Here is a 137,056-nt window from a genome sequence, read left to right as displayed (position 1 = left end):
CATTATCAATGGTTGAGCAATAATTTGATATCGAACATCCATTAAAGTAACTTTGTCATTATCAATGGTTGAGCTAGCGTCACGCCGCGTGGCCCGACAGCGCAGCTGTGACATAACATACTACTCAAGACCGATAAATACCACATTTGGAAAATGAAGAAAAACGTCGATCAATGATGTACCAGAGTTGCAGTATTTGCATTCATCAAGCAATGAAGATTGATAAGTGATGAACAACATGATTTGATTAGGAATACCGCCACCTCAAGAATTAATCATTCGATGTTCGACAAATAAAAGCTGAACACAATTCACCTAACCAGATAAATGAATCAAAAACTCAAAATTTTGACTCTACTCTATAAGTCCCCACAGAGATACAGACTTGTAATAAGATCACAGCTCATGATTAGAGACAAACTTGATGGACAACATTAATAAAGTCTTCGTAATCTTAAAACGTTATTCAGAAATCATATCAGTATTGTTCTGGTAACACCAGAAAACGCTAAGATCGAAAGCCATGAAGCTCAGCTTGGAGGCCTAAAACAACGAGGCCGAGTACAAAGAAAGCAATAAATCACAATGAGAACGTTACATAAATTAAAATTATCAGTATCTGTAAGAGCACATGACCATACGGAAGCAATTTTTTTCATTCGAAGACTTGAATATCGAATAAAATTTCAATTAAATAAACCCGAAAAGGGAAAGTAAAGAATTGTGGAAAACATTTGAGGTATAAAGCAAATAAGCTAAGCAGCCTCATCCTATGAAAGAATGTTGATCAATGGTGGTGTGAATGCTGACTGGCATTATTTCCAGCTCTCTCAACCCTATGGCTTAAATCCTCTGCATAATATGAACTTGTATGCTCATTTGCTACATTTCCTACGCCTATGCTGCTGTTCGCTCCGCCCTGGGAGTTGTTTCCGTTGCACCCCCACCCGTTTCTGTCGCCGAAAGATGCGGGTCCAAATTTTGTATTAATATTATTATCATTATTATGATTCCAGTACTTCTGCTGCTTGAAGTATCTCCTTCCCAAATCATTCGAGAATTCTCTCGGCCGCTTAGACGCACATTGGTTGTTTACGCATGGAATGTTAAACTCTGCCTGATTGGCACCAGTTGTGCTAGGAATGCTATCATTAGAGTGAGAAATTGCAGGAACACACCTGTCATGTTGTCCTTCTGCAGGCTGACTAACTGCCACATGATTGATGGGATGAGAAGGTGAAGGGCCTTTCTTGTGACGGGGCACCGAGGGTAATGGTGGGAAAGGAAGAAAAGGTATCCCAGGAGCAAGATGGGGTGTCCCATATTGCTGCATGACACACAGTGGAATTCCGTACGAGATGGGTAAGCGAGAAACAAATTTCTCCTGTGGATCCCCTATCACTGGAGCAGCAGGACACTTCAAAGGACAAGATGATGACGAAGCAAAAGATGAAATTGCAGGGGCATCAAACCCAGGAGGAAGATCGTCAAGGTTCATCTCTGTTCCATCATTTTGCTGACAGTTACCATGCACACTGCTGGAACAAGTTCCATCTTCTCCACTCACCCTCTGGATATGCAATGATCTTTCACCTATCCCAGGCAATGGACTAGGTGCTAACTGTCTATGCAATCCAGACTCGCTCTTCTGTTCTTTGTTCTGAAGTAAACTTGAATCTGGGTCTGCTGGTTGATCCCATCGGCTTTTACGCTTGCGAACTTTTGTCTCACTGGTAGGGCAACCACCCGTACAAGGTGCAGAAGAGACCTCCTGGAAGCCAGTACTCACAGAAGTTGTTGAAACCATTGATTGTTTGGAACTATCTATAGCTTCAGTAGACCTTCCACCTTGATCACGCCAATCATCATGTGATGGGGAAAGTCTGTTGGAGTTTGAACCTCTGTTAAATTCCATCTTGCTATCAACCCTGTCTACGTAGCTATGTCTTCTGAAAGGTCTAGGAATCCACTTGTCTCGAAAATTCCGTGCTATTTGGTGGACCTGTATAATCCTCAACTGATTCAGACTCAGGTTATATTCATTCGTCCATGTATCATGCACCAACATATGACAGAGAACATCAAATGAAGCCTGCCTAAGCAACTATTTCGATAAAAAGGATAACAAAATAGGTGATCAAGTAATCTACACAGATTTTTCAAAACTAGACCTGTCTGTCTTCGTGTTCTGTCAGTGACAGCATTGACTCCATAAAGCTGCAGAGAAACACAATTATCAGGAAATAAGCAAGATTTTTAAATTTGAGGACTGATATCAATTTGCAGGAAAAAAAATTGAACAGCTGGAAGTGTTCAATTGAGTGAAGGTCTTGGGACCAAATATATTCCCAAACATGTAATAATATCAGAATTGCTTCTCTACATAAACAGCAAAGCAACTAGAAAACCTTTTCGAAACGATGCCATCAGTTAAATCTAAAACCAACTTCCAGTGTCAAACTCAAACAGTGCACCCCAACAAATGAGAAGAAAGGAGCAACGTGATTATAACAAATCAATAACCAAATTTAACGACGAAACAAATAATTACCTCTCCATTCCAGCGCAGGGAGGACCTCCAGTAATATGCTCTGATGTAAGTATCTGCCTCATAGCTAAATACTCTAGGACCTGCGAAAATAATATTAGTCGGCTGAATACCAAAATATTGACAAAGAAATGTTCTCTTTATCACATTTTTCTTGAATCCCTGAAGGCACTCTCTCTCTCTCTCTCTCACACACACACACACAGAGCTAATACTTGAAACACGGGCAATTTTACAGCTGGAGTTAAAAAACACAGTATTTAACTAAAACAGTTTCCAGTGCACACACCTTCAGAAGCTTCCGAAGGATTGGTATCTTTTTGAAGTCTTCTCTGTATTTTTTCATTATGTTGTGTAGCATTCTCAAACCTAACAAAAAAAAAAAAAAATATTCAACTATTGGAAGCAAATGGGGGCGCAATAAAATAATTCATTTGATACCGACAAAAGGGGAAACAGTTAGCATGCTATGCGACAAAAAGAAGGGTACACACCGTTTTTATTTATTACATCAATCAAAACCACCCGTGACTTTGTTTTCAAAAGCGCATCAAGGATCATAGAAAGATCTCGATTGCTGCAAAAAAGGAAAAAAGACTTTAATGGAGAACTGTTATCTACAAACTTCACCTCAACGACAATAAATGAAGCTTGAAAAGTGGCTAATATTACAACAAAGGCAACAATATGAAGTAAAAAGTTTCAATATACCTCTGAATTACTTCACCACTGCCACTATCACCAGATACAGCAGTAAGGATCAGAAGCTTCAAGTAGCCCTTAGTGGAATCCTGTAAGAAAATACCATGCATATATAAACTACCAATATAAGAAAAATTATATAGTAGACAAAGGAGAAAAAGCTGTCAATGGTAAACGCTTCAAAATTGACATTGAAAAGAAAATGGGATGCAGCGTGCTCAGTAGCAGAGACAGAACAACACACATGATTTGAGTAATATAGCCAACCAATGAAAGGTGTATTATGATAAAATACAGGCCCATAAGAGAATGGAATAAATGTGACAAGGAATCCACAAAATGAAGCACATTAGCTTCCATTGCTACCACTTACTTTCCGTTTATTTATCCCTCCGTCGCCATCCAACAGCTCGTTAAGCTTCTCCTCAACTGCAACCATTTGCATCAAGCCTCAATCAATCAACAAATCCCTTAATTCTAACTCTAAATAAAACAAGATGAAAAAAATCCCTAACCTGAACCTTCTGTTAATCGTTTGGGTTTGATAGATAGCACGTGAGATTTGGTGGCTGCCACTTGAATTTTGTTACCACTTGGGGTAATCTTCACTTTGCTTTTCTTCACAAAACTGGTTGATTTGGAAGTTTTCACATTAGAACACACTTTGGAAGGAACCTGTCCAACTTCAATAGTACCAGACTTGGACTTCCTGTTACTGTCAGTGCCATCAGATAACGATTTGCCAAGCACTTTTATTGGAGTAGTCTCTAGTGTTTCAGAGGAGTTTGAGGATTTTTCTGTAGTCTCCTTTTCCCCCAAAATTTCCTGCTCAATAGCAGGTATGGGTACACTGGTTACATCTTCTCTTTGTTGGAAAGCTTCAACCCGTTGGACAGAAGATGGTTTCTGTCTTGAGTGATTCAATTCCAATGAATCGTGTATGTGAGAAACAAGTGAATCAGATTGATTCACGGACTCCTCTCTTTGTGTGGTAAACTCCAATTCCCCAATAGAAACTGTTGTATTATCAATTACTTTATTTGCAGGTAACGTATTGTCAGACCTATCTTCAGATACACCATCTTCTGGGATCATCACGGGCTCCATATATTCTTCATCTGAATCATCTTGAACAATGACTTCGGTATCAAGAGGATCACCACCTATGTAACCCCGACATTGAGATGAACCACAGTGACATTTTTTGGCAGCAGCTCCGAAAACCCTTACATAGTTGTAGTCAAATGTAACCTCTTCACCCTGAAATATAATAATATGGGCCAATATATACAGAACAACGATTATCAACACACAGCAATGAAAAAGAAAAAATATAGCTAAAAATAACAGCTTCAAAAGCAAATGCAGGGAAACAGGCTGCTAAACATAACTCAAAAATTCAAGGCTATTTTGTTTTCCCTTTGGATTATTTTAATTCTAGATCCTTTTTTTCACTTAAATTATATCTAGAGAACACTAGTAATGGGACACTTGCAAGTGGCAAGTCCATCGAAAAGGTGGATCAGTCTCCAACGGTAAAGGGATAACTACATGATTTGGCAAATGGCCACCATAAAATATACTCTTTCCAGACAACTGGATTACACTCAGGACAAGCAATAAAACTGTCAATTGTGTAAGAGCCATTAATGAGTCGACAAGGGTGCTGAAATAATAAACTCTCCAAGAGGTGACCAGTAAAAACCTTTAACCTAAAATTACATACCAGTGTAGATCTGGATTAATTTCATGAATAGCATGTTTATGAGTAGAAATGATAGTAAAGTCCTTAAAATGTACAGCATATACACTACCCTGACCTAGGTCAACCTTCTATGTCATACAGATCCAAAACAGAAATGTCAGGATATGCCTGTCCTATAGATGAATAAATCAGAAACTCAAAACTGATTTTTCCAGCTCATAAAGGGCCGTAAGCCATGTGACTTGCAGTTATGACTAATGGCGCAATTCAAGCATTCAAAACATTAAAGAGATGAAAGTAATTCTTGAAGGTGCAAGCTACCTTCTTTATATCTCTCAATGCAAATAGTCCTATACAAATCTCTCCATTCACCATCCACTGTTGACAATAGAAATAAAAAAAAGTTAAAGATTATGAAGAAACGAGTAAAAGTAAATCAAAAGCAAGCAGCTTCCCAAGGATTACACTTAAGCAGCCAGCATGTGAAGGAGGTCGTGTAATACATTACAAAAACAATAAAACAAAAAATGAAAGCCAAATTTTAGATATAAGTGCCCATGGCAATAGGATAACCGAAAGGTGCTTCCAAATTTCATGTACAAACCCCTGCCCCTAAACTTTACAGTCCTTACAATAGCTTGTACATACACAAAATGAATGTAATTGCAAAAAAGCGACTTCACCTTTTCTGTGCGACAATTAGGCTCACAACTATGGTTAATGAAACGCCCCAAATTTCCCTTTGCACATGCATCTATTACCTGAAATAAAAGAGCACTCATGAATATCAATATAAAATGCAACATTGTAGCAAGTTAAACTTCCATGCTGATTGCAAGTTTGCTGATAAAATATCAGAAGGAAAAGGTAAATGTGAGGATAAATCAGGAAAAACACAAACCTCACTGCCATTCAATGTCATGAAGTAGAAATGTCGGTGACCCTTCACAGCATACTCTTTTTGTCGTGCCTCGTAAGAATTTGTATCCAGCACCTGCTTGGACGATGTAGTCAGAGATCTTAGATACATATAAACATGCATAACACAAGCATGCCATATAAACATACATAAGACAAGCATGCAAACACACACAATCAAAGTTCAAACACTGAAACCAACAATTAGAGCAGAAAAATTAAAACCACCGTGGAATGTTTTAATGCTTTTGCCATAATCCAATTTCACTTTGTTTTTCTTTGCATTACAATTACATAAGCCCTCGCAGGACTCCACCAATCCTCATAGATATGTATTAGAATTTCTTCTTATAAATCACTTCAAGATCAGCACTCTCTGCTGAACTGAAGGTAAAAAAAATAAGCTTTGTGCCTTATTTTGTTTTTTTTTTTTCTTTCTTCACATTATCTCATAACTTAGTGAGTTTTCTTATACTCTAGAATCCTGCACAAGCAATGCATCTATATACCACGGAAGAGTAATGGGAAAAAGAAAAAAAAAAAAAAAAAAAAAAAAAAACCTTGAGAGAGATTCAAGTGAGAAGCATACCAAAGATGGGTAAAAACTTAAAACATAAACTTAGCTTTGATTACCAACCAAAGTACCTAAGAGTTTAAATACCTACACAAGATTCACAATTGCATAAACTAACCAAAACTGAAAAAAAAGAATATAAAGTTTGTCGATTTACCTCTCCAACATATTCAATAAGAAATTGCCCTTTACATATATCCTCAAGCAACCTGAGGCCAAAACCCTTCTTTCCACTTCGAAACTTTTCTAGTTTGGCGTATCGGCGTTTTTGGAACTGTAAGCAAATATATTAACAAAAACATTCCATATATACAACAAGGCAACAACACAAATTTTTCTATAAGAAAAATAAAAAATACCTGCTGATTTGAACAGAGGTCTCTACATGGACAGGCTCCTCGAACACATTCAATATTAAGCATTCGATTCAGGCAATCATCTCCACAACCCAACTGCCCATCTGAAGGCGGTTTGCAATGGCAAACCATTATCTGAAAATAGAGAAACATAAACAGATTAGGAAAACTATATACGCTGGTTTGAAAATCCATAACTCTTCTCAGATTTTTGCAGCAAACATTATGATGAAGTCAAATTTATGACTACTAGCCTTGTAGACATCAGGTACTTTTTCAGATAACTGATGAAAAGCTTTCAAAATATAGGGTATGTTCAGCGGAATTCAAGTGGCAGTGAGACCCAGGTCAATTTCATATGATAGTTTCTATTCAATCAAGGCTTTGACCAGCAATGTATATGATATTTATCCAAGTGTGAGCCATCCCATATAAAATGAGTCCACTTGTTTCTTATTGTCACAAGGGACATCAGAGGGTTACTCTTTTCCCCTCAAATCTACTCGAACTGACAGCACGACAACAGACATAAAACACAAAAATAATCAGGTTATGAAAAAAATTAAGTCGTGTATAAACCTCGTCAATATTCTGAGTTTTACGGCTACGGTGATGGAACTGATTAATTTTTATGCTTGCAACATTCTGTTGGGAAACTGCAAGGCATTGAAAGCAAAAAAAGCATCAGAACTATAACTCAAGTATATGTAAATTTTTTATGTGCGTGAGCGTGAACAAGCAAGTGTGTGTGTGTGTGTGTGAGAGTAAGAGAGAGAGAGAGAGAGAGAGAGAGAAAGAGAGAGAGAGAGCGAGAGAATAAAAGCTGAACCCAATTTATTATATCATAAATAGACAGCACATACCCGTTGGACGCCGACATTCCAATTCTTTGTACTTTGATCGGGTGACAGATGCATCTTCATCACCTGAGGCATCTGATATATCCAACTCTGCATTAATCTCTGAATTTGACTTCTCTTGAGGGATTGAGCAATCAGCAAAGGCTTCATCCTTGTTATCTTTACAGATCCTTCAAATTGAAATCAAACATTAATAAAATGAGGATAATATTAGACTTAAAGTCCATGAAATAATCTTAAGAACAGGAATCCCATATAATATATTAGAGATTATAACTGTAATAGGAACAAACCACATATTTCTCTACACAACTTATTAGTTGATAAAGTTTAATTACGTCAAGGCACAAAGTAAGGATAGAAAATAAATCGATAAGCATTGCAATCAACAAGAGATATCATAAAGTGTCAAATAGCCACTTAGCCTAATATATTAAACCATTGTTATAAATACAATGTCATCAGCTAAATTCTAATGATCCTACACAAACATTGGAAACCAATAACGAAATATGTATCCTTAAACGGCTTCTACATGATTAAATAAAAATGAATGGCTTACCATGTGCACTTTTGTTCGTCTATAATATCTGCAAGTTCAGCTGGTATATGCCTCCATTTATGACAATCATCACAGAGCACCCAAGCATTACGCGGTGGTAAATACTGCTTATCTATGTCAACAGGTACCATGTCCGAGTTAGGAACGCCTACACATTCAGCATCATTAACAGAGTTGGTTTTTCTATTGTTGTCCACTACGTGATTGCCTACACCATACATGCATGTAAAATCAGCTCAAGCGTGAATATAATAAATATCAAAAATAAAAAAAAGTTGTATGATGAAGAGGATGACATATTAATATATAGAATAGGATAGACATAAACATTTTGTTAACAAACAAGTACCTGATTCTGGGAGATTTGCCGCTTTGCATGAAACCTGTTCACCATCAGCCTTTTCCATGACTTTCTTCTTGTTAGCAGACTTTTTCTGGTTTTCCGTTAGTCTATGAGCATTACCCTTCTTGCTCGCTGAGCCACAGGCTCTGGACCTGCCCTTGGGAGGCTTCAGTCCCTTAGATTTTGAGGATTGTGATTTTGATAATCCTAAGCCCACGTCAAGATTGTCTGCACCCACTTCCACCTTAAGAACATCTCCAGAAATTCCATGGTCAGTTTCTCCTGACAAGCGCAGTGCCTCCAAAGATGATTCCTTGTCACTTGATGAGTTGCTCAAAGCATTTGCACAGGTGGATGAAATGTGCATCTCACTAAAAGAAAAATCCAGATTTTGCCTGCATCCATCTCGTTCTGATTGCATTTCTTTATTCAAGCTTGCTGGACACAGTTTACCACCTTCCCAAACACAATTTTTTGCATGAGGGACTTTACGCTTCTCATTCCCTCTCTTAGTGCTAATAAAGTCTCCAGAAGCAGCCAAAACCTTGTCAGAAGTTAAAACATCACCATGAGAATCTTCTTGCTGTCTTGCCTCAACATCTGCATCTGGAACGATATTGATAATTTCAGAATCAGGTGAAGTTCCAGGATCTGTAAAGCTAGTCCCAAATGATCCTCCTGAAGATACAGCAACTGTATGAGATGAAACCCCACGATAGTTATCAATCACACCGTCAGCTGAATTCTCTGTGAGAACAACACTCTCCAAGTCCTTATCAGCCAGATCAACATCCAGAACAGGAGCATTCAGATAAGTTCTATCCTTCCCAACAGTCGCTTCTTTTCTCCAATTGCCCTCATTTCCATCCCCTTTTTCAACAGAATTTGCAGATGCAGAGGTATCAACAACCTCAGGTACTGTGATGCAGAGAGAACTATTACAAAATTCTTTCCCCACTTTAACCTTCAAACGAACATGGTTAGTTGAAGCATTGCCCTTGCCCCTTGACCTTTGTGAATTTCCACCAGCACCACTCTGATTCCGTTGTCCACTTATTTGTCCACTCCTTCGTTTCTGCGATACTTGACTCTTACCTTGACTGAGCTCAAGCCTGTTACTCTCTTCAAAAGATTGTGTTACACTCCCTAATAATCCCCATATAGAAGAACGAGCTGGTTTGGAAAGGCAGCTTCTCTTCCTTCCAGCAGCCTTGAAGACAGTTTCAAGGCTTCCAAGTGGTTGCAACTCTTTAGATGTGCTTCTGCCTTTCCTTGGAGCCCTTTTCGTGTTAGTCTTGCGGCTTCGGCCACTCCTTCGAGAAGACAATGCTACAATGTCAGGAAATTTGGTTTTAGAAACACAATCAACTTTGACATTATCAATTCCTTCATGATATTTCTCCCCAGAACAGTCCAATGAAATGCTAGAATCAATATTACCAGGGGAATCATTATCTGGCACATCCACGCTCTCAGAAGAGCCATTTTTGACAATATCAAAACATTGAAACAGTTTCAAAGAAACAGACTTCTCATGAACATTGTTGGGGGATAGTCCACCAGAACCTTCCTTCAGATTGGAAACTTTTTCCTCCATTACTGATATCTGGGTGCCAATTTCAACCTTCGTGTCGGTTGTAGCATCACTTTTCTGTTCCAAAATGTCTGATACCCTTTCAGCAGACGCAAAATCAATAACCTTATTGTTCCTCTGACCATTCTCTTGGGTGCAAACCCTCAGTGAATCTGACACATCTGAACCTTCATAGGTCCTCTGGCAACCCTCTGGAGGCCATATTTGATTAATATTGCTTTTCATATCAACAACCATATCAGTACAGAGCCCATTGACGCTGTTATTGGCAACCCCTAAGGTTTGACATGACTGCATAGAAACAGAGTTCTCAATATTGCAGTTGGAAGCTATTTCGGAGGAACCTTCCTTAGAATAGTAGACATTAACTTTTACAGGAGACATCTGGGTGAGAATGACAGCCTCTAAATCTGTCATAGATTCACTGTTTTTTTCCAGAATATCCATAGACCTCTCTACCAAGGAACCGTCAGCAATTTTATCACTACTCTGATCATTCTGTTGGGCACAACTACTCGGTAAATCAAGTATATGTAAATCTTCCAAGGCTCTCTCCAAACCTTGCGAAGGAAATATTTGAGTGCATGTATCAACATTACTTTTCATCTCAACAACCTCTGCAGTCCCTTCAGGAGAGAGGCTGCTCAGACCATTAACACCATTATCATCCATCTGTTCATTCTTATTGTCACAATTAGTCACCAAACCACATGCGTATGATACTTCTGAATGCATCCCAACATCCCGTACAGGTGATGGCTTGCTGCACAAATCAGCTTCTATCCCACCAGAAACAACACTCTCCTCATATGCAGCTTCCAAAGAGGGACCCGCTAAGATGTTGAAACCCTTTTCTTCTGTATGGGGACTACTGCAAGCTTCCATCTCTGCTAGTTCTGAAGGAATTTCACCACCCTGCAAAGGAGATACTGGTTCACGATTATCATTCTTTATCTCAAGAGAAATGTCACCTTTCTCTTCCGTAACTTCCATAACCTCTTTAGAATAAAGACCACTAACACTCTTATCATCTCTCTGCTCATCCTGTGGGACACTGTCTCCTGATGAACCAGTCTGACATATGACTTCCAAAGGGATTTCACAGTCCCCAACTGAAGCTGCAGATACATCCTCAAGTTCAGGCCCACCTTCCTTCAAGCATGTCCCATCAGTTTCCCTATTGGAACCATCAACATTACTCTGAATCTCAGTCGAGCAACACCTATTGAGCATCCACTCTCTGCTCAACCTACTTCGCAGATCCAAATCATTGGCATTCTCACCAACCAAACCATCTATATCAACCTTGCATGACTCTGTAACCTCACCAGAGCTCACAAAACCAGCATTATCATTCCTAGACAATCCCAGAGCCCCATCTGGCACACTGGCATGGTCAACATCAGAATCAAGTAAAGGCTCCGAGCAGGATGGCTGCTCAGAAACAGATTGCACCAAGATCTCCGAGCCCATCTGCTGCTCGGTGACAGGCTCAGGCAAAAGACCCTCGACCAAAACCGAATTTCCACAAGCCATCCTATGTTAAGCAAATTTACCCATTAACTCAAACACTGCAGTAAGCACATATGATCAACAACAAAAAAAAATTTAACCCCACAAAAAATTACTCCCGACCCAATACAATGCACTTCAAAATCAAACCCTAACTGTGCCTTCCATTCCCAATTAAAAAATTACCTTCGCCAAAGCAGTCCGGACACAGAGAGAAAACCCTAAAATCGCATTCCCTTGACTTCCTCTGCTCAATTAAACCCCAAATCTCAAAATTGGCGAAGTAATGCAACACACTCAATACAAATGCTTAAACAAATCCACATATATACAAACACAAAAATTAACACACATTAATCAAAACAAAATTACAGCAAAAAAAGGATAATCACAAACCTGTGCAGGAAGAAGAGACTGATACACGAAAGAGGCCTATTTTCTTCAATTACTGCAAAATTCGGATTTTCTTCTTTCTTTTTTTTTCTGAAATTTTTGTATCTTCGTTTTCGTTTGGAAGAGAGAGAGAGAGGGGTCGGTTGGTGGTGGAGTTACGGAGGAAGAAAACGGTTTACAGGGGAAAAAGGAAAACCAGATAAAACAGGAGAGGAGAGGGAGGCTCCGACCTGGAGGACGGCTTTTTATCAATTTTGACGGACGGTTTTGCCCCCTATACGAAAAATACCTTCTCGTTTTATTTTTTTCTTCTCCAAGGTTTTCCTTTTCCAATTGGTAAAGAATTTTTGGGATTGGAAAATGTATATATAGACGGAGAAGGAAAGAAAGCTTTTTATAATATCCAAATTATTCTTCAATCATTATGATTTTACAGAATATATTTTGATACAACTAACACAATCCGACCTGAATATTTACGTGAACGTCGAAGTCAAAATGTGTTAAACGACACCCAAAAAGCGATGAAGATTTAATGTAAGAGTAAAGTGTAAAAACAAAAAAGTACGAATAAATTAAAGTAAGAGTATAAAAATAGAGTAAAAGAGAAGAATATAAAATAAAGCAGTTAGAGTAGAGTGCGTAAAAAGTGTAGTGAATTATTAAATAAATGTATGTAATGGAAACTGGAGATATCCAATTGACGTTAAAGCATCAAGATTTATAGCGGAACAATACTACTGTAACAATCCGAAGATATTAATTACAATTTACTAAAAATAATTCCTACACTAATAAAAGAAGATTATACTACCAAGTCTCGACGTCTATCTTACTAAATTCTAGAGAGGCGTAATACAAAATGTATGATTGTGCGAAAATAAAGATTTTAAGCCGTCTTGTCAACCTTTTTACAAAGTCTCAGTTATAACCCTACTTAAATTAAATTAAAGAAAAACAAAATTAATTAAAAAGGGAAAATGCATACATTTTTATCATTAAACAACTACAACATAAAGCAAAGATTACCCAACGTTTCAACACAGCAGAGACCCTTCTGGCTTCTAGTACTTTAGCACTAAGAAAACTACAGACTCGAACATTTTACTAGGGATTTTAGCACACATTATTTCTGTGCCATTAGGCTATAGATATCCTCGGCCACAGCCGTTGAATCCTTGAAAATCCCAGGCAGTCCATTCCCTGCTAATCCAACACAGTAAACTCCCTTCTCGCCCTTCCAGTGGTTTGGATAATTTCCTTTAGGCTTTCCATCGTCATTAAGGAGGTACTTATAGTCCTACGTCCACAATTAGAAAATCTTCATGTTATATATATACACGCACACACACGTATGACTATCTAACTACGAATTAATGAAAAGTAATTAGCACTAGTGTCGACTAGTAATCACCTTGAGCCACTTATGTGCTACACTTTTATAACCAGTTGCCAACAGAATGGCATCAAAACTCTGTCGGGCCCCGTTGTTGAATTCAACAGAGTTGGAGTTTATCCTCACTATTCCTGGAAAAACCTGTCAAATATTAAGAACAAATTAAATTAGGGATTAATCGTAAGAACTAACTTGCCATGGTTAGTAACGCTTAGGTAACAGTAACACTGGTAAAGTAACATAAACAAGTAAAAAGGCAAGATCTAATTTGGATCGATAAAGCTATACATATAATACAGAATTTGTGGTGTAGTTTAGTTTTTATTTTCCGTTTTTAGGGTTTACAAATACAAAATTAAAAATTCGTCCAACCCTACTTTCATCTTAACTTGTCAACACATCCATAGGCATGCATGTGTGCAGTTACAAGTAAAACTTAAAGTTGTCTTTGAACAACAGTTATAAAAATTTAAATACACACTGTTTTAAAATTTTCTAGCTATAGCTACCTAGATGCTAGGTGGCTCGCTACCGTCCTCTAAGTTTTTGAAAATTAAGAAATGACACATAAACCTGTCTAAGCACTGGCATAGGTGTGCCTAGGTTGCGATTCTCACTTAAACAAAAAATAGAAAACTTATATTTTGCATTTTATTTTTTCAATAAAAATTGTAAGAAACTTGTTGAATATTTGGATACTTTATCATTTATATATTATATCCCAAATTCCCAATACAATTATGTCTTTTTTTTAAATATAAGTAGACATTTATTTATATGGTATATAATCAATTTAACTCAAATAAAATAAAATAAACTACCTAGGCCCCCACCTAGACACTTAGGCGCTAGACCCCTGCATGCCGCCTGACTAGCGCCTAACACCTTGTAGAGTCTTGTAAAAATATAAGTGTGCATAAATGATTGTACCAAAATTTATTCAATTGACTCGTTTGTATAGAAATGCATGTAGCTAAATGTTTGTCCCAAAATGTTTGTATCTAAATATTTGTACCAAAATATATTATAATGAATTAATGTACCTAAATGTTTGTACCGAAATGTCTGTACCAAACTATATTATAATTAATTTGTGTACCTAAATGTTTGTACCGAAATATATTTTAATGAGTTAGTGTACCTAAAACTCTAAATATATTATAATGAATTAGTGCAATATAGAAAAAGAAAAATTATAAAAATTAAATAAATAAAATGACATTGAATATAAACTTTGGCATTCAAATAGAACCAAGCGTCTAAACTCACTTTTGAATCTTTACTAGGCATTAATCTAAACTTCTTCTTATTTAGAGATTGAAATATAGATTTCTATAATATAAAATAAAAATAAAACAAAAAACTGAAAACCTTGATCTGTTTGGATCGAATTTTGTTGATGGTTCCACGATCAATCACTGGAGTCTTTCCAGTAAGTGCTTTAAAGAGAAAAGGGCCTTGGTCGGGGTGATGAATGCCATAGCTGGACAAATCCTGATACCTAAACTTGGCAAGGAATAAGACAAACTTGTCCACTATTTTCACTGGCAAGTAATCCAACAGAAGCATTCCTATAGCTACCATCTCTTTGCTGAGGACATGAATCTGCATGCAACATCACCCAACACATAATTACAATTAAATATATATATATATATATATATATATATGTATGTATGTATGTATGTATGTATGTATGTATGTGGACACACACACAAGAGATATATGTGTTCTTACTTGGCTTCTAATAACAAGGGATGCATGCGCTCCATTGTCTGCAAGGTCGTTGCTGATTTCCATACCAGAGTTTCCACAGCCAATGACCAAAACTTGTTTGTCTTTAAAACTTTCCCCGTTCTTATAGTCGCATGCATGAACAACTTTTCCTGTGAATGACTCAAGTCCAGGCAAGTCCGCCGGAATAATAGCCTGGCTATTTTCTCCTGTTGCGACAACCAAGAAATCTGAAGAGTAGTATTCGTACTGGTCCGGACCAGTCACTTTCACCTTCCATATCTCCTCATCTTCATCGTAAACAGCAGAATCCACATGACGACAGTAACGAGGGTTCACGTTAAACCGTGAGACATACTCATCTAAGTAGGCGATGAAATCGTCTTTGGACATGAAGGTGGAAGTCCTGAAGGAGTGTGGCATGAGAGGCAAAGAGCAGTACCCCTTTGCTAAGTGAAGATTGAGACGATCGTAGGACCGTTTCTTCCAAAGGGAAGCGCAACAGTCTTCCCTTTCAAACACAAGGTTTGGTACTGAGTAGGAGTTGAGCAATGCGGACGTCGCAATGCCAGACGGACCAGCACCTACTATCACAACCGACACATGATGATGATCACTCACAGTATCATTATTTTCACTACTATTAGAGTTACCGTTGGATGAGGCAGAGATGGGAGCAGTGTTTGGACCGTGAAGAGAAGAAGAAGACGACATTTTTGGCACAGCACGAGCTCGAGAAGGAGAAGAAAGACGCAACTAAGAGAAACCCTAGGACCGAAATACAGCTGACAGTATGCCTGGAATAGGAAAGATTTGGAGCGATTACATGCAATAGTGAAAGAATTAAGCTAAGTAATCAAATGAGGCAAGAGAGATCCTAGAAGATTTGGCCTGAGAAATCATCTTCTCTGAAACTATCCAATATTGTATCCAGATCACTATCCAATATTGGAGTGAAGAACTGGACTCAACTGAGCGTACTATATAAGGACCAAGAAGCTGGCTAGGGTTCCGAAATGAAGCTGAAATTAAGCAGATTAAATTATTAATATATTAAACAAATTAATGCCACCGTTACACCGTCCGCGTGCTTGCAAGGTGTCTTCTCAACGCTCATGGTGACGAAATCTTCATTTGACCATTCACTGGTTACAAGGATTTGTTGCCAACGCTTAGATTAGATTGTTTATTTTATTTTCTTTCCATATATCTTATATTTGTTTCTTCAATTAATCAGTTTGCCAATTAGTTAATTGGTCGCTTATTAAGGAAGGGATATTAGGGTTAATTAATTGGTTGCCTTACATAGATGATTTGACACACCTGAGATTTTACACTACGTACAAAAAAACAAAAAAAAGTTGTAATAACCGCATATATATCGTGACCAATATTGCTGCCTATCAAATAGAGTTACTCACAGAAAAATCGTGCTTACCAGTCAAACAGTGTCAACTTTGAGCCTAATATGTCGGAGAAAATTATAAACTAAGGAAGTATGAGAATCTCTAGGTTTGGAAAAAAAAAACTATACACCGTAATTATAAATGCGTCGAAACTAAAAAGATGAAATACATAATTTTAAATAGTAAAATCTAGGGACGAGATTTCACAGTTTATCGCCGCCATCCTCAAACGGTTGCCCGCCAAATCCCTTGTTCGTGCGTTTGCAAATCCTAGTGCTCACTAATTAAAATCCGAGTTTCTTTCAAGCCCATCTCAAGAAAAATCGATCCCTGTTCTGATCTAACCTCAGAACGAGCACCAGTGTGATTCTGTCTTGTTGTTGCGACACCCTTTGTCGATGCCCACTTCGCCACTCCACCACCAAAGTTCCAAAACCAACAAAAAAAAAAAAAAAAAAAAAAAAACAGAACCCCGATCAACGCCGCCACCACAACCAAATCCAACAAGAAAAATACAGAACCCCAACTACGGCGAAACCCCAACCACCCCTTCAGATCACACCATGCGTGGAGATCCGCTCCCTCTTCCTACAAAGATTGTTGTCGCCTTTCAAATCTTCAGGCTCGCCCTTCAAACCATAGTTTTACTCCTCCACTTTCTCTCTCCCGCACCCTACTTTTCCCTTTTTAATTTTGATTCAGTTTCTTTTTTAAGTTGTCATATATTTAAACGCACATGGTGTGCGACTTTTAGCTAGTATTATTTTAATGTTTATGTCTTTTTTTCCGGGAAAGAATGTTACCGGAAAGTCTGGCCATGTGTGCGAATCATAAGTAGTTACATTTAAAGTTGAAATGGATGCCAACAAATTCCCAACAATATCAGAGAAGATACTTTTCTCTCGTGGAAACGGTTACCCTAGTGCCCTAGTGAGATGAATTGCCTTCAAAGAGGACACAAAATGTATTCTAAACTACATATTAATAAAATTTTGTTTATCAACCAAAAACTAATGAAATTACAATTATTCTCTTTTATACATAATTGAAATTACAAGTTTTTTCTATTTTTTTTCCTTCCTCACACACATGTAACCATTTATATGATGACCCGTCCCTAATTTTCTATGTAATTTCCTTCCCTGAGTATGTGAATTGACATTTATGCCCTTATTGGCAAGTGACGTGGACATATTTATTTGCTCTTAAATTATTATTCTCACTATCGTAATTAAATTGTACATGTTGTTACAAGTGTACGTTAATTTTATCAGTGTTAGAAACACTGTTTCAGATAGATTTTCTGTTTTCCTTTTACTGTATGAAATATGAAAATCCTATCATTTCTTCTTTAAAACCGAACCCGTGCCTTTTCCTTTCATCCACCAATCAATTTTCTTCCCACTTTCCTGCACCCAATCAAATCAGTCACTCTCTCATCTCTCTCTTCCTTACTGAGCTCTCTCCTTTCTATAGCAACAAAGACCTTCTTCAGTCTTCGCAGATCAAGCTGCAAGCACCATAACCATAACCATACTTTTCTTGACTTCACGAGCACAACCATACCACTGGATCACGAGTTGATCGAGTCTTGGACGTCCAACTCGGAAGGTCCGAACTCATTGAGTTTGAGTTCAACGTTTTCAGACTGAGTCGAGGAGTTTTGAAGGTCGGAAAAGCTCTCTTACAACTCCCCGAAACTCCTATACTAGTTTTGGTGAGGAGTTGACGTCAAAAACACGAGGTTTTGAAGAGTTGAGTTTTGGTCGTACCTTTCGAGGCATTTTCACGCCACCTCTGTCTACTTTTTGGACTCCAAAAAGGTATAATGCGATTTTACTCTTCATAAACTTTATTTCCATATAAATTTTGTGAAAAATGGTGGAGAAATTAGCAAGTTATGAAGGTTTGAAATTTTACCCAAAAACTGATGAAAATTTCCAGAATCCGGCGAGTTCAGACGGCAGCGACCGGCGAGGACCACTGAAGAAGACGACGGAATATTCTAACGACGTTAGGTAACGTCGTTAAACTCTGTTTGTACCATACTTGACCAATCCCAAAACTACTAAGCACCGGTCAACAACATACTGTCAAGGACCCACAAGACTTTTCCTCCAACCAGGAGGCCAATCACAACACGACGCATATCGGTATCAGAAGCCAATCACAATACGACACGTGTCGATATCAGAGGCCAATCACAACACGACACGTGTCAATGTCAGAACAAAGCTAGAAACTCTCTTATATAAAAAGGGATCATTCTCCCACAATAATCCCTAATGTCATATGTACTAAACTATTCACTAGAACTCACTAAAAGAGAGCTTGAACCTATGTATTTGTGTAAACCCTTCACAACTAATGAGAACTCCTCTACTCCGTGGACGTAGCTAATCTGGGTGAACCACGTAGAACTTGTATTGTTTGCTTCCCTATCTCTATTCATTTACATATTTATCCACACTAATGACCAGAGCAACCTAGCGAATGTCACAAACTTGACACTTTTTGTTGTACCAAAATCCTCGCCGATTTTGTGCATCAACATTTGGCGCCGTCTGTGGGAATCGCACTTATTCCTACTCTTTCCAGCTTTGTTAAGCTGGTTTCCACCATTCGTACACTTTCTTTTGACCAGACACCCTTTTCCAACATGGGGAGTGAAGGAAGCCACAACACGCAGAACGACACCCCCCTCGCACTTAGTGTGGAGCAACGAAAGAATGAACGAAAGAAGTTTGCTCTTCAGGCTAAAGTCAATGAGATAGAGGCTCAGAACAACAAGATAGTAATAAAGAATGAGATCATCCAAGAGCAGTATGAGAAGCTCTTTGGGATGCTCCATGAAGCTAGGCATACTCAAACACACGAACTCATCGCCCCTGGGGAAGTCAACCACCACCTGGGTGCCCCCCCAACACGGGGGATCACCTGCATTCAACATGGATATCCCTAATGAGGAGCGAGTTACTCATCAAGGTGTTGATCAACATGAGACCTCTCTCGACCCAGCTGCTTCGACCTGAAGCAGGAGAAGTGGAGGAAGGCACCTTCTTGCAGAAGGAGTAGAAGGATCAAAAATCGTTTATCATGATTGTTGGAACTTCCTGAGGCAACGTCGAAAGAACCCCATCCACATAAGCTCGAAGGTCAATGACCCAAAGGTTTCTGAAAGATTCGGTCATCTCTCATGCCCCAAGCCAACTACCAATCTAGGGAATGAGCGACATGTCCTAGAGGAATATAAAGGTACGGGGGACTCGGGCGCGTTTCGATAGGCTCGTCCTGGAAGTCAGTACGGTGAGTCCAAAGAAAAATCTTATACCCTTGATCAAGCTTTCCTACTTCCAAGAGGAGACTTACGGAAGAATGATCTAGCAGTACCTAACTCCACTCAAAACCCCCTTGTCCTACAACTCCTTGAGGAAGTAAACATGTTGAAGGCCGAACGTCAGGCCGAAATACCTGACTGGAACCAACCTAAGCCTGGTCCTCTTACAAGGAGGATCCTCGACACCCCCTCCAAGCAAAGACAAAGGAGAAGCTTGGCTTACAACTTTACACTGGAAGGGAGGACCTGATTGAACACCTTAACCTCTTTGAGTCCACCATGGCATACCGGATGCACACTGACGAAGAACAATGTCTTCTCTTCCCCTCTACCCTTTCTAGCGGAGCTTTGAATTGGTATTGCCGTCTTCCACTTGAGACAACATACTCATTTGAAGAACTGAGGAAACTGTTTGTCTATCAACACATCTTCCAAACAGATTGCTTACATTCTGCAGATGACTTGTACACTATTCGCTAGAAGCCGGATGAGTCACTACGAAAGTATGTTGGCCACTTCAGCCATGAGCATTCTCGCTGCGCTAAGGCAGATGACAAGACCGCCCTTAAAACCTTCACGGCAGGCCTACGCGACTGTTTCTTCAAGTACATGATCAATGCTAACACTTGGAAAACTTACTCTGAGGTGATGGCACAGGCTTACAACTACGTCTCCGCCGAAGCAAGGACATACCAAGGGAACCCCCATATGGTTAACCCCTATCAACAAGTGGGAAGTGGAAGTTAAGTTCTACCAAGTGAGGAGATCTTGGCCATTTAGACACCCATTGCATCATCTTCTGCCTCATTTAGCTACTCGCTAAATCACCAAACATATTTGTCTCTTTGTAAGATGAAGAATTTTTACTCTCAGCAAGCCTATTACAACAAGAGGGATAAAAGTTCATATCAATACAACCAGAGGTGAACGTACCGTTGACTATTATAACTATGGGGCCAAGCCTCACTTTTTCAAAGTGGAAGACTGGGTACTGAAGGAAATGCTATTATAAGAAGGCATACATATTACAAATGTTTTGACTCTCAACCACTTGAGATCTTTTGTCACACAAGCCATTGGTAAATGTTTAAAGAAGAGGGAATTAAGACAACTTCTTCTGAGTTTTTTGCATTCCTAGCACTAGAACACTTGGTCTACGCTGACCTACCCCTATACTCCAACTCAGAGCTTCAACATGCGTACTTTGACACAAAGTATGTGATACTAAGTGTTACAACCAACATGGTTCACATATCGAAAGCATGGATCCCTTCATGCATAGCAAAACATTCATAAGCATCACTCATGTCAATTAACATAAACATCATACATTCCAACACATTCATACATAAACATCATACATTCCAACACATCCATACATAAGCCAATTGTGCTTTGAAAAGGTTTGACATACTTTGTGTTAGTTGACATGTAGCCAATTGACATTTGCTACAATGTGCCTCGACACCTTGCCCTTAGTCTCACCAACCAAGTGATGAAATGTAAAGAAAGAACTCATCTTCATGCCAATAACGAGGTGATGAAATGTACAACCTGTACTCTCCTTCATGCCACCAACCAGGTGATGAAATGTACAACCTGTACTCTTACATTATTTGGCAACTTACCACTTATGTCACCAACCAAGTGAAGAAGGAACTCATCTTCGTGCCACCAACCAGGTGATGAAATGTACAACCCGTACTCTAACATCATTTGGTAACTTGCCACTCATGCCACTAACCAAGTGAAGAAGGAACTCATCTTCGTGCCATCAACCAGGTGATGAAATGTGATGAAAGGTGATAAAGGAACTCACATTCGTACCACTAACCAAGTGATGAAAGCAACTTACCATTCATTCCACCAACCAGAAGACGAATGATACAACTTGTATATGTGAACTCCTAGCATTCATAAATAATTAAAAACCCTCAAACTTTACAACTCAACTAGGGGAGCACTTATGCCTAACAAGAGTTATAGTCACCAAAAAAGTCTTATTGCAAGCCAACAACGGCTAGTGCATGATATACGAAGATCAAGCTCTTCAACCCTCTTACATCTGCTTCAGACATTTCTCCTCTGTAACAATGCAAACACTACAGCTCATAGAAAGCTTCACACACTCTTGATCAAAACTGTTCAAAACAAATTCAATTTATATGGTTCATCCAAACCATCGACTACTACAATGTGTGGTTTGCATCACAATCTCTTGCTCAACAGTGTGGAAGCAAAATTGGTATATGTTGTCTCTCCCACATTTTCAAATTTATAATTTTCCCAAAAAAAAAAAAAAAAAAAAATTGGGAAATTCAACAACTTCAACAAATGTCAAAAGCCTCACACACTCTTGATCAAGATAAAATGAAGCAAAATCAATTGATGGTGCCAACAAAAGCTTCAACAAGTGAAGGGCAACAATAATTCTCAAAAAGCTTCACACACTCTTGATCAAGATAGTGTGAAGCAAAATCAATTTATGGTGTCAACAAAAGCTTCAACAAGTGAAGGGCAACAACAATTCTCAAAAAGCTTCACACACTTTTGATCAAGATAGTGTGAAGCAAAATCAATTTATGGTGCCAACAAAAGCTTCAACAAGTGAAGGGCAACTACAATTCTCAAAAGCTTCACACACTCTTGATTAAGATAGTGTGAAGCAAAATCAATTTACGGTGCCCAACAAAGCTTCAACACAAAAACTTTACCTGCAAAGTTTCAACATCAAATAAAGCTTCATCAATGGAGAGCAACTATAATTCTCAAAAGCTTCACACACTCTTTATCAAGATAGTGTGAAGCAAAATCAATTTATGGTGCCCAACTAAGCTTCATCTACAAAAGCTTCACCTACAAAACTTCACCTACAAAGTTTCAACACAAGAGCTTCATCTACAAAGCTTCAATACAAAAGTTTCAACTACAAAGTTTCAACACAAGAGCTTCACCTACAAAGCTTCAACTACAAAGTTTCAACACAAAAACTTCAACACCAAAGTTTCACCTACAAAAGTTCAACTCTCAACACAAAAGCTTCAACACCAAAAACTTCACCTACAAAGGTTCAACTCTCAACTACAAAACTTCAACACAAAAACTTCAATACCAAAGCTTTAACACAAAAGCTTCAACATCAAAGCTTCACACACTCTTGATCAAGACAGTGTGAAGCAAAATCAATTTATGGTGCCCAACAAAGCTTCAACACAAAAGCTTCACCTACAAAATTTCAACATCAAATAAAGCTTCATCAATGGAGAGCAACTACAATTCTCAAAAGCTTCACACACTCTTGATCAAGATAGTGTGAAGCAAAATCAATTTATGGTGCCCAAAAAAGCTTCAACACAAAAGCTTTACCTACAAAGTTTCAACATCAAATAAACCTTCATCAATGGAGAACAACTACAATTCTCAAAAACTTTATACACTCTTGATCAACATAGTGTGAAGCAAAATCAATTTATGGTACCCAATAAAGCTTCAACACAAAAACTTCACCTACAAAGTTTCAACACAAGAGTTTCAATACAAAAAGCTTCAACACAAAAGCTTCGCCTACAAAGCTTCAACACAAAAGCTTCGCCTACAAAGTTTCAACACAAGAGCTTCACCTACAAAGCTTCAATACAAAAGTTTCAACACAAAAGCTTCACCTACACAAAAGCTTCACCTACAAAGTTTCAACACAAGAGCTTCACCTACAAAGCTTCAACACAAAAGCTTCAACTACAAAGTTTCAACACAAAAGCTTCAACACCAAAGTTTCACCTACAAAGGTTCAACTCTCAACTACAAAGTTTCAACACAAGAGCTTCACCTACAAAGCTTCAATACAAAAGCTTCAACTACAAAGTTTCAACACAAAAGCTTCACCTACAAAGCTTCAACACAAAAACTTCACCTACAAAGTTTCAACACAAGAGCTTCACCTACAAAGCTTCAATACAAAAGCTTCAACTACAAAGTTTCAACACAAAAGCTTCAACACCAAAGTTTCACCTACAAAGGTTCAACTCTCAACTACAAAGCTTCAACACAAAAGCTTCACCTATAAAGCTTCAACACAAAAGCTTCACCTACAAAGCTTCAACACAAGAGCTTCACCTACAAAGCTTCAATACAAAAGCTTCAATACCAAAACTTCAATACAAAAGCTTCAATACCAAAAACTTCACCTATAAAGGTTCAACTCTCAACTACAAAGTTTCAACATCAAACAAAGCTTCATCAATGGAGAGCAACTACAATTCTCAAAAGCTTCACACACTCTTGATCAAGATAGTGTGAAGCAAAATCAATTTATGGTGCCCAACAAAGCTTCAACATAAAAGTTTCACCTACAAAGCTTCAACACAAAAGTTTCACCTTCAACATAAAAGTTTCACCTACAAAGTTTCAACACAAGAGCTTCACCTACAAAGCTTCAACACAAGAGCTTCACCTACAAAGCTTCAACACAAGAGCTTCACCTACAAAACTTCAACACAAGAGTTTCACCTACAAAGTTTCAATACAAAAGATTCACCTACAAAGCTTCAACACAAAAGCTTCAACACCAAAACTTCACATACAAAACTTCAACATCAAAGCTTCATCCAAAAAAAAAAAAAAAAAAAAAAAACATTTTCGAAAATTCAAAAAAAGGAAATAAAGAAAGAAAGATGAGCCTAGACCTTCCTTTCTTTGGGCCTAAACAACTTTCTTACCAAATATATATGAAGGAGGAATTTTGGGCAACCACTTAGAAAGGAAAATCGTGAAGTTTTGTTTGGAAAATTGCCTACTAGCAAGACACCTCCCTCGACCGGAGACCTAGGGGACTCGTACTATATACCACTACACCTTGGTACTCAGAAATTTCGCGACTACTCAGTGCCTTGGACTTTTTCAAGTTCCCAACCAAGAAGTTTTCCTCACTCAAGAAATTAAGAGAGTATTACTTCAACCTACAGGGTCCACCCACGAAGTTTCAACATGCAAACTTCAACAAAATAAAAAATCCAAACTCGGCATCATTACTCTAATTGAAGAGATTGAGAAGCCTCAACATCCTTTTGCTAACACCGTTGTCGAAGAACAAAGCTTCGCCATACCACATCTACTACTTTGTCAAATAGCAAAAGTATCTCATATCATCAGGATCGAACATACTCCAGGTTTGACAGACTTGTTTTGACCCTCAAATTCTGGAGTCGGCTCGCTCCTTTGGAGGAAACCAGAAAACCCTCCAGCCTAGTTCAAGAATACACATGTGGAAAGTCAAGTACAACAAAGCACGTGCCGATTCGTCCGTGTTCTCCCAAAACAAGAATACCTCATATCATCTCTTCTCCCTGTTTCTTCTCTTTATCCTTATTGCTGAATGAAAGACAGGGAGAATGAGTACAATCAACCGGAACCTAAGATCAACTTACCGATCTGAGACTGATTGCTTGGAACCTTGATTGCTTACCTTGCATGTCACCTCCTTCGGCAGATCTCTTCGCTTAGAGACTTGGGGGACTCCTACTATATGGTTTGTATCGTACTTAACCAAACCCGAAACTACAAGTAAGCTTCAAATGAAAATGATACATTACCTTGTGCGTCAACGCCAACTAAAGATACCACTCCTGGATGAAGGAAAAATACTTCCAAGAGAAGATGCCACATCTACTTACAAGACAGAGAAGACAAGTGAAGGCGACACCACACTTCGGTACTTGGAAGTTTCATGATTACTCAATGGCTTGGATCTTGTAAGTCCCCAACCGAGAAGCTTCCCTCACTCGGGAACTTAGGGGAGCACTGTTTATACCATACTTGACCAATCCCGAAATTATTAAGCACCGGTCAACAGCATACCGTCAAGGACCCATAAGACTTTTCCTCCAACCAGGAGGTCAATCACAACACGACACATGTCGATATCAGAAGCCAATCACAGCGTGACACGTGTTGATATCAGAGGTCAATCACAACACGACACGTGTCAATGTCAGAACAAAGCTAGAAACTCTCTTCTATAAAAGGGGATCATTCTCCCACAATAATCCCTAATGTCATTTGTACTAAACTATTCACTAGAACTCACTAAAAGAGAGCTTGAACCTATGTATTTGTGTAAACCCTTCACAACTAATGAGAACTCCTCTACTCCGTGGACGTAGCTAATCTGGGTGAACCACGTACATCTTGTGTTGTTTGCTTCCCTATCTCTATTCATTTACATACTTATCCACATTAATGACCAGAACAACCTAGCAAATGTCACAAACTTGACATTTTCTGTTATACCAAAGTCCTCGCCGATTTTGTGCATCAACAAACTCTGTTAGTTATTTAAGGGAATATTCCTAACGGACATTAGGGGTCTACCTGCGCGTGGTGGCGAGTATAGCCGTGTCTTAACTGACGTGTGAGGGCACGTCTGGCCTCTAATTTGCTTTCTGTAAATTTATGTAGGTGCGTGACATCGAGTATATCAATTTCATATATTTAAACCCTAGGTTTTAGCAAACTATTGGGGTTTTATTTAAGTTTCCGTGTATGTGTTTTAATTAATTTAAAAATAGTTCTTTCACATATAGGGGAAACGTATCCCGAGGACTTGAGGGGTCATGCAAGGCTCGGAAGCTACGATCAGACGACGTATTTGTGAGTGGGCAATTTGTTTTTATACCCATATATAGTTATAGTTTCCATAAATGCATATTTACTTCATTTTTACGCTTATATTGCCAAGTATCATTATTGTGATATTAATTGTGATAAATGTTGCTATATGGTTGGGATATTACTGTCATGACATTGATACATATTTTTACATGCTCATCTTGCTGCACCTCGGTGTTAGTACTCCGTCCAAGGCCAGGGCCAGTTCTTCAAGTGTATGTTCACATCAACACCATTTGTTCGCCTTGGATCCAAGTTAGGTGCCAGTCTTGTCGTACATATTGCATTAGGCAATTCCGACTCGTATGTGACCACGCCTCAGCGCCAGTCTTCACATGATCGTAGTACTAGAGCGTATTGATTACACTCAATCTTGTCATACATGTTGCATTATGAAACTCTAACTCGTGTGCTAGCATATATAGATGAGCAATTGATTATACTTGATTATCACATGATTATATTACTGTGACATTTGATATATCATGACTTGGCATATGTCTGGCTATATTGTTGTTGTACTATTATTTACATACTTACGTAGTATGTGTTAAGGAAACTATACTTGTTTTGCAGCGAAGGGTTACTATATTAAAAAATAAAGGTTTTCTTACAAACATTGTTTTGTTGACCCACTCAACTTTGTTTTTTGCCCCTCCATGACCTAGATAACTGTGCTTTTTGTGGCATTTTTAGGAACCTCCATGAGTTCTGACATTATCTCTATTTAGAAGTATGAACTTATCCACTGTTATTTAATAAGTGTACTTTAGTTATTTTGACTACTTTACTGTAGCCGTACTGTCTATTTTGCTCTGAATAATTATAATGGGTTATTCCCACGATTGCGATCTTTTTCAATGTTTAGTTTAAATTAGTTCTAGTTTGGTTTTAATTTATTCACTTTTTCAGCTCACTTACCCTTATGGTTACGTCACCTCACGATGACGCCCAGCATGCTTGGATAGTTGGACCTCCTAATTAAGGTCGGGGTGTGTCAATTTACTCCTCTACTTTCTTTCTCCTTCCCTTTTCTTTTGTTAATTTTGATTCCAATTTCTTTTTAAATTGTCATACATTTAACACACACACATAGTGTGTGACCTTTATCTAGTATTTTTGTAATGTTTATGTGTTTTTTGGGAAAGCAGGTTACCAGAACGTTTGGCCACCTATACGGATTATAAGTAGTTATCAAACAAAGTTGTAATAGACGCTGACAAAATTCCCAACAATATCGGACAAGATATTTTTCTCTTGTGGAAACAGTTACCCTAGTGATAAGCATTGGCTCCAGAGATGACACAAAATATAATCTACTACCTATTAATAAAACTCTCTTTGCCAACAAAAGAAATTATAAAGAGGCAATTTGATATTCTATTACGAAATACACATTCTGCCTTTCTTGGAGTCTAAAAACAGGTCACAATTAATATACTGATTAAAATGCAATAGTTTTACTAAAGTTTTAGTATAATTTAAGGTTTTATATGAGAAGTAAAATAAAAATCATTATTGGGCTAACCTCCAGAAAAAGTCGAGAGCAAAAGTTGTCATAAGGAGAGGGGGAAAGAGAAACACATTTGTTTTTCTTCCTCCCATCTCCTCCACTCCCTCGTTTTCTTTTTCTAGTCTATTGCTGTCACATTCCAATTCTGAAATACGCTCAAGATCGACGAGTTACATAATTAAGATGTAGTTGTACAAGAAATATATAAACAATGGGTACATGAGATATCCAGGGAAAAACACCTTACAATAAAATCTAGTCCACAATTTATGTCCAAAATAACTAAATATAACTTGAAGGGTACTAACCCTGCTCTCAATTACATTGTCCACCACAATTACATCACTTGAATCCCAACATCGTGAACGGATGTACTAGGTTTATGACAAAACCCGTAAGCAGTGAAACTCGTGTAGTAGACAAATAACACAAAACATTTGTGATGGTCAAACAATCTCATATTTCATGATTCACTATTATGATTCTCATGAGATTCCAATCAATCATTACACAACCCATTATAGTGCTGGAATGACACACCTTCATAATACTCATGCACTCATGTGGGAATGAGATCAATATTTATTTCATCATTGCACCTATTTTGCGTTAATTAGGAATGAGTCTCATCCAAATCTGCTTCTTGCTTGGATAACACTCTCGGAAACTCGATTGACCTACATAGGTATTCAATCATCTCTTCTATTTATGTTTATTATATATTATGGGTTGGTTTGGTATTGCTGTGTTTTGAAGGAAAAAAAAACTGTTTATGTTGTGTTGTGAGAATAAACTCATTTTTGCTGCTTCACGTTTTCAGCTTTTTTTTAACCAAAAATTGTGAAAATAAGCTGTTTTTAAGTATTTACCAAACACCTTTTTGAGCTCAACTTTTTTTGTATCAATTTTTTATAAAAACACCTCAGAACTAAACCAGTACTATATTAGAGATATTGTGTGTGTGTGTGTGTGTGTGTGTGTGTAATAACATTATAGGCATTCAATCATCTCTTCTATATGATAACTTATACCTTGGATTCAGTTAGTTTCATTCTGTATTTAGTTCTGGAAAGAAAAAGACGTTGCATGAAATTACTTCATTGATTGTATATTTGTCCAGACAATTCAAAATTGCAGGAGTGAGCTTCTGAAATTATTCCTTATTTAGGAATCTTTCAGGATACCTCTATTTTTATCCTTGCAATAGCAAAAGCTAAATAATTCAAGAACAAGTTGATTATTTAATTAATTTCTTGTTTTTGAGACGCAGTCTTGGAGTTTCTATCTGGAAAATATTTTCTGCAATTCTGACACCGGTTTTTCAATGAAAATTTTCAGAAGCTGGGGGTGTGGTCGCAGTTGCTGCATGCAGGGAATCCATGGATTTCTCAAAAGGGAAATATCTTGATCTTGATTAAGATCCACCATGGATGAAGTTGTCTTCCTAACAAATGTTTTCAGAAGCAGCAACGTTCTGCGTTAGCATTTTGATACAGTGTCTTCTGTGTCTAGGATATTTGTTCTCTTCGGCCTTTTTTGCATATATCGGTAACTATATCTTAGTTTTACAGTTTGCATTTTTAACAATTTAGTCTACAGTTTGTATTTTGAAAGTTACTTATCCAAACATACGGTAATGAACAAATGATGAAGGACTTACTTATTTTAATTCTACTGTTTTGTGCAGATGCATAAGTTTTCTTCATCACTAATCTATCTTCTACCTTCAACTTAACGAAATTTCTTCCCATATTTCTTCACCGTGCCTTGAATCTAGTCAGAAGTTAGAGAGGAAAGTTGGACGGGTAATCGCGGGGGTGTCTTTGAATTGTGTCTCTGAGCAGTTTCTCCTGCTCGCGGAGATCGGAAGAGGGAGAGTCATATACATCTGTGAAAATGTCAGCAATTGGAGGTTTGTCAACTTTTTCTGCTTCTTGGATTGCATGTAATATCTGCATTGCAACAAAACGGCATAAACAATTATTCAGAGAACACGATTCTCATATTTGGATCTTACACCTTCCATCTGTTCAGTTCAACAACATGTTCTGAAGCGTTTCTTCCAAAAAGAAGTAATAGTACGCCTTACCTGCTTTCTCGCACTGTTTCTGGCCCCTAACTCTTGCTTATCACTCCACCAACTATTGTTTTCCATCCACTTTCTAAATCGAGATACAGGGTCTCGTTCCATTTTCCACCATTCAATCTCTTCGACTGGACGATACTTCGTCGAATCATCTGAAGTGGAATGGTGTCCTACTCGATATGTTAATGCCTGTCAATGGAAAAGATCGAAACCAAACATCAAAAGTTGAAGAATATGAGTTTCAACAATGTGGCTCACAAGGCCAGGAAACCAAATAAAAATCCTTTTCTTTACCTCAATTAAGATTGGTCTCTGTTCTCTGATTGCCATGTCACGGGCAGCATGAACTGCACCGTACACAGCAAGTGCATCATTACCATCTACTCGGATGCTTCGAATTCCATACGCCCGGCCTTTGACAACAACGCCATCACCTGCCCAAAGAAGAGGAATAAATTATTACTTTGCTTCTATGCATCAGCACTACGTTTGATAGAAATTGTAAAAATACAAGCAGAGAGATGGAATACTCCGAAACTGGTCTGATGTAGGTGTACTGATAGCCCATCCATTGTTCCGACAAAAGAATATAACCGGAGCCTCCTTAACAGCCGCAAAATTCAAAGCAGCATGGAAATCACCCTAACATAATTTGATTCATCAGAAAGGAACAACCAAAACCAATGACCTCTAACTTATAGGGACGCCCCTCCACAAAAACAGTGAAATGCTGGGCATCAATGGGATAAATGCAGAGGCTATAACAAGATTTTGAATCAACAGAAACATGAGGGACTTAATAACCTTGTTCGCCGCTTTTAATTATATTCGCCTAAGGCTATTAAAAACGTTGGAGGTGTGAGCACTTTTAGGATAAAATTCAGTGGTAGTTTACCTCGCTTGTGCCACCATCACCAACATACGCGACCACACATGCATCTTTCCTGTCCATCTTTAAAGAATATGCAGCACCAACAGCCTGTGGAAGTTGTGTGCTGCAAAGCAATATAAATTATTTGTGGTGTGACCTTAATCATTTTAGTGAAGCATTTGAAAATGGTGTACATATCAGCCAAAAATAATCTCCGACATAAAAAATTTGTATCTTACGCCACGGTTGATGCTATAGTTACATAATTGAGCTTGTTAGATCCATAATGGATCGGCATCTGCCTGCCTTTCCCATAATCAGCTTTGTTACTGAAACACTGGTTTGCAAATTCTTGTAGAGTGAAACCGCGCCACAATAGCACTCCTGCCTCCCTGTACTGCATACATGTCAAAGAAAACTTCTCTCAGCACCTCTCATGATAAACTATTGAATCAACTGATGAGGAAAAAGGAATTGAAATCTTAATGAGTAGGAATGCAGGTGTGGCGTATTTAACTAGAAAGGATATTATAGAAAGTTCTTATATATGCATATATGTGGTGGAAACCTGAGGAAAGACAATGTCGTCAATGGTGAGTGCTGCCGCAGATGCAATATTGGTGGCCTCTTCACCAACTGTGGTCAAATAGAACGAAATCCTTCCTTGCCTTTGTGCTTCATAGAAAATGGTGTCCATGGTCTGAAGAGTAACCATGTTGGTATACATTTTCACAGCAACTTCCTTATTGACCTGTTTAAATTGGTAATATATAAGTCGCAAGGTTACTTCCTATGGGTTATATTATATTCGTGTTCGTAGAAAAGAAAACGGAAACTCATTATTGGAAGCGAGACAGACGGAATTTCCAGTACCTCTACATAGTTGCTGGACAAAATTTGGCTCCCATTGTCGTCAAGGATGCGATAACAGCATTCCCGCTCCTCAGCAGTCTCGGATATGAACCTCATTTCAGGAGTGAACTTGACCTTTCCTTCGGGAAACACTAAAGCCTGTAGTGAAGAAGCGATATTCTTCAGCGATTATATGTGTATATATGCAATGTGCAAGCTCACGGGGCCTCTCGGAAGCAAATTTATGAAATTACGCAAGAATGTCTCATCTTGTAATTCATCCAAGATATTAAACACCACCTCAATGGCGCCTTACTTGGTTCCTAAAAGTGCAGTACTAAATCTCTCGGAAGTAATAACTGCAATAGTGTTTTAGCAAGAAGGTAAAACTGCAAACTCTTTCACGGCTGAACATAACAGATCACGCGGCCCATCGGAGTCATTCTTTTAGGTAATGATCCATCAATTCAATGTTGGATCACTCATCACGAAGCAAAATTTGACAAGAACATCTTTCGCTTCTAGTTTGCTATATTTTTGCTTCCGCTAAACTAGTCTAAATTCCGCCGCCTGACTCTGTCCTAAATCAGTGCTGCATTTCAACATAATCTAGTTCTTGTATAGAAAGAACAGGAAATTAATGCAAGCCAGACGCAATCAAACTGGAAATTGAAGAGTAAACTCATAATTTACAACAGTAAGATACCTGATTGTGATTGCGATCAGTCGTATCCGAATCCGGCATCTTTTCTGCATTGACGGATTCAAAACGGCGAGAGCAGAAGTTACTGAAATCTCCGGCTGCCGGGATTCGGAAAATTTGAGGAAATGAAGGAGTAAGTGGAAGTGGAGATTTTGGAGTCCAAGAGGTGCGACCGACCGATGATGATTTGAAATGCTTGATAATGGTGCTACCTGATTTCCTCATCATCTTCTTCTTCTGAAAATGTCCAACTTCACAGGGAGAGAGGTAGGGTTTGTTTAGCTGTCAGTGCATGGACTGTCGTGGGAGAACCAGTGCTTCACTTTGTACTACATGGAATTGAGGATAAGAGTGCCATATCAGTAGGACAAATAAAACAGCCGTTTCGGAACCAAACTTGTTTGATTACTATGGACCCACTGCCCACTACCAAAAGGGATCGATACTCATCTTACAACTCAGATCCCTCGTCTCTTCTTCGTGTTTAACGATAAATTATTATGCGACGTATCCTTTCTTTTCAATTCATCAAATTAAAGAATTACGTCATTGAAATTTGATCAAACAACTATAAACAGAGATTCATTTTAAATGTTATAATAACTTCAGTTGTTAGATCAAATTTCAATGATACAGATTCATTGATTTGATGAATTAGGAGGAAGAAATCCGAATATTATTATTTTCTATTATTAAGTGGTACAGTAATACCACCTGACATTGCTGAGTGGTAGTACATCTCGACTCATAATTAGCCATCTGTACTGCTAATACAAATCATCAACAAACTTAAAATTCTGTCGTTTAACAGCCAACACCACGTTAAAGGGTTTTCCTTTTGTTCGGGGGGTTAGTTAATCTTTATGGCTACTCCGTCGCTGTCGCTGTCGCTGTCGCCGTCTCGAGATTTGACCACTTCGTTGCGGTCGCATGCTATTGAATAAAATTGAAATTGCAGATGTTTGATAGAAATAAGAACTTTCTTTATTTTTGCCGTCGTAGATTATTATCATGCATAAAATTGACGACTTATTTCTCAAAATTAAGAATTTCTTAAAGAGGATTGAAGAGGATTTGATAGTAACCGAAGCAATTGAAGAAATAGTCGAGAATTGAGGCGCATCGAAACATCGATGGCTGTTTGTTTTCAATTCAAACAGTGGGCTGGCTTCCACCATCTTCTCCGATTAACTGGATTTGGGATTTATCCCATCTTCTTGATGTCTTTCATAATTATACACTTATAGAAAATATTATTGCAGAGAAATTGCAGATGCAAACGTAACGCACTTGCTACCAGTCTCGCCACCGACAGTTCGTTAGTCAAGCTTTTGGGTAGCGTCGGCAATATGGTAGTTAACCACCTTGTCTAGGGTCTGTTACTTCATAATTAACTGCAGAAGTTTGTGTATTAATGTACACATGGCAAAATTTGAGTGGAGATGTAGTACCACTCAGCACTCAGTCATGCCAGCTGGTGGTACCGTATCATAGTATAATTTAGATTAATATAACTCCTTATTTTGGTTCTTAAAATTTAAAATTAATGAAAATAATCTTGATTTGTTCATCATCAATCATTTTGTTAAAAAATCTCCTTTAAAAAAAATAAAATGACATAAATACCTTTAGTTTTGTCAATAATTTTAGGCATTGAATAGATTAACATTGTTCTTTAATACTGTGGCTAAATTTCAAGGATGGAAGAAGGTTAGAACCTCAAATTTTTAGACAAAATTTGGGTTTCAATTCCAACCATTACGGTTGGTCTGAATAGTAGTTGTTGGGATAGGAGATCAGTACAAATCTAACTTCGTGCGCATAAATATGATTATTATCTGCAACTTTAGAGCCAATTTTTCTTTTTCTTGGAGAATAGATTTGTCATGTGATGAACTTAAAAAATCTGGAGTATCATGTGTGCTCCGTGAGCATCTGAGCACCAAGGTTTTAAAAAACGTTAGACGCTAGTCGAGAGGCGGACACGGGCCAAGCACCTAGACTGATTTATGTAAATTTATTGTATATCTTGTAAATAAGTGACTATTTACACTTTAAAAAAAAACCTATACTTGTATGGATAATAAAAAAATGATAAAGTGCAAAAATAGAAGTATAAGAATACACAAAGTATATACATCTAACAAGTTCAATATGTAAAAAACAGTAAGCACGTAATCATGACGAGGAGTATTATTGGATGATAGATTAAATTGTTCTTGTTCATGATCCTTGCATTGGATTAGTATCTAGTTTGTTCGTGATCCATTTCCATAAGTATACCACCATGAAACTAAAAAAGAAAAAAAAAAACACAATTAATAATAAATAATAAAAAAAAAAGAACCAAACCGCCTAGGACCACTTAGCTCTAGACCGATTTTTCAAAACAATTTACACTAAATTGCGGCGAGCTTTCATCGTCTAGACCGATTTTTAAAACACTAGTTAGCACACTAGAAAGTCCATGCATTGGTTTCAATAGGGAGTATTTCCATTTTTTTCCTAAAGTCAAATTGACTAATAAGAGAATTGTTTAAGATCATCTCCAATCATTGTGCTAAAACCTACAATTTTTAGCCCAAAAAATTTAGGTTTTAACCTAGAAACAGTTTTTTTGCTCCAATATTTTATGGGTTAAAATTTTAGTCCTAGATCATTAAATAATGATTTGAGGTTTTTTTTTTTTTTTTAAAGTAAATTTTTTAAAACAAAAAATTATGTAGACTATCATAATTTAATTTTATGAACATTTTAACCTAAAAATATTTAGAATATGATAAATATTGAAAAATCACTGACCAACACCATGAAACTCGTGAAACACTATGAAAGAATATGAAACGCATAAAAGAATTTTTTTTAATTACTTTAGCTGTTGGATTTAAATTTGGACCGTTAGATGTTTTTTTTTTTTACGGTTGGATTTCATCTAATTAGATCTTAACAGTTGGATTCAATGAATTTATAAATATAAAACTAAAAAAAATATACATATATGGTGGACTAACCTCACTAAGCCAGGGCAATCTTGGGCTAAATTTGGCCAAGAATTGAGTTTTGATTTTTAACTCATATTTAACCTAAGGGTTGGAGTAAATTAAGATAAGTTTAAATTTTAAAATTTGATTTTTACTCCAATGATTGGAGTAGGTTCTTTTAAAAGAAGCATTTAAAAAAAAGGATCCGGATCCTCTCCTGAGCTAATGGAGAGGATCCTCCTCATCAATCATCGTGGGTCATTGAATTTTTATCCAACAGCTACAAACAAGGGGTTCCTTTAAAGTTACAATGATTGTAACCGTTGGATAAAAATCTAACGGACCACGATGATTGATGAGGAGGATCCTCTCCATTAGCTCAGGAGAGAATTCAAATCCTTAAAAAAATACTTTTAAATAATTAAAAACGGTTTTTAAAATATTTTTAAATAATTGTACGCATTTATACTGCTTCTTGAGGAAAATATTTGGAAACCAAAAACATTTTCGGCAAGCGATTTCAGCACTTAAATAACACTTTCGAAACAGATTTTCTCTCACTGCTCGACAAAAGAAATAGACTTTCTCCGACTCTCTCAGTTACTCTCTCTCGGCGGTGGAATGAAGCCCTAGCTCCGCCACCTCCAAACTTTTCACCTCTCGACGCAACACCTTCCTCGCACTTCTTAATCGGCCTCTGAGTCGGATCCGCCTCGTCCCCTTCACATTGTTCGTTCATTGTATAAACCTCGATTCCTATTTCAGTTTCTCTTCTTCGAGGCCCTTTTCTGCTTTTCGAATTTTTACAATTTTTTATATATCAATCAATTTTTTTCAGGTTTACCGTTCCAGAGGCTGTCCCTTTCGCTGCCGTGCTGAAATTCGCTTCTAAGGAATTCAAAGTATGTAATTTTCTAATTGATTATTTGAGTATTATTGGAAATTTTGGATTGGTTGGTTGTTTTTATTGGGCATTGATCAGATTAGGGTTCTTGGTATCTGGGAAGGGGAAACCCTTTTTTATATTTCACATTATTATACTTTCAGAAGCTTCTGCTTTTTCATTTCTTGTTAATAGAATTATTCTTTATGCTTTGAGTGTGAAAATAGAGGTCTATGTATCGAAACTCAAAGTGAATTTGAATATTTGATCAATTTGGATGACAAATTTTTTCTTCCAGCTTTTAGTTTTACAGTTAATAAGTCATTTTCCTAACTATTTGTATATTTTGTGATGACTGCTGGCTTAATATCGCATACGTTTGTTGGTTTATGGATTATATGGATTATTAACTATATTAGAAAATATTTACTACTGGAAGCGTACAGGTTCTTGTGGGATTTCGTATATTTATTAAGGTTCCTATGGTTGGAGCGTAATAGAAGAATTTTGAGGATTATAATGGAGTCGGAATGGATGAACTATAGGATAGAGTTAGATACTGGGCAGCCCCTTGAGCATCGGTTTCAAATGAGTTCAGGGATTATTCTCATTCTTATTAATGATTGATGTGTTAGCAGCTGTAAGTTTTGTTTTATAAATGAGTCCTTTTTGAGAGGTCTGGTGTGGTACTATAGGTTCATTTTTAGTTGGCGCATATCATATCCAACTTTCATAAATCTTTCAGTTGTTAATAAAAGTTTTTTTTCTTGTGAAAAAAAGTTGAGCATAAGGGTTTGCATTGTAAGAACATTGGACAGTTGGACTTTGCTAATCGTAAGTTTACCAACACTTGGACTTTAGACTTGGACTATTATTAATGAATGATCAATTTGATATTCCTAGGGTGGAAAAAAATACTGAAAATTCCAAACCGAACTAAAAAAAAATCCTGAAACCGCATCGAAAAAATCCCAAACTGAAAATCCTGAAAATTTGGGTACCCAATCCCGAACCGATCCCAAAATTTCGGTGCAGGAATCAGTCTCACATTTTCATTTGTTCAGTAATCCCAAACCGAACCGAAATAAAAAATGTATATGATTTAATTTTAAATATATATTTGGAATTGTAACAGCCGTCGGATTTGGTTGAGATTTAATCTCAACCGTTGAATCCAAATAAAACCCTCACTTAGTCACTCACTCTCTCTCTCGACCTCACCTCACCGCTCACCCTGCTCTCTCATCCAGTCATCCTCGCTGATTTCTCTCTGATCTGATATCTCTCTCTCGACTTTTCATCCCTCACTGTGGAGTGGCTGGAGCCTTCCTTCACCACATAGAGCCACGACCACCGCTCTCTCTCGACTTCTCATCCCTCACTGTGCACCGATTCTCCCCCAAATCAGGTAAATTTTGGAATTAATTTAGGGTTCGAAATTTGAATGGTCTTATTTAGGGTTGGGCAAACGGGTCTTGGGCCCGCGGGTAGGGGCGGGTATAGGCGGGGCGGGGCGGGTACGGGGCGGGTCCTGTTTTTAAATAGGGGAAACGGGGCGGGGCGGGCCTAGGTAATGGCATTCTAGGGTCGGGCCGGTTCCAGATTTATAGAAAAACGGGGCCCTGAACCGGCCCGTTTGTAATTGAAATGGACGGCCCAGATTGAAAATAAACATACCTTCCAATCATGACCGTTGGTTTTAGGTTTTACCCTAATAGAGTCTTTGCTCTCTCTCGATCGACCTCGACCTTTCCGTCTCTCATCCTCGATTTTCTTCTTGAAGTCCGACATCTGGAAAGGTCTCCTTCAAAGTCACTCTAACCTCCGATCCGAAGCTCCCCTTCAAAGTGTTCGTATAACATAACCCCCTCAATTTCTATTCCAATTCCTATTTCGATTTTCCATAATTTTTTTTTATAATTCAATCAATTTTTTGTGATTTTTTTTTTAGGTTTAGCGTGCCGGAAGCAGCCCCTTTCACCGCCGTGCTGAAATTCGCGGCCGAGGAATTCAAAGTGCCTCCCCAAACCAGCGCTATCATCACCAACGGTAATTTGACTTCTGGGCTTTTGCATGTCGCTGTTGATTTCATTTTTGGCTCGTAAAGTTTGTGACTTTCTGATTTATGATTTGGGTTTTGTTGGAAATTTCAATTGATTTGCTTGTGGAGTTTAGTGGGCATTGATCGGAATCGATAAGGGTTTTTGGTTTCTGGAAATTGGGCATCCCTTTTTTTGTGATCCAAAGTATGAGATTGCAATACGCTTATGAAGATTAGATCTTGTGGTCTTTTTAACTGACGGCTCGGGCTTATAATTTATGTAGAGCAATAGCGATATAAACCTCAACAAAAAGACCAAAATTTGAAATTAGGGAATGTATAGAGCTGAGGTAAGGAAATGGGGAATTGAATTCAGATGACATTCTCGAATTTGATATTAGAAAAATGTTTCATCATTTGGTCTTATGGGATTGAGTTCACAAGAATTCCTCAAGAATATTAAGAGCGCATAATTTGTTCTGCTTCAACTGAAACGTAAATGAAATGTCCTACATTTTGTATGAAGTTGGAAGGATCAATGTGGCAGTTTGAAGTGCACCCAACACATACCAATATCTTAGTCCTTGTCACTTCAAGGGACAATGAGTTTTGTTTTTTTAGTTTAAATTGCTGTGCGATTTTTCCTATCCCAAGATCCAATCTGAAATTAGAATTGATACTGTCCAATCTTTGGACAATTGAAATTTTAACAAACAGTAAGATTTCTGTGAACAATAATAGCTTTAGCTTTTATTTGATAGACTCATAGAAGTAAATGTATGATGGAATCACAAGGGATGGTATAGATTTATGCAACGTACTTTGCAAGACCTCTCAATTTCCAGGGTATAAATAGGAGTTCAAGGATTCTCATTATGAAGAATATTTAGTTGTGCTTAGTTTCAATGCTATGCTATGAGTATGATGTATGTTCATGTACACAAAAAAACAAATGTCGCTATGTGCACTCCCCAAACAGATAGATATTAAATTGTCAATTAGAATAATTGTGGTACTGAATTCATCATTATTGTTAGCATGGATTAGACCCTTGGTTTCACACAACCTTTGACTGGCTTTCTCAGGGAATGTATTCCTCAAGCATGGTTCTGAACTACACCTGATTCCTCGAGATAGGGTTGGGGCTTTTGGAACAATGGACGCTGCATTACAATCAAACTGAAGAGATTGGTCTACTTCTGGTTGCGGTTCTATTCCCCTTTTATGATCTTGTACCTTATTAAGTTGGGAGGATTTTCAAACTTTAGTTGACGGTTGAACGAGATAGCAGGTGAGTGTAATAGATGCTCTTAAATAATATTGAAAATTTGAAAGGATAATATTACAGTTCTGTTGTTTTTGTTGTAGATTCATCTGTGCAGTTTGCAATCTGTGCAGTTTGCAATCTGTGCAGTTTTGTGCAGATTGCAATCTGTGCAGTTTTTTGTGCAGATTGCAATCTGTGCAGTTTTGTGCAGATTGCAATCTGTGCGGTTTTTTGTGCAGTTTGCAATCTGTGAATATGTACAATTTTTTTTTTTCTTTCAAACAACCAAAAAAAAAATAAATAAATAAAATGGACCCGTGGACCCGGCCCGAACCGGCCCGTTTCAACCGGGCCGGGTAATGTCCGGTTCTTATATTAAAAAATGTAATCCCCGGCCTGGCCCGCCCCGGTCCCTTTGAACCTAGGTCCGGTCCGGTCCCTTCAAAATTGGGCCCGGCCCGGCCCGTGCCCAGCCCTAGTCTTATTTCCTCTTCTCCTGTATATAGGTCGTTTGTAGTTAAGCACAAAGGTCCCAAACTGGTAGAGTAAAGCTCAGAACCCCTTCCCTAGTCCCAGTTTTTTGCCCTACCGCCATTTCTGTTACCCCTCTCTCTCTGTTTTCTCGCCGCCATCCTTCACTTGGCTCTCTCCAAGGTATCTGAAGCTTTCATTTGATTTCAATTTTGTTTTTACTTCAACTTCCTGTTTGGTTGCCGAGAAAATGCTAGGAAAATTTAGTTTCTGTTATCCTATATTTTACTTGTCGAGTTCGACGAACATCTTTGTGATACTGTCAATTGTAATGTCAATTTTGTTTCTTTATTATCCTGGGTTTTGAAATTTGAGCATTTTTTTCATTCTTGTTGAAATGTTGGTTTTGTTGAATTTCATTGTTGGGGTTTTAGGGGGAATTAGGGAATCGATTATTTCACCTACTTGTATTTTAATTTTAATTTCTCTGAATTTTGAGAAAACTTCTAGAGAAGTTGTTGTCTCGGCAACCAAGCAGAGAATTAGGGTTGCCATCTAATGGCTTTGAAGCAATTACGTGTTGTTGGAAGGCTAGAATTTTGATCCAATTAAACTCAGAAATGGAGAAGTTTCAACTGATCCAATTATCTGCAATCAGCGAAATATGATGGCGTTAGTTTGATAGTAGAATATATTTGAAGAACAATTCATAATTTCATATTTCAATTTGGGATTCCCGATTTGTCCCGAAATTCCGAAATTTGGGATTTCCGAAAATTTGGTTTGGGATTGGTCTTCAAATTTCCGTCCTGAAAAATTTTGGTTTGGGATTCGGGATACTAGTTTAGGTTCGGTATCCTATACCGAACCAGCCCTAGATATTCCTGTTTTCGTTAATCAATAAGAGATTGAATGCTTAAGACTTAAGGGTTACAAGTGAAAAATGAATTTGAGATTCTCTTTAGTGTTTAGACTTGAATTTTTACAAGTGATGAATTGAGATTCTTTTTAAGAGTCAAATGTCCCGCCCATATTGTTTCTTCCTTAAGTTCTAAATCTCTTGCTATAAGCTCCTAATACCCGTGTCTTGGTCTTCCCTTAGGGTACTTTCTCCCAAGCTGAGCTCCATTCCTTCTTTAGACATTCCCAAGGGCTGAAGAAGCCAAGAATCACTGCTACTGAAACTGAAAGTTTCCTAAAATCCCAAAAAAAAGTATGGAAGGATTAGAACTATTGAAGGAACTGGCAGAACAATGGAAGAAACAGGCAGAGCAATGGTCATCTCACGCCCTTCAATACTTTCATCAGGTTCCACCCGAGCAGATTTATGCTGCTATAGCGGTCTTGCTATTCACCTCACTCTTACTCTTGTTGGGTACGTACTCTTGTAATTTATTTATTTTCAAAAAGAGTCCACAGTAATCTATATATTTTCTTTATCTCTGTGTTGTAGTAAGGTTGTTTAAACGCCCAAAAGCTAATACCATACTGCTGAGTGGGCTTAGTGGCAGTGGGAAGACTGTTCTTTTCTATCAAGTAAGCGCTGAGATTATTGGATTTTGTTCTTCTAAACATTATATGAATCACTGCTTTGTAGACTCAATAGTTGATCCCATTTACTAAATCGTTCATTAGAGTGACTAATGTCATACCTAGTCTTTAATATGCAATGCAAACAAAATTTATCTAGACCATATGACTGGTTATTTGCTCTTTGTCAATTAGAAACTTGATTGGGTTGGTCCTGTGCTGATGTTGTATCCCTATCTTTTTTCTGATATAATTTGGAAGTCTATGTCTGTTTGAGATAATTTGTTGTTTAATGCTTGGAAAGTAATATATATAGAAATTCTAAATGCCTTTTATTAATATGTCCATCTTTCCCTGTTTCAAGTTATTTTGGTGATCTATTTATGCCTTAGAAATGTTCATCTAACTTTTATGCCATGAGTTGATGCACATGCCAGCTTCGGGATGGCTCTTCACATCAAGGTACTGTCACTTCCATGGAACCAAATGATGGATATTTTGTGCTCCATTCGGAAAAATCAAAGGTATATTTCAGCCTCTTGTGCTCGTATGCAAATAACTATGTTCAAGCAATATTGCTTGTCTGTTTAAATGAGGGCAGAGTTTAACTTATCTGTTTGCTTTTGATATGTAGAAGACATTAGCCACATCATTTTCTTCCCTTTCTTTTGTACTGTTGTTCTGGTTGACTGTCAACTTGATCATGCTCACCCGTCTATTGGTTTTTAATGACAGGGTGGAAAGGCAAATCCTGTTCATCTTATCGATGTTCCTGGGCATTCTCGCCTTAGAGCCCAACTAGATGATTTTCTGCCTCAAGCAGCTGGGATAGTATTTGTGGTTGATGCTTTGGAGTTCTTACCTAATTGCCGTGCTGCTTCTGAGTGAGATTTCCTCTTTTCAGTAAAAAAAGCTACAATATGATATTTAAAAATGGCTACTCTGTTTCTATGCGCTTACATCCATTCTAGAGTAATAAAAATGTTAGTAACAAATGGAGGACCCTGAATTTGGGATGTATGCATAATTGCATATAGATGGATGATTTGCATGCAACCTAAGGTTTTCACCTGTAAAGGCTGACCCGTGGCACTTTATTTGCTAAAGGTACCTATATGATATTTTGACTAAGGCGACTGTGGTGAGGAAGAAAATTCCAGTTCTTATTCTCTGCAACAAGACAGACAAAGTAACAGCACATAGCAAGGAATTTATTCGGAAACAACTGGAGAAAGAAATGTAAGATTTGAACTCTTGTAATTATGGGTTTCTTTTCTCTGATTGATTATAATGTTTTACTCAAACTTTTCAATTCTGTATGGGACTAAATTAACTGCTAGTTATATGCACTCGTAAATCATTTCCTGCATCTTCATTTTTTTAATGAGAAATATCCACTGTCTTCATGGTTTCCGAGGAAGATAATTCCTTCTGATCAACATCTATGTTTTCCATAAGTACATTGGTTGGACTTTAAACCGTTTTGCTGTGATTTTCTAACTTTCATCCATGATGCATTCAAGACAAAATTTTCCATACAATTCTCTGTTGGTTTTGTTTTGTAAAGTGTTCATTCGCCGACAGGGCTCTATGATATGGTGATTTGCATTCATTATTCTGTTTCTGCTTCATAAATCTATTTCATTGTTCATTGTTCATTGTTCTGATACATTTGACATTTAACATCCTACAGTGAGAAGTTACGGGCATCAAGAAGTGCAATATCAGCAGCTGATATTGCAAACGACTTTACCCTTGGAGTACCTGGCGAAGTATTTTCGTTCTCTCATTGCCAGAACAAAGTTACAGTTGCAGAAGCGTCTGGTCTAACTGGTGAAATATCTCAGGTGGAGCAGTTTGTGAGGGAGCATGTGAAATCTTAGGATGTGTCGTCTCCCCCATTTGATGAATTTGTGATACTTTGTCTCTTGATGATTGAAAAAACTGACTAGATGTGCAAAATGGGTTCAACTTTTTTTCCAAGGAAAGTGAAGGGAGGATGGAAGGAATTCAACAGAAAGGAAGAGAGAGCAATGAACAAATAGATTCATGAGACGTAATACCGACGACTGTTTATGGTAGATTTATTGTGCTTAAATTGATTGATTATGATGCACGGCTCAACTTGTGCTTAATTTGTTTCGTTGATTTTCATACTGTATTTGCACGTTGTCGAAATCAGCTCAGCTTGTCGGAAATCCAGCATAGTTTTGCCTTTGCTGTTGTTTCCGACTACCATTTCACGGTTTCGGATTTCAAAAGAGCCGTTGATATTTTATGCGTTCATTTTAAACCATACACGAGTGAGTATACTAGGGATTTTAGCTGGTGAACCACTTTGAAGAACGAACACAAAGAACTCCTGAAGTGTCGATAAACTCTGACAGTATTTTCTCCGGTCGTTCAACTTAACCCCATGTTGCACGAGTGAAGTTTGCCTTATTTTCTATCGAATTTCTCACTCTTATGGAAAGGACCACTCATGGAAGGGCAAATCCCTCATCCTCTTGGAATTCAACTGCCTCGTCCATCCAAGGAGTCCAATTCTTCCGATTCAGGAGTTGGATTTCTTATTTTGCGTGGGCACCACCACTCTCTTGATTTCTTCAAAGTTAATAATCGTTTTACTACTTTGTAATCAAAATTTAATTCCTTGTTTCAATTCTAATTACGTAAACTCATCATAAAAGGTTTAGGGACGAAAACTAAACTCGGATAAAGTTTACGGACATTTGTCACAATTTTTTTTTAGTACAACGATATATTTTATACTAAGAGAATGGAGAGTTCGGCTAACCACACAATGGGTAATCTAATTTGGTATAGAGTTCGTTATCTACGAGATTCGAATCTAAGACCTTTCACTTACTAGTAAAGAGGAATACCACCAACCGTTGTACAAAGTGACTTTCTCACAATTTAAGCTACAAACAAATAACTAAAAGAAAAAGGCAAAACGACCTATTTGTAAGTTGGTTTGAGGACTTGAGGAGAAGAAGCGGGTAAGAGGATGATGATGGATGGATGGGGCCAGTCAGTCACGGGCCTAGTTAAGTTGCGTTTGCGTGTGTGTGTGTGTGTAGACATAGTCAACGGATGTAAAGTAAAAGGAGTGAATGAATCCGATTGGCCACTGGGCATTGGTGGGGCCCACGTCTCGGCAGCCGGTTGTGGGTTCGCTTCGGGATGGGGCCGTCCCTGACCAGAGACCACCGCGTAGTAATATAATATTATATATAGAATTCACGGGCGCTACAACCCTTCATGCTTGCATGCATGACATGTTGATTCTTTCTTGATCCAGACAAAAGCAAGTCTGTAACAGCAAGAAGTAGAATTAGATGAAACGAGAGCCACGAATTAAGAAACCTAATCATTCACAAGCTGGACTTAATTAAGATCCAACGCCAATGAACATCATCTTACCTCTCTTTCTGTCTGTTTGTCCTTCTCTCTCGATCGTTCTCCTCCACAGAAAATATTCACCCGTCCCATGCCATCATTTTCATTTCTTTTCTTCTTCTTTTTCCCTTCAAATTTCAATGGACAGGGAAATGTGGAGGAAGGGCAACCTTCTACTTGCGCTATTGCATATGAAGGGATGTCAAATCAGTTCATTGGGTTATTAACGGATACTTATTAAGATCTGTTTAATTTGATATCATCATAATATTTACACGAGATTGGTAATGATGATGATGGTGCAAGGTGAAATCAAACTAAATAAATTCTAATATGTACACATTAACAATCTAATAAGTTGATTTGCCACCTTTATGCATATGTATATGTCTATTTTGTTGAAATGAAAACTCTTTAAATTCGTAGTATTTTGAAAGTAGACGAGAAGGACTTTTTGTTTTGTGAAAATTAGAAGAGGATTATCTCATTTGAAAATGATTGGAATGATCATAACGTTTCTTTTTAAGTAATTTATCTCCTACTTTCAAATTAATTACAAAATTTTCATTTCAAAACAAAGCCGTAGGGATAAATCCTACCAGTACATAGGGTATAACATGAATTCATCTCAGCCACAAATTGAAGGCCCAACGGGGCCCCTGGTTTATGCCCTTGCTCAAGTCCCTAGCTGAGCCAGGGGACCTGCACTCCTACTCCTACACATAATTCCAAATTGATGATGTGGGCACTTACTCTAATCTCCCTTACTTAATTACCTAATTAAGCTTGAATTTCATCAATTAGCAGCAGGGTTCTTAGAGTAACAAAACAAAACAAAAAACAGAATAGTAGATAGCAATCATCTTTAATTTTAACCACCTCGAAAGCCATTTTTGTTTTGTTTTAGTTAATTAATTAGCATTTCAAGTTTAAGAAAATTATTAACAATATTTCTCCAGAAATAAAGGCTTTGATAATTAGGTTCCAGCTGGATGTAAAGTGTTAACACAGCATTATCGCATGGTCCCAAGGATAAGCGATCGCTAGCAGACAAATACGATGTCGTATAATGTAGAAACAAAACAAACTTTCATATATATATATATTATATACACACACTTGTATTGACATATTGTGGAAGAGCAAGAGTTGATTGTGTAAAAGAACAAAGTTTACACCGAGAAACTGAGAGATGCCACTTACCAAAGCCACGTGAACTTTCTGCAATTCTGCATATGCAACTTTCCAGGACAAAAATCAAAACAGAAACATAAAGCTTATGTTGGAGAGATTTTTCTCCGTGCATGGACCACCGGCATATCTCATATGTCATTATATAATTGGAACGACGTTCAAAAAAAAAATTTATCTTTATTTGAATAATGATATATAGTGTATTACTGTATTATCATATATTTCGAGCATATTGAAAACCTCTCTTTATAATAAGCACATGTAAGTGAATCTTATAGAAATAACTTCTAGGATGTCCAATCAATTGAGGTTCAAATGAGATAAAGCTTATCTTAAGCTATATAATTATGATAACTCTCACACTAAATACGATCCATATTTTATTGAACCACAAGAATAAGTACATGAAGTTTCATAGTTTTGTGATATATACCTTGCCAATGACGTGGTTGCCCGCATATGTTTTTCTACTCTCATATATACAATTAATAGGAATGTTAATAATCTTTTTATTTTACCTTTTCGGCTTTATTTCTCATGTTCCAATATTGCATGATAATAAACTGTCTAATTTTTTTTATACATTGCCCTTAAAAGATAATCTCTACAAATATTAACTGATATTCGAAACTATTTAGTCATATAACAATATTTAGTAAATAAATAAATTATGTTTCTCACTTAAAATTACCGATAATCAAACGGTTCAATAATTTATATTTTTATTGAATTTTTTAGAGTTGATATTTAAATTGTGATTTAAAAATTAGACAGTTCCAATCATCAACTAACATTGCTACAAAAATATTAAAAGAATTAACTAAGAATGTCAAGTGAAAAGTTTGCTAGCATCCTATTTAATTAAGGGTAATGCTAAGGAGATTAAATTTGTAGACGAAATTTTGGAAAATAAATGACATGGAAGTTGATGATTGATTTATTACTTAAGCGTTGACAAACGTGCTCATTCATATTGGTGACGCATCATTTAATTTACAAATTTATCTCCGAATTTAGTATTCTTAGCATTACCCTCTAATTAATCACTTTGCAATACTCATATCCTATCCATGTATTTTACAGGTTAGAAGAGAACATAAAAAAATTAGAGGAAAAATTAGAAAACATAAATTAGGAAAAAGAAACAACAAAGCAATGTAGTAGCTAGCTGGAACCCTTGTTTACCCAAAAAAAGAAAAAAAAAAGAAAAAAAAAAAAACTGGAACCTTATATTTAGCACTGAGCTGAGCTTTGCAGAGACAAACAGGAAGTAAAGAAAAAACAGAGAGGCAAACAAGAGAGAGAGCTCTTGAAATCTTCAATGAAGAAACAAGGCAGTGAGATTGAGGCAGTAGGCATCTCCTACAAGATTAATCACACACCCCACCGCAACTTCTTCAACATCTTCAGCCAAAACAAACAACCTGCTTCTGCTTCTGCTTGTGCTGCAAAAGTGGCTGTAGTAGCAGTTGAGGATGATGGAAGATCATCGAGAGGAAGAGCAGGAGGAGTTGGTGGGCAAGAAGTCCTCAAGGACGTCAACTTGCGAGCAAGGCCATGGGAGATCCTCGCCATTGTTGGTCCCAGTGGAGCTGGTAAATCTTCCCTCCTTGAGATTCTCGCCGGCAAACTCACCCCGCACGGCGGTTCCGTTTTCGTCAACCAAAAGCCTCTCCGCCAACCCTACTTCAACAAGGTCTCCGGCTACGTCACCCAAAAGGACACCTTGTTTCCTTTGCTTACAGTCGAAGAAACCCTAATGTTCAGCGCCAAGCTCAGGCTCAGGGTTTCTCCCCTTGAGCTCAGCTCCCGCGTCAAGGCCTTAATCAATGAGCTCGGCCTCGCCCAAGTCGCCGCCGCCAGAGTCGGAGACGACAGAGTTCGGGGGATCTCCGGCGGAGAGAGGCGGCGTGTCTCCATCGGAGTCGACGTCATCCACGACCCCGAAGTGCTCATCCTCGACGAGCCCACTTCCGGGCTTGACAGCACCTCCGCCCTTCAGATCATTGACATGCTCAAGACCATGGCTGAGACCAGGGGCAGAACCGTCATTCTGAGCATTCATCAGCCGGGATTCAGAATTGTGAAGCTCTTCAACTCAATCCTTTTGCTGGCCAACGGCTCCGTCCTCCACCACGGAACCGTCGATCATCTCGGCCTCAACTTAAGGCTCATGGGGTTGGAGCTCCCTCTTCATGTCAACGTCGTCGAGTTTGCAATCGACTCCATCGAAACCATTCAACAACAACACCATTCCGCACCACACAATAATATTCTTGTTCTTGATCGTCAAAGTCGAACTGGTAAGCTGACTCTGCAGCAGCTGTTTCAACAATCGAAGACCAATAATAGTAATGCCGGTGGCGGAGGCGGAGGAGGAGTAGTGCCACTTGAAGTTGACGACGATAAAATCACCAGTAATGAAGTTTTTCCCGATTTGGATTTTACTAATTCGAGACTGCGAGAGACGATGATCCTGAGTCATAGGTTCTCGAAGAACATATTCCGAACAAAGGAGCTGTTCGCGTGCCGGACAATTCAGATGCTCGTCTCCGGACTAGTTCTAGGCTCCATCTTTTACGACCTCAAAGACGATCTCACCGGAGCCGAGGAACGGGTAGGTCTATTCGCATTCATTTTAACCTTTTTGCTGTCGTGCACGACGGAAGCACTGCCGATATTTCTTCAAGAGAGGGAGATTCTGATGAAGGAGACTTGTTGCGGAAGCTACAGGGTCTCGTCTTACGCCATCGCCAACGGATTGGTTTACCTGCCCTTTCTACTAATCCTGGCCGTCCTTTTCACTCTGCCGCTGTACTGGCTGGTCGGACTCAACCCTAACTTCACGGCCTTCTTCCATTTCTTGTTGTTGATATGGTTGATATTATACACTGCGAATTCCGTGGTGGTGTGTTTCAGTGCACTCGTGCCTAATTTCATCGTGGGAAACTCGGTCATTGCCGGCGTCATGGGGTCTTTCTTTCTCTTCTCCGGTTACTTCATCTCCAAGCATGAGATTCCTGGGTACTGGATTTTCATGCACTACATATCGCTGTTCAAGTATCCGTTCGAAGGGTTTTTGATAAACGAGTTCTCAGGGTCGGACAAGTGCTTGGAGTATTTCTTTGGGAGGTGTATGGTGACGGGAGAAGAAGTTCTCAGAGATGAAGGGTATGGGGAGGAGAGCCGGTGGAGGAATGTGGCGGTCATGGTCTGCTTCGTCTTGTTTTACAGGTTTATTTCTTATGTCATTCTTAGATGCAGATGTCGATGCTCCCAGTCCCAAGGGGGCTTCAAACCTACTCCTCCTCCTACCCTCACTGCACCTCCTTTTCTTTAACTAGTAATTGTATAATTATATATATATATGATTGTATTATTTTGTGCTCACTCATCCATCTCTCTCTCTCTCTCTCTCTCTCTCTCTCTAGATTTTTTTTCTCTCTGATCACGAGTGTGATACGGATGATGGTTCACAATTCACATGTCTTTGGAATTTAGTAGTTTGAGATGAGATAGCATCCCAAGAAGAAAATATCGCTTCATAAGAAACAAAAATGAAGGAGCGACCTCAAGCTAACATGGCTCCTTGTTCTACAAGGATCAAGAGATAGACGTCTATCATATACAATCTTACTTTAGCTTTGCAAAGAAGCTGTTTCCACGACTCGAACCAGTAACGTCTTACCCACAAAGGAGCAACAAAAATTAAGAAGCAAAATATGCATAACATCCTGTAACAACTGTAATAACATCCATTTGAAAAGTTGCCACTAAAAAGCAACAAGGTGCCAATAGCATAAGCTGCATAGTCAACAAAATATGCACGACTAGTTCCAACTTGCTACGAATCGAAAAAAAAAATTCCTCATTATATTAGCAGCAACTCGTACTGTAATGGTACAATACACGGTACAACAGGCAGAGTCCGAGCGTACAATTCTTGCTCTCCCTCTGTATATTTTTCGTCATATGAATAACACCTATATGAACAACTAGAATTCGATTCAGCGGCAAATGGATTCGCAATTGGTGCTTCACCTTATATTCTATCAAACGCTGAAACTTACAAAACGAAAGGAATTTCATACCAGATAAAACAATTGGCCTTCTTATCAGACAATGAAGAATATCGGATTTGGTTATACGACGTGGCAAGGCCGCCGCCGCCTCCTATATCTGCGCAACAAGGAGTTCATTCCATGCATCTGGAATTCCAGGTAAGCACCAGTGTAAGCAATCATTTGTGCCTGCATTTCCTTTTCCTCTAATGGTATAGTGGGATATGTGACCTTCGTCTCTCAATTGAGAAATGGCAGTTATATCCAGTAACTTTACTTTTGTACCTTTCAAAGCACCCTCGATCACTGAATCACTGGATCCTTCCTGGACTACTTCACTTCCTCCTACCAACGGAGTAGTATTGTCGCAGGTACCCCCAGTATTCCAGTCACCATTGAAGAAATGCCTCGGTGAAATAGTCCGAAAGAAAGCTTTTAGGCGGGGATGTGATGGTAGTTGTGAATCAACCCACCTGGCAATACTGTACACAGTAAAATTCTTAGCATTCCCAATTTCTGCACGCTTCTTGTCTTGATTGGGCTTTCCATTTACATACATTACCCACCGGTTACCATTAATCTTTCCCCTATTCCAATGATGCCCTGTATTAAGAACCAGCACATCAAACCGGTGAAGGTATTGTCTCAAGAAAGCTGGGGGACGATCCAAATGCATGGCAATATCACTGGCTCGGTCTGAGATGTTAAGGGGCACTAGATCACACAGGCTTGCTGACCAATAATATAAGATAGTGGTATTGGTGTTAGAGAACCGATAAGCCCAGCCATCAGGACGAATGGCTCCTCGACGTTTGACAAGGCCATATTCCTTTCCGACATTCTCAACTTCGGGGCTTTCTTCTCCACCAGTTGTCATACACATCAAAGACTGGAACTGCTGTCTACCCAATGAATCTCCTATGAAAGCAATCGTTTTGTCCTGCATCCTGAAGGGCACATTCACATTTAGAAGACAGACCACAGCATGATAAGCCATTTCTCTGTATTGCATCAAATCTCAAATTCGGGAGAACAATGGTCCATATTGTTGAAAGGATTTAGAAGTAAGATCGTATGAAATGATTCATTCACGACTCAGGGAATATTCTAGACTTCTAGTTGAAAATTTTAGGTGCGCTTGAAGTGGAAACCAAGGGAAATTATATGGTTTCAGTCCAAAATTCAAATAAGTTCAGACAGAAAAGAATTACCTTCTCAAGAATGCAGAGCGTTCAAAATCTGGTATTTCACAATTTGCTGGCTTCCATCGGTAACCCTCAAAAGAAAAATCTGTTCGTTGTGTCAATCTACACGCCCACATTTCTGATAACCACTGCTTACATTTAAACCCAGAATATAAAGGGTGCCTGCTGTCTGCAACCCATCTACCCTTGGCATAATCACACACTGCATAGGTGAAAACTCCACAAGCTTAGGAAACATTGAACCATGAAGCACGAATGATAAATCTGAGAAATGGAAACCTTTCAACATAGCAGAGAAACAGCGTAAACAACAACTCTACAGATGGATAAGACTTTCCGGTGAAAAAATACATGCATAATGTATTTATATTTATGTGAACTTCAACATAGTTTAATTGAACAACTCTGCCATTACTATTGCAGTGAATTATTCAACAGGAGTCAAAATTTACAAGAGTCAACGACTCAAGTGACACAAAACGAGAGCAAACCACTCAAGTGATGAAAACAAGAGTAAACCACTCAAGTGATGCAAAGCAAGAGTAAACCACTCAAGTGACATAAAACTGAGAATTCTCATGTTCAAGAAAGTGCTAGGTTAAAATTTGGTTCAGAACACTTTCAACCAAGTGTTTCTTAGATCCTTCATATCAAACAAATTCTTCAATCTTCTCTTCAATAGAAACAATCCAATAAGCAACAGGTAATATGCAATTGATGGCTTGACACAACTTTATGTCGTTCTAAACCATAACATGATATGTTAAGAGTGAAATCATTTTTTCACTTGTCCGTGAAATACATGGTACTATCTTTTAACTATTTATTTGTTTTTCTTTTTTCCTCTCTAAAATTTGTCTCCATTCATAATATCTCCAAGACCTCCTTCCGCCGAAGTTGATTTGGTTAAAATTAAATGTAGCAGCCTTTTCCATACCATTGTAGAGAGAGAGAGAGAGAGAGAGAGAGAGAGAGAGAGAGGTTTTAGGGCATCTTTTAATCATGCAGTACCAAACCTCAAATCAGATCTCATACTGTGGTAACATAGGACCTCATCAGATTACCACTTTAAAAGTAAAGCCAATTTATATTTTGAAGAATTAGTTGCCACTAAGCCCAGAAAAGTTTGCTTTCGACTTTGTGCACAAAGAAAAAAGAATATGAAAGGAGAAATTACTATTTCACTTTTGGGGGATCATCAATCCATAAAACTGATTCACACACTGGTAAGGAATAGGGTTGCAATGTATCCAACCAGTAAGACAATCAAACAAGGCAAAGAATATATATCTTCAAGGACATTAGCTGCAGCAGGACAAGGTATATCATAATATGTAAATGTTATGTGCCTAACCAGAATTAGGTTCAGCCTGACCAGTTTCCATAAACACGACTTATAAATATAATTTTCAACAAACATCAATAAGAATACAATCATTCCATGCCAAATGAGTTATTGGCGTGAAATCATCATGGTAAACTGACCGGCCAATCATTACTGTATACAATTTTTTTTAATAAGAAATACAATTCAGAGAGACAGATTTAATGTACTATTATATTCTATGGGACCCCTCAATCGCATAGTAGTCCATGAGCAATAAAACAATAAGATAACTGTAATTACCTACAAAAGTTAACAATAATGAAGCTTACAGCCCTATGAGAAAGGAAGCTATACCTTTAGTTTGGAAAGATGTCGCATTCCCATTACTTTCTTGCATTCCAGGAGAGAATGCATACATAGAATCTATTGGGGCAGTGCCAAACGTTTCTACTACTTTTGTATCTTCTGCTGTATTCAAATGTAAATCCTTCCCTTTAATATTTCCATTTGTCTTCATAGGTTTGGAGGAATTATTTGAGAAGTCCCCAAAAAAATCTGAATAAAAATGAAAAAAAAATCATCAGCTCGCAGGTATAAGATGACGTCAGTCCTTTCAGCATTGAAGACGAAGATACTAGTTCATTTCAAAAGACAGTAAAACAACAAGGGAAGAACATGAGTGGTCAAGAACAACACTATAAAAGAAAACACAAAAAAGTTACCAAAAAACTAAAAGTAGACACAGCCATCCAGACTAAAGAACTCCAGCCTGCCAGTCACGCCAATATACTAGAAAAGGAGATGTGCTTAAACTCCTTAGAAACAGAAGCCCAAAAGGCTGACCAAAACTGAACTCCTTTCAGCGCTGACTGAAGAGGCAGGCAAAACTAGTGATAAATAGCTGAAACAGCAGCCTTCAATCACTTAGCAGACATTTTAGCATTTACTAATGAGGTCAACTAGTGAGCCTTAGATCCTAATTACTTTGACAGATAAGAAAGTTAGCATTTACTATAGCTTTCAAGAGTCGTTTAGTAAACAAATAACCACGAATCATGTCATTCTCATATCTTCATTTGGCTTTTCCTTCAGCACTGACCAACTAGACAGGAAAAACATTATTTCATCTCACCCTAATTTGTGATATTTTCATGCAAGCAATAGTTATCTACATATCCCGAATAGCCACCAAAGTTCACCCATCATCCTATCCTAATTCTGACTTTTTTCTATAATAAACAAGCTTTTTGACATTTATTTTATCCTTATGTCAATTTCACTTGCACAGAAAATAAGTTTCTAAAAACCTGTGAGTTTCTCCAAAGAATAGTCACTAGAGTACTATAACAATCATGTCATGTGCAGTCCAGCCATTCATTATTATATATCACAGATGAATCATGGATGAAATAAAATAAAAACCGCACTCAGGTACTTCATGGCCATCACTTTTCTTGTGTAATTTTATTGTCATATGCTATAAAATATTGTTTCCTCCATAAAAGATGCTAGTATGGGGAGTTACATAGACTATCAAAATTTAAATAGGCAATATAAATAGGTAATGTTTTGGTACAGTTGCCTTCTCATTTCTTATAACTACTTTATAAGCTTTCTGCAGACAAGGAATTTTGTTTTCTTAGTGGTGTGGTATTATTAAAGGTGTGATCGCTGAAAATCATCACTAGATGATAGATCACATTAATTTTTCATTGCCTTCTCACATTATCTGGAAAGTACAGGATTTGAAAGACTGGACTAGGCAAGTAGATTCAGTTCTTAAGAGCAGCTACGTTGTACAAAAATGAAGTTATAAGTTTCTATGCTACTATAGTTTGGCAAATAGGCCATGGCACATGGGACTCATGTTCAAATTAAAGAAGAGAACCCAAGTCCATGTTGCGAACAAAGTGTAGGCATAGCAGGCACAATACCAACAGTATTAACATAATACGACAGGCAATCTTGTCCCAAACATTAAACCAGATATTGGTCCAATTAAAAGATCAGGGTAATATACATCTTAAACTATTTACAAATCCCAAGAACATTGTTCACCATTTTCTCTAAGGTAATCTCTAACGAATTTTCATGCACATTTTAACCCTTAATCGTCTCTTGTTATTTTGTTGCATAAATGTAGAAGAAAATATAAAAAGCTTGATTGGTAACAAAAAAGAGAAAAGATAACATGTATTGATGGGAAAACAAACCTATGGAAGGTATTGGAAACCGCTGGCGCGGCAATAGTAGAGTATCAGCAAAAGGATTTTTCTCCCACGCCCAAAGTAATATTGTTGTCAATACAAGGGCAGCCAGAGTGAAAGAGATTGGTTTCCCAATCAATTTGTAGTTATATCCCCCTTTCATCTCCCAAGCAAAAGGCAATTGCTCGAAGTTTCGATAGCGGAACGCGATCAGCAAAACTCCATCAACCTTAAGCGTCTGATTGTTTAATTACTGGAGAGTTTCAGCTGCACGCAATGCAGAAAATGAAGAAAAATGAAATAAATAAATAATTAGAGGGAAGGGGAATTAAAGTCACAGGAAGAAATAAAACCCAGAAAAAGAATCAATTCACCAAGTTTTTTTTTATTATTAATTTTGGAGGGAATGAATTAACAAAGTAATTAACTAATTAGCATATATTTGGTAAAAAAATCCTGTATAAAACAGTCCAAAAAAAGAAACGATAGATACAGATACAGAGAGGCACAGCATTCACACTACGAAACCAAAAGGTAACGGCAATAAACGAAATATGAGATGAACAGATGGAAAATTCAAACCCTAATTAGAGGAACGGAAGCCAAATCGAACCCTTAATTTCCCAGATTAAGGTAACGATCCACTGGCACAGGTAATTAACAGAAAACCAAAAACAAAAGGAATTGAACCTGATAGAAAAGTCCGCAGTCCTCGGTTTTAGAAAAATGGAAAGAAAAAGAGAAGGAAATAGGTGAATCAGTACCTCCTCGTTGCGTTGGTTGAGGCCATTTTTGCAGGCAATGTGAGTCGGCGAAGCATCTCCACCGACTACCATTCAACAGAGATCGCCACCGCAGACCACCACCCACCTTCTCCTTCCGATTGAAAAGCTCGGCTGTCAGTCTCTCAGACTCTCACTCACCCTACCGTCAAAGGAAATTCGAATTGTGGTTAGAGAGAGTGTGAATTAATTAATTTAGACAATTTGCAGGAAAGGGAAGATGTAAGAGCAAAGCGATCAAAGAGAGAGATGACTGAAGAAAAAGAAAGGGATCGCAGCACATAGATGTGGACATGAATCCCCTTCGGATCCATTGGTTCTAATCCATCAAATCCCGTGATCAGGACCATTGAAATTTAATCTAACAGTTATACACATGATCTACTTTAAAAATTACAATAATTTTAACTATTAAATCAAATTTCAATAACCTGAATTACGGAATTTGATGGGTTATAACTAAGAAATCCGGAGATGATCCATGTCCCATGATGGAGACACTTCGGGATACTTTTTTAATAAATTGATACGGATTATTTGTCCATAATTCCAAGTAGCAGCCACATTAGGTGTAATGTAATAATACATATCTTTTAGTTACGCGTTAGATTTGATTTTTCACAAGTGATATATTTTTATTCCAATCACTTATTTATTTTTCGTGTAATTGATAATTTAATGCTACAGATCTTTAAAGAAAAATCTCGCTATATTTGCTTGTTTGGTTTTTGTTTGGCTATATATTCATGGCGATGTTTGAACCAGGATTAATGGACATAATTATCCGATTTAAGTCAATGATAATAAAAATAAATAAATAAATAGTTTTCGGTTCCTAATTTCTAATATTTATTGATTATGACTTTATTTTTTTTTTCTTTTTCTTTTTTTTGAATTGGAAGCGATACATTCATTAATCAAACTCATAAAGAGTTACAAATATATTGGAATAAAAGCTCCTGAATAAGAATAGGAAGCTCCTCGAACCAAACTAAATTATTGCTACTATACAAAGCAAATTTTGCAAGCCAGTGTGCAACACCATTACATAAGCGAAAGACATGAATAAACCTCACCATAGGGAAGTGGAAGCCATATGCAGTACACCGTTCGCTATCATACCAATCGCTGATAAGTCTGACTAAGTCTGATTGAGAGAATTTTGATCAAAGTCCCAAGTATTAATATATTAATGAATTACATGTAAGTTACATAATTTTTATAAAAAAATTAATAATTGATTTAAAGTTTTAATACTCACACCCTTTTACCATTTATTTGTGTATACGTCTAATTAATTTATAGTATATAAGTAAGTTTACGAGTATATATAACATAAAATCACATTAAACAAGATAAAATAGTATGTATGTACTCCTCTTTTTTGGTACAAAGTGCTAAAAAATCTAAGTCCAATTTACGCTCATGAAGTCTTGAAAATTTCACTTTCTTTTGTTACAAAAGTTTGGAAGAATTTTTTTTTTATGTCCAGAACAAGACTTGGTATACATGTTGTAATACAAATAGAGGGACATTGAAATTATATCTTCTTATCACTTATAACATGTAACATACAGTAAAAATCTCTCTAAAGTAATGCTCAGACTTGTGGCCAGGGGGAGGTTGAAATGCATCTGTGAGTTTTTCCGATCCCATAAATGGGTGGATAACCGTAGCTTGCCACCAATTGTCCCTCTTTTAAAAAAAAAAAAAATTATAAAAAATTATGGTCTCAACTTGAGACTAGTAATGCATAAGAATAAACTCTACATTGTGTACATCATAACTTTTCTTGGTCCCCTCTTAAAAAATACGCCTCTAAATAGTAATAATTATCAATGAATACAAAAATATATTACAAATAAAAGTTTAAGATGAACGGAAATATTTTTAGTTGTTTGAGACAATGCTTTAGTTTATAGAGCTATTTTCACATCTTTAAACTTGCGGTACATATATGTAAGAAATAAAATATTTAATACTTAAGAAAATGTATTTAAATAATACAACATTCATTAATAATAAAGGCGTTCATAAATAATATTTTTAACTACAACTATATTAAATAACAGCTCCTTAAAATAATAAAATTGTTTGGTCGCAATGACTATATAATAATGTTACTATATTGGCTTGTACGTCGGTCGCAGATGAGAAATAGTATACAAAATCAAAGTATTTGTCGGTGCACGTAGCACGTCGTATTCTTCATTAGAATATTTTTTTTTTTTTTTACACCGACACATTAGAGGAATCCCACTCATCTCCTCAGTCATCATTCATTGATTGGGAATTACACCTTTCAGACTTGGACAGTTGGACCAATCTGTCGTTTTAAATTGTTAGGAGAAATACCAAATGCATCATTTTCTTAAGGTTTTTATCACAAATAGTCTTTAAAATTGATCTTCACCATCAAGATGGTATCTAAAATTAAAAATCAATTAATGTAGTCCTTGAAAATAGGTGTCGCAAATCAATGTGGTCCATCCGTCACAATTCTATTAAAATTTCCGTTAAGTACAGATGTGTCACATAAATGGATCCAATAAGATTTATATAGTTTTATCACAAATGGTCATTGAAATTGAGCCACACCATTAAGTTGGTATCTGAAATTGACCCACACCATTAATATGGTCCCTAAAATTGAAAATCAATCAATGTAATCCTTGAAAATATGTGTTTCAAATCAATATGAATATTCCGCCGTAATTTTGTAAAAAAAAATGTTATGTACTTATGTGGTTTAATAATTAATTTTAAAAAAATTTCTAAATACCTTTTTGCACAATGGAATTTTTTTCTTCTTATAGTAGGGCCTACTCTGAAAAGAGCTTTCTTCTATAAATTCTCAAAAGCACAAGGCTTAAAAGGAGGTGTGGAAATAATTTTCAACCAACAATGGACGCACTTGGGTTATAACCTCATTATCTCAAGGCAAACCTCGTCGTTCTTTGCATCCACCAGTGAAGCGCCGAACAAACTCTCCAAAATTAAGGTTGCGAGGACCTTAATCACCAAAATGGTAACAGTAATATCCCATAAGTCGTTGCAATGGGCCATACTGTCACCAAAGGTAATCTCGATTCAGGTTCAATTCGGTAAAGGGTGTCGAAGTATGTAAAGATAGATATATTGAGATTTTTTTTAGATAACAGAAAATGAATGAGGTATAGAAATATGGATTGGGATTTGAGGTGATTGCATGACTGGGTTTTTGGGTTGACAATATTTTTATTAACTATTAAATTATTAAGCCTATTTAAAATTTAATTAGACTTGTGTGACCTATTTATGTGTCACATTAGCATTTAACATAATTTTTGACATAATGACTACATTGATTTAATACACTTACTTGAGGGACTACATTGATCAATTTTTAATTTCAAAGACTATTTTGATGTCCCATGTCAATTTTAAGAACCATTTGTGAGAAAAAAAATGATTTATGGGGCCCATTTATGTGCCACATTAGTATTTAACAAATTTTTTAACATAATCGTGACATAATAACCATATTGATTTGCAACACATATTTTCAGGGGACTACATTGATTGATTTTCAATTTCAGGGACCATCTTGATAGTAAGAGTCAATTTCAGAGATCATTTGTGATAAAAACCCTTTTCTTAATATATACAACATTATTTAAATTAAAAGGGGAGACTGGCTTCATAATAGACAAACCACAATAATTTGATTTGTAATTGTTTTTGCTGATAATCGAACTATGATCTCTTATAATGGGCTAGCCACAACCTAAAACCTATAAGTTACAAATGAAAAAAAAATTACTAAATCGTAGTACTAAGTGTGACAATACATCGGTTTTTATATTCGAACTATAAAGTGACAACTCTCAAAGCTTATTAACCTTTTGTTAAAATTTGTTTAATCATTAATCATAGGGGTGTGCTATCCACACACCCTATTTTACTTCTCACACACTCCTTGATAATTTCTATCCGTTGATCTTCTTCAATTCATCCGATCCAATGCCCGAAAATTAAAAAGATGTGTGAGAAGTAAAATGGGGTGTGTAGATATCACACCCCTAATCATATAGCTCAAAATTTTTATATTACGAAAACAGTAAATTGCACTAATAAAACAAATCATGACAACAATGCAAAGCAAACATAATTCGCAAATTTGAGTTTAACCAAGTTGTATAGACTAATGTGTGTTTGTTTTATGTATTGTAGTTTAAATAAGGTTTAGATAAATTTAGTATCCTTATTGTAAGATCCCACATCGCCCAGGGGAGTGATCCTTATATGTATATTCTCATCTCTACCTAGCACGAAGCTTTTTGGGAGTTCACTGACTTCGTGTTCCATCGGAACTCCGAAATTAAGCCAGTAGCGCGCAAGAGCAATCCCATGATGGGTGACCCATTGGGAAGTTATCGTGTGAGTTCCTAGAAACAAAACCATGAAGGCGTAGTCAGGGCCCAAAGCGAACAATATCGTGCTACGGTGGTGGAGCGGGCCCGGGATGTGATGGACCTCGGGGCGGGATGTGACAATTTGGTATCAGAGCCTAACCTTGATCCTAGTGTGCCGACGAAGACGTTGGGCCCTTAAGGGGGTGGATTGTAAGATCTCACATCGCCCAGAGGAATGATCCTTATATGTATATTCACATCTCTACCTAGCACGATGCCTTTTGGGGGCTTACTGACTTCGGGTTCCATCGGAACTTCGAAGTTAAACGAGTAGCGCGCGAGAGCAATCCCATGATGGGTGAGCCATTAGAAAGTTCTCGTGTGAGTTTCTAAAAACAAAACCGTGAAGGCTTGGTCGGGACCAAAAACGGGCACTATCGTGCTACAGTGGTGGAACGGACCCGGGATGTTGTGGACCCCGGGCCGAGATGTGACATTTATACTCAAAATTCTGATTACGAGTCTTTTTTTTTTCGTGATTACGTAAGAGGAAATCAAATATTTTGGACTATCTTAAAATTATTAGTTAACAAACGCTGTCTCTCTCTAGAAATCTCTCCCTTGATCTTGGATTTTGGACTAACTCCGATGGCTTAGACTTTCATATTCACATATTCAGATCGCATTAAAAAAACAGTGTACGTTGATTATATGACAACCACTTTGGGTTTAGTTTAATGGTTTTCTACCCAATAAGCCACCAAGGTTCCATTTGCATCCTTTTCCTTGTATTGACCGTGACATTGATAATCCACCAAACCAATTGATGTCTGTCATTAGTCCGTAATTTAAGCACTAAGTTGAGTAAACCCCAAGCCTCAATAAAATTTCAAATTTCAATTTAATATAATCATTTCAATTTGAAGTAAATTTGACAATTAAATTAAAAAAATTGTTATTAGCACTTCAAAAAATCTCATTGGCACTACTTGCAACTGTATTTTTCTTCCTATTACAAAAAATTTAGAATGAAAAATGTGATTTTTGAAATATCAATAACAATTTTCTTAAATAATTGTCCATTTAAATTTATACATAAACATTTCATGATATTCTAAATTCCAAGGGGCAAAAGCCAAGAAAACCCAAACCGTCTGCATCAAAAACCAAAAAGAAAAAAAATTATCTGACGTCGGCTTTGCCTTGGTTTTGAGATAGACGACAATTACCGAGCCTAGTAGCATGACTTTGTAACTAAACAGAACGTTAAAATTTTGACAATCATTCATGATCTCTTTTCTTTCTTCAATTTTATTTATTTATTAGTGTAAAATAGTCGCCATAAAACGATGTCATCGCCGTAATAATCGTCATATTTTTGCCGACGCACACTGTAAACAAATTTTGTTGAATCTAATTACTTTGTTTTGGCCCACCTTCTTTGTATTGTTGCAGAGTACTAGAATTCTCTCCATTTTTCCAATAGAAAAACTAAAATAATCGGGCTAAAAATTGATAGAATTTAGAAAGATATCTCTCTCTCTCCCTCGGGGTTGGAGTTCTTCCGCGTTCTCCACCCTCTCTCGCCTACAACTACCCCCTCCTCTTTAATCGTCACGCACTACTGCCAAAAACTTCTGCTTTTCTTTCCTCTTGGTTTCTTGTCTTTTCTTTTCCTTTCTTTTTCTTTCTTCTCTAATTGGAGGTGTTTGGAGATCGGAGAATGCTGGAATAATCCTCAACAGCAACACAGAGATATCAGATCTGCCCAAGCAACCAAGCAAAAAAACAAGGTACCTACTTACCTCCAATCCAAAATATTTGAAAATCGTCAGCTCAGATTTCAGCATTTCGGATCCGGGTTCGGATCTACTCTGTCATTGCTGGTTTGTTTGTCGTTCTCAACCGATATTAGGTTATTTTGGGTTATTGGGTCTTTTCCGTTTTTAGTAATCTGTTTCCCTGCCGTGTTTTCCATTTTTAGTTCGTTCCCTGTTAATTGTTACAGATCCTTTGCCGGATCTGTTGTTTCAGTTTTCAGGTGTGGATTATTTGAGAACAATCGGGTCTGTGATCTGCTCCGGGGTCGAACATGGCGACAGGGGGAAAATATACTAGAGTAGATAATAGGAGGCCGTCCTCCGGGAGTGGATGCTGCTCCACCGTCACCGTCGTGGTGTTTGTGGCGTTGTGCTTGGTCGGGGTTTGGATGATGACCTCCTCCTCTGTAGTTCCCATTCAGAATGTGGATGTGCCCACGGAGGAGAATAAGAGTGAACTCAAGGAGCAGGGCAGCAATAACGTCGGCGTCAAGGAACAAGCGAGTGACACCAATGCCAGGCAATTTGAAGATAACCCGGGTGACTTACCCGACGACGCAACCAAAGGAGACAGCAGCGATGGTGCTGCTCAGGGTGGAGACAAGCTACAAGGGAAGTCTGAAGAGAAGACTGAGGAGAAGTTTGTGGAAAAGACTCAAGAGACACCTGAGGAGAAAACCCAAGACAAGATCGAGGAGAAAAGTGAGGAAAAGATTGAGGAGAAATCTGAAGATGGCGACTCTAAGGTGGAGAATGGAGAATTGAATCCCGAAAATGGAGAAAAAAAGAGCGATGGCGGTGAAAAGGACAAGTCTGATTCCGATGATAACGAGAAGAAATCGGATGATGGCAGTGATAAAAAATTAGACAAGTCTGAAGAAACAAACGATACAGTTAAGGTGAATGGTGAGACAGAGGAGAAAGTGGAGGTAACCGATACCAAGGAGTCAAATGGGGAGAAAAAGGAAAATGAGCAGGCCAAAAACCAGAGTTCAAATGAGGTATTTCCGTCCGTTGCTCAGTCGGAGCTATTGAACGAGACTACAACTCAAAATAGTTCGTGGTCAACTCAGTCGGCAGAGTCAAAGAATGAGAAGGAGGCTCAGCGTGCTTCTGATCAGAAGACCAGTTACAACTGGAAAGTCTGCAATTCCACTGCTGGGCCTGATTTCATCCCCTGCCTTGACAATTTGCAAGCCATCAAGAGTCTTCGAAGTACCAAGCATTACGAGCACCGGGAGAGGCATTGTCCCGAGGAGGCCCCAACCTGCCTTGTTCCTCTTCCAGAAGGTTATAGACGCCCAATTGAGTGGCCAACAAGCAGGGAAAAGGTATATAACTTAAATCGATGTATAAATTCATTTCCACATTGTCTCTGTCCTTTCTGAGATAGATTGATAAGGTGCATTCTTGCAGGTATGGTACTACAATGTACCCCATACAAAGCTTGTTCAAATTAAGGGGCATCAGAATTGGGTCAAAGTTACCGGTGAATACCTTACTTTTCCCGGTGGTGGAACACAATTCAAGCATGGTGCTCTTCATTATATTGATTTCATACAACAGGTGAATACTTTTAAGCATTTGGTTTTTTCAAATACATTCCACTTCCACTTGTATTACTATGCATGTTGGTTTGTTCTCTCCGTAAATATGTATGTACATTTTTCTTCAGATGTCTCAGTGTGTGCATTCAATCCTTGTCTTCTCCCTCTCCCTAATATTTTTAATCAGCTCATGCTTTGGAGAATATGTCAGTCTTTCTGCATCTATATCTTATTAATACCTATGCATTTATGATGAAGTATATGGATTTCTGTGTTTCTTGTTACAGTATATATGATGCTACAGTTAGATATGCAGAGTTCTAAAGAATATCTTTTTGAGACCTAGGCAGGAATTTCATCTGCGGGGTGACATCTTGGCAACATATGAATTTCACGAGTTTTGGATGTGATTTACCAGTAGGAAAAAAAACTAGAAAAGACACATCTTTCGTGTTACTGCTCATCAAAATTACACTAACTTGGGTTCTCTTCTCTTGCAGTCTGTTCCTGATATTGCCTGGGGAAAACGTTCACGTGTCATATTAGATGTTGGATGTGGAGTTGCAAGCTTTGGAGGCTTTCTTTTTGACAGAGATGTCCTTGCAATGTCATTGGCCCCAAAAGATGAGCATGAAGCTCAAGTACAGTTTGCACTTGAAAGAGGAATTCCTGCCATATCTGCTGTGATGGGCACAAAGAGACTTCCCTTCCCCGGCCAAGTTTTTGATGTTGTCCACTGTGCCCGCTGCAGGGTTCCTTGGCATATAGAAGGTAGTCCTTGTGAATTGATTTACAGTGTGATATGTGATCAAGCTGAGATTGTTGTTTAAAAATGCAGTTTCCTTATGTGTGAAATCAGGGGGTTGTTTGGCTGAGTTTTCGATAACTGTCATGCCTAGTTTAGGGTTTAGGTTGATAACTGGAAAACAATAATTTTCAGTTTTTTATATTATAATATCTAAGTTGATAACTGGAAAGGGATTTTCAGTTTATGGCCCATTTTTTTTTCAAGCTTGTTTTCTTCTTTGAGCAGTTTTCAAATTGTGCTGCATATTTTGCACTCTTTCATGATTTTATTGATAGAATGCTGTTTCTGAACTGACACACCAAAGAAGCCCCTAGATCTTGAGCCAGTCTTTTCTGACATAGTAAACATAGGAACCTTATTTGGTTATTTCTTTTCGTTTGGATATTCACCAATAAACATGATATGCAGGTGGTAAGCTTCTATTGGAGCTGAACCGAGTGTTGAGACCTGGTGGTTTCTTTGTATGGTCTGCTACTCCAGTGTATAAGAAGCTGGGTGAAGATGTTGAAATATGGAATGGTACATAATTTGAAACCATATGTCTTTGGAACTTTTGAATTGGAGTTGTTTGATTAATGCTAACAAGTCTAAAAATTTACGGGAATCACCTGCAGCCATGAAGGAACTAACCAAATCAATATGCTGGGAACTGGTGTCAATTAGTAAGGATACAGTAAATGGAGTTGGTATTGCTATATACAAAAAGCCTACTTCGAATGAGTGCTATGAGAAAAGATCACAGAACGAGCCTCCTATCTGTGCTAAGTCTGATGATCCAAATGCTGCCTGGTACACATTATATTCGGCTGAACCTTTTCTTTCTCTTTTAGTTTAATGAATCTAGTGAAACAATTTTTCTCTCCAGACCTTTGATTTAGTTGCCTAAAGTATTTCTGGTTGAATTACTAAGTTCTGTTCTGGCTTAATGAGATTGCTGAACTTGGAGGAGAATGGACATTGTCTCTGTAGACTCTAGTTCTAAAACCATGTGAAAATAACATATTATGATGCATTTGCAAAAGCAAAACTAAACCCTCTTAGAAATGGCAATTGTGTTACTCTTGCCAAAATTTGTTTGATGCGAACGCAGAGATAACTATAATCTAAGCTCAATAGCTACCCTAATCTTAATTTTTGTTGTGTACAGGAATGTGCCATTACAAGCATGCATCCACGAAGTGCCTGTAAATGCAACAAAACGTGGGTCTGAATGGCCTGAACAATGGCCGGCGAGGTTGGGCAAGGCACCTTACTGGTTGTTAAGTTCCCAAGTTGGTGTTTATGGAAAACCTGCTCCTGAGGATTTCACTTCAGACAATGAGCACTGGAAACGTGTGGTGACAAAGTCATATCTGAATGGAATGGGGATTAACTGGAAATCTGTTCGGAATGTTATGGACATGAGAGCTGTGTACGGAGGGTGAGAAAAATCGTTCCTTGATTGTCATGAATAGTGTGTTTTGATGTGTTTGTTTGATGCATGGAAAACCACCATCTTCGTTATAATTTGTGGTTTACTGTTTATCTTTATTATTGTTCTTGACCTTGCCAAAGAATATGTACAAGTGAGATGTTGAGTTAGAGGCGGCTGCTTCTTAACTCTTTTTACCTGTGACTTCTGGTTGTGCTTGCAGATTTGCTGCCGCTTTGAAAGATTTGAAAATTTGGGTCATGAATGTGGTCTCAGTAGACTCTCCAGACACATTACCCATAATTTACGAGCGAGGTTTGTTTGGTATGTATCATGATTGGTGTGAGTCATTTAACACCTATCCAAGGTCTTATGATCTTCTCCATGCCGACCATCTGTTTTCCAAGCTTAAGAAGAGGTATGCATACTATTCCATTTCTCAGATTTTCCTTCCGCAGCAAAGCATTTGTTATTTCATTCACCAATTCACTTCGCTGTCTAACTTTGGAATGGCTTATGAATGACAGGTGCAATTTAGTGGCTGTAGTTGCGGAGGTTGATCGAATCCTTCGACCAGAGGGAAAGCTTATCGTGCGAGACGATGTTGAGACTATTTACGAGCTGGAGAACATGGCGAGGTCGATGCAGTGGGAGGTTAGCCTGACGTATTCAAAGGACAAGGAGGGATTGCTTTGTGTGCAGAAGTCCATGTGGCGGCCCGAAGAGTCGGAGTCACTCAAGTATGCAATTGCTTAAGCTTGGTGGTCGGAAGTGGCTGCTGGCGTTGCTGAGGATATAATAGTTACACATTCATTTTTTGTTTTGGTTGCTAATTGAAATTCATGGTTACTGTACTTTATGATGTAGCCTTTTGTTTCGTTTTAGTTAGGGTTTGTAGTCTCTTATTTTTTTTTTGTTTACAATATTTTGTTTTCGTTGTCGGGAGATCGGTGTTTGGAATTCCACTGTAATATTACCGTACTGGTTATTGACGGAAGAAAAACCAAACTATTGGTTTATATAATATCTGAGCATTTCGATTCTGTTATTGTGAAATGCTTTTGCTCTACGTCGAGGAGTGGAGGAGGGATTTTTCAGTGCCGGGAACACGGTCAGTAGATTGAGTATATTAATACAACTGGTTAAAAACTTAAAATTTTTTTTATAACCCATTGTGTTGCGACACTTGATGTACCGAGCGGCGTTTTCGACTTGTTGAAAAATTTCTATACTCAAGTGTACTCTCTGTGTCATTTTTATTTGGTGACTCGGGTGTAGAATTAGTAATTTAACCTCGGCATGTTTGATTGTTTTCCCATAATTTGACTAGCTCAATTTATTTTATGAAAATAAAAATGAAAAATTTTAAGTTCGATTTTACTTTTCGTTTTATTTATAAAAATAAATAAATGCAAGAGCATGACTTGCAAGGAGCTAGCATTTTAAGCTTGATGTCCAGCGTGATCGATGCCCGGGTGTCGGAAATTGAATTAGAGTCTTATTTGCAAGACAAAACTAGATGGTGGCCGAGTGTGAGGGCCATTTTATAGTGTTGAATAAAATCGGGAGTGAAACCTCGTAGCAATGGGAAATGCCTCGTAGCATAAATGTTTTTATGGTCACTTGTTGCTAATGCCTCGTAGCATAAATGTTTTTATGGTCACCTGTTAACTAGTCACTCACCTGATAATCGAAAATTGTTTATAAGGTTTTAATTTCGATCTCCGATATCAATTTCAATCAAATTCAAGGACGGATGATTACAAATCTTTAATCACTGAGTGACCAAGAGAATGACGTTCTGCCACGCAATTAGGGAGTGAAATTTATTGAGGGGAAAGGGTTGCTTAGATTAGGTGAAGACAGTTAATTAGCAGGTGTTGACTCCGGGGAGATAGAGCGAGTCCCTGGGATTTTTAATTGCTAAAAATCAACCAAAGCTAACACTCCCTCTTCACCTGCCTATTTTTCTGCTCTCTTTTTTCCTTTGTTTTGTTTCTCCTTTTTTCTTTCTATTTTTCTGCGCTCTTTTTTTCCTTTGTTTTGTTTTAGCCCATTCAAAAACCAAAATCCTCCAAAGCTCTCTCTCTCTCTCTCTCTCTCACCGATCAATCAATAATATGCAAAGAGAAACGGATGATGAGCGGCTGTATGTGCCAAGTGGAGGAGGAGGAAGCCCAGAAACCCCATGCAGTTTAAAGAGCAGTACTACTGCTACTGCATGTGCAAGTGCTAGTAACAACAACAACAACAATCACCACCACCACAACCACCACAACAAAGAACAAGATAGGTTCCTTCCCATCGCCAACGTCGGTCGCATTATGAAGAAAGTGATTCCGGGCAACGGAAAAATCTCGAAAGATGCAAAGGAAACTGTCCAAGAATGCGTCTCCGAGTTCATCAGCTTCGTTACAGGAGAAGCATCCGACAAATGCCAAAGAGAAAAGCGCAAGACCATCAACGGCGAGGACATCATTTGGGCTATCACAACGCTCGGGTTCGAGGATTATGTACATCCATTAAAATCGTACCTCCATAGATATAGAGATCTCGAAGGAGAAAAGCTAAACGTTCCAAAGCAACAAAGATTGGAGCAAAGGCTGCACCAGCAACAACAACAACCAGATCAACAGGATCATCACAACCAAACTTTACTACCTTACGATAATAATAGTAGTAGCAGTGTATATTCTTCGACGACGAATGTCATGTCTCAGCCGTCATTCATGGTTGATCATCATCAGGCCTTTTCTTTGCCTTTCTCCCCAAGTTCAATTCAAAAACAGTTTCAGCCACAACAGGATCAGATTGATTCAGTGGGGCATTGGTAAGAAGATATTCAATCGGGCCTTTTCTCTTCGTTGTTGCTTGAGTTTCCCCGGCCTGCCTACCCTCCTTATACATACACATATACATACATACATACATACATATATATATATATATACATACATACACATATATATATATATATCTACATCGTGCTAATCAATACAAATGTAATTTAATTAATGTTGTCGACAATATATATAAACACTTACGTATGAGCTCGACTCAACCTTGATTGTTTGGATGATAATGAAGTAAAAGCGTGTATTTAATTGGTAAGAGTTTATGTCTTAGGGTTTTCTTGTAGATAGGATTTGGTTTCTGTCCTATGAGGATTAATTAGGGTTTGTTTGCACCATATTATATCAACCACAAAACCATCAAGTACCTGTCAATTATGAAGCACCATGAATGCACCGAAATGTCCCCTACTAAGGCATTTTTGCCGAAGCACATGAACCAACCCCGCAACAAGTGGGAGCCAGCCATAACACCCAACAGTCATGTACCCTTTAACTGTTCCCATAACTAATCATAACGCGACAAGTGACAACACCATATTAGCTACATTCAAACCCATATTGGCAAAGTCAAAAAAGTTCCTCCAACTTGCCTTTTTAAAACGGTAATCTCTACTTCCTTCTAAAGGTAATTGTTGTTACTATTCAACACTATATTTACCATTAAACTCGGCCACATGATGTTTTAAACACATATTGCTAACTCAAGCATCGAAGGCTCTTAGGTTGGTACCACACTGATGCCCTTCGATACTTATTCTACCTTCCATGCAAGTTGCTTCTCCCTCCTACCCTTCACAACTCGATTTTGTGCATCAACAAAATTAGTTCTTTATGAACATAACGTTTTGAAAAGTAAGTTTAATGACATGTATTCTTTTAGAAGTATGGTGTTTTTGACCAATACTGTAGTGTTCTTTATTTTTGTTTGATTGTTGGATTGTGTTTATTTGAATTGCAAGTAAATGATTGAACTGACAATTACGATGTCTTCAATTTTGTTTTATCTTGGACCTATTTCCTTACATGTTTGTATTGCAATTAATCGATCTATTTGGTGCTAGTGATGTATGCAGTCCAAGTGTTTAAGTTTTGGTTCCTCGAAATTAATTTGCTTTTTCATTTTTTACTTGACTGATATCATTTATTTCATAGTGGCACTAAAATTCAATCTATGTGACCTAAACCATACGATGATTTACTATCATTTCATATTTCTAAATCGACTCAGCAGTTGGTGCTGTCGACACAATATACTTGTTAGAAACAACTGTGCCTGGTTTAGTTCTTTGACCAAAGTTGATAGTTTTTTACGGTTTATTTGTTGTGATTCGGTTTGGTTTTCCGCTTCACGAATTTTTATGCTCACTCCAAAATACAATTAGATAAAAGTCACACATTATGTGTGTGTTTAAATACATGCTAATTTAAAAAAGAAATCAAAATTAAAATTAAAAAAAGAGAAAAGCACGAAGCGGGAGAGAAAAAATAGAAGAGTAAAACTATAGTTACATGTGAGCGACAAAGAAAAAGAAGCAAAAATTTGTGGCTGATGTCCTACAAATGGATCAAGATCTACCATTAAAGCCCATCCCAAAAATACAAAAGCAATAACCCGGCCATGTGCTTTGATCTTTAGAGTTAGAGGTCCTTTCTGTGTCCAGCGGTTAGGTTAGGCGGGTCGGGTCAGAATCAGAAATGAAAAGGCCCAAAATGAAGAAAAAGGCGCCCTGAAAAATCTGTCCGAACAATTGGAGTTGGCGCAAGCGGGAAAATCTAGGAAGTAGAGTTCAGTTCGAAGGCGAAATCAAATGGAGGAGGGGCGAGTAGAGTTTTGAGTCGTCGAGTGGAGTGGTGAAAATGTCAGGGAGTGGGGGTAGCATTAGGGTGCTGAACGTGGCGGAGAAGCCGTCGGTGGCCAAGTCGGTGGCGACATTACTGTCAGGGAACCAAGGGCAAGGGCTGAGAGTGAGGGAAGGCCGATCCCGCTACAACAAAATCTACGAGTTCAACTACTCCATCAATGGCCGCCCCTGCCACATGCTCGTCACCTCCGTCACCGGCCACCTCATGGAGCTCGAATTTGAGGACCGCTTTCGAAAATGGCACGCCTGCGACCCCGCCCTTCTCTTTACCGCTCCCGTCCATAAAAAAGTCCCTGAGGTCAGCTCCTCTCTCTCTCTCTCCGTCAAGGATTCTGATATGTTAGGGCTATTTGATTTCTTTACCGTATTCTTACTGGTACGTTAGAGCAGGAGCTAGATTAGTATGTTAATCTGCAATTGAATATGCAGCAGTGTTGGCCTTTTATTTTTGTTTGTGTGGATTATGAATATAAATAATGTAGGACAAGTTGGATATCAAGAGGACGTTAGAGGAGGAAGCAAGGAGGTGCCAGTGGCTTGTCTTGTGGCTCGATTGTGATAGAGAAGGAGAAAACATTGCGTTTGAAGTCATAGAAGTATGCACAGCCGTGAATCGTCATCTTACCATAAGGAGGGCTCGTTTCTCAGCTTTGACTGAAAGGTTCTGGACCTAATTAAATTCCAAATTTTCATTCCTCTTGGTTTCAAGTAGCCGAACCACACTGTTTAATTTTATTGTCGTTTCAGGGATATCTATAGTGCGGTGCAGAATCTTGTCAACGCAAACAAATTCTTTGCTGATGCAGTGGATGCTAGGCAAGTGAGTACCTTTCATTAGCCGACTCTCTTTTTGTTGGTGGTAACTTCCAAGTTAGTTTGTTAGGTTATATAAAACCCTATAGACTTTTGGGAACTACAAATTATGCTCTAGGACGCCTACGTTTCTCACCACCCACTGTTTGTAGTTAACTCAAGGGATCACTGTTAGTCATATCTTCATGCTAACATTATTGGTCTATCATTCTTTGGTAACACTGTTTTCCTGTGTCAAATAAAGTTTAATCTTCTTTTCTTTTTTCTGCAGGAAATAGATCTTCGGATTGGTGCTTCGTTTACTAGGTTTCAGACTATGCTGCTGAGAGATGCATTTGTTATTGATTCCACTGCAAGTGACAGAAATCTTGTTCTAAGTTATGGTCCTTGCCAGGTATGTAATTGATTACAAGTTTACATCCATAACATATACTGATTTAAACGTCAGAATATTCAATCTGCCTCCCCTTTCAGTACAGTGCCCTACACTTATCTATGCTTTTATAAGTTCCCTTTGTTTGTAGTTCCCTACACTTGGATTTGTTGTGGAGAGATATTGGGAAATACAGTCGCACGAGCCAGAGGAGTTTTGGACCATAAACTGTTCACACAAATCAGATGAAGGCACTGCTACATTCCATTGGATGTAAATTGTGAAGACTTTGTGTTTCCTTTTCAGCTTCAGCAACCATTTGAAGTTTAATGATTTTAATACCTTTGCAGGCGTGGGCATTTATTCGACTATGCTTGTGCTGTTGTTATTTATGAAATGTGTGTTGAGGAACCTACTGCTACTGTAAGTCTGTTGAGTTTGTGTAACATTGCTAATTTTTGTATAACCATTTGCACTCTCCGCTTTAAAATTTCCAAAACACAGGTGACAAAGGTTAGACAACAGGAGAAGCTGAAAAAGCCTCCAAATCCTCTGAATACAATTCAGCTTGAACAGCGTGCCTCAATATACTTTCGGATGAGTTCTGAACACACAATGAGGGTGAGCACATGGCCCACAATGTTGTCTTGATGTATATCTGTTTCTGGGTTACAGGTAAATTGATAAAAAAATCAATGCCAAATGCTTCATAGTTCTCCTAAAGATTTGACTGTCCTTGTAATTTTTTTGAAGCTACTAGGGAAAGAAACTAATAGACTTATCCATAGCATTGAACTTAAGTTACAGGCACTGCCATTCCTGGTTTTCTACTAAGGTTTGATTTGTGATTCAGATGTATAGTTTATGACTAGAATTTTCAATGGTTGTCTCATAATTTATAATTTTCTATGAATCTTCTAGTTGTGACTGAAGCTATTTGGGTCTTAGAGTTTGATGAAATGGGCTGGTTCCATTGTATGTCAGTAAATGTTTCAGATGGGTTATATGCCATTATAATATGTTCACTTTTCTTCTTCTCCAAAGGGGAGGATAAAAATAAATATAAAAGGAAAATGGGTATATATTTCTTGTGCAGTAAAGGGGCAACATCCTTTTTCTTAAATTCTATTTCATATTCATTTAATATATATTTGACATGTTTTTGTGGCTGTGGATTTCATCACATTTTACCCCTGCACTCATTCACCCTTACTGATTGTAGGTGGCAGAAGAGCTGTACCAAGCTGGTTTCATCAGTTATCCTCGTACGGAGACTGATGGCTTCTCTGAAAGGACGGATTTGCATGTTAGTAACCTTTTCTTCTATTGAGAATCACAAACTATGTTACTGGTTCTGGCAGTAGTAACTGTTGAAAAGCATTGAGATTTTGTACAATTTAGGATTTTGATAGAGGCTGGGTAAAAGAATTAGAAAATAACTAATTCAGGAATTGAGGTCAAGCAGATACAATGTGACTCTGTGAGAGCAATGAAGAATTTGGAACAAAGATGGTTAGAGAATAGGGAATGACAGAATTCACAATGAAACTCGTTCTCATGTAGGTGGATGCAATAATAAAATGTATGCGTATATTCGTGCATACGGCGTACGCACATAGAATCTGTTTATGGCATGAGATCTAATGTTCTCATAAACAAAACCATTGTTGATTAGTTGGATCGTAATGTAGGCGATTGTGGAAGAACAACAAAGGCATCCTGGATGGGGATCATATGCTCAACGATTGTTGGACCCAGCATCTGGGCTTTGGAAAAACCCTAGCAATGGTGGACATGATGACAAGGCCCATCCACCTATCCACCCCACTAAATTTTCTTCTGGAGAATCAGGATGGAGTCAAGATCACCATGTAAGTAGTCTAAGGCATGCACAGGTGATAATTTGTTCAGTGCATGTTCTTCAATTGCTCTTTTATTTGATCCAAGCTGAGATATATGCTTTATCTTGTATTATCTTTTTTTCTGTTTTCAGAGATTGTATGAGCTGGTTGTTCGCCATTTCCTGGCATGTGTCTCACAGCCAGCTGTAGGGGCAGAAACTACTGTTGAGATTGATATTGCTGGTGAATTGTTCTCTGCTTCAGGGAGAGTTATACTAGCAGTGAGTTTTCTGTTCCAGTCTTGATTTTTGTTTACTCTTTGGAGTCAAATTTTGGTCTTGGTGGTTACTATATGTTTTTTATATTTTTGCTTTTTGTTTTTGTTCAAATGTTGGAAACTCTGTAACCATTAAGCTGTGTGTTGTCTTTCACGAGAGAGGTGTTGTCAAGAGTCAAGACTAGGTTTGCCTTGAAAAAATTTGGGTGGGTTTTTTTTTGGCCTACAATGATCTTACGCTGGGAATTCTTTAGATGTGTACTTTCTTGTGTTTTGGCTGGCTGAAAATGGGTGATGGTAGGAGATCTGGTAGCGCATAAATATAAGAAATGATTAAAACTACTTACATCCCTCCAGTAGAGTTCCGGAAATCACTCGTAGTGTTCTTTGGAATGAGTCCTAGACTTTTAAAGACTAGGAAAATATAGTTTGACTAGGACAATACATGAAAATCCTAGACTTTAATAGACTAAAGTTTGTTTCAAAACATGAATTATCAATTTTGTAGTCCTTTGGAGTGATCCAAAAATACCTGGTTATGTTTGTAAACCTGTTTATATAAATATATGTAGAAGTATTGATATCAGCGGAAGTATCTGCAGAAAATAGCAAAAGTTGGTTTCCTGACCAATTTCTTGAACCCCGTTTATAAAAGTTTGGCGAAACACTGTATGAGAGTGAGCAATATTTTCATGATCTGCATGTGTATGTAAATATGTTTAATACGGTGGGCCCAGTGGTGGGAGGAGGAGGACTGGCGTTGGAGGGTCACAGTGTCATTGAAAAGAGATGTTTTATCTGGATTTCTGGGGAAAGGTTTAAAGTAGGGTACTGCCAGCATTTGGTAGGGTAAATCCCAAAAATGTATTAACTAAGGGGAATTGAAGTGGGGAAATTGCGAAACAATGAATGCTGATGTTCATTGTAGGAGCTTCACGTTCCCATGTTTCTCAAGCTGTACAAATACTTTCTACTCCGTGCAGTGGACCCTCTTGTATAGCTTATATGGGTGACTTAGGGTTTGAGTTTGAGTGTCTATTTTCTTATTACTAGTATGTGATGTTTTGCTAACATAAATGAGATGGACCCCATGTCCAGGACCTTAGACCCTGTACCTCTAACTCGGCGCCAAAATATGGGTCCCAACACTACGAATTTGGGACTTGGTTTGGGGAACCTGAAATCCATACCAAACCTCGGACCTGTAACCTTAGACTCCAAATCCATTTTCTGTTCTACTTTCTTCCTAGTAAGTCTCTTTCTTGGTCCTGCATCAGCTTTAGACTTAGAAGTTGACCAGTATCCTTGGGCCTTGCAGTTTTATCTTTCCTTCAGTGGGTTTGATATGCTTTCATTGTGTTCATACATCTTGCATGCTTTTTGAATTGTCCCTAAGTGATGGTTTGGCACTACATAATCAATAGTTTTTATATGTTTGGAAAATAAGCAGTACTATATAATCAAGTCTTTATATGTAAATAAGAATGAGTTTTTAAATTTTTTATTTGACTCAATTACTTTTTATCTTCCAGAAAAATTACTTAGACGTTTATCGATTTGAATCATGGGGAGGTTCGTTGCTACCAACATATGAATTTGGACAACAGGTTTGTGTTTATTAATCTTGAAGCGATGCGTCTAAATTTTCAATTGGCGTTCAGTTATTGTTTTATTTCATTCCTGTATATATGATCTCTCTGTCACCATTTCACAAGCCTTTTCTCATATCCTATCGGCAAGCTGAAAACCATAATCTAGCATATGACTCTAAATATACATCCTACTTAATATGAAATGATTTCAAGAGAATATGTGTGGCTGAACTGTTAGATCAAGTGATAAAACATGACTGAGTTACCCAAATTATCATGTAAGTCATCAAGTTGCAGAGACTAGAAGTTTGGCTAATGTTATTGGTGATTTATGATGTATGTTTGACCCTTAATTAGGTGAGCATTAACAAAATTGGCCATTGATATGGCTTTAAAATTTCTAGTTTATTTCTAGGATCGCTTATTAATTAAATGTTTTTTTGTTCTTAAAGATTGAGTATTATGTCGTTGAATCAATTTTGTACTTTGAATTATTGTTTTTTAAAAGTACTGTTGAAATTACATTTTTATTAAGAGTGACGATGGCATAACGGTTCAATGGGTGTGCAAAATTTGTGATTGAAACACAGATCATGTTTTTAATCCTTTTAAACACACACATACACACTGCAGGCAAAAGAAGGAAAAAAAAAATGGGAAGACAAAGATTCTAACAAATTCGCAGTACAGATTTCTATGTTATTGAGCTTGTGGTTAACCCTCTACTTTATGACTGGCCAACAGAAAAGAGAAAGAAATGAAACTGTGACTTATGTTGTAAATTGCATTGTAAAACCATAGGATCTGTTATACATTAAAACAATAATCATTTATCTTGCAGTTTGTCCCAACAACATTAACTCTTGATTCAGGAGTCACTAGGCCTCCACCACTTTTAAGTGAAGCTGATTTGCTGAGCTGTATGGACAAGGTATCGACTCTATGAATTTATCTCTTTAGTAATTTTCTTATGCAGCTATATTGATTTTTATTACTTTGTTCATGTATGTACCTTGTATATATTATTACATATTTTAAATATAGTTTTCTAACCTTTTTGTTTGATTTATTAGGAGGGCATTGGCACAGATGCAACGATGCATGATCACATAAAAAAGCTGCTGGATCGATTTTATGCAACCAAGGACTCAAGCATGCGTTTCTCACCGACCAATCTTGTAACTTTTCTCTGGCTATAACAATATGATATATTCTTTCTCCCTCATGTTTTTATCTTTGTATGGTTTTCCTGAATATTGTTGTTTTTTTTATTTGGGAGGGAGGGGCTTGCCTACTGTTTGCTTCTTGTTGAGAGGGAAACAATTAGTTAATATTAGAAAAAAAGAAGTGGGGAACAAAATGAATTGGAAGGTTATTTGTAATTCTCAAAAGGTCTTCTCAGTAAAATGTCGTGTTGCTCCCATCTAGGCATGATAGCAGAATTTTGGAGTTGGAATAGTCATGAGTTTTTTTTTTTGCACTACTTTCCCTACTTTCTCGTTTTTTGTTTATCTCACGAAATTTGAAAGGTTAAAGGTTGGGCTTTTTGCTTGGACAACTGCTCATAGTAGGTGAATACATACGACATGGTATAGAGGAGGAAACCCTGTTGGTATCATTCTCCTGAATGGTGTGTAATGTGCAAAAGTGATGCTGAATGCTTGAACTTCTTTTTATTAGAAGGAGAAATTTCATTTTATTAGAAATTCTTTATGGTAGAGTGGACAAGTAATCCACCGGGAGCAGAAAGAAAAAGAACATTGGTACCGAAAGCGACATCGATATGAAGAAACCAAGACTAAGTTAAGACACCACAGCCTTCCTGTCTAGCATAATGCTCGATGAAAATATATTTCTAATAACAGTTACAGTATATACAGAAGCCCAGAGCACTGCCCAACACATGACCTTTTCCTGCATCTCCGTATGTCCTACCCCTCTTCAGAACCCATTGAACTTTGAACCACTTACTGATTGTTCTACGCATATTAAGATTTGTCAGCAGGCTCAGCACTTTATTAAGTCAAAACTGACCGAAGGGTATCGGCATTTCCTATTTTAAGTCTTAGTATCAACTGATAGATATCCTAACTAAGGCTACTGGTAGCATTATGTTCTGTTTTCTTTAGATAAGTTGGGCATTAAAGATATTACTATGCACCAAAGTGTTAGGGTGATTGCCTTGTACTTCTATAAGGCTAGGTGACTTTTGCAAATGATTAGGCTGATTATGCTGAACTGTTTTATATACACTTGCACAGTATTTATCCTTAAATTTAATGGAGAAGAATATGATTGAGTTAGTCCTACAAATACTCTTCTCTACAGATCTACTAGGCAACTTAAGCGTGTTATTGTATTTTCAGCATAATATAAAACCACAAAAAAAAAAAAAAAAAAAAAAAAAACACTAACTCTTAGGACACCTAAGATACCAAAGGTGTTTAAAACCTCACCCTAGGTTGTAGACGGACTCTTGGTATTAGCCTAGGTACCTGTAGAGGACACGTCTGGTGTAGATAGGTGATGCTTGTGTAGTGACTCCAGCCTTAAGCATTTAATCTCTATGAACTTCTCAGATAACCTCACACAACTTTCCTTGGAAGTAGGAGTGCCAAAAAACCATACGAGTCATAAAAATACAAATACTGAATTTATTTATCTTTGTAATTAAGTCCTTTCTGCTTCCTATTTGGTCTTCTTGGGAGCCACCTCATCCATTTGTTTTCAACCTCTGTATCAGAGGCATTGTAAGATTCAAATCAGGTAGCTGACACAGAATGTGAGATAGATGTTCTGGAGAAACGACATGACTTGGGAGTTTTTACTGTACCTACGGAGAAAATACCTCAGTAAATACTGTTGACGTCTAAAATTCCTGTTGCTAAGTTCACTGCCGCTTTTTCACCTGTTGCAAAGTTGAAGTTCATACAAAGCATCTTTATTTCACAACAATAGAAACCCATGTCATATTGCATGCACACATCATAAAATGAGTATTGACTTCTACATAGCCTCCTTATCCCCACTAGGTTAAAGATTGTACTTTTATATTTATAATATTTCAAAATCTTCTTCAGGTAGAACAATATTATGTAACATTATTTTCTTTAATAGAACTGTATAAAACAAAGATGTCTTATGTGATCTCTTCTTTGCTCTTTAAATGTTGTATAGGTGTACTTGACATTTGTAACAGAAAAATGGATGCCATTATACTATTTCTTTGTTGTATCCTAGTGGAAAGCTACTGGAGTTTGTATTGATAATTTGGCATAAATGCAGGGCGAAGCGTTGGTGATGGGATATGATGACATGGGGTAAGAAATTCAAATTCATCTTCATTTCTGAAAAATAATATTTGAGTCTTAAACTACTGTTAAGAATCAGCTGCATTTTTTTCTTTCTTGATACAAGCGATAGAGTGAGAGGGGGTAATCGAGCCTAGGACCTTTAGTGTAGGGGTAAATGCTCTTAACCATTTGAGCTACAAGCAAGCCCGTTGTGAATCAGTTTCTATTAAACTAGTTTGCTATGGAATCATAATTTCTTGTTGGGTGGCATGTTAATGTTTTAGTTTATCCACACAAACTAACTAAAGGAATTATATGAAGATTGATTTTGAATTTTCTTATCATACCTGGAAATCTGTAAAACATGTTTTATGATCAATAAGAGATATTTTATAAATGAATGAACCATCGAATGCTACTAAGAAGGGATATTGTATGGTTCGGCAGTGATCCATTTTAGATTCTGTTAGCAAATGCTGACTAGATTCCGGAGATATCAATAAAAAGGTAAAGGATTTATACATCATGAAAAATATGATAAAACATTGTGTACCGTTCAAAATGAAGACCGCCAAAAAAAATTAAAAAGGACACTAGGCGTTGACCGTTGAGGTGTAAGTCATTTGGGACTCAAACTTCTACAATTTGAAGTATATATGAAACTATTTCCGATAAAAGTCCTCTTCACTTTTGGAATTTTTTATGAGAGTTGTATCATATAGATTGTGGATCTTTTGTTCACTTCACCTAGTCTTTGTACTGTGTTGTATGATTACTGCCAAGAGTTTTTTATTGCTCAGTAAATAAATATATCCAAGATCAGCAAGTCTGTTGAGTGAACTCTTGAGGTTACCTATATTCTATCTATGATAAAAAAACCTCATATTTGAAGTTTCAGTTTCTAGTTTACAATGTATGACATGTCATATGCTTACAAAGCTGTCCAATAGTTATTATTATATGGTTAGAAGTCTGAAGCTTCAAAGCTCCACATGAAGCTTACTTGCAGATATTTTTTGTTTCACATGATTTTTAATGACTTCATATCTAGAAAGAGCAATATTTGTTAACTGATGTATGTCTTTTCAAATTCAAGGGGAATCAAATTTATGGGAATCTTTACTTACTAGGTATAAACTGTGGAAACCATACCTTAGAGCTGTTATGGAGCGTGACATGAAAGCTGTTAGTGAAGGTGCTAAGAGCAAAGCTGAAGTTTTGGAAACTTGCTTGCAGCAAATGAAAGCTTGCTTCCTAGATGTAAGTTTGTAGTTTGATTTTTTCAGTTACTATTTATAGCTTAATTTTCTTTTCTATTCTGATTCCAGTCTTATGCACATAGTCAACCATATCGTACTAATTAGAATTTAGAACATATATCACCTAAGATGAAACTGTCAGGCTACATTTTGTATGCGGGAAAGAGAACTTGAGAATGGAAAAGTGCTGACTTTCCCATGTTTGGTAAGTCCAAGCTTGAGAAATGATTTCCTGGGTCATGGGAAAATAGGGGGTGGGTGGGGGGTGGTGGGTGGTGGTGGTGGAAGTGAATACCTCCACCCCCTTGGTATTCACTTTCCTTCCCCATGGGAAACCAAAAAAATGTATTGATTGCCATATTTCCTATTTTTCTATGACAAATTTCTCCTCATTAAAATTGCCCTTTATAGCCCAAAAAAAAAGATATTTTCTACCTTCTTTCCCATTGTTACCAAGCTTGGGAAAGAAATTTTGCATTTCCCTTCCTCTAGGAAAAGAAATGGGAAATAATTTCCCATGAATTCCATTCCGCATACCAAGGCAACCTTAGTGTCCACTGATATACTGGTAGTTTTGTTTTATGAAAATATCAGTGGAAATATGAACTATTAAATGAAATATCATGTAGTTGAAAAAATGACAAAAATTTTATTAAATCATATTGGAGATTTTATAAAAATTTGGGAAAGCTACAAACACATCAATTAGACATGTAACATAGATTGGCATATCCATTGAAATATACAATGCATAATTGCATATGATGAAAGCCGAGCATGGGACTCATACATAAGTGGTCTTGAAACTTTAATTTTGTAATGGGCAAGATATTTTCTTTTTCTTTTTCTTTTTCCACATGTATAAGCATTCTAAGTTCCTGTAAAAAAAATTCTTCAAGCTGCTTCCTTGCACTATGAAAATCAGTTTTAAATTGTGTAACATGGAATAATATCCATCCCAAAGACCTTTGGCTTTGAAAACAACTTGGCAGTTTTGGATCGAAGCCAAGAAAAGATAGAAATTTCATTATGTTGTAGGATTTAAACCTTGACGATCACAAAATCTTGAAATTTTGCAGGCAAGGTTGAACAAAGTAAAACTCTTTGAAGCCATGTCAGTATTCTTTGAGAGGTAATTTTACTTTCCTCTTGTTTCTCCACTGTGTATATTTTTCTATGATAGCAATGGCAGTCATTCAACTTGATGCAGATCTAGCAGGCCTAGTGGGGATGATCAGCACACATCTGGAGAGTTCGTTCGGCAATGTGGGCTGTGCCACGAAGCAGATATGGTACTTAGACAAAACCGGGTAATTATTCACTTGAGCCTCATTATATTTACGCTTTGCAAAGTTTCTTGCCTAAAATTATTCACTTAAGCCTCATTATCTTAAGTGTGTAAGGCCTTCAAGAAAACCTGAAGTTTTTGTTTAGTGAACATATGTCTCTGGGAAGAAAGCTGGTTGCTTTGTTGATATGAAGTCATATAAGCAGGTTTCTTTGTAGTTATCATCTTTAGTGCTCTCAAAAAGTATAGTTAGCCATAAAAACCAGCATATAAAATATATATCATTAAAATTAGAGATTAAACTCAACAAACTCCTGTAGCAAGGAACCTTCAAAAAGAGAATAAACCATGTTAACTTTAGAATGAAAAAGGTGTGATTAGTGAAATTAAAATGTTGTAAATTTCATTATATCGTTAAGCCATTATTTGATTCATTTTGATGTCTTTTCCTCTTAGAATATAGACCATTGAATCCTAATCCAAATAAGTGGAAACTTAATTGTTTTACCGAGCTTCCCTTTTTGGATGCTTGGTTTTATTATATTGCTTTCGAGTTCATGTAGTATGTAAATAGAGTATTGTTCAGATCTAAGTCTGTACATAGTTGTACTTTCTTGTAAATTATTTTTCAGGGGTCTGGCTTTTGTTCTCCAGTTTCCTTTATGGCTGACAGTTATAACTTTGTCATAAGTTTATTACTGTTTTATGGAAGTCTACAACCATTTGTACATTGTAATCATCTCCACCTTTTGTTCTTTTGTAATTGTTACATGTCTTTTGTACAGGATGGAAATTTCATGGTTGGATGCTTGGGTTATCCTCAGGTTGGTCCTTGTCTAAGATATACTTATTCTAGTCTAAATTGCATGTTTGTAAGAAGTTTTATCTGCATTACTTTTAACAATTTGTTAACAAGGAAGAAAATCTATTGGTTGTATCTAATATTGTTCTGACCTGACTGATTAGTATGCCTCCTCATGTCCCCTTTTGTTTCTCATTTGTTAGTGTATATTTTATATGGAGATCAAGATTAAGATTAAATCTTGATCAGAGGAAGAAGCAACATAACTGGCATCCCTCAAATTGTTCTCTTCATGGGGCATTATTGGGTAAACCTATCATGTGTTGCGTTAATTCTACTAGTAGGCTACAAGTTTCCATTTAGAATATTCACTTATATGAAGTTTCATTTATTATTTTGGTATTAGTAGCCTTAATTTTTCTTTATGTTATTTGTAGTCTTTCTATGTTGGCCGTAATATCTAAAGACTGGAGAAGGATACCCATTGCTCTTTGCAGTCTAACTTAATGATTCAAACATTGTCTTGTGGGCTACTTATGCATATAGTGGGGACTTAGATGTCTGGAGAAATTTGAATGAAGCATTGGTGGAGGAGCTATCTGCTGTTAGAAAGTGTGCGCCTTTCTCAAAGTAAACCAGATTCTAGGGAATGATTTTTAGATCCCCAAGGAGAATTTTCATGCAATCCCGTTCTCAGATTTCTTTGTGACAGGCTAGAAGTTCCTTCCTTTCAACCTTAAAGGGAAAATTTGGAATGGTAGTGGCTTGCTAATGGTGCATGGGAAAGTCAATATTTGTGATATGGTTCAAATAGGAGAAGCTATTTTTTTTAGTTTTTAGTTTTTCTTCCCAGTGGTATTCTTTTTCTAAATGAGATAGGGAAAGTGTGAATCTCATGTTTCTTTGCTGCTTGTTTTAAGTCTATGGCAGAGGCAGTTGAGGAAGCAAGTTTGAGTCGTTTGTCCAAAATATTGTTGTTGACTGTTGGAAAGGCATTAGGTGCCTGGAAGGGGTAAGAAAGCTAAAGTGGTGTTTAGTATATGGACTGGGAGCAAATCTTTCAGTTGTAGTGGTATTCAAGGAGATTACGTTGTATTCTATTTACTAGGCTGCGTGTTGATGGTTAGAGTTCTTTATTTCTTGGGTCTATGGTTTACTTGTATTTGTTTCCACGTTGTGGCTTATCCTTGATTATTTTTGTAGAATAGGAGTTTTTTAGACAAGAAAAGTGTGTGAGAGACCAAGTCATCAAGTCTCCTCTTACTTGTCTTCTTTTTTATCTCTTTTTAGGGCTTCTTGAGTCTTTCTCAAGTTGGAACTGTTTATATCTGTTGAAATATGATGTTTGAAATTTTATGAGACTATCATATTTCATTTACTTGGCATCATTTTGGTCAAATAGTTGTAACACCTATTTGCTACACATTTAGTGTAGGAATGCTGTCTGGCTCCCTGGATCTGTATCAGAAGCAGCTGTAACAACTAACGTTTGCAACTCATGCACTCCAGGTTTCTTTCTGTTAATTTGTTTCCTTAAAGCTGCCTAAATAAATGATACAAATGCAATTTAAGATGTCCTTAAATATGAGGATTCATATATACATATAATATATAATAATATATCAGTCCCTTCCGTTGAGGGATCCATCAACAAAAGGGGGCTGCATAATATGCATGTATGTAGAATTGGTGGAAACTTCAAATATCATCTGGATGTTGAAGGGTAAAAGTCGTCAAGTTATTCCATCTATAACCTGAACTTTGTTTACGCCGTCGCATGTTTCGTTTTTTGTTTTTGCAAAATGAACCAATATTTAATATTCGTATGATGAGAAAATTACTTAAAGAATCATCTCTTTCGTTACTATGATAGTTATGTGTTCCAAAGTGGGAGAAACCTGGTTCTAATCTCTGACTGATCTTTTCAAATGCATCAACTGAAAGGCGTGGTTCTGTCAAGGATTCCCCTTTTTACATGCATCCACTGTACCATACAGAAGAAGGGGAGTTGCATTATGATGGAAGACATGCACACATATTTTAGGATCCATTTTGTAAACATTTCAGGCCCATTCAATGCCATTTCATTTTTGTTTCGGTTTTTATATTTTGTTTGTGAGAGGGGAAATACATGGGGGAACAAAGGGATGCAGAAGAGCGGATGAAGGATGGTGGGAGGGATGTAGAAGAAATGTACAAAGAAAGACGCTCAAAATGAAAATTCGAAACCAAAAAACTAGTTTAAGTTCTTTTACACTTTCAATAGTATTCTTCTGTTCCTCATCCCCTCTCTTCCATCACCCACATCCCTTCTTTCCCCCATATACTTTTCTTCATATCTCAATCAAAACAGTGAAAACTAAAAACAAAAGACGAAATGGTTATCAATTGGACTTTTCGTTATTGGTTTTAAGTTTCTATATTTTTGTTTGGGATGGAGAGGAAATATGTGGGAGAAAGGAACGATGAAGCAGGGTAGAGGGAGGGTGGTGGGGAGGAGGATGGAGAAATGGAGGAGAATATATGAAACAAAAACTTGAAAGTGAACAACCAAAAGATGTTTTCAGTTTATATATACCTTCTTTCCACATCTACTTCAGCTCCCTTTCTGGATCATTCATTCTCTTATATTTCCCCTTCATAGGAAATAAAAACTAAAACAAAATGTTTACAAACATGGCATTAGCTTACCGAACCTAAAACAACAGACAAAGCATAAAATCCATTGAAAAAACTGAAAGCAACAGACAAACCAATCCAGAAAGCACTCAGTGCAGAACCCCTTTCCCTAACTCTAGAAAAATTCTTGAATTGTTGGAAGAGATTCCTAAAGAGAAGAAAAATGGTCTTACTCTATACCCAGTTGCTCCCAGCCCCTCACGTTGTCACATATCCTTCTTTCAGTCCATTCAAATTCTCACATTGCTCCCAGCCCCCACAGAAAAACATGCCTCTGGCAAAATAAAGCCACACTCTGCTGACTTGGCGCAACACGGATTGGCCTCCTTGAACTTTAACATGAGGGAAAGGCAATCAGCAACTCAACCAAACTGTAAAACAGGTCTTTCCAGGCGATAATAATTCCGTCTCAAATGAAGCGGACATGCAATCATCCATACATGATACTTCTCAGCGTCTAAGATCAATGAGTACTAAAATTGTATGGGTCTAACTAGGGTATATTAACTGAGTACAAAAAACAAAAGTCGAGCCCATAAATACAATTAGTGGTGTTGCAGTACTGTATTATTTTTAACTTTGGTGCTCACATGCACCCACTCCTAAACTGTTCCCATTTTTTGTCACTGAAATTGTGGAGGTCGTGTAATTCACCTTCTTTAAAGCATCATATGGTAGAGGTTGTCCACTAGTTCTGTGTGTTACTGCTCGTATTATTTTGGATCTAATTTTTTCAATATATTTATTTATTTTTCAGGTCCTGTTTACTTGATTCAATTTACATTTCGGCGGCTAGAAATACCACCAAACTATAGTGCCAACCATTTGGGTAAGTGCAGCATAAAGTAAGATTAGCTTGTTTAGGCACATACTATTTCCCAGCATCTTACAATCATCCCATTGTTTTATTTAATTGTCATATTTCACATTAACCCTACAAACTATGCTTTTACAATCACAGCAACTAACAAACATTGAGTTTTTCGGGGTGCTTGAGCATGTCTTCAATAGATTGTTCTCTAGCTTTTGAATGGAAGTCCTTTCCTTTTCCATTTTGCTCCTCGTCTTCATTAATCCATCAAATGATTCAGAGAATTCCATCATGCGTATGTTTGCATACTAAATATTAAGCCATTGCACCATACATTGTTGGTCTAGTATTGTTCATTGAATGAAGTTGGATTGGGGTGCTGAAAAAGGCCTCTTAACTGAGAGGATGGGCCTCAAATCTGACTTGGAGTCTATCTGAGTAGAGTAATCGGACATGATGATTCTTAAATTGTTTCTCAGTTCTATATTCATTTAAAACTTAACAGTCATTCTCTGTAGGCTTCTAGTGTCTGGAAGTTTATGATTCCATAGTCGGTCTAACATGAAAATTCATGCATATGTGCAATCAGGTTGCATTGGCGGCTGTGATGAGACTCTTAGACAGTTGACAGAAATCTGTGGAACTGGTTCTCGGTCATCAGGTTTGTGTTGTGAGTAATTGTTTGAAATTAATTGAACCAATTTACCTTTTCAAATATAACCAATTTTTATATGAATTTTTTTATTGAGTATTTAAGATTTGAGTTATCTTCATAAATTATATTAGTCTCATAATTTCATATTTTCTTTCACCCACCACTGTGACCTCCATATACTATTTGAGGTTTGTGCATCATTATGCAAACAATTTATCATACCCTGAAAAGTGGGATACATTATGATCTTTGGATTTGTGGATTTCTTTTTATGTATTTTTATATGGTTATAAAAATATACTTGTAAGTTGTCCACTGAAGGTTTCAATTATCTTTTACTTGTAAAGTAATAACTTTTGAGTGCTCTTGAAAATTGTACTGTCTTTGTAAAACATGCTATAAAGCTTGTTTACGTTAATAATTCACCTTTCTTTCTGGTCATTATTAGTTGAAGACCAAATTGATCAAAGTTAACTAAGATGATAAATGACATAAGAAATGAAAAGCTGGAACAACTTTATAGAAAAAGTGCTCGGTGTATGTTTTTAATTAATTTTGTATGCGAATTACACAATCTTGGTGAAATATATTTGTCCCATACGATTCAAAATACTACACTTTTTGTGTGAAATTTTATCCAATACAATCAGAAGTCCGAATTCATATTAGAAAATGTTGTTGCTTTGAGTGCTGTTTATTACATTCCAACAAAACAGAATTTGCTCATTCGTATGGTAGCTAGCTTGGATTCCATGGTAAGATAAGGTCTGATGAACAAGATTAGTTCTTAGAATCATGAATGGGAAAATACATTTTAACCATAATAGTGGTGCATATCTAGACAATAGAAGCTGTGCTTTTAAAATAAAAAAAACATGTAATATATCTAATTGATATTTGTCCTATATTCATCATTGGACAGCATATAAATCTGTAAAAAATCGACCATTCAAGCTTTTTCTAGACAAAATTTGAGATTCATTGTAGAGTGTTGACTATTAGTCCAACTAAAGGTAACTTACATTCTTATGGTTATATGCGACGCCAAACAGTCAAACGCTGATGTTTCATATGTTTTTCAGCAAGAGGGCATGGGCCAGTGACGTCCAACAATAATGTCCCACGAAGTAATACCAGGCAGGGTCCTTGCATATATTGTCATCAAGCAGGGCATTCTTCAGGCGATTGCCCTTCCCAATCTTCAGGTCCTCGAAGTGTGAGGCCTCAATCTATGAATGTTCAAAGTGGTATGACTGCTAAACTTCTGTATATTTTCTTAATGAGAAGCTATGGCCTGGATTAATTGCCGAGGCATGCACAATCATTTAGGATGAGAGCAGACTGATATAATGTTAGAAGTATTGTATTGTTAGTCGTATGGAAATGGAGTATGCCATCAAAATGAGAGTTTCATAAGGTTAGAGAGATGAATTTCGGATAGTTCTGTTTTAGAGAAATATAATCATGATCCTTTTAAGAACTATTAATTTAATGTTTATTAGAATTTCACTCTTGTCGTTATATGCAACGCCAAACAGTGGAACACCAATTTTTGACATTAAGTTTCATATGACATTCAGCAAGAGGGCGTGGACCAGCAATGTCCAACAATGTCCAACGAAGTAATACTAGGCAGGGTGCTTGCATATACTGTCATCAAACGGGTCATTCTTTAGGTGATTGCCCTTCCCAATCTTCAGGTCCTCAAAGTGCAAGGCCTCGACCTATGAATGTACAAGGTGGTAAGACTGCTGACTTTTGGTTTGTATTTGTTTAATTTTTAATTAGAATATTGAATGGATTAATTCCCGATGCATGTACAATGAGGATGAGAGGAGACGATAATATACTGCTATTATCAGTGCTTCGGAACTAGATAGTGTATTAAAATAATCGTTATGGTGGTGATAAATACGAATTATCCCAAAAGCTTAAAGCTTAAGCCTCCAGGATATGATATATTCTAAACAGTAAACACCATGACCATACCCTAAAATGTAGATTTATCACCTATATGAGCATAGCATGTGAAGTTAAAAAATTTGTTTTTAAATTTGTGAGTTGTAAACATTCCAACAAAATATTTCATATTCTGGATTATTGGAACTTAGTTAGTAAAGCATGTTGTCAGATGATTATCTTGTCAACAGTTTCTTACCTTTTGATCCCCCTTGGTTGTTCGTGTACCATTTATGTTTGTGCCCCATTTGGTCGAACTAATGTGCTTTTGTAATGTGCTTACAGGACAAGTATCGACCTCATGTTCTACATGTGGTGCCCCATGTGCTTTACGAACAGCTAATACAATAGCTAACAGAGGAAGAAAATTCTACTCTTGTCAATCGCAGGCGTGCAACTTTTTTGTGTACGTAAAGATAAAAAGTTGGTTTTCTTAATTAATTGCTTTTTGTTTAAGATGCCAAATGGGACCTTATGAATCTATTACTTTCATTTCCTGCAAAGGTTTTTGCCCTTTTTTTCTTCAGTCTTTCTCATATAAGCATTCGATACTTGAGCCGTTGGATTGTATCTAAATTGAACGAAGTAATTTTATTGAATCTTTATTTTATCGTAACTGCAACACACATCTGGGGGTGTTTGTGTTTATACATGTCCGTACACGTGTTGTTACCTTATCTAATTCCCGGTCTATGCTTCTTTCTCCTTGTGCAGATGGGAGGATAGCCTTAACAATGATAATGGAGGAAGAGGTTTTCAGCGTGCAAATGTTAGTGCCTCAACATCTAACCTGACTCGGAGTGGTGGCAGCGGTAGAGGTGGCCGGGGTGCAGGAGATGCTGCTGGTGTGAGTTTTGTATCAGCGACTGGTGATCCCGTCTCTGGTAGAAGGTGTTTTGCTTGCGGAGATCCATCACACTTCGCAAATGTTTGCCCGAACCGTGGTAACTGATGCACCTCCACCTCGTAGATTACATCTCTAGTGACTACTTCTGCTTAAAGATTGATGTCACTGTTCAGCGTAGATATATCAGGTTAGGTTCCTAGTGTTCTACAGTGATGTTGATTTGAAAGGATAATTTTCTAATGAAAATCAAAAGATTATCTTCATTGCCTTCACGCCCATAAACTTTAGTGCCAATAACAGCACCCAATGAGTAGTAATAGTTAAAATGACTGCTTATGCTGGTAAAGAATGTGAAAGTGCCTTGTGAAAATGAACAAAGCTCACAAAATTGTGAAGGAATTTCTCGTCAAAATATTTTGTGCTCAATTTACAAATGTTTATGCTAAGGGCCGAAATTGTTCATATTATAAATCATTTTGTAAGATTAACTCTGTCAAAAAAAAAAAAAATCAATTAAAACTAAGATCGTTAAGTTAATCAACTGTTAGAGTAGATAAACAGTTCGTCAAACTTTTATTAATTTTGACTATCTGTTTTTATATAGTTTGATGAATAAAATTTTATTTATTTTTTACAGAGATAATTTGTACATAGTAATTTATATTATGAAACCGTTAATCTACATTTTTAATCCCATCTTTTTGCGGTCTGTTCGAAATTTCAATTTGGTTTCATAGCTTTTTGGGATGGATTTCGTACATGTAGTTTCATTACGTTACGAGCGTTAGATGAACATGTGAAATTCGTTGAAATTCCTCCAAATGTAGGTTGTCAAAAGGGAAGACGTACTGTTACCATACCACATGGTATTGGTAAGACAAAACTAATTTAATACGTGATATACCATCTCGTGTGCCAATCATATTGGAAAATTTCTCGATCTAAAGCTAAAGGGAGAATCTAATGGTATGCATTAATTAACTTGTCTCCATTACCAAACAACCAAATGTCCCACCACCAATACTACACATGTTTGCACACGGACACAGCTTAACCTAATTAAATCAAGGATCAGGATCCTCTCCTGATCTTAAAAAACTGAACTTGCTTATAAGGCAATTACGGCTGTTGAAATTTGATCCAACGGCTATAAACAGGAGATCTTCTAAAAGTTATAATAATTGTAGCCGTTGGATCAAATTTCAAATATCACGATTGTCTGCTCAGCAGACTCAGTTTTTAAAAGGATTCTGATCCTTAAATCAAAACCTGTTCCTTGTTTTGTTGCCTTGTGATCTGTGGCGTCATTTGATTTTTTATTTGTTTATTTATTTATTTATGTTTTTGTTTGTACTTTGAATAGTTTTAACTTTAATATCCCATTGAGTCGATTCTCTTTGTCACAACGATTGACGCTACTTTTTATTTTTATTTTTTTGGAAACCGATTGACGCTACTTTTGTCTTGGCATTGTGAACGGTGAATGGTTGGCCGAATAATTGTAGGAAACCCTGCTTTGAATACATTGTTACTCAAATCCCGTGCTTGACAAAATCATGCTTTTTTTACCTACTTTAATGAAAGAGTAAAATATTTTTGGTATTGTTCTCTTTTAATGAAAATGATATTTTTATTTTAAAAAATTACTTATAGTACTATTTAGGTATCGAAGTGTGTGAATATTTTTTTATTTTTTATTTTTAAAATAAAATAAGAGAGTAAAAAAATGAGAGAGAACGTGGATGTGGGGAGAGAAAGGAAAAAGGTTTATTTTTTATTTTTTAATTAGAGATATGTTGGAATCACATATAAATGAGGCTTTAAAATAATAAAATTTATGTTGTATGAAATTACATTACTACTCATGTTTTATTTGTGTTCATTTCTAATTAGAGAGTTATAATGATAATTTTATAAAATTTTGGTTGACATAAGGGTTATATTAATATGTAGTTTAGATATAGAACCCTTGTTTACCTTAGAGATACACAACGGGTTGGCTCGACCCAAACTTAAAACGATCACAATAAAAAAAAAGTAGCGTCAATCGGTGAAATATATGTAGTTTAGATATAGAACCCTTATTTATACGTATTTAATACAATTATCATCTAGCGACGAGATATAATTTATGTGAAATATATGTAGTACAATCACCATTTCATCATTCTAATGGAGATTGTATTAAATACATAAAATATGGTACCAAATGTAGAAACTCAAACCAAAAAATAAAATTAGACTATCTCTTGTTAATTTGGAGTAAATACGGATGTTAGCAACATAAGTCACATTCCACATCCCAAGCTCGACTCCAACATAACACGATATTGTCTGCTTTGGGCCCTGACCATGCCCTTACGGTTTTGTTTCTGGGAACTCACACGAGAACTTCTTAGTGGATCACCCATCCTGGGATTGCTCTCGCGCGAACTCGCTTAACTTCGGAGTTCCTACTGAACCTGAAGCTAGTGAGCTCCTAAAAGGCATCGTGCTAGGTAGAGATGAGAATATACATATAAGGCTTACAAAATTCATTCCCCTGGGCGATGTGGGATATTAGAACATACATATAGGGCTCGTTTAAAAGTACACTTAAAATGACTGAAAATGCTTTTGATAAAATTGATTTTGGATTCCAAAAGTATTTAAGTGTTTTTTAAAAATAGCACCATTCTTGAAAAAAATTACTTAAAAGTATCTTTCTATGATATATTTGAGATGTTTATTAAAAATTAATTGCAAAAATATTTTTACAAAAAAACGCTATTAATGATTTGAAAGTACTTCAACCAAACTTTAAAGTAAAAAGAATAAGATGTTATCTAAGGACGGAGATAATAAATTCTAGAAGACGAGATTCGTTTGTAGATAGCACATGGGTTTGTGCGCACATGATAATAGCTTGTGAGCATTCTACATTCTTTGGCCAAAACTTTTTCCTACATATAAACAATGGGCCTGGAATGTCTGCCCCTTATCCTATACCATTTCCATCTCTTTTTATATTCTGTGATCACGGTTAAATTACGTCAATATTTTATATTAATTTTTTTATAGAAATAATAAGACAAAAAGCAATGGAAATATAAAATATTGACGTGGTGTAACCGTAACTATAGAAATAAGAGGGGATATGAAGGGTATGGGATGGGAAGGGTACACAATCCAGATCTATAAACAACGCTAATTATACCTTATAATTAAAGTTTTCAATTAATATATATTATTTATTTCTTTTTTTATGATGGGATTCCAGCACTCGTACTATTTTAATTTATATTATATTCTTACCTTTTTTTTTTTTTTTCAGAAGAAAGGAAGAAGGAGAAACTCTGTCCGAAAAAGGAAAAAGTAAAAAGAAAAAATAAAAAAAGAAAAAAGAAATTATGTTCCCTTATTCTTGCGGTTAATTAATTGCAAGACCGAAATGGCCGGACACTAATATCGTGGGCATAAGATTTCCCACCCTGTCTCCGTCCCCACCCGTTCTCCATTCTCCATTCTCCATTCTTCAACAACAACCGACCACGATTCGTTTTGTCAATTCGCAATTCGCAATTCGCAATTCGTAATTCCATCTGAATTTCCATTGGATTTTGGATTCGTTTCTTTCGCTGGAATCATCTTCCTACATACGCATCGGCATCCCAAGAATATAACTGATTTTTGTCTGACAGCTGGCAAGTGGGACACAATCGGCGTCGGAGGCAGATGAGATGAAGTTGTTGAGTGGAACAGACGGTGCAGGCGGTGGTGGTGGGGGGAAGACGGTGGTGGTGGGAGTGAAGTTAGACTCACACAGCAAGGAACTGCTGACGTGGGCACTCGTTAAAGTGGCGGAGACTGGTGACAATGTCGTTGCCATTCATGTTCTTGAGGACCACCTTCTCGCCACCTCTGGTCTGTGCTCTAATTCTCTCTCTGGATTTTGATTTTCTTTCGTGATTGGATTTGGGTTTTTTGGGTTTTTGTTGAATTTGGGTTTTGGGTTTTGGGTTTTGGGTTTTTGTTGAATTTGGTTTGTGTTGCAGAGGGGACTTCGTCATTGCTCTCACTCGTGAAGACATTCGACTCTGTGCTCTCTGCCTATGAAGGTTTCTGCAACTTGAAGCAGGTTCCCATTTCACACTGCGATTCTCTCTATCTTCTTATTCTAATTGTTTCGTTTGGAGGCTGAGACTGCACTTCAATTGTGAACAGGTTGATCTGAAGCTTAAGGTCTGTAGAGGCGATTCGGTCCGAAAGCTGCTCGTTCGGGAAGCAAAAGCATTTCATGCGGCTACTACCATTGTTGGAACATCTAAAACCCACCACAGAATTGGATCATCATCGACTTCCGTTGCCAAGTACTGTGCGAGAAAATTGTCTAAAAATTTCTCTGTTTTTGCTGTTGATAATGGAAAAATTGTGTTCAAGAGGGTCGGAACTGATAGGACTGCAGATCAATTTCAAGGTTTTTGTAACTTTCTTCTTCTGGATTTTGTTGATTTTAGTCTGGTGCTGCCTAGAGGTTGTATTTTTTGATAATTGCGGTATAAATTTGGTTTTGTTCAAGTAATAGGCTTAACTATTTTGCTTATTTCCCATGTCGTTGAACAGGTAATGGTCAGAACCGGAGCTATGTTCATACTAGCTTGGTTGGTGAGTCGCTGAGCAAGGATGCAAAAGCACCTAATGATTCTGAACTAAATCAATGTCGACATTTCGTAAGAAAATCCTGTTCCAGGTGTGGAAAGAAAACCCTTCAGATAAATTGTGAGACTTGTGTTGGAGATCCAGTTTTGCTGGACAATTCTGGGACTAAATTGGCAGATGAGTTGCCAGCGGAAGGTGTTGAAGACAATTCATTGGCTTTGGTACCAATCCAAAGACTAGACATCGCTTCAAACTCTTTCAAGCTTCAAGATTCACAGTGTTTGAAACCTGGTTGGTCGCTTATACGTCAGGCCTTTTTGCCAAAGCGGCAACACGTGGAGAAATCTGGGAAAAAGACATCTGTTTTTCGATGGGTCCTGAGACCATTGAGCTGGCATACTTCATCTGTAATCTATCCTGATCAGAAACAGAATAATTCTTGCCATGGTGAAGATTCTTCTTCCGTGCTGGATGGAATAAGTGGAGCAATTGTGCCGTTTGAGCCGGATGCAATCTACTCTCCTCTATTCCCTAACCATGGCAATGACCCCCTTCCTGAAGAATTTGTGGATTCATGTAAGAAATTATCATCCAGTTGTAGATTGTTTAGCTACGAGGAGCTTTTGTCAGCAACATCCAACTTCATTCCTGGTTTGTTTCCTTTCCCTAATTTTATGATTCTGGTTTTAAGTGTACTTCAAGCGGGATGTTATTCTCACAAATTTTAACTCGCATGTTTCAGAGAACATGGTTGGTAAAGGTGGCAGTAGTTATGTTTATAGAGGGTGTCCTTTAGATGGAAAGGAGTGGGCAGTGAAAATCCTGAAGCCATCTGGAGATATATTAAAAGAGTTTGTTCATGAGATTGAGATAATCAAATCTTTAAACCACAAGAACATAATCTCCCTAGTTGGATTTTGTTTCGAGGAGAACCATTTACTTTTGGTCTATGATTTTATTTCAAGAGGAAGCTTAGAAGAGAACCTCCATGGTAAATAATTGTTCAAGGTCTATCTCATTAGTATTGACAAATGTTTTGCTTCTCTGTTGTCAATTTTCTTAACTCATGAAGCACAATTTTCTGATCAAGGTAATAAGAAGGATGCAAATGCATTTGGTTGGAAGCAGAGATATAATGTGGCGATAGGTGTCGCGGAGGCACTTGATTATCTACACAATGGTTGTGAAGAACCTGTAATTCACAGGGATGTGAAGTCTTCCAATATCCTTCTTTCTGATGATTTCGAGCCGCAGGTTCTGTGCTGTAACCTTAGTATTTCTTGTTAATCATTTGAAGCTTCCTCTGCTGATCAACTTTTATATATTGGTTCTTCAGCTCTCAGATTTTGGACTTGCTTGTTCGGCATCAGTGTCAACCGATATTAGCTGCACAGATGTGGCAGGAACATTTGGGTGAGTAGTGGTCTTTTAGTATATAGTTTCACCATTTGGTATTCTTGCTAACGCTCTTCTTTACTGTGACAGTTACTTGGCTCCAGAATACTTCATGCATGGCAAAGTGAGTGATAAAATTGATGTCTATGCATTTGGAGTCGTAGTCCTTGAGATTCTTTCTGGGAGAAAACCAATCTTCAGTAAGGACCCAAAGGGCCAGGAAAGTCTGGTGATGTGGGTAAGTCCTCACCTCTGTGCAAACTTGGGACATGGAAATATTTGTGTGCGTAGTCTTCTAATATTTTAGTCGTTTCGGATATGTAATATTAAATGGAATGGTACATTTCCTTCAAGAAAGAAAGTGGATTTTCTGTTTCAGAGTCCAGCAAATGTTTCTTTACAATCAAGTGTGTTGTGGTTCTGTAAAATAAAGCTTGAATGAATTTAATTCCAGGCAAAGCCAATTTTGAAGAGCGGGAACGTCGCCCAACTGCTAGATCCAAGCCTGGGTATTGCCTATGATCATGATCAAATTGAGAGAATGATTTTGGCTGCTAACCTTTGTATTAGACATGCACCTGGCCTTCGGCCTAATATCAGCGTAGTAAGTCTTGTACTTTTTTCTTTCGTTTTCAACATTGAATTTTACTTAATTATTTGGTTTTTAATTTATCTGCAAATTTATTCAATTGTTGGTGATTTGCATTTTTTGCTAGGTTTTGAAGCTTCTGCAAGGAGATGAAGAAGTGACAAGGTGGGCAAGACAAGTGAGTGTATCAGAAGAAGATGAAGCCGTGGATGGAGAAGCACCTTCTTGTAGCATTCAATCCCATCTTAACCTTGCACTGCGAGATTTGGAAGATGATTCCGTTTCTGTTAGCAGTGGCGAGCAAAGCATCGCTTTAGAGGATTACTTGCAAGGCAGATGGAGCCGCTCATCAAGCTTTAACTAGTCACGTTTTTGGACACGCATTGTACCGTATCAGTAGGTTCTGTTGTAAATTCCTTTTGTGATTGTCCATCCAAAGTCAGTGCCTGCTGGTTGAGTCACTTGAACTAGGTCCTGGAAGAGAGGTTGTTTGCAAGATTCGAGTCCTGACTTCCTCCTTGACCTAGTAGTTGTTGTATGGCAGTCTGACCGCCCCTCGAGTCCTCTGAGTCTCTCTGTTATACTTGTCGAGGCGAATGACGAGAGAAAATATGGCAGGAGACTCAGAATATCGCATAATAACCGCAGTTTTCCATATGGTGTATATAAACTTTGGAACTTTATGAACTTTTCCTCACACTACTTGTAATAGTAATGCTCTGAACAATTAACATCCTTGAGGATTGTGGCCGGAAGGCCAAACGTACATGAATGCACCGAGTCTGATCAGACATTGGTGATTACTTGGGAAGAAATCAACCGCCATATCTACTACCCCGACCACCATGTCGACGACCATATCAGCTATGAAACGTGTAAGATGCATGTATCTTTAGAAAATTAAAGCTTTGGATCTTACTGTTGATACATTGAATAGACTTAAACTGACCGAAATTACAATAATTTTGTTTGACTCGATTTCAATGACAATATTAGTTAAAACTAAATTGTTAAATGCTAATTGATTTGGTTATATTTTTGGAATAAGATTCTCTCTTTATATTCTTATCTTTTTCCTCCCGTCCTCTTACATCTTGTTTTTTGTTTTATTATTTTTATAAAAAAATTAATATAAAATTTTAACTTCGAAACCGGCTAAGTATAAAGAAAAAGATAATAAGAGAAAGAAAAAAAATCATCCTTTCTGTATTTTTTGCTCGAACCGAATCAAAAGTAACCACGTCCACCCACGGTCCCACAGCAAGGGCGTGGGCATGGCCCATCTGCCCAACACGATGGTTGTAGGAATCAGACTGTTATTCCACACTGGGACACGGGAGGGGTCAATCAGTCAAGAATCATTGGAGTCTACTACCTACACCACCCCCGTCACCAGTCCTTGTGGAAATTGTGGAATATTATTTCTCTCTCTCTCTCTCTCTCTTCTCTCTGTCTGTCTCTCTCTTCTCTCTCTCATACGCGCACTGGTGTGCTGCGCGCATGGACTTTTGGGCTTTAGGCTTGAAGCTCGCTCACCACCATTCAAATTCAGTATTGGGTGGCTGACTCGATCGGCTTTGATTCCACGAGATATTTGACCTCATCCTATTCCGATTGTTCGATGCAGATTTGGAAGCTCTGAAAATTACCCCCATTTTTTTAATTTTGTTCCTTCCTAGTTCCTACTCTCTCTCTCTCTCTCTCAATTCAGAGATGGCGCTTCAATGAGTGAAGGCAAACCCACTTCAGCTTCAGGTCTGATCCGTGAACTTGTCTTCTTTTTTCTTCTTAATTGGTGAGAAAGGGAGTGTCTTGAAGGAATTTGTTACTGATTGTTTCACAATTTTGCTTCTTAGTTTTTTGAATTTTGTGAATCGTGAATTGCGCAGACTATGCATATATATATATATATATATATATATATATATATATATGTAAATCATGTATGTTAGATGTAAAGATAGGTTGATTGTAGCTTTGCCTGTGTGTTGAATTTGTTGTTGACAGTGAATGGTCCGTCGGTGACGGTCATGTCGTCGGAATCCTGTAGCTCCAGCTGGCTTCTGCGTCTGCCAGATGATGTGTTTTCCATTGTCATCTGCTCCCTTTCACCTCGGGACATTTGTAATCTCGGTCTTTGCTGCCGGAGTTTTTCTGAACTCGTTTACTCCGATAAGGTCTGGCTCACCCAATGCCAGATGCTTGGAATTGTACCTCTCCAAGACCTTCTTGTCTGGCGTCAAGCCGTCTCATCTTTCAAGGCGCTTTGCCGCTTTCTCTGTAGTGTTCAGCCTCTCATGGGAATTTGGGTTCACCAGAATCCAGAGCTTGGCAATGTAGTCTATGTCATGCCAGGTTTTGTTTCCGTTGTTGGCTGCCGCATTATACCTCAAGAACTCGGCCCGTTAGGCATTGAGGATGGCCCTCTTCTCTGGGCTCCTGTATTTGAAATTATTGGTGATTCTGATGGTTCCTCGTCCTTTTTTCTACATGGAAGGGACAAGGGACAGGACTATGTCTATCCTGGTTTTGTGAAACCTGTTGGCAGGTCATGCAATGTTCTGTTGCTTGAGATCGAGCCTAGACCCCATAAAAATGGGGTTGAATTGTTGCACGGCAAGAGTTTTGTTAATGACTCAGATAAGGAGCTGTCAAGGAAGATTTGTAGGTCGAATAGTGAACTTTCAAGGTCACAGAGGGTGTTTCAGCAGAGTGAGACTTCAGTGCCCTTCAGTCGTTTGGCTTTCAGTGACAGGAGAAAATTGCTTGAGGTTTTCATGAACCAAATCCGTCTAAAGGTTCCCGATGCAGCAATTGGGCCACTCTTTCCAAGGTTGAGGGGTAGTGGGGAGAACACTCAGATTGGTACAGCGCTCTTATTGGAACGAAGATCATTGCTTTTTCAAATGCGTAAACTTGGTGGATATCAGATGGATTTGAAGGAAAGTAATCTGCTTCCTCCGAATCCCACTCAACTGCGGTTAAGTGAGATCAGATCTTGTCTTGATCAGTCAAGTGGTTCGCAAAGTTCTATCAATGAGGATGATGGCCACAGACAATGCAACAGGAGGAGAAGTCTTGGCAGGTACTTTAAGGATAGCATCAATCAGATGCTGGGAAAGTCAATCTCTGTCAATGGTAATTCAAAGAATAGTTCTTCCAGCAGTGAGAGTAAGTATGCATCCCTTCAGGATTTTCTGAAATCAGGTGATACAATAGAACTGACTTTACATGCTTCCACTGTGAAGTTATCTTCTTATCGAGCATGGCCAAACATGCATGAAAGTCGCTTTGCCCTATACAAATTGCCTTTGCGGATCCCAACTGCTGAGCAAGAGTATGCTGGTTTATGGGGAGGCACTTTTGGGTGGCCTCCCGGGAGGCCGACCAAAGACAAGCCTGGAAAGGCTCTCTTCTTCCTTTTGCTTTCTTATGAAGAGTGCGAGGGGCAACAGTTTCTAATTGCAACCAAAATATTAGAGGGTACCCACTATGTTCTACACCCTAATGGCTCAGCCATGTTTATAGTAAATATCGATGAACCTTCATTGGATCCATTCCCTTGGGATACTGATGCTGATTCCCATCCCGTGAATGTTAATCATGCTTTTAAAGGTGAGGGTATTGCCAATGGGTATGGTTTTAGATACCCTGGCTCGAAACCCGGTTCCCTCTTTGTGTTTGAGGATGGTCAACTTGCCTTCATTTGGAAGGAGTCCAGGGCTGTCTTGACTTTGCAGAGGTTGGACTTGCAAGAGCTTTTGAAAAAAGGTGAAAGGGTGCCTGCGCTACCTCCAATTGCTAACTTTTCATACTTAACCAAGTCTTACTCAAATGTGTTTGCTGAGTTCCCAAGCATCTCAACTTCGTGGGTGTCAACAAGGTATGCCTTGCCTCCTCTGGATGTGCTCATGATGCTTTTGTCTTCCCCATGCACCTAAATAATCGATTTCATCACCATGCTTATATTGTTTCTTGAACTCTATGCAAACAGGCAGGAGCAGTCTGACACCCCTAGGTGAACTCTGATCACTATAGATGAGGCTTTTGCGTAAGCAGGACGGGTAAGTAGTAAAAGCAAAAATATAAAAAACAATCTTTAAACTGACAATTGTATCTATTACTATATTACACCAGGATTTATTAGTCATCGCTAAGAAACCAAGACTACAAACTTGGGCTTTGTGTGTGTGTGTTTCCCTGTTTTTGGTAACTTAAGGAGGAAACCATTTCAGATTTCAGATACAACATTTTTGTATTGAAGTTTTCAATTATGAGTTTGTCTAAACGTTCAATTTATTTATAGTTTTTTTTCACTTATACTGTATGAAGACTTGAATTGTGCATAACTGTTTTTGTTGTATAATTGTAAAAACACATTTTCAAGAAAGCATGTATTCCTCAACCTTAATTGTGCAAGGAAAAGAGGAGTATTTTCCAAGGGTGCTTACCTAGGAGTATAATACGGGTTAGAATTGTATAATAACAGAATGTCACTAGGTTCGGACCTTTTTTTCTTGGATTGTTGTGTGAATAGAAATTAGGGGAAAAAGGTTGAAAAGGTTTAGGTTGACTTTTGGAACCTTGTTGGTTTGGGAGCTTTGCCTTTACTCTGTGGAACTTGTTCCTGCGGCTGCCTCATGTAAAAACTTAGCGTCTCTTCTCCTAGTTGGAGATGTTTGCATCCGTTTCTTTCTTTTGCCTTTTGCGTTTATAAATGCACCTTTTGACCAAAAAAAGAAACTGTCTCATGCATTAGGCTCCTGATGCGTGGCATAGTTATTTCGAAGCCTTAACAATCTTGTAATAGACCAATCTCTATCTGTCATGAAATGGTTTTCTATGAATTGAGACTAGACAAAGTTTGTTTCATTGTAAAGTACTGATTTAATGTTCTTCTGAGGTGAGGGTTACGTGTTTCTTTTTGACAGGCGACGCATGATGTAGAGACTGAACAGATATTGTACCTGCATTGCTTGATTACTTGATACACACGCGAGGCTAAGAATTTCTCAGCTGCTAATAATGGCCGGAATACGCAAATTCGATGTCCTTAATTTCATCTTCAAGTCTTTTCTCTTGGATGACATAGAGGTGATGTTTACTATTTTTCTTTTATGTTTAAAACAGTACATGTCTATGGACAATAGTTTGCCCATGTAAATGATTCTGCCACTATACCCCCTCCGTCTTGCCTTTTACAACTTTGAAAGGAGCTTAAAGTTGATGGTGGGTACTGGGTAGGTAGGTAGATACTTGTGTTTTCTACATGTATGAATAACAATACAAGGGAAGGGGTGCAAGTGAGATTGAAAATTTCGTTTTCGACCGTAACGAATTGTATTAAATTTGTTTGTGTTGGATCAATTGTAAGGAGGTCGAATGTTTGCTTTGCTTTACTTTTGTATGGTTAAATGCTAAATTACAAATTGAAAAGTTATGATTCAAAATTTTGAATGATTTTTTTAAATTTCGGTGCATTCAATCAGAATTTTGAAGGAATTTTAACGTTCTAAATGTATTCAATTAAAAACTGAAGTTTAAAGGATTTTAAATAGTTGGGGAATTCGAGAGAATGAGAGAGATTTCATACTATATTGTAACTATATTGTAGCATTCTCAAATCTCATCTCTAGAAATCTATTAAACTTCATAATTTTTTTTATAAGTATATTAAAATCTCTAAAAATCTCAGTTGAATACACTCTTTAGATAAGACGGCAAACTATTCTCATTAGCCACATCATGAAGTTAGTAAATTGAATACTTTCAACGAGTACTCAAATACCGTCCAACATATAAATACAAGTTTTCAAGAAGAGGACCTCATTTCCTTTACCATGGCTCTGGTTTCGTTTCGTTCACATTCCTTTTGCCCCCCTTTTTCAACTCTTTTACGCTAGATATACAACCTAGTCTTTTAACTCGTCTTTAAATTCCTAATTAATACGTAGTGCAACACATGACACATCCCGACCGAAATCAAGGTGTGCTGACCGTCACGTGAAGGTGATGTAGCCATGTGCACAGTGTGGAAGCAAAAGATAATAATAAAAGTACAAATACATAAAAATCAAACTACTAAATAAACTAATTAAAGTAACACACTAGTGTGAGACTAAGTGGGATAAACATAATCAGAGCACAAAAAGCCTAAGTGCAGTCCAGAAGAGCGAATATTAATTACACAACACCCAAAGGTGATCCTACACTTGTGATGTTCTGTCAGACCACCGTCAAGTCCTCGTGAACCACTAAAGCTGCTTCTAACTAGAACCTGAAGGGGCGCAAAATAGAAAGTGTGAGTGGGCAAAAACAAAGTTTTTCAAAATCATTTCATTATCAAAAGTTCTAACACCTCGCCGTAAAACTTGTATAGTTTCCCAGAAAATAGAATATACACATATATCAAAAACATGTTCAGAAATATGCTATGTCGAATGCCTCCACATAAAATGTCAGTAACCCAGGTAATGTCAATCAATGCAAGTAACATGTCAGCCGGAGTCACCTAACGTGACTTGTACGGCTGAATCTAGAGCTCAAATCCCTAACTCACTAACTATACCTGCACATGAGTCGGAACCACCTAAAGTGGTCTGTACGACATGACTGGGTGTAAATAAATACGCTTAAGTGCTACGATCACGTGAAGACTGTGCGAATAATTGCGGGTCACCTACGAGTCGAAACCATCTAAAGTGGTATGTACGACAGGACTGTGCATCTAACTTGGATCTAAGATACTTGTGTTTTCTACATATATGAATAACAATACAAGGGAAGGGGTGCAGGTGAGATTGAAATTTTCGTTTTCGACCGTAACGAATTGTATTAAATTTGTTTGTGTTGGATCAATTGTAAGGAGGTCGAAGGTTTGCTTTGCTTTACTTTTGTATGGTTAAATGCTAAATTACAAATTGAAAACTTTATGATTGAAATTTTTGAATGATTTTTTTAAATTTAGGTGTATTCAATCAGAATTTTGAACGTTCTAAATGTATTCAATTAGAAATTGAAGTTTAAAGGATTTAAATAATTGGGGAATTCGAGGGAATTAAAGAGATTTTGTACTATATTGTAGCATTCTTAAATCTCACATCTTCTCCTGAGAATTTGAGAGAATTTACTCAAAGTTTTGTATAAAATCCCTTGAAATCTATTAAACTTCATAATTTTTTTTATAAAAATATTAAAATCTCTAAAAATCTCAATTGAATACACACTCTTTAAATAAGACGACAAACTATTCTCATTAGCCACATCATGAAGTTAGTAAATTGAATACTTTCAACGAGTACTCAAATATTATCCAACATATAAATACAAGTTTTCAAGAAGAGGACCCTCATTTCCTTTACCATGGCTCTAGTTTCATTTCGGTCACATTCCTTTTGCCCCCTTTTTCAACTCTTTTACGCTAGACATACAACTTAGTCTTAAAACTCGTCTTTAAATTCCTAATTAATACGTAGTGCAACACACGTGTAGCAACACGAAACGGCACTTGAAGCACTTTCTCGAGGAAATGGATCATTTTCAGATCCTTTCGATCAAATCCTCTCAATCTATCAATACGCATTCTTGAAATTTAATCCAATGATTACAAACAGAAGACTTTTTAAAACTTATAATAACTTTAACCGTTAAATCAAATTTCAATGATCCGAATTAGTGGGTTGAGAGGATTTGGTGGATCCTCTTTCTCGATCATGTCCCGTACCATGCAAGTTGTGATATTTGACGCTTGGGTTAGATAGACCGTTTTGGACTATGTTTTGTACTGTGGTTTTGTACAGTACAAGTATGTAACTATATAGTTATTAACTAGAGAAAGAAGAAGAAATTTTCATAAATCTCATCCTCCCTCAGTCATGTCGTCGTCGTCAACTCCCACAACCACCTTCATTTTCTCACTCCTCCCCCTCTTCCTCCTCCTATCAGATGCAAATGCAAATGCTGTTGACTCGGCTTCTACTGTCTGCATCATCGGCAGTGGCATCGGTGGCTCCTCCGTGGCCCACTTCCTCCGCCGCTACTCCCCCCCTCATCTCAACTTCACCGTCCGGATCTTCGAGCGCAACCCCGTCGTCGGTGGTCGCATGGCCACCGTCAACGTCTCCGGCCACATTTTCGAGGCTGGCGCTTCCATTCTCCACCCCAGGAACCTGCACGCTTTGAACTACTCCAAGCTCCTCAACCTCGCCGTCCATAGCCCCTCCTCCTCCGACGAATCCTCCTCTTCTGCTTTTGGAATTTGGGACGGCCGTAAGTTTGTGTTCAAGACTCTGAGCTTCAAATCAGAGTTTCCCTTTATCGATAAGATTGTTTCGCTTGCCAATTCACTCCTCATGCTCTTCAGATACGGCTACTCCCTTATCAGGATGGACAAATTTGTTGAGGTATAAAACTAAATAAATGGTTTATTTATTGAGTTTTAATTTAGGGTTTTGTTATTGAATTTGGTGAATTTCTTTGTGTGGTGCAGACTGCTGTAAACAAGTTCTGCAAGTATTATGAAAGCTTTGAGACGAGACCCGTTTTCGAGACGGTGGATGAGATGCTCAAATGGGCTGGTTTGTACAATCTCACCACCACCACTTTGGCTGTCGAACTGGCCGATGCCGGACTGTCTCCCCTCTTGATACAAGAGCTTGTCACTGTAAGAACTAAAGTCCCCAGCTTTCTTTAGTGGATTGCAATTATCAATAGTTTCACTTCTTTTAACTTCGGATTCTATGCTTTCAACTTAACATGATTGATAATTTGATTTTAACAAACATATTGGTACTTCTCCGCAAGTTCGTTGACTGTTTAGAATTTAAATTCATGTTACACAAGTGTATTGGAGCTTCTGTAGCTTGTAGATACTATAGTATAAAGAAGAAACATCACCCAAATATTTCATTTTTTCTCTATGCTTATTTCGAGACATGGTTACTGGGGTGGGGTTTCTAAATCCAGAAGTGTCGTCTGTTTCATATAAACAAAACAAAACAAAAAATAGTAAAAGGAAGAAACATCACCAAAATATTTCAGTTAAAAATTTCACTGCTTATAACTAAATAAGAGTGGGGAAGAAATCTACTTCAATGGCAGTTTGCTTCTGCTGAGCATATCTTTTGTTTACAATAGTTAGTACGATATCTTGTGCAAAAAGTAAATAAAAAACTTTTTATTTGAGGTGTATGGTCGGCAAGTGGGAAATAAGTCTCATCCTCACCCCTAAACGACTACCATTGAAGTGAATCTACTTCAATGATAGCGAGCTTCTGTGATCTTGTCTTTTGTTTGCAATATATAGTATGATATCTTGTGCAAAAAGTAGATATAGGAAGGAGTAGAAAAGGTTCTTTCTTTTTTGGCGCCCCTGTTATCTTACTTCCATGCATAAAGTCTCATTAAATAAAAGATTTTTCATGCCCTCAATTTGAATTGATTTCATTGGGCCCTCATTAATGCCCAGTTGAAGTATTATATAGGAATAGAGAGACCTGCGAGATCTTGTAATCGAAAAAAGAAGGTGCTACCAAGCTGTGCTGCATGTTTTCCACATTGTTATCAAATCTAGATATTAAAAACTTGCCAAAAGAGGATTTTTGTGCTCTGTTATGAGTGGTTTTAGATCCATGCATCTTCAAATTTCACAGAATCGGCACAAATTGTTTCAATGTTTTATTAAAACTTTGTCATCATGGATGGGATCATAACTTTGAAGCATACTCAGATTAGAACTGTAAATGTCATTTTGGTGGTTTATGATGATATCTTGTGGATTTTGGTGGGATATAGTTTTGCAAGACAAGCAATTAAGAACAATGGATGTATAGCCTCAAGTTTCAAAGGTACTTTATTTGATTCTGATTTTTTCCCCCTCATTTGTGTATAATATACCGTATCCTGGATGAGGATTAGATAAATGCTCAGTTTACATTTCGCTGGATATAGGGCATGCCATTTTTTTTCCCTAGTCTAAAATTGTTATTGTTGTTCTTATACGTTAGTTTTCTTAGCATATAGGGCTTCTCGCTTTTTTTTTCTGGTTATCTTTATATCAGTGTATATGGAAACAAAAGCATGTGTCATGGGTGCCTGGAGAGGTTCTACTTCATTTCAACTTAAGGAAACTCTTGGTTTGTTGAAATTTTGGTATGCTGAACTATGGAATTGGTTTATAAGTGCAGCAGTCTTCTGCTAAAAAACAACAAAATAAAATAAAGTGCAGCAGTCTTTTGAGTTTTTCAAAATTCCCATTAGAACTTAGCACTCTGCTGAATTCTTCAGGTCATCACAAGAATCAATTATGGCCAAAGTGTCAGTATGAGTGGACTTGCTGGTGCAGTTTCATTGGCAGGATCAGGCGGAGGATTGTGGGCCATCAAAGGAGGGAACTGGCAGATGGCTGCCGGACTGATTGATCGTTCTGATGTTGAATTGCACCTTCAAGAAGAGATAGAGTCCATTTCGTCAAATGGAGAATATTATGAGCTTAATTCCACCCTGCGGAACAGTTATACATGTGACATAGCAGTGGTTGCTTCACCTCTAGATGAGTTGAGTCTCAAGTTTAATCCTCCAATCTCCATCCCTAAGAGAGAATTGCAACACACGCATGCAACTTTTGTTAGGGGCCTCTTAAATCCTGTAAGTAACCAGCATTGCTAAAAATCATGTGTGTATGCTTATTTTTTTCAGTTACGTATGATTTTGGGTTTAATCTTTATGCTATCCCTATTTATTATTCTTTGTTTTTTGGGGCAAGGTATATTTTGGCCTGAATTCTGTGGCAGAAATCCCGGAATTGGTTGGCACTATTGAGATTCCTGATCTTCCATTCTCAAGTATATCAGTTCTGAAGCAACATGATGAGAAAGATTTCACTTACAAGATATTCTCTCGTAAACCAATGGCAGATGCAATCCTAGATAGTATCTTCAGGTAACAGTCTAGTTTTCTAAATAGCGAGCACTCGTTTTCTGGATACAGCAAAAGAGAATAGGGTGCTTGACATACTGACATACATATTCCACCCTCAGAGTTTCCTCAGTTTTCCTCTTCTGTGATTGAACCAAGATTCAACTAGCAAATGGAATTAAAACTGATTAACCTTAGACATGCCTTGTTTGTGTACTGCATTAAAATTGAGCCTAGGGTCAAGCAAACTCAAGGGTGTGTACTGCACTAAAATCTTTATGCTCGTCTAGTCTATTTGTTTTTAGAGTCAAGTAGTAATATGGGTAACGTTTGTTCTGTATTTTTATCTTTTTGATTTTGCTTGGATACAAGCAGAATGTTTGAGTGACCTTTCTCTAACAACTATCAAATTTTCCTTTGGAATCGTCATCTTGTTCATGAGGCCCTTGATCCTTTAAATAAATACTGATTATTGGTTTTCTTGTGCAACTACTAGTGTGAGGACGGAGACAATTCGAATAAATTGGGGTGCATACCCTCATTATACAGCTCCTGAAGTATTTGCACCGTTTATTTTGGATGGTCAGCATTTGTACTACGTGAATGCTTTTGAGAATGCAGCAAGTACAATGGAGACGAGCGCTGTTGCAGCTGAGAATGTTGCAAGACTCATCCTATCAAGATTTTCTAGCGTTGTACCTTTAAGTTTGCCAAGCTTGAGCTCCAAAGGCGATGGAGGGGATGTTCATGTAGATCTGTGAATTCTGTTTGTGATCTCCAGTCCAGTCCTTGGTTTCGGATGTAATTAAGATCGGGTGGCAGTGTCATATGTGTAATAATATGTTAGGCCAAAATAAGCCTGTACTATAACTTGGAGCAAGTTTCAACTGAGTTTATGGAGACATGGGACATTGATCTGTAAATTTCGTTAATCAGGAAACTGAAGAATTGTCCAATTTTTTCTTGCATTTTTGTTGGCAAAAATAATGTCTAATGTTGAAATTTGGATTGTTAGTTTAGGCAGGGATGTTGCTCTTTGGGTTGAACAGTTGGAATCTATTTCTTCAAAACACAAATAAGACTGAAATAATTTGCCATGGGCAGCACAATTAACAAACAAGTTTCATCCCAGAGTATTCACATTCTTGTTTCCCATTGTTTGTTCAATGAAGAAAGACCGATGTCGGTCAGGGGGGGGCAAACTATAATACATGTTGGACCAATGCTCTGTTTGGACTGGGTCCTGAAAAACACATATTTGTACAAACCAATTCGGGTAATCAAGAACGAGCACAATCAAAGTTATCCCAACTACATAATTTTTACTGGTACATGAATCGTTGCAGAAGGGAGGAGGATCAATTGACGTTTGAAAACAGTTTGACCAGACGGCAACCTAATTCAACTGTTCAATCCAATCAAGCCACCAACGGTTCCTCCATCACTGCATATCCCCAAAATATTGTCAGGCATTTGCAACTGGGTTAACGAGCAATTAGCAGTTACCATTGTATGTGGGGGTGCTTGTTCTCTGTGTGTGTGTGTGAGAGAGAGAGAGAGAGAGAGAGAGAGAGAGACCTTTCGTCTTGGTGGAAACTTCATCAGTCGTAACCACATCAGGTGCAACTGGTACTTTGGTTGGTACATCAGGAAGGTCCAACTTCTCATTTTCTTGAGGAAGCACCGAAGCAGGAGCTGTAGGCAAATCTTGAACGGTGATCTGACAAGGGAGCAGAGTTTCACTTTTAGATGAGATGAAATCAAGTGATACCAGAATAGTAAAACTAACAGGACAAGAAACAATCAAAAGAACGTTCATGCTATGATTTGATATGCAGTTTGTTCATTAACGATTTAATTGGTAATACAAAATCTGCTTGATCCAATTTCAACATAAATGAAGATCCGGTGAAAGACCTCAAATATATGGCCTTGCATGAAAACTAGATGGGTAGTAGCAATATTGGTAATCGGATAAATGAAGAGCACCTAAGAGAAAAGGACTTACTTTCACCATGTTAATAAGTATGAAAAAAATGATTTTTACACAACAATCCTAGATACAACATGAGGTTTTCTAATAATCTCAGAAAGAAGTAATGAATTGTATGTTAATTACTACATAAAGTATTGAAACAGGAACAGATTGGCTACATAAAAAAGACTTAGAAGGGAAAACATGACAAACAGGAAGCAAAATAATCGTTAGGGTTTTGTGGACCCATTATTAGAATAGAAATGTCATTACCTGAGCTTCCAAGTTCTCTAATTCTGCTAAAATATCCTCTTCGTCTTCCGCTGATAATTTCTCCCCCAAGATTCCATTAATTTCCTAACAAAAAGAAAATCATGAGAGAAACGGCAGAATTTATTAAAAAGAAAAAACTGAGGAGAAGATGATAAGCAAAGAAGAAGACAAAGTTTAGATGTTAACTCAATTGTTTACAAAGACGTGAAAAATATATGGGACAGAATACACGCAAATGATGTTAAAAAACAGAGGCATAATTTTTTATGAGATCACAGCAGATATAGTATCAACAAGGGGGATGGGTGGGGGTTGAAAAGTAAACTTGTCAATAGGAAAAGAACATGTATAAACCTTACAAAACCGCCGATCTTTACAAACTCAACTTAGAGTAAACATTTTCTCGCTCTTGATTTATAATAAAAACAACAACAGAAATCCAAGCACTTCGGCTCCGTTTACCAAAAGAAAAAAAGAAGGAAAGCTCTCAAATACTAATAAATGAGGGAGGGGAAGGGGAAGAGGGAGGGCCTTGCACATAAGGAGCATCATAAATTTCAAAACTTGGTGGACAAATGAAAATCTTCCCAAATTGCCAAAATGCGTTTGATGGAGATCCTCATTCTAAGAATGCAACCCAAGGAAACTTTGGTGCAATACCAAATAAATAAAACCAAAAAAAATAAATACGAGAAGTGAAGCTCACATCTTGGTATGCTTTAGCTTCATCAGTATCATCCATTAGCTTTTGCACGTCCTCGAGATTGATCTCACTTTGTAACGCTTTAATCGCATTATTACCAGCCTTCAAACTCTCGAATACCGCTTTCTGCTTGCTTGTCAGTTCGATATCTTGCAACTGAACCAAAGTATTTAGTGTCAACATGTTGTTTGCTTTCTCTGAAGGTAGACCAGGTCTTAAAGGAAATCGAAAGAAAGAAAATGGACATGTAGGGTAGGGTTGTGCAATTACATACTTGTTGCTCAACATTAATAACCCAGGTATCAACTTGCTTCAACAATTCTTCCTGTGCCTTCTTCTTCTTTAACGCTAACAAAGCTCTTTCCTTTTTCTTGTCACGAATCAAATCCCTTGCGGCTTGCTTTTCGGCTTCGATTACAGCTTCGAGCTGGGCAAAGTGGGATACAAGTGAACTCGATCAATGGGCAAATATTAAAAATTCCAAAAGTATATGCAAATTCAAAACCCCATTAAAAAAAAGAGGGAATTCTTCAGTCGACAAAAAATGAATTAAATTCTTCGTTTTCTGTTACCCATTTGAGATGAGAAGGAGAATTTATTTCTATTTGACAGGATTATCCACATGTAGATAATTAAGAATTAAGAGATTAACAATTAAGAATTAAGAATTAAGATTAAGACCTGTTGTTGGTACTGAGCAAGCTTGCGTCTCTGGGTCTTGAGAGAAAGAATCGCTCGATCAACCTCCGTGATCTTGGGCTTCTTCACGAACAAATTCCCCATCTATCAATCTTCTTCTAATCCGATAACTTCTTAAACCATTTCGTGTTCGTTGAGAATTAATTACAATTCACTCACAATTATCTTCCACGATGATTTGATTGGGTTTGCTTTGCTCCCTCCTAATTTCCCCACAGTAAATCTTCTTTCTCGCTCCGGAATTCTCCGAGTGCTCGAGGGTTTTCGTAGGACAGGCAGCTGTGATGTTCGACTCGTGACCGACCATACAGGATAAAATTCTTTTTTTGGCCAATTACAAGCCAAAAGACGGGATCAGGAGGAGCAAAAGGGAGGATCCTCCTGACCAATCTCATCGGACTCTTGAAATTTTATTCAACAGTTACAAATAAAAGGTCATTCTAAAGTTATAATAATTGTAGCCGTTGGATAAAATTTTAACGGTCCGATGGGTTTGATCAGGATGATCCCCATCCTTTGCTCAAGAGAGTAACATGATCCCAAAAGACGCACGACAGAACAAGTTGCGAATTCACATAACAGTCTGCCAGGTGGGCCAATATTATGCAACGGATATCAAATTTTTTACACTAAATTTGTAAACTAAATGATGTAGTGGTAGATGATTGAATTATTAATTAAGTGTCGATTAACGTGCTTATTTTTTTATTAGTGACACATTATTTGTTTGCAATTTAGTTTAAAAAATTTGATATTCTTTAATATTATTCTTCTATTTTTATATGTTTTAAGTTGGGCTCAAGTATACACTTTTCTAATTTTATTTGGGCTGTTGTGCTGCGTTAAGGCCCAAGTAGGGTGCTGGCAGGCCACGAGCCAAGAAGCACACAAGCGAAAACCAACCCTAATTGGGCCTGGTTTGAACAAATCGGAGTGTTGACCCAGCATAATAAGGCCCAACATGTTTCGTTCGGCACACCCCAGCTGAAGCTGGCTGAACTTTTTTTTTCGGAAAAAGGTGACACGTCATTGCACGAGGCATCTAAGGTCGGGAACGAAGCTCAGGGCTCATGGTCACCATTACCATCCTCGATTGTCGTCAAGGGGGTATTATAAGAACTCTAAGCGGCACGGCAGATATAATCTCGACGTTTGCGAGTTGATTAGGGCCTTGTATGAACTACGTTCGTACCACGTTGTTTTTTGGAGTTATTTATTTTGATTATTTGGTTTTGATTTTCGAATTTGTCTTGTTTTTTTTTTTTTTTCCATTTTTAACCGCGATAATCACACAATTTATACTGATTATAGGTAGGGACTTACTTAACCCCCCCAAGTGATAATAGGATTAGGTCTCCTAAATCTTATTGAATTCTCTTCTAAATTTACACATTCACACTCATATAATGGTTTTATTCGTAACACTTAGTAATCACAATTCCCTATATGGTCCTCTAATGTAGCATCAGCAAAAAATGAAAAATTGAGGGGGTTTCTCTAATCCTTTTAGCTTGATTTCTTAGTCACATATCGTATCACTAATAGTTTATAAAAGAGCAAATGCCTATCCTTTTATTGACAATGGACACAAGACAAAAAAAAAAAAAAAAAAAAAAAAACTAACGAAAAATCATCAAAAACTTTGGTTTTAATCAAAATGACAAAATAAAGGTGTAAATGAATAGTACCAAGAATGACTTTTTAGGGAAAAAAATTTCTTTAACGTTAAAAGTGAACAATACAAAAAATATTTCGTTAAAACTTCAAAAAAAAAAAAAATAGCTATGTAGACGATAAGCTCCAAAATCCACAAGGGATTACAATGGAGTTTAAAAACTTAAGTTGTAGAGGTGGAGAAGACTGGGCTTTGGGCTTTGGAGTGTTTGTTGGGAAAGGATGACGGCCCGGCCCATGTTATTCCTTCTATTCTTCCTCTCGTTGTAGTGACAAAGAAGAGTAGAAGAAAGAGTGAAAGTGGCGAAGGCGAAAGAAGCTAAAACAGCAATGAAGGGAATGTCGGGGAGAGGGAAGAGAAAAGATGAGGACGATCACGCTTCCGACGGGGACTCTGAAGGCCACCCGCCACCCAAGAAGGCCTCCAAGAGAAACTCTTCCGACGACTCCTCTGACGACATCACTGTCTGCGAGGTCACCACCCTCAGCCTCTCTCTCATGTTCTTCCTCTTTTCCATGCATTGGCGCAATTTGCCATTTTATCTTTGATTAGGTTTAGGGTTTATCAGTGTGACTGGTACTGCTGTCTAATTTTAGGGTTTTGGGGATTTGTAGATATCCAAGAATAGAAGGGTAAGCGTGAGGAACTGGAATGGCAAGGTTGTGGTCGACATTCGCGAGTTCTATGTCAAGGATGGCAAGCAAATGCCTGGAAAAAAAGGTAACCTTTACTTTCATTTCTTTTTACTGTCTAATTTGCTATATTGGGTTTTTTGCATTTCGATCATATTTGGAGAATTTATGATTTGTTCTTATGGTTTTGGGAGTCTGTGTCACATTTCAAGTGGAAAAACGAAGGTGGGCTCTTTTTTAATCGTAAATCTAATCGATCTTAGTTAAAGAGAAATTCGAATCAGGAACGGAGAAATATAGTTTTCTCCTGTGTGTTATATATCTTAGAAATATAGTTGCCTGCACTAGTGCTCATGGGGTTCCAGATAGTACTGAGACCAGTCCAATAAAGCAAGAGTCAGGACAAAGTAGAGGAGGTTGGGAAACACATGAAGTGTGTTCTAGAACGTTCATTGGGAGCAAATCTACGAAATTGGAATCCTCAATCTAATGTTACCAGACACAACATCTTGTTTGAAGGGATTGGGGACTGCCACTTATTCTATGCAAGAGAGAAATCCTTTAACAAATATGGGAGGTGGCAGATAGTGGGGTTGCCTGTTATGCACCCGAAGACAGATGCTGGTTGACAAATTCAAAGATTCTTCTTGTAAGCGTAATTGTGAGTTGATTTAAGAGAGCCATATTTTGGAGAAGGAAACAAAAGTTATCTAGAAGGGCAAGGCAGGGAGGAAGGTCCAGTGACCCAGGGTGTCAAGATTTTCCTTTATGCCCAAGTTTTGGTATGAGGTGGGATAGGGACAAGAAGGCCGACGGAAATGGTTTTCAGAATCGAGGGTTTACTAGAGCCCTGAAAATTCTAACTGGTAATATCTTAAGTTGCCATCAGGTTTGTGTCCGTTGGGGACAAGTAGAGAACTTATATTCTGCTAAGGCACGACTTAATTAAAAATCAGAGCAATAACTATTAGTTTAATGATAAAGCAATATTTATTTTCTTTTTAGCCTTAAGCATGCCTTCTGATGGATAAGCGGTGCGTAGTTTCTGACTTGGTCGCTCTTGTTTTCAGGAATCTCACTGACGATGGATCAGGTTGGTGCCTGTCTTGATTGTTTCATTATTTTTACATTTCAATAGCTGGCTGCTGAGAGAATTCTCACCTAGTAGAGGTTTTCATGTGCAGTGGAATGTGCTACGGAATCACGTTGAAGAAATTGACAAGGCTGTTAACGAGACTTGATGGCTTAAAGCTTTGGTTTATATTCCTAGATTATGTTGTAGCTTGATTCGAACGGCCGAAATTTTGTTTTGGGTGTCGGAAAGTGAAATCAGGTGCCGGTGTTTTGTATTTACCTAGAAGTGATAACTGGAAATTTGGAACAGTGCATGTAATGACTTTAATTATCAACTATGTCAAGGAAAGGAATGGTTTGGGGGCTTATGATCGATCTATAATTTATCTCATCTTAATTAAAGAGGAAAGTTGCTTCTGTTACATTTGTTAAAAAATAAAATGTCAAACAACTTATACCGAAATATAAAATTGTTTGTTAATCTATGTTTTTGCATAAGCATAGGAGACTTGTTGCAACCCAATACAAATAAGGACCAGTCAGTCTCCAAGTATTAATGGAAAAATAAGAAGAGCAAGCAATTACAATGATAAAAGTTTCCCCGTTACAAGGCTCAGATCTGTCAAATTATCTTATATCAGCGTCCCTTCGGAAACATCCGATAAAATTCGACCGACGTCGTATCTTACATCACCACTCTTCTTGTCTTATATCATCACTCTTTGGAACTCCCCAGTTATATCATCATTCAGTTCCAAGTCGATGACATTTCTCTCATTTCCTTGCGCTTCCACTTTTCCAAGTCTATAAAGCTCCGCATTCAGTTCACCAATTTGCTTTTGTATTTTCTCCCCCTTATCTGGTAATCTTGAAACCATTGCCTGAATGCGTTGTTAATCACAATGGCAAATCAATTAGTAAGAATTGCGACTATCATGCACTACTGAAAAAAGAATGAAAGCTAAATTCAGAATTACACTCTTTAACTGATTTTACATCCCTTTCTATCTGATTATTTAGACTAAACTGAATAGATTCTGAACATCTTCACCGGAAACCGGGCATAAATTGCTAACCAAAGAAGACTCTGTGTAACAGTACCTTATTTGCAAGAGTTTGTGACAGCCTGTTGATTATCTGTTTAATCTCTGATTCTGTCAATTTATCCGCGTCAATAGGTGAAGAAGGCTTCTTGTTTATGTTTACATCCTTCGGCTTGAAAGCATATTCAGCCCTGTCAATGATGCAAACCAGAAATTTCATCACATGAAAAATAACTTACCTTTTTTTCTCAAATTACATAAAAGCCATGATTCGTAGAGCTCTCTACCCATTCACATTGCGTTCTTGTAAAGAACTTGAAAATGAACTTCCCGCTGTTGAAGATCCTCTGATTCTGTGCCCAGAATAGTAAAAGTAAACCAGTGAAGATTTCAAAATTCAAAGAAACAGACATATAAAAAAGAAAAACCAATCTGTTGTTACGAACCATCAATCAATGAACCTAAATAAAAAGATAATGAAATAAATGGGTTTCACCTTTCAACTTCCTCTTCTACCCCTACGGCAACAGGTAGAGGTGCTGTCTTGGAGAAGAGTAAACTGTGATGACTGACTCCTCCTATACCTTGAGTTTCCAAGAACTCGATATGGGACTTGAAGTACTTGTCCCTACAGTAAATAGTAGAATGACAAGTAAATGATGAATGTAGTTTCTACTTTCAAAGTCGCGTCCAAAAAGGAAATGCTTTTGAACACATTTGAGATACAAACATCCTTGCTAGTACTTGAAGGCTTACTGTTTAGTTATACTAACACTATAGCATCAGGTCACAGTCACAGAAATACAATTACAACTGTTATTATCAACACTACTGCATACAAGTAATATTCCGTACATTGTGTGCTGGCGATCGTGCTCCTCATAAAGTTGCTGCTGCGTAAGGGATACATCAAAACCTTCTTTTGGGAGACTGAAAAGTTCACGAAGATCCTAAAACAATAAAAGAATTTCAGAATGTCGCATTCTACTAAGGTTAAGAATCTAAAATTTCTCATTATAGCAACAATTACAACAACTTTAGAATTCACCTGCTGACTAAAGTACCGAATCTGTTCTTTATGCTCGGTTGCAGTTTTAAACAATCCGCCCTTGTATATCTAAACAAAATGTTAGAGAAATTAATATGAAGATGTTATACAACATTAATCAAATAATGAAGTAGAAGTGAACCACGTGCAATAAATATCCAAACAGGCAGATAAAGGAAATGCTATCACACCACAGCAAATGAGGTCCGATGACATCGTTGTGTCAAACACATAGGTACTTAATCATATAAATAACTATGCTTAATGTCCTGAAAAACCTACAGAAACCCTACTAAAGGACCCAGTAACACTTATCTGAGCATTGTCAAATAATGAAGTAGAAGTGAACCACATGCAATAAAAATATCCAAACAGGCAGATAAAGGACATGCTATCACACCATAGCAAATGAGGTCCAATGACATTGTTGTGTCAAACGCATAGATATTATCATCATTTAAACAACTATGCTTAATGTCCTGCAAAATCTACCTAAGTGCTCATACAGGACCCAGTACACTTATCTAAGCATTGTTAAATCCTGCATTCATACCGTTGAATATAAATAGCTTGGAAAGCAATCTCTAACCTGTTTTCTGTATATCTTTTCTTCAACAGTCCCACAAGTCATTAATCTGTATACAATGACATCCTTATTTTGTCCGATTCGATATGCACGATCCACGCTTTGGTTATCTGTACTGCAAACATAAGAACCATAACAACAAATTAGGTACCACAGCTTACACAATTAATATCCTTGTTAAGTTAAAATAAAGATACAACTAAAAGAGTGCAAATAAATGCAAAGGATATATTGCTCACACATGAATCTAAACTTAGAGAAGAAAAAAAAAAGCATCTTTGTAGAAAACCATCAGGAAAAAAAAGAGCATAAGAGAACACCTTGGGTTCCAAGCAGGATCAACCACTATCACACGATCTGCTCTTGTAAGCGTGAGGCCCAAACCACCTACTTGAGATGTCAGGAGAAATATGGGAGCTCCATTACCTTCTTGGAAATCCTACTCATAAAACCAACATGATTTCAGGAACAATTTGAATATTATCATTACCACTTTTGCTGATTAGATGATTTAACACTTACATTAACAACCCTCATTCTGTCAATAGCTTTTGTGGTTCCATCAATGCGTACGAACTTGTAACCATGGGATACTAGTGATTCCTGTAAACAAACAGTTATCCATGAATAATTAACTTCACTAATTTGAAGTAACAGTTATCCATGAATAATTAACTTCACTAATTTGAGTCTCAAAATATATACTTTGAGATATATTTTTAAATAATCGAACTAGACTATTCATCTATTAAAACGCTTTTTAATTCAGGAAAGTATGCCGTCAATTTCATATTGCTTCTGCATCAAACTCCCTGCTTGTAAAAGATGTCATCAAGTCAAAATCACAGGCATGGAATTCTCCATGAGAAGCTTGGAACTGAAATTATCTTATCCAAGTCAAGAGAGGTTGAATATTTGACCATTCTTGAACATTTATATGCCACTGCATCACTAACAAGTAACCACACAGAAACCTAATGGTTCCAAACCTTGAATATTTTCTCAAACAATTTCACCCTCTTCATGAAGTACTTCACAACAATTTAACTTGTTTAATAGTATAAGTTATGTACCAAGCATTTGCTTATAAATTTTTTTTAAAAAAAAAGTAGTTGAAATTTAACATAGTGATAGCTGCTCGAATAAGTGTTTTCAAACAAATTCTTTTTTTCTATTAAAATTAACAACTTTGGGGAAGCTAAGCCCTATACGATTAAACTTGGTGAGCAACTAGTTGGCATCCAAAAAGTCATCCAGAATTGCACAAATTTCAAGAAATTAATCACTTTTCTAGCAAGGAAAACATTGAAATGTCCCATAAAAGACCATGTAATTAAATACCCCAAAAATTCATATCATTAGTTACTAGTAACATTATTTTAAATGGCTAACCTGAATAAGATTAAGCATCTTTCGAGTTTGAGAGAAGATAAGAACATTATGCCCCTGAGGAATTAAGTTTTCCTGTATAAAAGATCATTGAACACCATTCCATTTAAAATTATGTCAGCAAACGCATGAAAACATTAAAAACATCAAATCTATAAAGACATCAGTCACATCACACAATTACCAGTAAAGACAATATAAAAGATATTTTGCATGACAGGTTGGCATGCTTTTCATCAAAGTCCTCTCTCTCAGCAACATCGGCAATGTACATTGCCAATTTTTCTGCCATGCAAGTTTCATCTGGCTTCAACATTGAATCCATCTCTTCTAGTACATCTTCAGCTGCTCGCTTTGTCAATAGAAGTGGATGATCACATATTTTCTTCAGGATCTAGTTCATATCAAACAGTCCTTGACAATTAGTATGATCAAAAGAGAACTGACAACCTAAAGTATTATCTTCTTTAACTATGGCTAAAGACCATAACAGGTTTAAAACATGGAGAGCGACAACCATGTTTGTCCTGGACTCCTGATCCAAAATCATCAAAGGACGGACTGGCTTAAAAAAAAACTTAACATGAAGCAAAATTTGAATTTCTTCTACAAAGAAAAGATACTTATTTTTCCAGTAGTTAATTATAGCTTACTTTCACATTTAAACCCTACCTTCACAAAAGTTTATTCATTGTGTATATATTTTATCATACAAAAACCACAATCTATTTTCATCCCAACATATCCAACTACCCCAAGCAGAGTATACGAAACAACAGCATGAAACCTAGAAATGTGACCCCGCCTACCAAAATAGATAGATAAAGAAAAATTCTGACACTGTTAAAAAAAATTGAAAACAAGTTCTTGCACAATTCCTTTGCGGCACACCATTAAATTAATTAGTGTGATACAGTACTTTAACTTCAGATACACAAATCAAGCTCCAAAAAAGAAATTAAAGATAATTCAAACAATCATTATTAAATATTCATATTCTCTCAAAATAATTCGAAAAATCAATTAATAAATGCCAACAAAACCAATAAAACTGACCGATTCTTCTATTTTCATTAAACTATAAGAAAAGCAATGGGGAATTTTTAAAGAAAGATACCATTCTAATAGTTTCAACTACACAGAAAAAACTCATAAAATAAATTTGTCATTTAACTGGATTTGGCTCTCCTCAGAACAAGTTACTTTAGGGATAAGCAGTAAAAAGGACTAAGAACTATAAACAATTTGTACCGTAAGTGCAGCCAACGGAGAGCCATCAAAAGCAGAAAGAACCAGCTCACTCTTTAGAAAAGCTTCATAAAGTTTCCGCTACACCACATAAATGATCAACTTGATAAACATTCAAATAATACCTGAATCTACTTTGAAGGATTAAAAGAATATCATGGAGCAAATCAAACCTGACAGCCGGTCAATCTCAACCAAACAATGATTTCATTCTTTTTAGAAAGTTTGGCACTTGTTTGGTCACTGTCTTCATTAAATACCTCATTCTTTAAGCGACGCAGAAAAAAAGGTTTAATACGTTCTCTTAGTTCCTGTAGTAAAATGTACGGATATTTATTGTTAATGTCAGACATCATAGAAACATAGTTTGCAGCAATATATAACAAGTAATATTATCAGACAACTAAAATAGTCAAGAATTTAGAATAAGTAAACAATCATGAGTAAAACTGCATTCAAAGGGTCAGCGTATAAAGACTTCCCATTTACAAACACAGAAAATCTTGTATGCTTGCAACGTCACCAATGAATACTGCCTATTTCTACAATGCATCGGTTACGGTCAATGAAAACATGATTAGATTTATAAATTTAAATTTAAACCATTGTTGGTAAAACATTAAGATTCAAACAATCTAAGATTCTAATATTTTCCAAACATTAGAATGTTTGATTCTATAATTTGTCTGCTAAACTAGCAGAAAAGGACACCTGAAATGTTCGACATAGGTAGTCATCAAACAATTAGAAACCTTTAAGAGTGAGACTGAGGCCAAAATAACACCGTATCATACACTGATTCCTATTGGTTTAGTGTCACTATAGCTACATTCAATAACTTGATGCGGGAGATACAACATAGACAAACGACTGAAACAATTTGGTCCATAACATCATAATATGGACACCAAAAAGAAATTACATGATATCAGGTCACACAAAGCATAAAAAAACATTTATGGTGTCATTACCTTTGCAACCGTTGAACCAATATGCTTTTCCCTATCCGAAGCATTTTTCTCATTTCCACGAAGAATGAGAGACTCAAACTGTTCCTTAAAACTGAAAAAAGTTCAATAGTTTTATACGGAAACAGATAAATAACTCAAGGCAACCAGAATGTGGAGGAAATTATTACCATTTCTTATCACCCAGTAGCTCAGGGCAACAGAAGTTGAATAAGGCCCACAGCTCCTATTTTGAAAGTGAAAAGTACAAATTATGTCTAGGTTTTTGTTTAAACATAAACAAAAACAAACAAACAAAAAAAAAAAAAAAAAAAAAAAAAAAAAGAAGAAGGAATAATATGGCACATCCGAATCTGACCTTCAGATTATTTTGCAATGGCGTGCCGCTAACAATAATGCGATGGGCACAAGGTATCTCAAGCAAACTTTTGGCTCTTTGTGTACTAGGGTTCTTTATGAGATGCCCCTGAGATGTAAATAGGTCCATCAAACTAAAAGTTATCATTATGCAAGGAAATAAAATTCTTACACAAATAAATTAGGTTGTCTCATGCACTTTTCAGATAAAGAAATCTGGTTTCCCTCACAGGCAATTTAGTACTTTACAAGTATAATTTGGTGTGTTGGATGCGTGTGAGTACAGGAGTGAACATTCAATTGATATAAGCAAGGAAATTGATTGGGTGAAACACCAGGGTATGAAATTCTTCAAATGTACAAACTAACACAAGGTCATTTTGCTAATAATTTCAAAGATATCTATATATCTGAAAGAACAATTGTTCGAAAGTATCAGTAAAAGCAATAAAATTTCTTGAAAGATGACACTTCTAGAAAAAAAACGGAAATACTAAACAATCAATAATTCACCAATTAAATATGCATGTTTTATCAAAGTTCATCCCCGATCAATATGTGACATATACAAGGAAACAAGCCTTCTCTTAGACGGGGGACCCTGCACTATGGTATGTGAGAGGCGGTTGAGTAATTGAGATGACTAATAAGCTTTCTTTGGCATGATGATAATTAACAGAAACTATAATGTTCCCTTAGGAAAAAAAAAAAAAAAACAGTAGCAGTCAATTACTCAAAGAAAGTACCAACCATAAGCAATCTCACCTCATCAAGTATCATATAATCCCATATGATATCTTCCCTTCCATCATCATGAACATAGTCATCCCCTCTTAAAGATTTTGAGTTAACCCGCACAATATCATAAGTTGTGAGAAGAATGCCTTTGTCCTATGAGAAAAACAATGAAAAGTGAGAACAGGATCATATGGAGTTTAAGCATAGTTCTTATTACAAAAGAAAAAAAGTGCAGCCAAAGTCGTACTACAAGTTTACTCAAACTACATTAGTTAAATAATGTGGATCGCATCATGATGCTTCATTCTGTGGTCATTAAAGATTTTAATGATTGCATCAGCTTCTCTCCATTCCTATATTCATGTTGAATTCAAAAGAAAAAATGGCATGTGCATAGTTAAACATGTTGTTTGCTAATAAATATATTGCATCTCGGATGAAGTTCAAGAAATTTGTTTATGGTTTCTGAGTTTTTTTCTGTGTTTTGGCCCTTTTGGGTTGGTCTTCTTGACCAACCTCTTTGTTGTTTTTCTCTACTCTTAATTGAATTGTTCTTTATGAAAAAAGAAACAAAAATGTTGACTGTGATTTTGATTGGACAAAAAGACACATCAATCACCTGATGTATTTATATTGTAGAGGAATTACCTGAAGTACATACTGAAGCTCATATTTTCGTGCTTTAGCGCAAGTCCCATAGTATCTACATAGAAGCACAAGCAAATGATTACTATTTGGCTTTCTTACGTACATGATAAATTAATCATATAAAACAAGACCAGCAGCCTCACTCTCTTATCTTGTCAGTGAGACCCACAGATGATAATTCTTTAATCCAATGGGAAAGCAGTGTTTTAGGGGCCACAAGCATAACTCTTTTAGTCAACCGTGAATGAAATAATCCTGCTAAGAAGCTGCAAATCTGCAATAAGATAGAACCAGTACCTATAAATTACACAAAAGAAGAAAAAGGGCACCAAAATAACGTATCTGTTAAAGTATCCTCTTTCTGTACCTGCATTGTTTTTCCCAAGCCCATGTCATCACCTAAGATTCCACCCTTTCCCTGACAATGCAAAGACCATAGCCACTTTAAGCCATCACGCTGATGGGGAAACAACACCGTCGCAATCTTCCCAGGCAACTTGTAAGTAGATGTGAGACCATTCAGAGTAATAGAACCATCAGTCGCCAGAGCACAATCATCAGTAGAATCATCGATCACAATAAGCTCATCAGACTCATAGCGCTCTTTAACATTACCACTCTGCCTCCCTGATTCTTTAACTATCTTATTGTCACTCAAAAATACACAGCCATCCTCATCACCAACCTCTCTTTTTCCCACTTTAGGAACAAGGGGACGGGCCACAGTTTTTGGTTTTTCATCCACCCATAAAGTTTCTCTTTTCTTTTGACCATCATGTTTCGTAGGCAGGCTGCCTCCTTGAGGTTCACTCGGCAAATAAGCATCTGCCTCCTTGCCTTTGGTTTTAGACACATTAGAACCTTCAACCATGTCCGTTTTTCTAGCACCCCTCCTCTCAATTGACAGAAACTCAAGCCTCGAGCTCAAGTCATCAAGAATATCCCTAATCTCACTCCCGCCAGCATTGGCACTAGTCCTACTCGGATTTCTTTTCGGCACTGCCGGTGATTCATAACCTGCAATGCCAAAAACGTTGGGCTCATCAAGCACTGGTTGTTTGTCAGCATGATCACTGTCGGCCCCATAAGAAACTTTACAGAGACGGCGTCTACCTTCAATCTTAACCTTTGAAGGTTTTTCTTCTTCTAAAATTGATTCCGTAAACGAACACAAAAACGCAATGTAAGAAAAAAAATCAAACAATTCGGGGTTTTGCAGTCACACAAACATTTAATCAAACAGATAGTGGGCAAGAGAAGAGCGATTACCAGGAGAAGAATCAAAATCAGCGAGTGAGAAATGAGGAAGGTTGTGAACCCATTGGCCTTCGATCGGTGGCTTCACCTCCTCCATTTCCACTTTATCGCCCTCTGCTGATTACCCAACAATAAAATAACAAAATAAAACTAACGAAAAATAAATATAATAAAGAAAAATTAAGGAGGGAAGAGAGTAAAGTGTTTAATAGGGTTAATAATACCGGCGGGTGTGGAAGAAGGATTGGCAGCAGCAGCAGCAGCAGGAGGAGAGAGGAGGTCTTGAAGGAGGCGATAGTGGCTGTCGTTTAGACTCTCTGGTTTTTTGCCGCCTTTCCTCTCCGCCATTTCCAAAGTAAATACGACAACTTTTTAAATTTTATTTTTCGTTTTTAATGTTTGCGGTCTTTCCATACATGGAGCTTTTCATTCCCACTTTTGAGTGCCACTTTCAAATTTCAACGTTTGTAATTTGCACTATTTTTAATGTGGGATTCATCCATATTTTGTTAAACATATCGTTAGTTTTTAACCAAAAAAAAAAAAAAAAAATATCGTTAGTTTTGCATTTGCATAGTAAAACCTTAATAATTTAATGTTTAATAAATTAATAACTTCATTAAATAACGTGCTTAATTAATAATTTGCTAATTATAATATAATACATTATGCATTGAAACAATATAGTATAATTTTACTATACATTTTATTTTTTAAAAATATAATATAAATTTTACTTAATTAAATAAATACATCAATGAGCTCATAAAACAAAAATCTGAATACAATAACAAGCTTTAAAAGTATTGAATGCATCAAAGTACAATTACCAAAGTTTATGAAAAGACCCAATTTGTTGTTTGGTAAAAAAAAGTGCTTTTATACGCTGTTGATTCTCAGTAGAATGTTTGGCTGGAAAAATGTGCTTTTATATTTAATTATTTATAAATATATTACTTTATGATCTTTAAATATTGATTGTAAAAAGACAAGGGCAAATATTACTTTTGTTGTTGGTCGAATGGAATCTGGTTCCTCTTTGTGAGGGTTTCTGAGATTCGTGAATCATATCCATTTATATCCTATGGTTAGAAATTATTTTAAATATTTTTATTTAAAATTAATTATAAAAAATACCTAACAAAAACTGACTGTACAATCAACATACGCTATTTACAAATCCCGATAATCCTCACCAAAAGAATCCGAAGAGGATCCTAGTGGGGTCGAATGAACATATATATTTAGGGAAAATGATCCTTGCCATATCCTTTTTCTATAGATTTTAGGGATCCCGTGATCGTGATTGTACATTGTACATCATGAGGTCAGCTTTTATTAGGTACTATTTATATTTAATTTTAAATTTTGAAATGATTTCTGACCACACAATATACGATAAACGATCACGATCATGAGATTCCTAAGATCCCTAAGATTAGGATCCGGCGATTTAGGCCAAATTTTCAAAAAGATTGGTTAAAAAAAATAGATTTTGAATTCCAATGTAAAAATGTTTCAAAATGAATATCAATTGAAAGAAATTTCAAGTCGGTTTCAGAGTTTTTTTTTTTTTTTTTTTTTTTTTTTTTTTAAACGTTAAATTTTGTTATATTAGATGTTAAATTAATATCGATAGGATTTAAATTCACGCAATCATGCAAGAGGTCAATACATTTTCACTACTATGGTAAATAGTCATTTGCTAAGCCGGTTTTAGAGTTAAGATGGCAGATTCTCGATTGGGTCTTTTTAGCTTCTTCTTCTTTTTTCTTTTCTTTTTTCTTTTATTTTTTTTGAAAAACGGATGATAAATAAGATGGTGAGCATATACCATAGTTTAGGATGATGAGCAAAAATGCTCCCATATGGGTTTAATCGTCTTGGAGAGATTTTTCGATATTCTCAAAATATAAGGTAAAATTGTGTCATTATATAAGGGGAGTTTTAACGAAATACTTTTGGTATTGTTCACTTTAATGAAAAATGATATTTTTACTCTAAAAAGTCACTTATAGTATTATTCACTTACAATATTTTTTTGTCATTTTAATTAAAACTCAAAATTTTCAAAATTTTTTCATTAGTTTTTCTTTATATAAGTGGTGAGACTCTTCTAAAAGAGAGGAATAGAGAGTGAAGTGGGTTCCGCTTATCACCTATAATTAATACCGTTATATTTGCATGGCTGCAATTGCCTTAATTAATTTTGAATTCGGTTGCCATTTATTTGAATTTGCTCCTGCTAATTGAATTATTTTGAGGTGCTCCTGCTGATTAAATTGTGAAAGCATTTTTAATGCAAGATAAAAACCAAGCCCACTATTCTTTTATTTATGACAAAATAATGCCCCAGTAATGATTTAAAATGATTACTTCTAGCTAATGTGAATTATCTCCCTTGGAGAGAAGCAAAATGTGAAATGTAAAAATCATATTGAAAATTGAATTACAATTGAAACACGCATTAATCTAACGCATATAACATCTCATTTGCATCTTTGAGAGATGTGAATACTGAATGCGGATTATAATCAAATGGACGAGCATACATTTGAGATCTTATGTAACAGAAAAAACAAAAAAAAAAACAAAAAAAAAAAAAAAGAGATTTAAGTAATAAAGTTTCAACTAGAGAAAAAGAAATAAGAGGAAGCCTCCTTTTCAATTATTTATTCATGCAAACACTTATTCATACAACTCTTTTTGTCCCAATCACTCCTGCCAAATGTACATAAGATCCCATCGATCCTTAGACTCGTCGAAAGAAAACGCTCCGGTTTGTTTGATTCTCCACCAACACTTGTCTCCGCATCGCTCATCATCTCGTTGAGCTTTGTACACATCAAAGCTTCCATGGACATTTTGCCACAACATGTAGCAATAGAACACTGTTTGGGAAGAGAGCATTGGACTTGAATTCCCAATGGAAGGAGTTCTCAAACGAGAGGTCGTGTTTGCCAAGATCGTCGTCATTGGATTTGCAGTGAAGAGTCAGGACAATATTTGGTCCCAGATAATTAGTTATGTTCACGACTCGTTTTGGGACGTCCATACCCAAAGTATGAAAAGCCAAACTGCATTCTGATAACAACAAGAGCAATGATAAGATCATAAGCAATGCTATGATCAAGAAACTCAAGCCTCGAGCTCAAGTCATCAAGAATATCCCTAATCTCATTCCCGCCAGCATTGGCACTACTCCTACTCGGATTTCTTTTCGGCACTGCCGGTGATTCATAACCAGCAATGCCAAAAACGTTGGGCTCATCAAGCACTGGTTGTTTGTCAGCATGATCACTGTCGGCCCCATAAGAAACTTTACAGAGACGGCGTCTACCTTCAATCTTAACCTTTGAAGGTTTTTCCTCTTCTAAAATTGATTCCGTAAACGAACGCAAAAACGCAATGTAAGAAAAAAATTAAAGAGGGAAGAGAGTGAAGTGTTTATTAGGGTTAATAGTACCGGCGGGTGAGGAAGAAGGATTGGGTGGAGGAGGAGGAAGGAGGTCTTGAAGGAGGCGATAGTGGCTGTCGTTTAGACTCTCTGGTTTTTTGCTGCTTTTCAACTCCGCCATTTCCAAGGTAAATATGACAACTTTTTAATTTTATTTTTCGTTTTTAATGTTTGCGGTGTTTCCATGCCAGCCCAGGAGCTTGTCATTCCCGCTTTCGAGTGCTAACTTTCAAACTTTCAATTTTTTCTTTCTTTTAATATTCGATAAATTAGTAACTTTAGTTAAATAATACTAGCATATGGACACACACAAAGTGTGTGTTTTATTTTTATTTTTGAAATAGAAGGTGAGAGGAAAGAGTGATAGAGAATGTGGTAATATGAATTTTTTATTTTTTTATTTTTTTTAATTAGAGATATGTTAAGATTACATGTAGATGAGGTTTTGAAAAAAACAGCAAAATTTGGTGCTTGAAATTACATTTCTGCCTTATATTTCTTATTCATGTTCTTTTTAATTAGAAGGTTAAACTGGTAATTTTATAAAATTTTAGTCAACAATGAGTGTTTTATTAATTAGTAGAGATTATTAGTCGATCACAATTTGAGGTTAACGTTCCAAATTAGTAAGAGTGTTATTGAACGCACTGTATTTTGTTAATTTTCCACCTATATTATAATTTCACTCAAACCAATTATCATATAGAAATCCAAAGAAATTTTTTAATTTTGATCTTATGTGTATTAGATGAAAATATTGATATGATATGGTTTATGATTTTTTTTTTATTAATTTCATTAAGTGTTGGATAAATCATATATATATATATATATATGTATGTCTTCATTAGTTTATATAATTTTATATTTTGAATAACCCAATTTTGCGTCATAGTTGAAATTCTAAATTCGCATCGACGTCATACAATTGAATAAGTAAAATATATTTGTCTACCACATTAGCACACTAACATAATATTTAACGAAAAGACAACAAAAAGACCCAATTGATATGAAAATGATGAAAATTTTATTTCAAAACACCACTTTGATTGGAAGGCCATAATATTCCGTGTAAGGGAAAATAAAGGGCACACTAATTGGCGGGAAATAGACGCTTCACACATTGCTCGCGAAACCCTTGGTGAACCCCGAAAACAAAATCAAAGTAGACGAACAAGGGCACAGAAAAAAGGCCCAGCGCGGCCACACCCGGCGGCGAATCCAGACAAGCAGCAGGCCACATCCCCAGAAGAAGAATTCGTCGACGAGGAAGTGTTCGGTCTTCCTTGACGAAACCCTATTCGAGAACGAGGACGACCTCTTTCTCCGCGACATAGAGCAACGCCAGTCCCTCACGTCCCGGCTCTCTCCCATGCCTACACTTCTGCCTCCCGAAGCATCGGTGACATAGAGCAGCGCCAGTCCCTCGCATCCCGCCTCTCTCCCATGCCTACACTTCCGCCTCCCGAAGCATCGGTCTGTCAGCCTTTTCCAATTTTGCTCGATTCTCTATTTTTACGGGTGTATTTATTTAAAATTGTTAAAATCTATTTCTTTCCTGGTTGTGGGTTGTAGCTCTTCAGTAATTGGAGATTGATTGTGTATTTGGAGAGAGCCATAGATGTTCCGGGTCCGCTTCCATTATCCAAATTATTGGGGTTACAAAGGAAGGTTAGCTTGTGCTCCTAATTTCTTTTATGTTTATTATTCTGCTGTGAAAATGTTTGGTTGGTGACTGAGAAACCTGAATATAACTGTAATTTTGTAACACTAAAGCATCGGTGTTGTTGTTTCGTCAAGCATGTTGGTTATTTGTCTCAGAAATGCAACTTCTACCGAGTATTCTATGTTGCTGCACGGGAATAAATTATGCTACCAAACTAAACAAAGATAATGTCTTTGTTTGGTAATTCAATAGGGGAGGATGGGGGAGGTCAACAGGAACAGCAAGGTACAAAAATTCATTTGCCATATTGAAATGGTGCAGAAGAGGAGTGTTTTACCAGCAGCAAGATTCTGAACCTTTTCTCAAAATTGTTGTTGCTTTGCCAACAATGGTGGCCAGCTGCCGGGGTAAAATTTCAGTTTCATTAACATTCGATAACATGCAGGATCTGAATTACTTTCTTGGATGAAACATCTACATTGCATTTTATGGTTGATTATCACATAACTTCTTAGACGACAAATGTTCTCCCCCTTCTTTCATGTCTTTCTTTGTGTACCATTGTACTGATCTAATTTACTCGTTGGAAGGACTATATTTGGAGAGCAGTCCTCATATTGTGTCTTGCACCTTGCATATCAATATGTACTGCAATGTTTCCAGCTGTGGCTTATGCCTAAAACTGTTTTATTACTCTTCTATGCTTCCCCAATCTGCCAGGCATTCTTGAAAAAGGCATACAAATCGATGGCCTTGGTATGAAGAAATTCATGACATATGATATGACAACAATGTTCCTTATGCTCTTCTTTCCATGATTGATTGCGTCATAGTTGGTGGAAATTGGATTGAGGTCCCTGCGGGACCCTGCTGGACAATATAAGACAACTAAGCCTTTGTCGTACTGCCAGTAAGAGTTGCATTGCCTATATCCTTACGCATTCAAGGCACTATTTGGAGTTTGGCGAAGTATGTAATGAATGCCATTTACATTTTGAGCTATTTCCTACTTGATTTATCTGTCCTTGACTAACCATTTTCTTAGATATTCAGACTTTATCAGCCATACTCCAGAAGGGAAATTTTTTGAAGATGGCTCCATTTCGCATATTGAGCTTTGATATTGAGTGTGCTGGCTGTAAAGGTCATTTTCATGAGCCTATCCTGTTCTTTTCATTCCGAGTGTCTTAAATAAAATATTTAAGTGATGTGCACAAACTAGGATGACAAAAATGACAAGACAGTAGGTACCACATGGATGACAAATATGCACAAACTGGAATTTGTTGTTATGGTTCTTTATGTCTTAAATAAAATAGCTAACATGGATGACAAAAATGACAAGACAGTAGAATTTTGAAACATGTCACATCATCTTCCAGCGTGGTCGGTTAGCATACTGCCAGACTGCAAGAATGTAGTGTTTAATACAGCAACGGTAACTATTAAGTTTCTGATGCCTGCATTCTATTAATGTCAGTTTTAAATGTTTGAATGTTTAGCTTATCTTGTATACAAAATGCACGTATCACGTATATCTCTATATATATATATATATAGAGATAGAGAGAGAGACTATTTAGATCTTACAACATGCAGGATGCTGTTCAAACTACAAGTCAGATGATGCAGGCCACCTTAATTATTACATTTAGATCTTAGTGTTTATGCTGTCCTGTATGACGAACTTGGCATCCTAGTAAAATGATCTGAACCGTCTAATTTTTAAATCTCAATTCATGATTCATCCTTGTCACGAAATCAGCCAACTATGGAGATACTGAATCATTTTATGACCATCATGATGACCCTTAAACAGAGGTTTAAAAAACAGACAGTTCAGATAATTCAACTATAATGCAGAGGTATTTCTGTGTTTTCCCTAAAATGGGGACCCCTCTTGAGATGCTCGTTTTATATGTATACATGTGTGTGCTCCCATTCATGAGGAAACAGTGAAACAATGAAACGGTGTGTGTGTGTCCACATGTGAGCGCATACAAAGAGAATATATAGAAAGGAAACAATAGAACAATGAAATAATATGCATATGGAAATGATATGAAAATGATATATTGTCGTTCTTGGGAGAGGCCCTGAACATTGCAAATTGTTCTCTAACTGGTCTGGTTTACATGATTGACTAGTAAGCTGGCATGCTCTACAAGTTATGGCATATATGACGGTAGAGAGTTTGAAATAAAACTCTCTTGTACTAAGATCTACGATCTACATTACCTTATCAAGAAATATTCCATTGATTTATGAGTCCTCAACAAGTGATATAGGAATAACTGCTGATGAATTGGCGATGACATTGTACTAAGATCAATGATCTACGTTACTTTGTCATGAAATATGCCCTTGATTTCTGTGCTCTTTGCAAGTGATTCACAAATAAATACTGATGCCATATGCCCCTGCTTGTCCTGAATTTTTTTTGTATCACTTTAGCTTTGAATTAGGGTTTAAGTTCAACATTGATTTTCCAACAGGTTGGATCCCAAAGCTCTGCTGTTGAAATGTTACCTGAGAGTTTGTAGCAATCAGTGGGATCAGCAGATAAAAGCTTGAAGTTCTGAAATGGGATGTGTTTTTGGAGAAAGCTGGGATTTGGGGTGAAGCTGACTTCGTAAAAAAGTGGCTTGGTAGATCACGTTAACACTACAAAATTTACCAGTGAATACCTTTTGTATACAACAAGGTTTGTCTCTGCTCGTTCAAAAAAAAAAATAACGGCATAGGATTCTTTATGTGACTCATAGGATTCTTTAATGCAGCTTATTGGTCGGTGAAAATGAAGAGTTCTTAAAGAAAGGAAGCTCAACAGTTCTTTTAATGGAATCAAAGGGTCATTCTCTGCATTCTTTTGTGAATCAAGAACTCCAAGGTTATTTTTCTTGTCTAAACTATTTATGGTCAGTATTCAAAATGCAAACTTCTATGGATTTGCTTCTTTTTCTGTTTAAGTCATACCTGATCTGCAGGACTAGGTATTTTGAGGATACACTTATGTTTGTAAAGATAATTTGTGGTTGAATTGAGACAGAAGTTTGTGACTTTTTCTTATTTCATGAAAACGTCTCATAAATTGAGACAGAAGTTGATGTTGAGAATATAATAATCTTACATAGGGTATTCTTGGCGTTTCATGTCAGTAAATAAGCTCCTGGTTCTCCACCTTTGGCAGTTGGCTCTGGGTTGGATGCCTATGGGTACTACTTTGGCGACAGCAGATGGGCTTGTGAAGCGAGGTGATGGAAGGGATATACCTTTTGTTTTGTCGAGAGCAGTATTTGCTGGAAGTCAAAGGTATGGAGCGGTATGGACAGGAGATAATTTAGCTGATTGGGATCACCTTAGGGTTTCAGTTCCAATAGTTTTGACGCTTGGTCTTACTGGGATCTCATTGTCAGGTATCAAAAGCAATATATTCTTATTAACGCGAAGTGTCTTTTTCAACTGGTGCTCATGGCTGTAATGTTGTTACAGGTGCTGATGGTGGGTTCTTTGACAATCCAGAACGTGAGTTGTTAGTTCGTTAGTATCAGTTCGGAGCATGCTATCCATTTAGGCGAGCACCATGGTAATTTGGGTAGGAGTTGCTCCCTATGATGGTTTTGCACACATTTGTTTTGCACACATTTTAAACCTCTGGATGGTTCACCATCTGGAGATTGAAGATGCACTTGGACATTTGCGTATCCATTTCGTATAGGACCTAGAATCAATGTTTTGTATTGCCTAAGCATTTTGGTGATGCGGTGGATAGATATATTTATTGGAATTTAAAATTTACTACCTATGCCAAATTGTTTATACGTTTAACGTTTTAACTGAAATATGATTGTAGATTGAAATACTTAACACTTTAGACCAACACTTACATACCATTTAACTGTGAAGTTGGAACACTATTCTAGTTTCTTTTTCTAGTACCTTTTTGAAGTGAATTATTCTTTGTAGCATGAAAAGTGTATGTTGTAGTAGAGTGGATAGTTGTGAATTTTTTGTTGAAGTGTTGCAGGTGATAGCACTTAATAGTTCACAAGCAGCCGAAGGTGAACTCTGTGTCGACGATGGTGGAAGGTTTGAATTTCAGGAAGGGGCATGCATCCATGATCGTTTTGTATTCTCAGATTGGAAGCTCACATCTCTTAATATGGCAGCCGCTGCGCCTGGCCAAACCCAGTTTTCTTCTGAATGTGTTGTTGAGAGGATTATTTTGTTATATGTGTGTGTGTGTGTATTACATCGTGAATAACAAAATTCAATGGAAGTGAATCTTTCTCCATACATAGTCTTCTTTGAAGAGATGTGTTCAAATTATCTGAGTGTACAAACAAACACCTATGTTCCATTTGTGAAATTACACACCACCAATACTTTGTATCTATATATTTACAGCATCTAAACTTTTATTTGAAGTCAAACTGCTACGCGTCGAGTGCTGGCTGCCTCCTGCCCCAGTGGAAAACGAGAAGGCCTATCACTATAACACCACCTCCAGCAATGCTGAAACATAAAACGAACTTTTAAGTTTTCACGATATGTTATGATTAAACAAAATCTTGTATAAAAAGATGTAGGGTTTTTTTTTACCTCCCACTGTCAAGTTCCTCCTTTAATATTGTAAACCCTAATACCATTACAACAACGGTGGCTAGGGGACTAAAGGAGGTCAAAAAGACCGCGTCTCTCATCCGGATCACCCGGCTCTGTAGCCATGCCGTGAATGCAGAAATCACCACACCCTACAAGAACAAGCCAAGAGTTAGAATCATGTACATATTACACAGCTAAAAGATCATTTCAAAATTCAAATTACAAAAAAGCTCACCGAGTATAGGTAGCATGCAAGCTTCACGTTCAAACCCAGCATCCATGCATACGTAGTCCTCCCAGTAAGCGCGACAGCCACTATAGTGTCCATCAGCGCTCCAATGGCGACAACGTATGCATTAAGCCAAACTAATGGGAAGTCAGCGTACTTCGTAGTAGTCTCTTGCTGAAATAACACAAAAACAAACGCAAATTGTAAGATAAAGATAAATGTCATTTTGAAAGCAAATGTGTTTGTGTTTTCATTCGAGTGCGCACAATGTGTTTGTGTGTTTTAAGTCAATCCAAAAACAAACAAAACGTAAGCACGCTTACCATCAACAAGTTGTAGCATACTGAAAGAATCACTGAAATCCCGACTAACAGTGGACCTCTAACCCAATTATTAGATAGCTTGTAAGGGTGGCCACTGCTAGTGGAGGCGTACGCAATGGTAATGGTGGGGCCATCAATCAGACTCACAGCTACGGCTCCACCGATCACCATCAACACCCCCAGCAATTTTGCTTGACTAGGTCTCTCATGCATGTGGACCGTCTCCGACCTGTAACACAAAAAATGACAATCAAATTTAAATACTTTAATTTATTAACAAAAATTAAATGAGTTGTAAGTGACAATTAACCGATAGTTTAGAATATACCCGCGATACCACGAGACGATGAATGTCAAGGCCGGGCCAACTGCGATAATACAACTAGAGAAACTGGCCGGCGTGAACCGTAGTCCAGCAAACACAGCAAGTTGCCCCAAAAATGGCCTGTTAAATGAAAAATAATTAATCCTTGAAATATAAATTATTTGTTTTTCAATTTTTATTTAAGATAGGGTACTTACTCAAAAACGGCCAAGCAAATGATCCAAGCTAAGAGACAACCCTTGGGAACCGGAGGTCTTTGTCTGCTGTAGAGCGCCGCTATAAGTAGAGCACACAAAGCTACTATGTTTTTATAACATAAAAACACAATGAACTTCATATTAACTCTGAACGCGCTCTTGATCATGATAGAGTTGCACCCGATAAGCACTTGGATTGTAAACCCAAGAACATACGGGATAGCTCCCTTCACTCTTCCCACCGATGGACTATACCAAAAAAAAAAAAAAAAATTAGAATAATATTTAAATTTTAGAAGGAGTTATAATCACGTGGCAGAGAAACGAATCCAAGTTGATGAATTCTTGAACATATTAGTTTAGAAGTAATATGTTGGAATTTTGAGAAGAAAATATTTTCTGACCTATACTTTTAAAAGTGCGGGTCTTTGTCTTCTGAACTCTCTTCCACTCAAAAATGGAGGGTTCAGCAAGCCCTTTTCCAGAACACTTTGCACTCTTGGTGCTCATGTCACAAGCTTTTATTTTAGCTTGAACATATCTTGTTCTTCAGAGTCGGGTAGGGAGAAACAAAAACGTTTTTCTCCACTTTGATGCCTTTTTTCATGTTGCTTTCTTGCTGCCCCATCTTTTGGTTGAAGAATGAAAAAACACAACATGGTTTTCTTGACTGCAGATGTTGAGGGCAGTGAGCAATGACTTTCTGCTCTATTTTCACAAGCACCTTGCAAAGTTTCTCTCTAACAAACGCCGTTCTTCTAGAGGGAAAGAAACACCTTCCTTGACTGCAGCCTTCCATCTTTTCTGCTCCTTTTTTTTTCTTTCTTCTTGTTGGATTCGGCAGAGGTTGAACACTTTGTGCTCCAAACTTGTTCCTCTCCAATCTTTTTCTTCTTCTCTTCTCTTTGAACCGAAGTTTTGATACCATGTTGGCATTTTGAAGTGGAAAAGAAGAAGAAAATATTTTGACAACTTTGGTAAAGGGGGCTCTTCGGCTCTCCCTCAATCTTGTGTTGTATTTTCACATTAGAGAGACATTGTTCTCTCTCTCTCTGGGTTCACACGGTTAGCTTTTCGTTTATAGGAAAAGTCTACCCAGTTACTTCTCTCACACGCCACACATTTACATGGTGGAGAATGGAGATTAGCTCACTTGAAGTACATATTATGCACACAAGCACTTGACACTAACTGCATAACTAAACAATGCACAAGTTTGAAGATATTTCTTCCAACTCTTCTCACACTTCCACTAGCTTTGGATCCTATGGTCTCTTGTACACCAAGCATGTATTAGTGTAGTTATATTGATATCAAAACAAATTACCGTTAATATTTCAACATATAATATATATACACGTTATGTAATGAATCAAGAAGTGAACAACTATTGGCATTCATACATAAGAATAATTGAAATATAACCATCGGCATTCCATTTATACGACGTCAATCTTTATTCTTACTTTCCTAAGATGGTTTCTACTTACTGCAGGTTTGCTTAAATAAGAACCAATGCGAAATAGAATTAACATAAGAAAAATTAAATAAAGCTTGTGTGTGGGTGAAACAAAAAACATATGGATACATTAAAGTGAAAAAATGGATGGATGTGAGTGGAGGGACAAACTTACGTAAGGTGCGGGAACATCCAAAGCGGCAACTGCTGTAGAGTCAGCATCTCAAGCTGCAATTAACAAATAAATATTGAGTTTATACTTTATAACAAGATATCTTAAAAGTCTTACACATAACAAACAATGAAACAAGCAACAGAAATCGGTGGGGCATTACAGCTTTGGTGAAAAAGGGCATTAACCTCACCCCTCCCCTTTTGCCCTCCTTTTCAAAACAAACAAATACAATTGACAACAACTAGTCTACTTAATAAGGTTTCAGCTTTGTCATCCCCATTATTTCAGTGTTGGCACGACAAGTTCAGTTGGGGAGACAGGATCAGTGATCGCAGAGAGTTGATCTGCCAAGCTTTTGACATGAGAGAGATACTCGGGGATTGTCTTCGATCCTTTTTGAACGGAGAGAAGTTGGAATTTCAACTGTGCGGCATTAGCACCAAGTCGGTGAGGGTACCGCGAAGAATACTAACAACAAACTGATCAGTCTGAATTTTGAAACCATGTGAGGTAATCCGGATTAGGAGCGGAAGCAGGAGGGAGGATAGTGGTTGGTGGGGTGGAACCGTGGAAGAGAGCAATCAATGATATATTTTTAAGACTAGCACATGGCTGAAGATATGTTATGCCATGAATTCCATCTTGCTAACCTCAGTGTCATGGATAATTGCTTGAAGGTTACTAAGAATGTTGACCATGTGTTCAACCTCGCAGCTGATATGGGCAGAATGGGCTTCATTCAGTCTAACCATTCCGTCATCTTTTATAACAATACCATGATTAGCTTCAGCATGGTTGAAGCTTATCGGATCAATGATGTGAAGAGGCAACATTCAAAGAATATGTATAGTATCAGTGTAAAAATTATGAGTCTCTATTTTCCGGAAGTAGGCTTCCATGCATGTCTACATACTTTGTATGTGGATATGTATAATGAACTCAGAGTCAAACACTAGCTAAATAGGAGCTTTGATACTGTATAAAACTTAGCCATTTCGAAGTACTGAAATACAAGCAAACAATAGGTTACTTTTAACCAGTTTACATGTAGCAAAGTTACAAAAGCCAATTTGCAGTAGTAATGAACAGCTTCTCTTCCAGATATAACTTCGTTCAACAAGGTTTACTTGGCACAACTTTCTTCCTTCTCTCTCCATTAGTTCTCTCCTACGGTATGTCCTACAAAGTTGTATAGGGCAAGCCTATAGTTGCTCAAACAGCGATCAAAACCCTAACACAACCTGGGATATCATAATTCACTCTAAACAGTTACTAGAAACGGCGCCATGCCTTACAATAAGCAATAGATTCAAAGTTCAGGACAAGAACAGGACCTAAATAATCCGAGAACCAAATGCATCATATATTCTTTGCAAACTGAAATCAATATCATTAATGTTTCACAAAATCTGAGGTGCACATCATACCAAAGATCACATTTTTTGGGATTAAAAAAGCACAAATCTTTCACAAAACCCAGTTGCACAAATCTTAACAAAACACAGTAATTAACAAATCAAAGCTGATGACAAATATATATTGCAGAAATTACTGTACATATTTTGCGACAGAAGTGGCTCCGTGCTGCTGCCTGCTGGCTGGG

The 137,056-nt window shown here is 37.2% G+C and overlaps 17 protein-coding genes across 48 annotated transcripts; 10 read left to right on the top strand and 7 right to left on the bottom strand.

Annotated features, from left to right (window-relative positions):
- Positions 1-576: 576 nt before the first annotated feature.
- On the bottom strand, positions 577-12,287 carry LOC137730493 (histone-lysine N-methyltransferase ASHH2). 4 transcript variants are annotated; one of them, XM_088685604.1, is made up of 20 exons: positions 12,071-12,283; positions 11,861-11,921; positions 11,032-11,699; positions 8,575-10,995; positions 8,226-8,433; positions 7,667-7,833; positions 7,383-7,459; positions 6,807-6,938; positions 6,605-6,721; positions 5,857-5,949; positions 5,639-5,716; positions 5,277-5,333; positions 3,766-4,510; positions 3,624-3,679; positions 3,260-3,339; positions 3,043-3,125; positions 2,838-2,917; positions 2,552-2,631; positions 2,172-2,217; positions 577-2,002 (listed from the first exon to the last, which is right to left on the bottom strand). In XM_088685604.1, the coding sequence occupies exons 3-20, from the start codon at positions 11,696-11,698 to the stop codon at positions 788-790; spliced, it is 6,402 nt and encodes a 2,133-aa protein (XP_088541730.1). In that variant the 5' UTR covers position 11,699; positions 11,861-11,921; positions 12,071-12,283; the 3' UTR covers positions 577-787. The 4 variants fall into 4 exon arrangements, with proteins under 4 accessions (XP_088541730.1, XP_068325584.2, XP_068325598.2 ...); XM_068469483.2 differs by having other exon boundaries at positions 8,575-11,699; positions 12,071-12,287; XM_068469497.2 differs by having other exon boundaries at positions 8,226-8,373; positions 8,575-11,699; positions 12,071-12,287.
- A 722-nt stretch (positions 12,288-13,009) lies between these two features.
- On the bottom strand, positions 13,010-16,152 carry LOC137736007 (putative indole-3-pyruvate monooxygenase YUCCA10). The gene is made up of 4 exons (XM_068475374.2): positions 15,201-16,152; positions 14,835-15,068; positions 13,482-13,604; positions 13,010-13,367 (listed from the first exon to the last, which is right to left on the bottom strand). Exons 1-4 carry the CDS (start codon positions 15,909-15,911, stop codon positions 13,194-13,196), a joined length of 1,242 nt encoding a protein of 413 aa, XP_068331475.1. The 5' UTR covers positions 15,912-16,152; the 3' UTR covers positions 13,010-13,193.
- A 13,046-nt stretch (positions 16,153-29,198) lies between these two features.
- On the bottom strand, positions 29,199-32,997 carry LOC137745278 (2-oxoisovalerate dehydrogenase subunit alpha 2, mitochondrial). Of its 2 annotated transcripts, XR_011069675.2 has the most exons (10): positions 32,632-32,997; positions 31,947-32,084; positions 31,642-31,824; positions 31,313-31,470; positions 31,098-31,197; positions 30,733-30,844; positions 30,497-30,636; positions 30,206-30,391; positions 29,777-30,068; positions 29,199-29,560 (listed from the first exon to the last, which is right to left on the bottom strand). XR_011069675.2 is itself a non-coding variant. In XM_068485210.2 (9 exons), the coding sequence occupies exons 1-9, from the start codon at positions 32,854-32,856 to the stop codon at positions 29,901-29,903; spliced, it is 1,410 nt and encodes a 469-aa protein (XP_068341311.2). In that variant the 5' UTR covers positions 32,857-32,997; the 3' UTR covers positions 29,694-29,900. The 2 variants fall into 2 exon arrangements, 1 of the variants encoding a protein (XP_068341311.2); XM_068485210.2 differs by lacking the exon at positions 29,199-29,560 and having other exon boundaries at positions 29,694-30,068.
- Positions 32,998-35,616: 2,619 nt separating this feature from the next.
- On the top strand, positions 35,617-43,936 carry LOC137741668 (signal recognition particle binding protein). 5 transcript variants are annotated; one of them, XM_088685444.1, is made up of 9 exons: positions 35,617-35,777; positions 35,993-36,338; positions 36,448-36,511; positions 41,374-41,646; positions 41,725-41,807; positions 42,239-42,325; positions 42,537-42,685; positions 42,909-43,040; positions 43,495-43,936. In XM_088685444.1, the coding sequence occupies exons 4-9, from the start codon at positions 41,487-41,489 to the stop codon at positions 43,682-43,684; spliced, it is 801 nt and encodes a 266-aa protein (XP_088541570.1). In that variant the 5' UTR covers positions 35,617-35,777; positions 35,993-36,338; positions 36,448-36,511; positions 41,374-41,486; the 3' UTR covers positions 43,685-43,936. The 5 variants fall into 5 exon arrangements, with proteins under 5 accessions (XP_088541570.1, XP_088541571.1, XP_088541572.1 ...); XM_088685443.1 differs by lacking the exons at positions 35,617-35,777; positions 35,993-36,338; positions 36,448-36,511 and adding exons at positions 38,184-38,341; positions 38,444-38,541; positions 39,619-39,824; XM_088685445.1 differs by lacking the exon at positions 35,617-35,777 and having other exon boundaries at positions 36,077-36,349.
- A 3,625-nt stretch (positions 43,937-47,561) lies between these two features.
- ABCG5 (ABC-2 type transporter family protein) lies at positions 47,562-49,787 on the top strand. Its single transcript, XM_068482760.2, has one exon. The coding sequence runs from the start codon at positions 47,719-47,721 to the stop codon at positions 49,735-49,737; it is 2,019 nt and encodes a 672-aa protein (XP_068338861.2). The 5' UTR covers positions 47,562-47,718; the 3' UTR covers positions 49,738-49,787.
- A 465-nt stretch (positions 49,788-50,252) lies between these two features.
- Positions 50,253-56,330, bottom strand: TBL14 (TRICHOME BIREFRINGENCE-LIKE 14). Its single transcript, XM_068482766.2, has 5 exons — positions 55,962-56,330; positions 55,204-55,464; positions 53,345-53,545; positions 51,670-51,865; positions 50,253-51,405 (listed from the first exon to the last, which is right to left on the bottom strand). The coding sequence occupies exons 2-5, from the start codon at positions 55,358-55,360 to the stop codon at positions 50,571-50,573; spliced, it is 1,389 nt and encodes a 462-aa protein (XP_068338867.2). The 5' UTR covers positions 55,361-55,464; positions 55,962-56,330; the 3' UTR covers positions 50,253-50,570.
- Positions 56,331-61,668: 5,338 nt separating this feature from the next.
- Positions 61,669-67,005, top strand: LOC137733972 (putative methyltransferase PMT26). 3 transcript variants are annotated; one of them, XM_068473200.2, is made up of 9 exons: positions 61,669-62,166; positions 62,408-63,524; positions 63,610-63,759; positions 64,241-64,511; positions 64,957-65,067; positions 65,163-65,337; positions 65,696-65,968; positions 66,183-66,377; positions 66,487-67,005. In XM_068473200.2, the coding sequence occupies exons 2-9, from the start codon at positions 62,466-62,468 to the stop codon at positions 66,713-66,715; spliced, it is 2,463 nt and encodes an 820-aa protein (XP_068329301.2). In that variant the 5' UTR covers positions 61,669-62,166; positions 62,408-62,465; the 3' UTR covers positions 66,716-67,005. The 3 variants fall into 3 exon arrangements, with proteins under 3 accessions (XP_068329301.2, XP_088542033.1, XP_088542034.1); XM_088685907.1 differs by having other exon boundaries at positions 61,994-62,288; XM_088685908.1 differs by having other exon boundaries at positions 62,161-62,259.
- Positions 67,006-68,071: 1,066 nt separating this feature from the next.
- NF-YB7 (nuclear factor Y, subunit B7) lies at positions 68,072-68,895 on the top strand. The gene has a single exon (XM_068483548.2). It carries the CDS (start codon positions 68,080-68,082, stop codon positions 68,791-68,793), a length of 714 nt encoding a protein of 237 aa, XP_068339649.2. The 5' UTR covers positions 68,072-68,079; the 3' UTR covers positions 68,794-68,895.
- Positions 68,896-70,448: 1,553 nt separating this feature from the next.
- Positions 70,449-89,438, top strand: TOP3A (topoisomerase 3alpha). Of its 6 annotated transcripts, none has more exons than XM_088684946.1 (25): positions 70,449-70,974; positions 71,159-71,337; positions 71,424-71,496; positions 71,761-71,883; positions 72,014-72,135; positions 72,213-72,285; positions 72,367-72,483; positions 73,085-73,168; positions 73,554-73,733; positions 73,856-73,984; positions 75,513-75,587; positions 76,414-76,503; positions 76,646-76,750; positions 78,858-78,892; positions 79,996-80,125; positions 81,204-81,256; positions 81,344-81,434; positions 82,198-82,236; positions 83,645-83,723; positions 85,651-85,722; positions 86,294-86,365; positions 87,442-87,606; positions 87,940-88,101; positions 88,604-88,724; positions 89,033-89,438. In XM_088684946.1, the coding sequence occupies exons 1-25, from the start codon at positions 70,672-70,674 to the stop codon at positions 89,268-89,270; spliced, it is 2,910 nt and encodes a 969-aa protein (XP_088541072.1). In that variant the 5' UTR covers positions 70,449-70,671; the 3' UTR covers positions 89,271-89,438. The 6 variants fall into 6 exon arrangements, with proteins under 6 accessions (XP_088541072.1, XP_068339640.2, XP_088541071.1 ...); XM_068483539.2 differs by having other exon boundaries at positions 81,335-81,434; XM_088684945.1 differs by having other exon boundaries at positions 73,554-73,757.
- Positions 89,439-92,478: 3,040 nt separating this feature from the next.
- On the top strand, positions 92,479-96,522 carry LOC137735758 (protein kinase STUNTED). 2 transcript variants are annotated; one of them, XM_088684949.1, is made up of 11 exons: positions 92,479-92,736; positions 92,846-93,068; positions 93,200-93,282; positions 93,369-93,621; positions 93,768-94,454; positions 94,546-94,794; positions 94,894-95,057; positions 95,140-95,216; positions 95,289-95,436; positions 95,653-95,802; positions 95,915-96,522. In XM_088684949.1, exons 2-11 carry the CDS (start codon positions 92,885-92,887, stop codon positions 96,149-96,151), a joined length of 2,232 nt encoding a protein of 743 aa, XP_088541075.1. In that variant the 5' UTR covers positions 92,479-92,736; positions 92,846-92,884; the 3' UTR covers positions 96,152-96,522. The 2 variants fall into 2 exon arrangements, with proteins under 2 accessions (XP_088541075.1, XP_068331307.2); XM_068475206.2 differs by lacking the exon at positions 92,479-92,736 and having other exon boundaries at positions 92,748-93,068.
- A 527-nt stretch (positions 96,523-97,049) lies between these two features.
- On the top strand, positions 97,050-101,186 carry LOC137732875 (F-box family protein). Its single transcript, XM_068472136.2, has 4 exons — positions 97,050-97,542; positions 97,795-99,670; positions 99,782-99,851; positions 100,719-101,186. Exons 1-3 carry the CDS (start codon positions 97,512-97,514, stop codon positions 99,807-99,809), a joined length of 1,935 nt encoding a protein of 644 aa, XP_068328237.2. The 5' UTR covers positions 97,050-97,511; the 3' UTR covers positions 99,810-99,851; positions 100,719-101,186.
- Positions 101,187-103,560: 2,374 nt separating this feature from the next.
- Positions 103,561-107,669, top strand: FCLY (farnesylcysteine lyase). Its single transcript, XM_068476740.2, has 5 exons — positions 103,561-104,189; positions 104,276-104,449; positions 106,072-106,431; positions 106,550-106,725; positions 107,198-107,669. The coding sequence occupies exons 1-5, from the start codon at positions 103,662-103,664 to the stop codon at positions 107,460-107,462; spliced, it is 1,503 nt and encodes a 500-aa protein (XP_068332841.2). The 5' UTR covers positions 103,561-103,661; the 3' UTR covers positions 107,463-107,669.
- Positions 107,670-107,810: 141 nt separating this feature from the next.
- On the bottom strand, positions 107,811-110,897 carry LOC137737306 (vacuolar protein sorting-associated protein 20 homolog 1). The gene is made up of 6 exons (XM_068476751.2): positions 110,334-110,897; positions 109,927-110,079; positions 109,656-109,808; positions 108,950-109,033; positions 108,280-108,421; positions 107,811-108,145 (listed from the first exon to the last, which is right to left on the bottom strand). Exons 1-6 carry the CDS (start codon positions 110,433-110,435, stop codon positions 108,120-108,122), a joined length of 660 nt encoding a protein of 219 aa, XP_068332852.2. The 5' UTR covers positions 110,436-110,897; the 3' UTR covers positions 107,811-108,119.
- Positions 110,898-112,297: 1,400 nt separating this feature from the next.
- LOC137712234 (RNA polymerase II transcriptional coactivator KIWI) lies at positions 112,298-114,067 on the top strand. The gene is made up of 4 exons (XM_068451347.2): positions 112,298-112,499; positions 112,641-112,746; positions 113,729-113,751; positions 113,843-114,067. The coding sequence occupies exons 1-4, from the start codon at positions 112,356-112,358 to the stop codon at positions 113,897-113,899; spliced, it is 330 nt and encodes a 109-aa protein (XP_068307448.2). The 5' UTR covers positions 112,298-112,355; the 3' UTR covers positions 113,900-114,067.
- Positions 114,068-114,129: 62 nt separating this feature from the next.
- On the bottom strand, positions 114,130-123,548 carry CHR24 (chromatin remodeling 24). 7 transcript variants are annotated; one of them, XM_068479019.2, is made up of 22 exons: positions 123,239-123,548; positions 123,027-123,131; positions 122,125-122,903; positions 121,901-122,031; positions 121,758-121,812; positions 121,137-121,262; positions 120,373-120,480; positions 120,185-120,240; positions 120,018-120,108; positions 119,220-119,357; positions 119,050-119,127; positions 117,983-118,192; positions 117,802-117,873; positions 116,932-117,012; positions 116,730-116,848; positions 116,413-116,524; positions 115,824-115,892; positions 115,631-115,725; positions 115,272-115,403; positions 115,063-115,128; positions 114,834-114,966; positions 114,130-114,613 (listed from the first exon to the last, which is right to left on the bottom strand). In XM_068479019.2, exons 1-22 carry the CDS (start codon positions 123,360-123,362, stop codon positions 114,440-114,442), a joined length of 3,054 nt encoding a protein of 1,017 aa, XP_068335120.2. In that variant the 5' UTR covers positions 123,363-123,548; the 3' UTR covers positions 114,130-114,439. The 7 variants fall into 7 exon arrangements, with proteins under 7 accessions (XP_068335120.2, XP_088543142.1, XP_068335128.2 ...); XM_088687016.1 differs by having other exon boundaries at positions 114,130-114,675; positions 123,027-123,128; positions 123,239-123,509; XM_068479027.2 differs by having other exon boundaries at positions 123,027-123,128; positions 123,239-123,509.
- A 4,011-nt stretch (positions 123,549-127,559) lies between these two features.
- LOC137718640 (putative glucan 1,3-alpha-glucosidase) lies at positions 127,560-132,538 on the top strand. 10 transcript variants are annotated; one of them, XR_015956380.1, is made up of 10 exons: positions 127,560-127,950; positions 128,050-128,145; positions 128,296-128,547; positions 128,861-129,109; positions 129,186-129,284; positions 130,636-130,844; positions 130,921-131,030; positions 131,299-131,556; positions 131,633-131,735; positions 132,168-132,538. XR_015956380.1 is itself a non-coding variant. In XM_088685261.1 (10 exons), the coding sequence occupies exons 7-9, from the start codon at positions 130,979-130,981 to the stop codon at positions 131,683-131,685; spliced, it is 363 nt and encodes a 120-aa protein (XP_088541387.1). In that variant the 5' UTR covers positions 127,560-127,950; positions 128,050-128,145; positions 128,296-128,547; positions 128,861-129,109; positions 129,186-129,284; positions 130,636-130,844; positions 130,921-130,978; the 3' UTR covers positions 131,686-131,726; positions 132,168-132,538. The 10 variants fall into 10 exon arrangements, 7 of the variants coding, with proteins under 7 accessions (XP_088541387.1, XP_088541385.1, XP_088541388.1 ...); XM_088685261.1 differs by having other exon boundaries at positions 131,633-131,726; XR_015956382.1 differs by having other exon boundaries at positions 129,194-129,284; positions 131,331-131,556; positions 131,633-132,538.
- On the bottom strand, positions 132,526-133,520 carry LOC137736082 (WAT1-related protein At2g39510-like). The gene is made up of 4 exons (XM_068475440.2): positions 133,298-133,520; positions 132,981-133,148; positions 132,743-132,894; positions 132,526-132,655 (listed from the first exon to the last, which is right to left on the bottom strand). The coding sequence occupies exons 1-4, from the start codon at positions 133,508-133,510 to the stop codon at positions 132,577-132,579; spliced, it is 612 nt and encodes a 203-aa protein (XP_068331541.2). The 5' UTR covers positions 133,511-133,520; the 3' UTR covers positions 132,526-132,576.
- Positions 133,521-137,056: the final 3,536 nt, after the last annotated feature.

Source organism: Pyrus communis, chromosome 15, assembly GCF_041283825.1.
Source record: "Pyrus communis isolate YQ-2024b chromosome 15, ASM4128382v1, whole genome shotgun sequence".
Taxonomy (NCBI): domain Eukaryota; kingdom Viridiplantae; phylum Streptophyta; class Magnoliopsida; order Rosales; family Rosaceae; genus Pyrus; species Pyrus communis.
The sequence above is the reverse complement of the archived record's forward strand: the minus strand, read 5'-3'. Positions and strand labels throughout refer to the sequence as shown.

Bases quoted from the DNA above. Each gene is read 5' to 3' on its own strand.
- LOC137730493 (XM_068469483.2), bottom strand. From the start codon at position 11,698: ATGGCTTGTGGAAATTCGGTTTTGGTCGAGGGTCTTTTGCCTGAGCCT. The intron at 6,722-6,806 runs GTATTTTTTATT...ATTTGCTTACAG, and splicing joins ACCTCTGTTCAAATCAGCAG to TTCCAAAAACGCCGATACGC. The intron at 5,717-5,856 runs GTTTGTGTTTTT...CTTTTATTTCAG, and splicing joins TGACATTGAATGGCAGTGAG to GTAATAGATGCATGTGCAAA.
- LOC137736007 (XM_068475374.2), bottom strand. From the start codon at position 15,911: ATGTCGTCTTCTTCTTCTCTTCACGGTCCAAACACTGCTCCCATCTCT. The intron at 15,069-15,200 runs GTAAGAACACAT...TGTTGCATGCAG, and splicing joins CCCTTGTTATTAGAAGCCAA to ATTCATGTCCTCAGCAAAGA. The intron at 13,605-14,834 runs GTTTTCAGTTTT...AATATTTGACAG, and splicing joins TTCGATCCAAACAGATCAAG to GTTTTTCCAGGAATAGTGAG.
- LOC137745278 (XM_068485210.2), bottom strand. From the start codon at position 32,856: ATGATGAGGAAATCAGGTAGCACCATTATCAAGCATTTCAAATCATCA. The intron at 30,637-30,732 runs GTATTCCATCTC...TTCTTTGGGCAG, and splicing joins TACATCAGACCAGTTTCGGA to GTGATGGCGTTGTTGTCAAA. The intron at 30,069-30,205 runs GTAAGGCGTACT...GTTGCAATGCAG, and splicing joins GAAACAGTGCGAGAAAGCAG to ATATTACATGCAATCCAAGA.
- LOC137741668 (XM_088685444.1), top strand. From the start codon at position 41,487: ATGGAAGGATTAGAACTATTGAAGGAACTGGCAGAACAATGGAAGAAA. The intron at 42,326-42,536 runs GTATATTTCAGC...TTTTAATGACAG, and splicing joins TCCATTCGGAAAAATCAAAG to GGTGGAAAGGCAAATCCTGT. The intron at 43,041-43,494 runs GTAAGATTTGAA...AACATCCTACAG, and splicing joins AAACAACTGGAGAAAGAAAT to TGAGAAGTTACGGGCATCAA.
- ABCG5 (XM_068482760.2), top strand. From the start codon at position 47,719: ATGAAGAAACAAGGCAGTGAGATTGAGGCAGTAGGCATCTCCTACAAG.
- TBL14 (XM_068482766.2), bottom strand. From the start codon at position 55,360: ATGAAAGGGGGATATAACTACAAATTGATTGGGAAACCAATCTCTTTC. The intron at 51,866-53,344 runs GTATAGCTTCCT...TCACCTATGCAG, and splicing joins GACATCTTTCCAAACTAAAG to TGTGTGATTATGCCAAGGGT. The intron at 51,406-51,669 runs GTAATTCTTTTC...TGTGCCCTTCAG, and splicing joins CGCTCTGCATTCTTGAGAAG to GATGCAGGACAAAACGATTG.
- LOC137733972 (XM_068473200.2), top strand. From the start codon at position 62,466: ATGGCGACAGGGGGAAAATATACTAGAGTAGATAATAGGAGGCCGTCC. The intron at 63,760-64,240 runs GTGAATACTTTT...CTTCTCTTGCAG, and splicing joins ATATTGATTTCATACAACAG to TCTGTTCCTGATATTGCCTG. The intron at 65,338-65,695 runs GTACACATTATA...TGTTGTGTACAG, and splicing joins GATGATCCAAATGCTGCCTG to GAATGTGCCATTACAAGCAT.
- NF-YB7 (XM_068483548.2), top strand. From the start codon at position 68,080: ATGCAAAGAGAAACGGATGATGAGCGGCTGTATGTGCCAAGTGGAGGA.
- TOP3A (XM_088684943.1), top strand. From the start codon at position 70,672: ATGTCAGGGAGTGGGGGTAGCATTAGGGTGCTGAACGTGGCGGAGAAG. The intron at 72,136-72,212 runs GTAAATTGTGAA...ATACCTTTGCAG, and splicing joins ACTGCTACATTCCATTGGAT to GCGTGGGCATTTATTCGACT. The intron at 72,286-72,366 runs GTAAGTCTGTTG...TCCAAAACACAG, and splicing joins TTGAGGAACCTACTGCTACT to GTGACAAAGGTTAGACAACA.
- LOC137735758 (XM_088684949.1), top strand. From the start codon at position 92,885: ATGAAGTTGTTGAGTGGAACAGACGGTGCAGGCGGTGGTGGTGGGGGG. The intron at 94,455-94,545 runs GTTTGTTTCCTT...CGCATGTTTCAG, and splicing joins AACATCCAACTTCATTCCTG to AGAACATGGTTGGTAAAGGT. The intron at 95,803-95,914 runs GTAAGTCTTGTA...ATTTTTTGCTAG, and splicing joins TTCGGCCTAATATCAGCGTA to GTTTTGAAGCTTCTGCAAGG.
- LOC137732875 (XM_068472136.2), top strand. From the start codon at position 97,512: ATGAGTGAAGGCAAACCCACTTCAGCTTCAG. The intron at 97,543-97,794 runs GTCTGATCCGTG...TGTTGTTGACAG, and splicing joins CAAACCCACTTCAGCTTCAG to TGAATGGTCCGTCGGTGACG. The intron at 99,671-99,781 runs GTATGCCTTGCC...CTATGCAAACAG, and splicing joins ACTTCGTGGGTGTCAACAAG to GCAGGAGCAGTCTGACACCC.
- FCLY (XM_068476740.2), top strand. From the start codon at position 103,662: ATGTCGTCGTCGTCAACTCCCACAACCACCTTCATTTTCTCACTCCTC. The intron at 104,450-106,071 runs GTAAGAACTAAA...TGAATTCTTCAG, and splicing joins TGATACAAGAGCTTGTCACT to GTCATCACAAGAATCAATTA. The intron at 106,432-106,549 runs GTAAGTAACCAG...TTTTGGGGCAAG, and splicing joins TTAGGGGCCTCTTAAATCCT to GTATATTTTGGCCTGAATTC.
- LOC137737306 (XM_068476751.2), bottom strand. From the start codon at position 110,435: ATGGGGAATTTGTTCGTGAAGAAGCCCAAGATCACGGAGGTTGATCGA. The intron at 109,034-109,655 runs GTGAGCTTCACT...TCTTTTTGTTAG, and splicing joins AAGCTAAAGCATACCAAGAT to GAAATTAATGGAATCTTGGG. The intron at 108,422-108,949 runs GTAATGACATTT...CTCCCTTGTCAG, and splicing joins TAGAGAACTTGGAAGCTCAG to ATCACCGTTCAAGATTTGCC.
- LOC137712234 (XM_068451347.2), top strand. From the start codon at position 112,356: ATGAAGGGAATGTCGGGGAGAGGGAAGAGAAAAGATGAGGACGATCAC. The intron at 112,500-112,640 runs GTCACCACCCTC...GGGGATTTGTAG, and splicing joins ACGACATCACTGTCTGCGAG to ATATCCAAGAATAGAAGGGT. The intron at 112,747-113,728 runs GTAACCTTTACT...TCTTGTTTTCAG, and splicing joins GCAAATGCCTGGAAAAAAAG to GAATCTCACTGACGATGGAT.
- CHR24 (XM_068479019.2), bottom strand. From the start codon at position 123,362: ATGGCGGAGAGGAAAGGCGGCAAAAAACCAGAGAGTCTAAACGACAGC. The intron at 121,263-121,757 runs GTAATTCCTCTA...TTTTTCTCATAG, and splicing joins AGCTTCAGTATGTACTTCAG to GACAAAGGCATTCTTCTCAC. The intron at 115,893-116,412 runs GTTAGAGATTGC...CATTTTGTTTAG, and splicing joins AAAAGATATACAGAAAACAG to ATATACAAGGGCGGATTGTT.
- LOC137718640 (XM_088685259.1), top strand. From the start codon at position 130,979: ATGGAATCAAAGGGTCATTCTCTGCATTCTTTTGTGAATCAAGAACTC. The intron at 131,031-131,298 runs GTTATTTTTCTT...GTTTCATGTCAG, and splicing joins TGTGAATCAAGAACTCCAAG to TAAATAAGCTCCTGGTTCTC. The intron at 131,557-131,632 runs GTATCAAAAGCA...ATGTTGTTACAG, and splicing joins TACTGGGATCTCATTGTCAG to GTGCTGATGGTGGGTTCTTT.
- LOC137736082 (XM_068475440.2), bottom strand. From the start codon at position 133,510: ATGCATGAGAGACCTAGTCAAGCAAAATTGCTGGGGGTGTTGATGGTG. The intron at 133,149-133,297 runs GTAAGCGTGCTT...GTGTTATTTCAG, and splicing joins TATGCTACAACTTGTTGATG to CAAGAGACTACTACGAAGTA. The intron at 132,895-132,980 runs GTGAGCTTTTTT...TTGTTCTTGTAG, and splicing joins TTGCATGCTACCTATACTCG to GGTGTGGTGATTTCTGCATT.